Source organism: Colletotrichum jinshuiense, chromosome 5 (assembly GCF_051148585.1).
Source record: "Colletotrichum jinshuiense chromosome 5, complete sequence".
Classification (NCBI taxonomy): Eukaryota; Fungi; Ascomycota; class Sordariomycetes; order Glomerellales; family Glomerellaceae; genus Colletotrichum; species Colletotrichum jinshuiense.
In genome coordinates this window covers 1,411,990-1,518,373 of record NC_139312.1, presented here as the reverse complement: position 1 = coordinate 1,518,373, position 106,384 = coordinate 1,411,990, and the positions used below count along the sequence as shown (strand labels likewise).

The following is a 106,384-nucleotide window of genomic DNA, read 5'->3' as shown; positions in this document are numbered from 1 at the left end:
CCAGTCCCCAAGTCCCCAAGTCCCCAGTCCCCAGTTCCTCCCCCCCTCCTCAACCCACCCAATCCATGTTTCGCTATGAATAAAACAATTGTGGAAGAAAAAAAGTGAATATGTGAAAAAAATGTTGAGCAATTAAAACAAATCCGAATAGACTTATCCGAAGATTTGAGAGACAGACAGAGGGGAGAGAGGGAGATAGAGAGATAGAGAGAGAAAATCTGCTTTGCCATTGAACGTCTGATCCAAATGAACCGTGCACTCTTGCGCTTGTGCGTGTGTTTTTGTTTTGGTTGTCCCGACCTCCAGTTCCGTCCCCCCCCCCCCTCGTCCCAGGCCACACACACGTACATCTAAATCCACCCTCCCAATCTCCCCGTCCTTGTGCCATAGAGAGAGTGAGTGAGTGATGTTTGACCCAAAGAAGCTTGACACCTGTAAAGCCCGTGTCGCCCCGTAAAAGAAGAAAATAAAGAAAGGGAAGGAAAATAAAATAAAAAAATACCCCTTGTTTCGCCAACCCGGATGAAGAAGAACGGATTCAATCAACGCCAAACAATGTACATGTCGATTCCCACCCCTACCAAGTCTCGAACTGCCTCCCAACCCCCCTTTCAACCGCCCCCTTAGGTGGTCGTAATCAATGATGAAAAGGTTAGTTAGTTGTATGCTCATATCGGTCGTGTCGAGAGCGGCCCATCCCATCCCTCGCTCTATGTTATGTACCCCAAATTTTATACTTTTTGTTGCTTCGATAAACTTTCTTTTTTTTTTTGTTCTTTTTTGTTCTCGTTGTTATTGGCTTTGGGGGCTTCTTTCTTTTTTTGACATGCAACAGGCTCAGCTAGGCATAGCTCATGCCTCCCTTGCGATGGCTGACAACCTCGAGTGTTGTACCAAGGTTGTGGCCGAGGTAGCCAATCATGGCCTTGCTGACTTCAGGATCCTCTGAGAGATCGGCGCAGACCTCCCGGAACTGTGCGTAGACCTCCTCCAGCTTGCGAAGTTCGCGGTTCAGGATCTCCATCTCGAGCCACCGGCCATCCTCGCCGCCCAACGTGTATGCACCGAGACTGACCCCGAGGCCGCCACCGGGACTGAGCTGGTTGACCGTGGGCATCATGCCGTTTTCAAAATATGTGTGGCTGGCGTTCTTGTAAAAGCTCGTGATCTTGCCGATGACAGTCGCGAGGAGCATGGCGGCTGTGTGGGTACCTGACCGGCTCATGCATCTTGAGCACGAGAGCATGGCGGCACATCCCTCGACGGCCTTGCGGTTGAGAGAGAGTACGAGGTCGAAAGGCGGCGCTTGGGGAGACGAGGCGTTGTGTAGGGCTTGAAGTGACTGCAGGCAGACGGTGAAGCAGGTGCAAGAGCCGCTGCCGCCCCCCCCTGACGAGGAAGACTTGTGCCTTACTGCTGGCCGCATGTTGGGCGTGGTAGAAGGGCTCGGGAAGTAGGCTGCCGCAGCCATATTGCTCGGGGTCGTCATGGCCGTGTAGGGCATCATATCGTGTTGTGTCGGGTCCACCCAGGGCGTCATGTGAGCTGCCATGGCCATATCCATGGACTGAGAGCGTCCGTGATGGGAGCCCATGTGTGCGGTGGCCATTGTCATGTCGGGGTAAGGCGCGGCGGAAAAGTCGGTGGGAGGCGTCCAGGGCATGGCGCCGTACATGTCTGCTGATGGATCTTGGTCTCTTGGGACCGAGTCGTCGACGCCGAGCATGGCGAGGCCGGAGGAGATGGAAGGGTTTCTGCTCATGGCGCCCTCCATGCTTGTGGGCGTATGCCATCCGGATTCCATCTTGTACATGCCGGCACCGGGATGTTGGCTGAACATGAGGTTCTTTTCGTCCATGATGGGAGACAGGTCGGTCATGTCCATGTGGACGGTGTTGGCGTGGCTCGGTGCGCTGTGGTCCGGCTTTGGCTTGCCAGCTCTGCTCGAGGGGGAATACCGGCATTCAAGACCGCAGGCAAGGCATCTGGAGCAGATGGGCCTTGCTTTGGAGCATTTGACCTTGGCCAGAAAACAACCATCACAAGAGGCCCGGAGCCGGGGCTGTCGAGGCTTGGAGTTGGAAGACATTGTGGATTAGGGCGAGTCTCTCGAAAAAGCTTTTGTGGTGAGGTTCTCTGAAAAGAAGAGAGGGTATCTTGATTCAACAAAGGATAACAGGTCCAGAGGATGCAGTGACGGTGGAGGGGCAAGCCACTATTAAAGAATTGGACAAGAGCAAAGGTGTATTAGAGTTCTGGAGGTGGTGCAAGTGAGATGTCTGTGTGACAATCGAGAGCGAGGGGGGATAGGGCGAATGCGGATTAGCAAGCTCTACTCAGGCTTCGCGGCGTGAGAGTGCGATGAAGTGCGGGAAGAGCCCCGAGGGCCGCGGATCGAGGTCGAAGGCGACAGTGAGCGGAATCTAGCCGACTGCAAGGTAGACAGCGGCGAGGGTAAGAAAAAAAAACGGGGTTACGAAACAGGAATGGAAACGGTCACGGCCATTACCCAGTGTCCAAGAGGGACGAGCATGGAGTGAGTGTCCGGGTGTTTCTATAGGAAGGGACGGGAGAAGGAGCTTGTAAGAGCGAGAGGGTATGCGACGCGAACGAGAAGGAGCGGACGTTGAACAGTTAAAAAGCGAATGCCAGATTTAGATATGCTACACCGTTGGCTTATAATAATGTACATGGGGGCTGTGACCTTCATAGAGGGCGTGGGCAGATGGTAGATCTGGAAGACCCACCCTCAGGGTAGGGAGAACAGAAAGACACCACACACGGAGAGAGGAGAGAGAGAGAGAGAGAGAGGCTGGCTTAACTAAGGTGTGCATGTAGGTATGCTGCTAGTGCGAGTGAGCAAGTGGTGTGTGTGTGTATGGTGTGTGTGTGTGTGAGTGTGTGTGTGTGTGTGTATGTATGTGTGTGTGTGGTGTGTGTAAGAAAGAGGGCAGATGGGGAACCACTCTGCGAGAAAAAGAAACGGGCGTGTAAACGCCTGGTTGGTACATTGCACCCGTTCATTGGCGTGGTGGACATGGGCTGGCTCACCCGCACGCAGATAGATCCTTGACGCTCGAGTGCAAAGGGCATTGGATAAGTCTCTCTTCTGTGCAGGCCAGAGCTCACTCGTCCGCTTGGACGATGGGAGCTGCCCCGGGAGACAGAGCAGGGCCCGGCAGCCAGCCGACCTCTCAGCACAGAGCAAAACATAACATAATGAGCCAAACCAGACCATGGATAAGACGGTTTGGGCCGGATGAAGCCTTGCCTGGGCATGCAGGCAACGTAGGTGGCACTCGTTTGGGTCGGTGTAAGAAGAGAGGAGATCAGTAGTCGATGCCATTCAGATGCGGTTTACGAAGATGATGGGCCTTGGTCTTGCCGTTTCTAGATTCCCCAGGTTCCCCACGAGACTCTGACGACAGAAGTTATTCTGCCGGCAGTCAACGCAAATGAAGTTGACCCCCCATGTCAAGACCCCGAATCCGGGATGGTTGGACGGACGGCGAGGACTATTCACATCCCTTGGGCGGCCAGACAACCAGGGTAGGAGCGAGGAGGGGTTGAAGGCGACGGCGGGCGCCTGTCGGATCGTGCTGAGGGCAGATCCCATGAGGGGCGTTTTGCTGCGGTGGGCTATTGCGTGCGTTGATGCTGATAATGGCCGTAACGGGGGGTGGATGGTGGTGGTGCGTGCTGGATTTTGGAGCTGGAGCTGGAGCTGAAGCTGGGACTCGGCCAAGGACGGGGTACCCTGCTCTTGGATAAGGTAAGATGTGGGACAGTGAGAACGGTTCGTTCCAAGTCGGCGTGGAAAAAAGTAACTTGGTCAGAGACAGGCACTGGGACAGGGAAGTGAGGTGAAGGGTGATGACGGTGGATAAAGTGGGTTATGCTCTCGCATGCCATGTTTGCACATTGGGCTTTGGATGCTCCGTGAGGCGAGGCAAGGTTCCCGAGGCACGGAATACGGTGCGGTAAGATGGTAGAGCAAGGCAAGGCGAGGCGAGGCGAGGCGAGGGCAGAGTGGCTCGGGCGTATCTGTGTGGGCAGGAAGCTCGATCAGACCCGGACCCAGGCCCGACCCAAGGTGACCCAGTGGACGAGTGAGATAGGGAAACGGGCCATGTGCAGGGATTGGGATTGGGGTTGGGAGGGAATGCCGCTTCGGGGAGCAGAAGTGAGGGATTGGAGGTCAGGATTGGACACAGCAAAGCTGCTCAAGATAGTTTCCAGGCTGGGCCCAAGTATGCCGGGCAACGAACGAGACGAGGGGCGAGGGCAGGCTCGCCCGCCCGTCGGGTCTGCATTGGCTCGGCCGGTTTGAACAGACCAGACATTGGTCCGAGGGCGGACGCGTGTGTGCGAGGGACGAAGACGAGGGCGAGCGGGACGAGGGTGAGCATCGACGGAGGGGGAACGGGCTGCAGCTCAAGATGCCCTGGGTAGGGATGACGGGGGGCCGCGGGTACGGGCAAAACGATGTTGTCGGGACTTGTATGTGGAGCCCAGGAAAGGCCATGTCTCTCTGGGGTAGAGGCGGACGAGTTTGAGGTGAAGTGGCATGCCAGAGTCAGTCAGATGTGTGAGGTTGGGGCGAGGTGGAAAAAGGCAAGGCAGGTGGGCATCGAACGGTGAGCAAGTGTATCCGCATCCGAGGTGGAAAACCAAAGGAAATGGGAACATGGGAAATGGATTTGAAACGGGCTGGGAATGAATCCTGGCGACGAACGGTACGGAAACCTTGGGCGACAGGAACGAACCATGATTGGACTGGGGCCGCCAGGGGCAGCTTATGTAAGGTGGTGGAAGAACCCGAACCCGCCCCAGGCACGGCTGCCAGTGTACGTACCTAGTGTAGTGTAGTGTAGTGTAGTGTATTCATTCGATTCCGTACGTACCGTCGAACGAAGCACGCCCGCCTCTCTCACTCTCATTCTCACTCTCACTTTCTCACCCATCCCTCGGCCACGTCCACGTCCCGGTTCTGGCCCTGCCTCCTTGTTTGACATGATGACCCCCCCAAAAGGCGCGGCAGCAGGAAACAATACAACTCCATCAATTGTCTAGCAATGGGCTTAAATTAGAGTACGTACCGCCCTCTCTAGTGTACCGGTACTAACCTATCTAGTTTACCTAAGGTAGTATCCACAATACCGTCTGTGTCACGTGCCGGAAGGATATACTATGCAATTGTGCACAAACAATGCCACCCACATACCAACATCTACGACAGTACATCAAGTACCTCCAACTAGCACGTATACGACGCCCCCCTTCAAGTACCGTAGGTATTTGTGCACATGTCTCTTTTTTCTTTCAGCTGCAAGGCGGCCTTACAAATCCTCCTTGCCTTACTCATGTCGGGGCACATGTGTACGTCCGCTATATCTGCCAGAGTATCTCCTCTTTCGGGCTGCTTCGATCTCCTCGCCCCTCCCCCTGTCATGCGTTGGTCGTGCTCCTCCTGGCTGCTGCTGCTATTGCTGCCTCATCCACGTCCTTTCAGTCCAGTTCCTCCCCTCGAGTCCCCAGAGATATGAGTGGAAGGGAGCGGGGGGGTGGAGCTAAGGGCCTAAGGCTGCACGGCACGACATGGGGGGCTTCAAAACCCCTGCTTTTGCAGCAAGTGGTGGGCAGGGATCATGGGCGAGACCCCCCCCCTTCCAAGTCGATGAGGCCCGGGACGAAGAAGCTTGGACCACAGCCAGTACGTACCTCTCGATGGGTGTTTCCCCCACCCCTTTCCCTTGGGATTGGGAAGGATGTCCTTCCCTACCGTGCACCTCAGTCAGGTAAGTCAGCCTTGAAATGAGGCAAGTAAGGAGGAGCAGATAGCAGCAAGCACGTATTGCCCCCTTCCCGTGGCCGTCTCCAAATCCAGTCAAGGCAGAACAAGCCAGAGATACAAAGCCACGATAGCGAACAAAGCGTTTGTTCCTTTTGTCTCGCGCCACATCCAGAGACCCTGCCCAGTGGCAATGTCTGAGGCATGATAAAGATGCCTTGATTGTCTGTATAAGTTGTGCTAGCTCTGTGTCGGCTTCCTCATTTTCCACAACTTGTCTCGAATATACGTACCTTTTTAAACTCTCCGATCAAGCGGTGGGTAGAGTGAGTGGGCGAGAGGGGAAAAAGAGGGAGACGGAGAGAAGGAAGGAAGGAGGGCGGGAGAGGGAGATGGAGAGGGAGGAGCTGGCCTTCGTATGGAATGGTTCATCCATCGTATGAGCATGTATGGGCATGTATGTTCCTAGTAGCTGGCTGGCTGAGATAAAGCAGAGACACAAGCTTCAGATGGTATATATGGTCCGAGATTGGACCACCACCACCCGCCTGGCGACGTCCTCGCTGCGCCAGCCGAGTCCCATTATCACGGCCCCGGTGGGATGATGCAGAAAGATCCGTATCCTACGTGAAGTGCTGTCGCAGGGCCTGTGACCGAAACTGAGGGGTTCTTGCTGTTGCTGGATTGTGTTTCCAGAGCTCCTGTTTGAAAAAATGTGTGCCCGTCATCCACGACCCCTTGTTTTCCTCACGCTCACGCCCACGGGTCGCTCTCACCATCGCCCTCACCCTCACCCTCACTCACTCTTTCTCTCGCCCTCGCCCTTGATCTAGCTCTCGGGCTCGTCCTGCTGTTGTCGATTCCGGCCGCATAGGGACTGGAGCTAAGACGGTCTCGTGTTTGCACATCTTATTTCCTTTTCGAGACCGTGTTTGCTAGGTTTTCCTCTGTCCCAGAGTCGCCATGGCGCCATTCCAGTTCCTCGGACCCATATGAATCGGACGAAGCAGCGATACGGAGGCGTCGCCTGACGGGCTGTTGCGCCTGTCAGGCAAATGTGGCTGGAGTGCACCCGAGCATCGGCCGCTGGGCCGCGCAGAGTCCAGCCATCATGATGACGGGAACACGCAATTCCCGCTTTCCGTCCTGAGACGAACAGGAGGAGGCAAGCAACACGGCGCCGCCCCTCGCAACTCTCGCAGTGGACTGCATCGGCCAAACTGGTGGCCAGTGGTCCGGGTCCCCTCCGCACAGAGCGCGAGGCAGGATACCCGCCGTCGTGCAGAGGCCCCTCTGGCGACAGTCCCGCAGGTTCTTTTGGGTACAGGGCCACAGGGCAGTTTCCCTGGTGAGCCTACTGGTTTCTGCGGTGGCCAATGTGCTGTGTATCTTGGCCGCCGTATCGCCAAGTCGAGCCAGAACCTGGTCCCTGGAGAGGGGGGGGGGGGGGAATTACGTGGTGAGGGGCAAAGGAGCGCAGTAGGGCGATTGCGTGTTGCTCGACACCAGCAGGTTTCGTCCTGCCCTTAGCTAGCCGATCCCAAGGTACCTTGGGTCCTTGAATCCTTGGGGCCTGGCACATAGCGAGTTTCCTTGGGCACCCTGACCCCCTCGCGATGTGCCTGAGGGGGAAACATGACAGTCGAGTCTCGCTTAACACGGCGCCGCACATCACTGTGGGACGCTGGAGAGGCGGAGGGGGCATGAGACGAGGGGGACGTGGACGGGACGGCGGGGAGATGGCAATGCTCGCTTGCGTCCACGTAGTTGGGGCCCCCGCTTTCACACAGGTCAGCGCTCCTCAGCGAGGACTCGGGGCAGGGGTAGGCACCAACTACTCGCTGAGGCAGCCAGGACAGGGCACAACAGGGCACGATAGGACAGAACGGGACAGGATGGGACAGGCACTGACGGCTCTTCTTCGACCTACCTACTACTCTGTGCCACCCACCAAACACACACACACAACAGCCATGCCATGTCTGTCGTACAAAGGCCTACTACCGTGTACGGATACGGATAACTGGGTTTGAAGCTGCTGCATTCTGGCGAGGCTGCCACTGGATCGCTCCCTTCTCTCCCGTCCACGTAACCAACCTACTTGGCCGTCTCACCCGGACTCAACTCCGACGCCATGGAGCTGCAACCCGACATCGTAAATCGACCTACCCTCGAACAACTCGGTTTGGCCCAGCTCCGGCTCCAGCTCCCATCCTTGCCAGTCTAGCAATATCGTCCGTGGTCTTCTCCCCGACTTCTAGAATCCCATGTTTCGAAACACAAGCAGCTGCCGTCGTCCCAGGAACCGCACCATATGCGCCTGTGCACCCTGCAAACACACGTTCCCACAGAGTCCCAGCACCAGCATCGTAGCAGCATCAGTGCCCTGATCCGCAACACGGTAGTGGCCAAGGGCAGTGCCCTCACCATCAGCATCAACGTCACCGTCACCGTCACCGTCACCACTAGCATCGCCGCCAGTGAGCATCAGCAGCATCAGCATCAGCATCGGCATCAGCATCAGCATGAGCCTGCCTTGCATTGCACTGCACTGCACTGCACCGCACCGCACTGCGTCGCGTTCCGCCTGCCCCGGCTTCTGACCAGTTGCATCCGACGACCACACAGAGCCGACACACGGCCGCTTCATCCGCCAAACACTGCGCGCACAATGTCTCTGCGGAAAGCGAAATACCTACGTGCCACCTACTAACTTGCAACCTCATCCGCCCTCCGCTTTTGCAGCTGTCAAGAGCCATCTTGCGTCAATGTAGCTAGATGGCTACCTACACAACCTCCTCGACCGCATACACGATATCAAAGCCCCTGTCGTTTCTCGGACCTCCGTTGGGAATCCTGGGCCCTCCCCACCGATCACTTCAACCACTCATTGGCTTTGGACGCCTGTCATCCTGTGTGCTGATTACCAACTGAAGTGTCCGCCTCAGCGTCCATGCTGCTGCTGCTGCTGCAGTCGACCCAGGGCCTCAACATGACGAGGTCCACATTGGGACGTCGGATCCTCGTAATTTTCACATGCCATTGTCTAGCTCTCAGCCTCTCTCTCTGTCTCTGTCCTTGGAAGGGGAAAACAGAAAGGGAAAAAAAATCTACCACTCCGTCGTGGTCGTGACTGGCGCCAGTGGACGAGATCCATCGCCTCTCAGTAGACTGTTCTAGATTACGTTTCCGGTTTCCGCCCTCGCTCTCGAGCCATTGTGGCCCAATTTCTAATCGCAATGGCGGCGCTGAGATGCACAAGGGAACGAACCAACACACTTACTGAGACCACGACGACCTCGATCCCCCCGTTCAACCCTCGCCACGCCTGTCCCGGTTCTGCAAGGCGCCGCAGCTGCAGATACCGTGCAACAATTACACCTTGTCACAGCAGCCCATGAAACCCAGGACAACAACAGCTTGCCAACGGCCGGCCGATCGCGTCGATCGTCTAGCCCACATCCTGTCGCCATACCCCAGCCCGGGAAAAGGCGCCCGGCCAACTCTACCAGCATCAACGTTATCGCAAAAGCATGATTCCTATCCGCACACGTCTCAAAACTGCATCTTTGTGAACCCTGCCACCCAGCCGTCGACCCGAAATGCCCATCTCCTCGACGGCTTGCACTTGGTTTCGCCTGGCTTCAGGAAACCCCGACGAACGATTCATCGCAATTTCTGCCTGCCTGTCCTAGACAGCTGCCTCCCTTTCTTTTGATTGAAAGACATCGGAGAATTAGACCCAAGTGAGGCTGAAGATGACAGCGGTCCGGCATCTGCATTTGGGGACGATCGTCTTCAATAGTGCCCCATGCCATTGCCCCGCGGTTATTCCCCGAGATGTTGGGGGGGCATGGGGAGCCAACGAGGAACCGCCGGCAAGTCGACGAACATGGGACCGTTGTCTCCATCGGGTGCTCTAACCTCTCTCGTGTTTCCTTACCTCCCTGCCGCGCTGTCAATTGGCTTCAGGGTTTCTGGTTGGCACTCGTCGAGTGGTTCTTTGCGTCGGTTCAATCGACCGGGCGAGTGTTTTCCCGCCGAGGACACAAGGGCGACTGTTTCCCGACCATTGCTACGATAGGCAACGATGGGAGAGCAAGATTCCCTTTTCGGGGGGGAGGGCGGCCGGGGGGTTTGCAGCTGCCAACTGTCACGTCTACCCCATGGGCCGTGGATGTGGCACAGCTCCAAGCAGCAGTGATCTGCAGCATGGACAGAGCTGAGAGAGACCTGCCATGACAAAATCAGAAAGGCCAAAATGCCGGGACTCTTCCCCTCCCAATGCCATGGCACTCGAATGAGTAAGTATCCAGCCCTGGAGAGATAAGCGGCGCGGCGTATTTCTCGGGCCAAGAATGATCAGACACGACTCCAAGGCGGTGACATCATTACCGCATCCGCGTGCAGCGATGTGGCTTCCGAATGGCGTCCTCTTTTCCCTCCTGCACATTGCTAGATGGTTTCTGAAGCACCAGTCCTCAACGTTCGAGCGTGGCGTCAAAGATGCGGACTGGGCATGAGTGCCAAGTCAGATACGCCTTCAGTTCTAGCGCGCGCAAAACTGTTTCACATCGCAGCCCTGTCCCCCTCGAAAAAAACAACGTTTGTTTCTGCTTTGGGACTGGAATGCCGCTTTCCGTTGTTGCTCGACAGACATGAATTCGTTGTCTCCTTGTGGACTGACTGAGACAGTACGCTGCGATCCGTCCCAATAACTGGGATTTGGGTTACTGAACATAGCCCACGGTTTGTTTTGTACGGGAAACAAGCTCAACGCTAAGTCGCAATAGCCGTCGCCCCTGCTCCCCGATGCCAGACAGCCCAGTGCCATTGGCGACCAAATGCCCTGCACGGGCGGTGCCATTGGCCCGATGGGTCAAGTCGTCGCCAGCAAGGCGCCATATCGATGCCGATCTTTTTCTAAATCGGATGAACGCGGGGACTTTGTAGGAATTCAACGCCGCGCAAGGACCCATGTTGCCCATCAGAGATCTCGCAAATGCATCTTCATTGATCAACGGCACAGCGGTTGCACCATGCCGGGGGGGGGGGGGGCAATCAACCGCGCGCAATAGCTCTTGGGTTTCCTGTTTCCTTCACTTGGCCAGGACAAGTGGTGGAGCTTGATCCATGTGCTGGCACCACATCGCCAGCCAAGGGCCACTATGGCGCTGTCTCTGACACGGAGCATTTCGACGATATCGGAGTCCCGAAAAGAAAGAGCCGAAAAGTCAGCCGGCCGCCCAATCAGGAAATGCGCACTCGGGAGACTCCCTTTTGCACTCGTTTCTTTTTCTGGCAGTTTTGGGCGTTCCCAGTAATTACCATTGGCTCACCATTCGCAATTCTCCCCCAACAGGTCAGGTTCTCGGTCACGCAGCCTGGTGAGATGCAAGCCGCCGTCGATCAACATGTGGATTTGATTGTGGTTACACCGAAGGCGTGAAGGCTATTGTACTCCACGCCGCACCTTTACTTGGACGATTAGCCGCGGGGGGCTCCAGCATTGTTCAGTTTAATCTCCCGGCCTCTGGCCGAAGCCCATCTCCCTCCAATAGCCATTGGCCCTCGTTAACCAAGGCGTTGCCGGAGGCGTCGTCCAACGACTGGTCGTACACGACCGGATAAGGACGCGACCGCGTTTTTTTTTTCTCTCTTTGTACGCGGCTGCGGAGCCGATCAATGCTTGGCTTCTCTGTACAATTTGCACCGGATATCACGCTTCTAATCTGCGCCGGCCCTGCAACGGACTTGGAGCTGGTTGACCAAAGAACGGCGCACTGCATTGACCAATCAAGCGTGTTGCACCGCGGCCTCAATTCTCGATCCAATGGCGGCTGGCGAGTCACGAAGCTGCTCCCGCACGGCCAACGAAATTGGGCCATCAAACTTCAAACCTCGTCGAACTGTTCGAAGACACCCCTAAGCTGCGCATCGACGGATACGACTAATTCACACTGGCTCCTCAATGCCGCCTAGGACGATGGTATGGGAATAAACAAAAGCACTTCAGGTCGGCATGGAGAAAATACGCACCCAGCAACGTCTTGTTGGCCTCCCAACCACCGAAACTAGTCGCAACGTGACAGGTCCTTTGCAATTTGCAAGTCTCTAGAAGCAACGGGCGTGCTTTGCGCTAGAAGGCGAACCCAGATCCAGCAAATCTCTCGTTGGCTTCGTATTCCATAGTGCCTTCGAGGTACCGGTAGTCTAGCGGCTTCGATCACTAACGGCGGAGTAGTTGCACAGACAGACTATGTCCAATTGGGTCTCTACTAGTCTAGCCGTGATCCAAAACTGGCCAGCCGCGATGGTGTAAATCACTCCAACCGAATAGAATCACCAAAACCGCGACGTGATGACCATTGCAACGATTGCCGACCTCGGCCGATGCTCGGTTCAAGACGAAGCTTCTTCAATCCCCAACCCATGTCACTCTATCCCACCATCGCACATCCTGAAGAGGCCAACGCTCCTCGTGCCTGTCGCGAGAATGCAGGGAGTGACTAGTCGAAACAGAATAGGACGGCAGAGCCGGATCGCGGACTGGGACGCAACTAATTCAAAGCTGCATGACGTTGATCCGCAGCCTCTCTATCCTTTTCCCGGAAGCGATAGTCGTGCGCATGCATGGGAGGATTTCTTCCATACCAGACTGACGCTCTCGAGCAAGCAGATGTAGCAAGGGACCATCTCAAAGGACGTCGCGTACACAGCCGGGTACTGACGACACTCCCGGGTTCACGGCCAAGGTCTTTGGCACCCAGCTGTTGCAAACACGGGTTTCTCGAGGAGGTGTAGGTCGCGAGCCTCGTGTGCATATACGCCGCCACCCGCAACCCCTGCCTGCCTACAAACAGTCGGTCAGAACTTGGACTAACGAGGTATTTCAAGGGGTCGTCTTTCATATGGAGTCTCGGCGGGACAGATTCGTCATGTTGTCGGAACTGTCCTTCCATCGCCATGAAGAAAAAACGGGTATTCGCCTTGGCTGGGTTAAGCGACCGTCCGTACAGGCCGGGACCCGGCTGCATCTTTATTGCTCGATCACCCAACGCCCTGTCCATTGACCATGACGTGCAGCTGGCCGGCAGTGCGGCAGTGCTGCAGTGCTGCATATACATACGCCCCGAGTGGGGCATTGGATCTGAATCTCGACATCGAAGACCAGAGCGAATTGCCAGTTTGGCGAACCGGATCCTTTCTCTCGAGGAAGATTTTTTTTCGTCTCCTTTGGTGAGCGGTGGATTTCTTTCGGCTGCCGCGGAGACGACGGCAAGCAAGCTAGTACGACGGACACAAGGGTGCAGAGGGGAGGTGATGACGATGACATTTGGCGAAGCGAGAGAGGGAGGGGGGTCCCCGGTCCTTGTCAGCTCGCTTTACGTCCGCAAGGGAGGACGCTCGCTTCTTGCCGTGTTACTCCCCATGCCACGATACGATGCATCGCCAAAAGGGTGCGGGATTGAGCAAGCATTGGACAGAAACCGACCAGCGTCGGCAATGCTGCGCAACGGACTACACGCATTGCTGGTACGCGTCTTCGGTTCTCTTCTTCGCTGCAGGGACCCCTGTTTTTGAGGGCGGGACGGGAATCGGGCGAGCGCCGTGTAGGCAAACCGCATCCAATTCTTCTTCTTCTTCTTCTTTTACAGCATCGGGTCAGCGCCGGTTTATCTCAGAAAAGGTCTCTAACCCGCCATGCTGCTCGTATTTTCCTAAGCCGTGATACAGCATTCGATAGTCCTGGTCACAGGACTGAGGGGCAAAAGCGTCTGGCCGATGTTGCCGCGGCGGGTTAGCATATCATCACCACTCCCACTGGCTTTAATGGCCAGCCGCCGCTTGGAGAGGCCCTGGGATGTCTCGATTGTAGCACAAACACCCAAGGGTTCAGGCTTGGTGCAGTTCTTCAGTCGTAAAGTCACGGCCGTATCGTGCTCCACGAATGCCACCCTCCCCCCGCTCTCCCCCCTTAGCAGATTGGATCTATGAACTGATCGTGACCAAATGGTTAGCAAGAAGTGATGTTGGCAATGGAAACGAAGTGGGCCGCGCCGACTTGCTGATGCTCGCTTACGGGGAGCCGCATGTGAAGGCAGCGTACGAGTGGACACGATCGACCCAACGGATGCGACGTCGATGTGAGCCTCACCGGCCCCCTCGCCGAAGAGGGCGTGTGATGGATTGGGGTCCGCAGTCGGGTCACCAAGAGGGCTCCAGATCTAGGACCCTTGAAGGTGCGATGCAGAACCCATCCAAGGCTGAGAGACGAGCAAAAAGACAGCCCGATGGTCTACCCAAACGAAGCGGCCACTCGATGCGCCAAGTTACAGGCGGCTGCTAGGCTGGGGATTTCGTCTGGCGCCAATACTGCGTGTCTCAACAATGTCGACGAGGATGAGATGATGACCCCTCTCACTCCCCTCCCGCAGGAGAACTCGAGAATCACTCCACTTTGTTCGTTCCTTGCAATCGCGGGACAGAGCCGCCTGCCTGCCACCTGCCCGCCTGCCGGTCTAACTGGCTCACTAGACGGCCCTCCTCGGCCAGTGATGCGAGCATGACGAAACGGCGAGTGTGGTGTATTTGCCCCGAAGAAGGCGGACAAAACCACACAGGCAAACAGGCTTTTTTTGGGGAGGGATGGTGGTAGGGACTTTCATATTTTTTGCCCGCGTCAAGGGATACAGAATACTTCTCACGGAGCCGAATACACCCCCCTCCACTCCCCCAAGGTATTTCATGTTGTGCACATGTACGCGCGCGTGATCATGTGCATACCACTCCCACGTGCACATGTTTAAGACAAAGACATGGGAGTACCCTTGGGGCGAAAGGACGGGAGAGACGGGATTGCGGTCCTCGATCCAAGTCCCTCCTCTCCATTCCTCCCACCCCGCCGATCCCCGCATCAGCAAGGGAGGGGAGGGATGTTGAGACCTGGAGTTCAGGTTTCCGTCCAAAGATGACTCAGATGAGGGCTCGATGAGGGATGGGGCCGGGGGTACGGAATGCATTACATTTCATAAGCTCGTCGCCAGTTTGACGTCGACGGGGGAGGGGGGGGGGGGGGAGGAGACGGGACGTTTGAGAGGCTGGCGCGGGACGGTCGGTATGCGGAATTCGTGTAAGCAATTGCCGACCGAAGGAGGCAGAGGGGATGGGGGAGGGGGAAGCTCCCCGGCCGTCGTCTTCCGAATACGGGATTCTCGCTGTCACACCCTCGTCCAGGACGAGGAGGAGGACAGGAGACGGACTTCGGGGGCGTCTCGCGATCGTTGCGGGTCCGACGGGGCGGAGGAGAGAGAGGGGGGGGGGGGGGGGGGGGAGCGAGTCCGTCACGTCGTTCGTGTTGCGAAGCTCGCCGGCCGTCTCTGGCCTGTCGCTTCCTCGGGGCAGACTCCGAGTTGCGTCTCCCAGCGCGAAACCCAGCCCAGCCCAGCCCAACCCCTCCCCTCGGCCGCGTCGACATCCACCGTCTCATCCCTCCTCGCCCTATGACATCAAAGAGAATGGAGGTGGGTTACCCGGTCGGGGGGGTTAGAGGCTGGCCCGGTCTCTTGAAGACGTTGTGCATATTCGCGTGTGTGAGTGTGTGTGGGTATGGAGTGCGGGTGGGTGTGTTCATCGCCTTCCCGAACGTGGGCAAGAATCTTAAAAAGGCAAAAAAGAATATGCAAAACCAGGCGGGCAGGCAGGTGAGTAGCGTAGGCAGGGCAGGGCAGGTGGGCGGCAGAAATAAAGAAAGATTTAGAAAAAAGAAGAGACAAGACTCGATCTCGGGGAGGGTTGCGAGATCTGATCGATAGACAACGCCGGGGTCCCCTCCCCTTTTTTGCCCAACGGAGAGAGGAAGGCCAATGACGGATGCGATCCTGCCACCCCTCCCCCCCTTCCCGCCATTCCTGTGCCTTGGGAGAGGGGTTTTGCCTTCCGCCACCCCCCGCCGTCCGTCTGTCGTCCGTATGTCCGTCTGCCCTGTCCGTCCGTCCGCCTTCCATGTCGTCGGATTTCGCGACAGTGTCATGTTTTCATCCCGCTGCCGACCCCCATCCTCATGACGTTAGGTGGAGGCTGGGATAAGGGTAGGGTGTGGGGGGGGAGGGAGGGAAAGAGAGTGTGAAGAGGTGATGCAACGTCAAGACGGAAAGGGAAGAAAAACAGGGGGCAGGCGAGAGGAAGGCGGGGGATCGATGGCCGCGAGAACCAGCCTGCAAGGTCATGCCTGGAGAAGACCAGACGGCACTCGCCTGGGAGAAGGAGGGGATGGTAACGAAAGAGGATGAAGGGGGGGGAAGCATAGTTTGAGGACGACTACGATATTGTACGTGCGCGTCCCTTTGGAGTAAGGGCCACGACTCCGACACAAAGTTTATGAGTGAAGTGTGTCGCAGGACGATGGACACAAAAGAAAAAGGTGAGAGAGGCCGGGGTTGACGAAACCAATCGCAAGTTACTACGCGAATTGGCCTTTATGATTGCGAGTTGATGGCCTCAATGGGAAAATCCTGCCACGACCTCACAGGATGAGACATAGGCAAGGGGGAAAGGTGGGGGGGCAAGGCACGGCAGGTAATTTTGACTTCGTGTATTCAAACTCGAGGTACTACTATCTGAAGGGGTACGGCTAAAGCGTACATTCTATGAACCGTCTGGATAACATAATGAAAAATTGACACTAAACACCGAAAGCCATGTTGTTGTAAGGAAAGACAAGAAAAAAACAGATCATAACAGATAAGGAAAAGAGAATTATGAGACAGGTACGCCCCTGTGTGAGTAAGCCCGATCCACCCCCTTCCCAATAGTTCCAACCTCCACTCTCTCCGCTGACAATAAGGAATGATTCATTGTTTGTATGCCGTCGCACTCGTACAGGGAGCGGATATCAAATGTTGTGACAGAAAATAGAAAAATGATGACAAGAAGAAAATGACAATGTAAAGAAGGTAAAAAAAAGGCAGTCTCATGTTCCATGCTCGCACGTCGTATAATGTCCTGTTACCCTTCTATAACCCTGCAATGCGTTTGCTCATATGCATTTCGCTGTGAGGTTCTTTACTCGCAAACCGCTTCACGAATGAACTGTCCAAGTTGCTTGGCCTTGAGAGGGGTTAGCTATGATTGATGTGATGAAGAGATATGGTGAAAGACTTACATAGTCGCCGTGCATCATGGAGAAGTGGTTGCCAGGCATGTGCCTGGTCCTGAACTTGTTGACATCGAGGTACTCGTCCCAGCGGTTGGGACCGAAGTCAACCCTGTTGTCCAGGAGGAATAGAGCGTGGCCCGTCGGGTAGGGGTTCGGGCGAGGGTCACTGGGGAGGTGGCATACACCGTCCTCGCACCAGATGGCCATGACGTTGGGGCACTTATCCTTGGGGATGGGCTCCGCAGTGTAGTTGCTGAGAGCGGTGACACTGGCAGCGAAGTGAGGGAGGAGCCAAGAGGGAATCTTCTTCTTGTCGTCATCACCCTCGCCGAGGAGGCCGATGGATGCGAACCAAGCGTGGAGGCTCTTGGGGAGGGGCTCGATGGTGATGGGGCAAGGGGCATCGATGATGATGAGGTTGTCGACGCTCTCGCCGGCCTTGGTGAGCTGGTTGACAATCTCGTAGGCGATGACACCGCCCGCAGACCAACCCGCCAGGGAGTAAGGGCCTTTGGGCTGCCTAGCCTTCATGGCTTCGATGAACTTGGTAGCCATGCCGTAGACACCGCACTTGTATTCCTCAGGAGTCTTCATGAAGGGGGAGAAGAGACCCCAGACAGCCCACTCGGTGGAGACCTGGCTGATCTCCGTGTAGGATGTTGCGCAACCACTGCCGTCGGGGACCATCCACAGGTTCTTGGTGGCGGTGCGGGTGCTTCCCTGGAGGAGGATGGAGGTGGCCTTGCGGTGGGGGTAGTTGTCAATGATCTCCTTGGGCGGGGGAGGCTTGGTGATGGAGGCGGTCGTGTTGCCGGGGTGAGTGTTGATCTCCCTGGTAGGCTCGACCTTCTCGCGACGGGTGGTCGGGGCGGCCTTCGCAGGCTTGGCCACCGGTGCGGGTTTGGGCTTTGGGCCGATGCCCAAGGCCTTCTCAACCTCCAACAGAGAAGGGTTGGTGACGAAGAGGTCGTTGGGGATGTCCTGGCCCGACTTCTCGCGGAGGGTGCCGAGAATGGACAAACTCATGAGGGAGTCCATGCCCAAAGCGGCCAGATCCGGAGCGGCGACGATCTCGTCAACCTCGACGCCCATCTCGGTGGCGATGGTGTCACGGAGGATGCTCTGGAGATCGCTGCAGTCTTCCTCTTCAGCGTCGCCCTTGACCGAGCCTCGGTCGCTCTCCTCGTAAGGGGTAGTGACGTTGGAGTCAGACTCGAGCTCAGGCGTCTCCGAAACAGAGCCGCTGGAGTCTCCCGAGTCCTGGACGTAGCTGTCCTTGCGGCCAGGGGTCTCGAACTGGGCGAGGAAGGCCTTGAAAGCACCAATGGTGGCGTACTCGACAAAGGCGTGAGAGTCGATGTCGATATCAAGCTCCTCGCGCATCCTGCCAGAGACGGTCAAAGCCATCAAAGAGTCACATCCCAAGTCGGTGAAGGCGATGTTGTCAGCGAGCTCATCGTGAGTAACACCGACCTCCTTGGCCAGGATGTCAAAGACGTCCTGGACGACAGAGCGGCTGGCGAGCTTGGCGTTGACAGCCTTGAGGTTGCTGGCGGTGACCTGCTTGGTAGCCTTCTCCTTGGGGCTCTTCTCCTTGGGGGCGGCCTTGACGGGAGCGGCAGCCTTGGGGGCAGCAGCAGCAGGGGCAGCACCGGCAAGAGCACGTCCACGGGGAGGGAGGACCATGTTGAGGACCTTGCGGGGAATGGACTGGAACTTGACGTCACCAGCAACACCGATGATGCGGTCGCCGTCGAAGACGTAGGCATCACCAGCCATCATCTTAGTGCCCTTGACAGGCTGCATGCGGATGTAAGAGCGGTAAGTCTTCGAAGCATCGAGCTTCTCAGTGAAGCGCATAGAGCCCCATCCGTGAGAGATGAAGACCTGCTCGCGGGAGTCGATAGCGTCGGTGCCATTGATGATGAATCCAGAGATGTGGCAACAGCTGTCAATCCAGTACGGGTTGAAGAAGAAGTTGCCGTCCTTGTCAGTGGTCTGGAACGAAACCTTGGCTGTGGCCTCGCAGGTGTTGCTGTCAAGGATGACCTCCTCCATGCCCTGGTACTTGGAATCGTAGTCAACCAGGGAGGTGAAGAGCTTGTAAGCCAGGCCACGACCAATCTTGGAAGCCTTGCCCTGTCTCTCAGCCTCCTCGAGAGCATCAACACGGCCCTTGATGAGGTATGCGACGCGCTCGAACTCGTCGGCCCACTGCTCGGTGCTGCCGAAGACAACCTTGCAGTGCGCATGCTCCGTCTTCTTGGAACCCTCGCCAGTGTGGAAGCTGACGTCGGCGTAGCCGAGGGCAGCGTTGGCAGAGACGGTGGTGCGGAGGACGTGAGCATCGATCTTGTCATCGAAGATGAGCGTCTTAGGAACCTCAACGTTGGCAACGTTCAGGCCAATGTTCTCAGCGTCGGGGCGGAGCAGCTTGTAGGCGTAGTCGCAGACAGTCATGGCCATGTCAGCGTAGAGGGTAGACGGGCACAGAGGAGCGCCGTTGCACAAGTGACCCTCGACGATTTGGCGGGTGTCGGGACGCGAGAGGTTGGTCTCGGTCTCAATGATGGCAATGTCTCCCTTGACGTCCTCCTTGGTGACTGCGTGGATGGAGGTGGTCGAGAGCTTGGGCTTGGGAGCCTCGATGGCAAGAGGGGCCTTGACCGCGGCGGGGCCACGGTTCTTGGTGAGGCACCAATCGCCCGTGTACTGGAGCCAGTAGTTCTTCTCGTCGAACGAGTAGGTGGGGAGATCCAGCAGGCGGGTGCAGTCGCTGAAGTCGCGGTGGAACTCGTCCCAGTCCAGGTTAAGACCAGCAGTGTGAAGAGTGCACAGAGTGCTGCTGAGAATCTTGTAGGTGGCCTCGTTGCGGCGGAGGGAGGGAACAGCCACAGAGCTGATGCCGAAGGAAGACTTGACAAAGTTGGCCAGGACGGGGTGGGGGCCAACCTCGAGCCAGACAGTCTTCTCGTCAATGGAACCGGACTGCTGGGCGTGGACAAGACCGCCAAGGAAGTTGACAGCGTCACGAGCGTGGTTGCGGAGGTAGGCGGCGTTGATAGGCTCGCTCTCAACCATCTTGCCAAGAAGGGGCGAGATGATGGGAACCTTGGGAACCTCGAAGCTCACAGAGCGAGCAAGGGTCTCGAAGTCGTCCAGGATGGGGTCAACCTGGGCGGAGTGGAAGGCGAAAGGCACCTTGAGCTGAGTGCACTTGAAGCCGGCAGTGCCGAGGAGCGAGGAGATCTCGCTAACCTTGGCGGCCTCACCGCTGAGAACAGTCTCGCGGGGTCCGTTGATGCAAGCAACGTTGACTTCATCGGCTTGGGCGCCAAGAGCCTCCATGACAGCGTCAACAGGGCCAGTAACAGCCAGCATGGCGTGAGTGCCAGCAGTGCACTTCTGGACCAAGAGCTGAGCGCGGGCTCCGACGAGGTAGATGGTGTCGCTGGCAGACAGAACACCAGCGGCGTTGAGAGCAGCGTACTCTCCGAGAGAGTGGCCCATGACAACACCGGGGAGGACACCCCAAGAGGCCCAGAGACGAGCAAGCGCCATCTCGAAGCAGCACAGACCAAGCTGGACAACAACGGGAGACAACTTGGAGACATCGGGCTCACTGCCGTCAATGAGGGGCAGGAAGCTGGGGAAGCCGTGAATCTGAGCGAGCTGGTTGAACTCATCAATGCTCTCGCGGAAGACGCGGTAGTGAGCGTACAGGTCCTTGCCGAGGCCGGCGTAGTGGGATCCCTGGCCGGTGAACATGAAGGCAACCTTGGGCTGCTGGGTGGAGATCGGGGTGAAGTTCTCCTTGAGCCTGTCCTTGATGAGACGCTGAGCCTCGGGCAGATCAGAGGCAGAGACGTTCATGCGCCAGTAGTGCTGGATACGACGGGCAGTGGTGGTGTAGGCCACGTGAGCCAGAGGAGTCTGGGGGTTCTGCTCCATCCATCCGACAAGTCTCTCGGCGTTGCGGATCATGGCAGCCTTGGACTTACCAGTGACGGTGATAACGTGGACATTGCGAGGATCCGTCTCAGAAGGCTTGAGATGCGGGGCATCCTCCAGAAGCAGACCAGTGTTGCCACCGGCAGCACTGAAGTTGTTAACGAAGATGCGTCTCGGCTTGCCGTCGCGCCTCTTGAAGGGGGTGAGGTGGAAAGCAATGTTCACATTGCGCTCAGACAAGTCCTGGGGGAAGGTCTTGTTGATCTCCTTCTTGATACCAACGTGGGGAGGGATGGCGTTCTTCTGCATCATCATGAGAACCTTGCAGAGCGCAGTGACACCGGAAGCGGCCTCGCCGTGACCAATGTTGGACTTGACGGCACCCAAGTAGAGAGGGCGGTCGGCAGGTCTCTTGCGGTCGGCAGGAGCGAAAACGTTGGTGACGGAAAGCATCTCAGTGCCGTCACCGGCTTGAGTGCCAGTGCCGTGCATCTCAACGTAGTCGACATCGAGAGGGTCAACACCAGCCTCGTCGAGGATGCGGCTCGACAGAATGGACTGGGTGGGTCCGTGAGGGTGAGTGATGGAAATGGCATCGGCAGAGTGGTTGGTAGCCGTTCCCAAGATCACGGCAAGAACGTTGTCCTTGTCGGCAATGGCATCATCGAGGCGCTTGACAATGACAGAGGCGCAGCCGTCAGCACGGCAGTAGCCATCGGCACCGTTGTCGAAGGTAGCGCAGGGTCCGGTCTTGGACAAGAACTGACCGCGAGACAGACCGGCGAAAATGTCCGGGTTGGTCATGCAGGAGAGACCGCCCACAATGGCGGTATCGCAGTCCTTGACCCAGAGAGAGTTGCAAGCAACGTTGAGGGCAGCGGCACTGGAAGAGCAGGCCGTGTCGATGTTCAAACTGGGACCGCTGAAGCCGAAGTGGTAGTTGATACGACCAGGACCGAAGGCTCGGACACCACCGGTGATGTAGTAGGTGTCGACTTCCTGTGCGGCGTTGATTTCACGCCAATCGTCGGAAGTCTGACCGTAGAAGGTACCAATACGATCGAGTCTGGTGGACGGCGTCCTGTTGGGGACATAACCGCACATCTCGAGCGCCTCAAAGGCAGTCGTCAGAGCCATACGCTGCATAGGATCGGTCTGGAACGCCTCACGGGGAGACATGTTGAAGAATCTGGGATCGAAGTATCCCGGGTTCTCGATCCAGCATCCGTACTGGCTGTGACTGGTGTTGACGGCCTTGCCGGTGATGTCGTAATGCGTAGCGACGGGGAATCGGTCGGCAGGGACAACCCTGTGGACATCAAGACCCTTGGAAAGAAGCTCCCACAGCTTCTCGTGGCTGGCGGCGTCGGGGAAACGGCCGGCCATACCAACGATGGCGAGCTTGCACTTTCCGCTGGAACCGTGGTTGCCAATGGGAGAGTTGATGCTCTCTCTGCCGATCTTGGGTCCGGGGCGGACAATGACGTCGAGCGTGGTGCGGTCCTTGATCAGCTTCGACAAGGTCTCGGCGTTGTGTGTAGGGCCGAAGGGGATGACAAGGCAGGTCGATCCCTCGAAGTCACGGGCGGTCTCGATGCAGCCCTCAATGCCCTTCTGGAATTGAAGGACATCGACGAGGCACTCGTGAGCAACCGCGTTGATGAGAGACTTGGTGTCGGTCTCAGCGAACCAGATGCCCTTGGTGCCAGACATGATGGCAGAGCGGGGCTTGGTCTTGGCGAGGATCTCCACGACCTTGGGGTCATTAATGCGGAGAATCTTCTCGATGTCGGCCGTTCCATGGAGATGGGCGGCGTGGTAAGGGCCATAGACGGGGATCGCCGTTGACTTGACGCCAAAGACGTTCTGGTCCTCAAGAGCCTTGAGGGTGCTTGGCGGTCCGGAGATTGCCAGGCTGGATGCCGACACAGCGCTAACGTATGCGTGGCTGGCGGTGGGGATGTACTTTGGGGATACTGTTAGGATGCGCAATGGAGGCGGGAACGGCCAGGGGAAATGCTCACATTAGATTCATGGAAATTAGTAAGTGCCTCTTTGGCTTCGGATTCCTTCAGGCCAGGAAGGATATGTGTCCAGGGTTCAGATTGACCGACCGGCGGGCTGAGCCTCTCGGCCAGCGAACCGACGTGGGAGCCGGTTCGGAAGGCCATGAGGACTACCTGAACGGCAAGGGGTATCAAGGTAGAGACTGATGGGGTCGAGGCGATGGCAGCGGCGGCGAAAAGGCCGGTGCAAAGACCCATGAAGAAAGTGTGGTCGTGAGCAGCAACATCTTGAGGCTCCTTCTCGGTGCGGCTGCAGGTTGTGTTAGTGTGAGAACAGGGAGGGGAGACTCCGGCAGGGAAGACGTACTCGATGTAGTGGGCCAACTGAGTGATGCACAGCAGGGCGCTGTCGACACCCGGGTGCTTGATGGTTTGGGCGTGGTAGCGCTCGTTGAGTTCGCGGAGTGACTGGAACCTGGGGAGCTTCGACCGTTCCAACTTCCCCAATCCATCGATCTCCTCCCTCAAAGCCTGGCCAGCCTGGTCGAGGAACGTCTTCGCAAGGGTGCTCGGATTACCTGAACGACAGAACTCGGCGAGAAATCCATGGGTATCAAGAGACTGATCTCCGAAGAGGAGATAAGACATCATGTCGGCCATCTTGAGGGTTCGTCGACATAGATTTCCTAGGTGATTGAGGTGCCCGGTGCTCCAGAAAAAAGAGGTGTTGGATGTCGGGAGCGAGTCTTGAACTTATATGATTGAGATGGGCTCGATACAGAACGGGCGACGGGTGTGCACACCAACCCAGCAACGGACCATGTCCCGAAATACTCAACCCAGCTGTCAATGTCATGGCTGATGGATAGCGGAATTGGAACATGGAACACTTGCTGGGTAGAGGGAGTGAGGCAAAAGAGGGGGGTGCGCAAAAAACGTCCCATGTAGCCGCACCCCCCTCCCCTTTGCCCCTTCCCTTTCCTTCCCACTTGGCCCATCCTTTTCTCGCCCGGGTGGCTAGCGTGAGTCCGGTCCTGAGCATCCTCGGTGACCGAAGCTCCAGGATGATTTTCACTGTCTTGCCAGATCGGTCGAGACCCATTGGCTCAGGGCAAGCGATCCACGCCGCCACACGGGCTTCCTTACGGCAGTCCATCTATGCTCAGGGAACGGGGCGGCGGGTGGACAGACAGAGGAGCGACCACAGCAGGCCGCAGCGCAGTAGCTCGAGTGGAGAGCAGAGCAGAGCAGAGCACACGGCCGCTCTCACACCTCGTGCGCCCATTTCCCACAGCCTCGACCCTACACACCCAGGACGGCAGCTTGGAGCGAGGGATGGCGCGCGGGCGGGCGTGCAGATTGTGGGAGTATCGTGTACCCATGTATCGGGGTTCTCGACGGCGTGCATCTGGAACTGTGCTTGGAAGTAAGCGGTGACTGGCCTTGTCCGTGGGCCCCGTCAAGGCCACCTGGACCAAGCATGACGTGATGACCGCGGCTTCTTGCCTGGACCACCCACCCAGAAGACCTCAGAGTCCCGCAGCGATGAGCCGTAAATGGCAAGCTGGCAGAGCAAGGCTGCACATTAAGCTACGGGACGGGTTTCGAGCCGCCCAGTATGGCAGTCGAAGGCAACGAGGTTTCGATCCCCGATGCGTTGGCAGCCAGAGACGGATCGATTGGGGTGAAACGGGTTTGAGAAGACGACGGTCGATTTAGGTAAGCCTGGAGGTGACGGGCAGCCTGGGCACCCTTGAGGGCCCTCGATGGGCGTTGGCCAGGGGGGGGACAGGGCGGCCATCAGAGGCGCTGCGAGGGCGGACCAGGTCGAGTTCGCACTAGGACCGCAACGAAAGTGCTGAAGAAGGCAAGCAGAATAGAGATTCGAAACATGACCAGGCAGCGCAGCACGGCACCGCACCAGTAGAAACGGTCTGGTTTGAAACTCCGCAATACGAGCCCGGGTACGCTGGAGGCCCTCACACAGCTTGCGATGCGGAATCCCCACCTGGGAAACACACTGGAGGGCAGACCGGGATTGGCAGGCCTGTCTGATTCCTGGCCGTGGGCTTTTGGGTAGGCAGAGTGTAAACAGGGTGAAGGGTGTCGTGCGTTGCTGCTGTTGTGGGGGTGGGCGATGCTTGACGCTTTGTCCGACGGACATCCCCAAGGACATTGCTAAAGCGAGATGAAAGAAAGCACGACCACACGCCCCCCCCCCTCCTCTTCCTCCCTCCTTGGCCCATTTTAGGGTCTCGGGGCCAATGGCCGGCAGTGTTTTGGCGTAGAAACGGGAAAATGGGGAGATTTGAAAGGCGGATGCTGCTGATGGGCGTGGGCACGATGCATCCTGACGGCTATCGTGGTTGCTCGTTGACGGTCAAGATGGCACCAGAGGAAGGCGCGACGTTGCTTGGTTGAAGTTCGGAGAAACGGCGATTGACGTCGTCGGACTTGAAAGTGGGGGCGCGCATGCGGGTTGCGGCTGCGGGTGACAATTGCGGCTCTCTCTCCATCTCTCTCTCTCTTTCCCTGATCCATCGCATCGGCATCGGTGTACCCATGTACACTTGTACACCTCACCACTTTGTGCGCTACACGGTACGCGCCTCGACTCGAGCCGTCCGTCCAGTCGAGTCCAGCCCAGCCCAGTGCAGTGTCCACTTCCCTTTCTTTGCCCCTGGATGTACAAGTGGGTCCCGGGCCACGGCAAGCAAATCGCACAGGGCAGAGCAATGTGTTTGGTTTGTGGCTAGGTAGATAAGGATACGTACCCGCCCAACTCGAACCCGGACTGGAGGGCCGGCGAGAGAGTTGTGGCTGCCGTCATACTCCCGACTGTGTCAGGTACATTGGACACCTGCAATAGGAAAGGCAGTCACGCCCCATTCCATGTACCTGCCGTGGTAGGAAAGTGGGTTATGGATTGTGGATTGTGGACTGTGTGTTCCCCAAGTCTCGGTAGCCACTGTGGAGCGCATCTTTCTTCTCCATGCCTGTTCCTCTTTTCTTCAGGTGCATCTGGAGAGCAAACACTCCCATCTCCAAGCCATGTCTCCGGCCCGGCCAGCACACAGATTTTGAAAAAGAAACTGCCCCAGTCTCTCTTGTGCTCTGTCTCTGTCCAAGGCCCTGGACGCATCGTACCCAGCAGAGCAGGCCGTCCGAGTCAAGGTGTGGACGTGGACGTGGTGCGGACGTAGTGCCGTGCCGTGCAGTGCGGCCCATGGATATTCCGGGACGACCCCTTTTCCCTTTCTCTGCTTAGCTGGCCGAGGTCACTAACATGGCTCGATAGTCTAACGCAAGGTACTCCGTCCTTAGCCCGGGCTAGTCCACATAGCGCCGGCCGCTTGGCCCATCTCCTCGAATCCTCACAACCCCTTTCCTTGCCTATACCTGCCGTGGTAAGGCGGCACCGTCTATAGGTAAGGGGTCCCCGTTTGGCCTCGTTTCTCCTTGCGCTTAATCCTAATATCTGGAGCCTTAGTGGGAGGGGCCGTAGATCATTTCGTCCCCTGTGCTGCGATATGCCATGGGCCGCCTCATGTGCCGTGGACTCGGCCTCCACCTACCGTCCAAGGGGCCTCATCGACGGGCCGTGATCCATGGTGGGGATGGATAACTTCACCGGAACACGATACGCGCGCGCACCCACGCTGCAGTGCACTGCACTGCACTTGCTATCTTGCCCCTCTATGCACGATACGCCTTCTCGGCCGCCGCACAGGGCAAACACAGACGCCAACACCCCTCTCGTCTCTCGTCGTCCCTTTTTCCTTCACAGACAATCCATTACCAACCAAGACCACTAGCAAAACATCCATCGTCAGCACAGCGACGCACACCCCCCCACAGAACCTTTTTCGTCCGATGCATCGAATATGCCGTTCAGAAACACCCGGATGCCAGAGGCGGACACTGGCGGACAGGACATGCACACGTACACACCCCTCGGTGTTTGTCTTTGCCCCCCTTTTTCTCACTTCTCTCTATCTCAATCTCTCTCTTGGACCCTGTGCTCAGCTCATCTGAGATCTAGGTGTGCTTTTTTGAGCACCTTAATCAGGCAACACGGTTCTCAGCATCGACGCTCTTCTTTTCTTTCCAGAATGGCTTGGAAGCCGTAAGCGGCATCTGACTCAACGGTCCGACACCAACAGGGCCGCTGCACATGTGTGTTTATTTTTCGCCCAGGCGAATGATCCGGACCAGTACCGGGCCCAGGAACAGGCCGATGCAACCTGCGGATTGCGGTCTGCGGTGTTGCACGCCACCAAGCTGCCCTGCGATTCGACATCGAGTTGCAATTTCTTTCCTAATATTCCCTCCCCATATCTCTCCTCGGAAGGCTCCAAAGGGATGGTCCGGTACTTGCCGTGGCTTATTGCTTGCCTCGCAAGGCGGAGTCTGCCCCCTCCCCTCGCCTGTCTTTTCTGGTCTCAGGCCTCAAGCCCCAGTGATCCTCGTGGCCGTGTTGTACTCGCCTCCCAAAATTAACCTGGCTGTGGGGGAAGATGCAGGGGCATGGGGGTGTGGTCGGTCATCTCGGTGGGAGGAAGTGAAGGAAGGGCGTACGCTTAGTCGGCCCATGTGCCTTATCCTCAGCGTCAACGTACGTACTACACGCCATGTACGCGATGCAGATGCCTGGTCTGGATATTCATCTCAATATCTGGCATCTGTCCCGCGGCAATGGGACACCCGGGGGAAAAGAGGGACTCTCGCCCCTCTTGGATGCAGCAGCTCTGGGCAGGTTGGATCCCACCCGCGGGCGGCGGATGCAGACGAGTGAGTTCCCGCCCCATCCCTCGCTTCTGCCCCGGTTACAAGACCGCCAGACAGAAACACACGGTGGGCATGGAATAAAATACGTCCAGCCGACGCAAAGCTCTCACCTGAAGGTCGGTCGTAGTGAACAGACGGGCTTGGTGCACAGAGCCAAGCCTAGGCGGGCTACTGCCTCGAGCGTCTTGGGGCCATTCATTTAGGCCCAACGGCGGCCGACGCACGCTGATAAAGCAACATGGACTTTTTGCTGATGTCTGACGCGGTGGTGCTACCCTGTGGAAGGCCGTATTTAGGACGGATTACGACGGGACCCACGCCTGCTCGGCCGCGAAGAGCTATTTACGAAGATCCTCATGTTGATGAGGAACGAGAGCCCGACGGTCGAGCGGCAAGCCACCAGTGGCCCGGACGGGGCATAGGACGGCTGACAATTCCTCCATGGGTCGTATGTCTGGATCGTCAGCCCAGAATCGGATCCTTCTGCAGCACGTTAAGCAGGAGCAGGAAAACCTGGATCCATTGTCTGTTTTCAAATACCACACTGCGGACCTGTTGGCATAGCGAGTCTTGAACTACCTCGCCTTACCGTTCCTTACCCTAGGCTCCCGAGGGACAGAACAAACCGCATTGAGATTGAGAAGAGCTAGAACAAAATTGACCGACTAGACCCTCACCGTGCTTTGATCGGGATGGGAGCCGTCGTCTCGCATTTGCAAAGGGGATTCGGATAAACAATGACAGAAACATGATGCGGTGGGATTTCGTAGCGGCCTTCACGTCGCAGGTGGGCGGGCCAATTGCAAAATCGCCAGTGTTGACCGCTGGCCGGCGCGACTCGCTACGTGCCTGTAATCATGCACTGGGGGGGTCATCGCTCTACTGCCAAACCCTAGCGGCTACCACTGCCCGAGGGCGTCCCGCTGCCTCCCTCTCCCGTTGCCCCCTACGACTAGTGATCAATTGCAGGGGCTTACAGCGCTGACCTGCCCAGGCACCATGTATCACCGCACCAGTTAAGGTGGATGGATTCACCAAGTCCCGGGCAATCAATCCTGTACCGACCAGCGTTCACCACCTCCTTCCCCCTTCTCACCGTGTACACCTCACCGCAATTGACCGCAACTCCACTCCCCTCACCTTACCTCACCTCACCTCACCTCATTCACTCACTCACTCACATAACCTTCGCCGCGGAGGCGTGGCGTGGCTGTACACTGAATCCTCTCCCCTTCCAGCATCACCAAAGTTTTCACGCCCCCTCCCCATTTCACCCCTTCCCCTGGCAGGAGGCAGCTTATCTCACTATGATCTTGTTAGCTGGCCGCCAACAAGTCCTCAACGGCCCCCTGGACGAAACGAAACGCAGCTAATCACTAGCCCAAGACAGAATGGGCTAAGCACATCCAGGCCTCTCACAGGAATAGATCTGACGGCTTGGCCGCGATATTCGGACTCGGCGGGCTGGATTGCGTTTTGGTCAAGTCCCGGCACGCAGTCCGTCCAATTCCCATTCCGAATGAATCTGCATCCGTGTCGGCGGCTCAGAACATCTCCAAGCCGCCGCGATAGGAGCGAAAGACGGTCGGTCGGTATCGGCCCCATGTCGTCCCATGCCGTCCCTCCAGCCAGCCCAGCAGAGCCTTGCATTAACCAGACAATAATGGTGTCAAGTACATCGAATTTCCACAATGGGCCGGTCCACTGCCCTATACCCTTTCTTCGTGCCACCTCACCTCCAGAGTACGGATGGTTGTGTGAGATACACACGCCAAACGTCATTCTGCCCTCTGGCAAAAAGTCTGCAACAAGGTGTCGCCATGAATCTCAGCCTCGGGTGGCCCGCCAATGACGGTTCATCCTGGTCCACGTATCCGGACTCTGCCATCGGCTAGCCTTCCCGAATGGTCCAGCTGGAACACTGCACGACTCTCATCCTGTCTCCAAGTCCAAGTACGGCAGCCCAAACGATCATTACTGCTCCAAAGCCCGCACATCCGGTCTGGCCTGCTCTTCAGCCCCGAATCGGGCCCAACACTGCGCTCCCGTCCCGGATCCTGGACCCAGCCTCCCATTGACTGTCACGGCGATCGCAGCCTGCGTCGCTTGCATCGAACCCGCGTAGGCGCAGGATTTGCAACTGCCCGCCCGTCCTATCCAACACGGCGGACCTTGAAGCGCGCAACATGGCCGCCCACTCAAATGTCTGGGCGGTGAAGAGCAGATTGCTCTCCAGGAGTGTCCACTCAGGACGCGATTCAACCCAACTCATGCCCTGCGGCTGTGTCATCGGACGTCCGACCACACCTGCGTGGCGTGCCTTGCTTCGTTCCTCTAGCGCGTTTAAGGCCGGGCGTGGAATCTCACCAAGGCTGATCGCCTGCCTGGTCGGCCCCATCCCATTGATTCGGCAGTGTGTAATTGTCACGTCGATGGACGTCTCCTGGCTGACCCGATGCCGCTCCCTTGGACTACCGTACCGAAGCCTGCATATCATGCACATCATCAGGCAAACACACCCGCTACGCTGCACCAAAGGAGCCGGGTCTGCCAGGAAAACAGGTACTCGTTCGTATTTGGCGAGTTATCGAGAGTGATGACGCTCATGTACCACCGCGAGCACCCTACCGCTCCAGGGGTTCAGCTGCTTAGCCGATCTACTCGAAGGGGTGCAAGTAAGTCACGGTGAGGTTATCATCATCCACTCAGTCCGGTCACCCAGATAACAAATTCGACAGGGGACTGAGGCTGCTTCTACGATGCCACTTGTGTTCTTGTTTCTTCCATTGCGCCCTATGTCGTGGCACCACACATCCCTCCGATACGGCGGTCATCAAGCTGTCCCACGCGCACGCTCTTACCCGCACCTTGGCCCAATTTCCAGAACGTCCACCGCCTCCAGCTGTCTTCCCCACGACCGCTCGGTTACTCTGGGAGTCTATGACCCAGACGTGCTCCCGGCCTAGTCGAGACAATTTCCTCGTAAACCCCCTCGGAAGGACGCCGGCCCCCGGCGATCAACTCCTTCCGCGACTAGCGCGCCTCTCAAAATAGCAACCCTTGAACAGTCTACATGCAAACCGACTCAGACTCCGGGGGATCTCCTCACTCCTCCTGGCCGCTTTTTACGCGCCCAATCCACATTCAGCAATTCACAATGCAGTTGATACGGTGGGCCTTTTTTGCTGTTTGGCCTCGGGGTCTGGCACCACATGGAGGACGGCACTAGAGGCTGCACCGTTCGAAACTCCCTGCAATTTGGACGCATTGGTTACTGGGTCTCATTGCTTCGGATTTATCATCAGAAGCAGCGGTTCAGGAGGTCAGTCTTGTAAACCCGCTCCATGTCCGAGACACGGGGTTCTTCTCTGGATCATCGCCAGTGGCCTTTCCAAAGCCAGTTCCTTGGTCCGATATTGTCCATGGCTTGTTCAGTGGCCATCGTGGCAGACTCAGCCGGCCACCTTCTTCATTTCCTACTCTTACATCTAAACAGCCTATGACTCCAACTGTGGACTTGTCTGTGCCCAAATAGATAGGGAGGATTCTCACCGGTCATCTACTGACACTGCCAGTATCCCCAAAGAGGCACAGCAATGCCACGCACCCCTCCCCCCTCCTGGCGCCCTGCCTGGGATGACATGCCGCATCTGTAGCATTCGGGGCTTTCTACTCGCATGTTCAAGCATTCGAGCCGAGTCGATAGTCTCACGGAAACCAGACATGGCTGCATATTCTTCCTTCTAGCCGAGACGCAGGACCTCGGCTCGCTTCCTATGGCAATGCTACGTTGCCCAACAGCTTCTTCATCAGCCTTACCTATGTCTAATTTGTGAGATTACGGTGCTCGTCGATGGTCTATCATCCGTTCTGTCTTGCTTCTGGTGCGTCTCCGGTGTCTCAGCGTCTGCGGCGAGGACGCTTCTTGGCCCCGTGGGCATCGAGTGTCGCCGTTTCAATCCACCCGCGTCTTAATTTAGGCGTTGTTTTCAGCCTCATCCACGGGCATCCGCCCAGATTATCGACGGGATCTGAACATCGGGCATGTCTCTGCCCAAATGGCCCGAACTTCGGCCTTGGCTGGTTCATGCTTGTCTGAAAATCGGGCGTCCAAGACTTTTTCTTCTGAACAGTCTTGATTTCGGCGCTGCTCCCCCCACCCTCATCATGAGCCAGGCATTCCGTCCTCACCCCCCTCCCCTCCCCTCCCCTCGGCGCCGCAAGGAAACAATGAACATACTCGTTTATTCCCGCGATCTCACACACGCACACACGCACACCCCTCTCCATGCGTGCAGCTTGGCTCCTGCTAGATCCAAGCTTATCAACTTTCCCGCCACGCCGGCACACCGCAGAACGGCTTCGGATTCGGGCCACTGACATCGGGTGCCTTATCAACCCCTCCCGCCAGGATGGGATGATGAGACCAAGATCCCAGTTCTTGGGTACTCTTGTCAAAAGCCGCTCGGCTCGGAGGACATCTCGGACGTAAGTGCTTCGTCCTGTTCTTCTCGAAATGCTATCTCGGAGGATCAGGAGATCTTGCATGGCGGGTTTTGCCCTGAATAGTGTGGGTTGGTTGAGACTGAGTTTGTGTCGTACCAACCGTTGAAGCCACACTGTCTTGGAACTTCTTGCCTCATCCTCCCCCGCCACCAAGAGACCTGGTTATAGATGAAAAAGAAACCCCGAGGGAAATTGCATGTACAGATATTAAACATCAGCTTGTTTCTTTCCCCTATATTGAAACATTGGTTACGCTGTCTTCTTACCACTGGGGGTTCCATCAGGCCGTCCTTGCCTTGTTTGAATTGTGACTATACGTTTTCCCCAACATTGAAGGGCTCAACTCTGCGTACAGGATCTCAATAGAGACTACATAACTCGTTCTTCTTGATCTAGATAACTGTTGCTTTCTAATGCAGACGCCCCCCCTCTCGGGTGTCAAGCCGTACGTCCGTTCTTAATCAAACGTTGTCGGATAATCAGACATATCCACACACATCCACACACATCCACACACACACAATGCCCTTTCTGCCTACGCTAAGATGTTGCAATTGCAGTTGCAGTTGCAGTCGGGTTGGAGCCGCACGGCATACCGCTTAGCCCATTTCCCGAGGCGTACAGATTCTGACACGAGAGCCCCCCCCTTCCTCCTCCTACTCCTCCTCGGCGCATGTCTCACGCCCGCTACCTCTTGATTTATTTTTTTCTTCTCTTTTCCGCTTTGTAAGTTTCTCGACTCGGAACTTTTTTGGCTGGCTGGAACTGAAGTCGCTGACCGACCTTGAGCCAAACCTTTTTTTTTTTGTCCTTCCCCTTTCCCGTTCTTGCTTGTTCCCGCCTTGTCTCTGTGCCTAAATCTTGTTTTACTTTTCTTTCCCGGTTCCTTGGATTGGGTTGGGTCGGGTCGGGCTGCCTCCCCGGGTTGACCTCTTTTTTTTTCCTTTTTTTGTAATTTGGTTCTTCGGCGGAAGCCAACGTCGGTGTAAAGAAACAACACCCGCCCAAAAAAATAAAAGTAGAAACGAAACAGAACCGCCCAAAGAGGAAACAAGAAACAATAAAATAAAATGAACAGAAAAAAAGGCCCAACCCCAAGATGTTGTTCTTGGCCTGTTTGGTTTTGTCTCTTTGCCAAGGTATCATGTTGTTTGTTACAACAAAAACGAAGGGCATCATTGCCATCACACCCCATGTCGTCGTCCGTGGGCTTCCACCCCATCGTCATTGTCACCAGCCAAAGCTCCCCCCACCTCCGAGACGAGACAAGGAGGGGGAGGGGCACAGGTAAGCGATTGATAATCATCTCCGGGAGTGTGGCAACGGACATTTGCGTGTGTTTTGATGGTTCGACGGGTTCTTCGACGGATCCCGCTAGGCTCCCGCCTTCCCGCCCTGTCTCTCCGGTGAAGTGGTTGGAAACACGAGACATCGGTGTTTATTCTTTGAGGCAAGAATTTCGATGATCATATCCATGGGGGGGGGGGGGGGGGGGGGGGGCGTGGGGGGGGAAGGCAGAGAGGCCGAGAGATCCACAGAGATGCGTAAATCGGCCAACTGGTCAAGCTTTTTTTGCCGCCCACCGGATGACATGCGTCAGCCACGGGCGTAAAGGTTTTGTTGGGATTCGACGGGGAGGGAGAGGGGAAAGATGTAGATACGGCTTACAAGAATCCGACTGGTCTGCGTGCAAGATCCTCTCTCCCGGCGGGAGTAATCGTAGCGAGATCCGGATCTCGCTCTCGATCCTCTCGCAGTCGAACATACCCCTTTGTCCCGTTCCCCCCTTCCCCCTCCTTCGTTTCTCCTTCGTCTTCCTTTCCTTCCTCTCTTCGTCCAAACCTCATACACACGCAGCGGTCCAAGAGACGCCTCGATTACGCCTTGTAAGGCGCCTGCGTTGCGGTTCGGCCGATGGCTGGCTGTCGTCTCCGCCGCTGCCGTCCCACTGCTGTACGCCGGGAGATTCAGCCGAGCTGAACGATTAAGGTCGAAAGCTGAAGGTTCGGTCGTCCTCGAGCATCTCTCGTCTGTGTCGGCCATCCGTGTGTGCCTTTTGCGGTAGAAAGGTGTGTGTTTCCAATCCTGCAGATTCTGATGTAGGCAGGGGGCGCTCGCACGGCGATGGGAAACACCACGTCGCGCTCGCACTTGCACTCGAGAAAACGTCAAAAAAAAATTTACGCGGGCTGGCCCATTGGAGGCCCCGGACACGAAGTAAGGGAGCCAAGACGAAGATTTTACGTTACGCTTCGGGTTCCAGAGGTGCAGACCACGGAGGTTGCACAGTTCGTGCGTGCTCTCCCTCTTGCGACGGATCAATGGTATAGTATATAACAAAGGTACGGTGGCGAAAAAAAAGGGTTTCGACGGAACTCTCTCCCTTCCTGCTCGCTGTCTTGATTCCTGGTCTGACTTTTTTCCCGTTGCTGGGCACTTTCTCTCCTCTCTTCGGTTGTTTTCCGTCGTGGATACGTCTTTCTTCCCTGCTTGACATCGTCGACGACTTTGTTGTTGTTCTCGCCACTTGCATACATTACTCACCACGAAAGTATTCATCTTTCCACAGCAATGGAGCCTCAGCCATTCGACAGTGTTCCGGAGACGACTCATGATGATACCATCTCTCTCATGATCATCGGATACTTCTAGAACCCGGTTTTAACTCTCGTCAATTATGCATCATCTTTCACGGATACGGAAATCAAATATTTCAACAACACAAATAGCCGTCCTCTTACACTCCAAGCCTCGCTGTAGCCAATATGAAGACTCAACAGTAATGAGCCGACATTGGCTTACCGCCAAGCGTATTTTCTATTCTCTTATTCGGCCGTCTTACTTCTCATCTCAACGAAGCATCGATACGTTGTCATGATGCCGCTCGAAATCATGATCAGAACCAGAGACTATCAAAAACGTCCCTGTTTAACCACGGGAACAGTTTCCATTCCCTTTGAACATTCCTCTGTGGTTTTATAATTTGTATTCCAAAGTTTGGGACAATCATTTACTCTGGTGGTTGGAATCCAATATTTTAACATTCATTTATAACATCTTATATCACGAATTTACAACATCACTACCAACTTCTCAGCATATCTACTAGACATTCGCCATGACCCTTAAGTCTATCCGGAAAAACGTCTAACCCGCCCTTTATCACCCATCAGTCTCGGCGATACAACTCTCTCAGTGGGCAAGTCATCGTGGCTTTCGGCCGATCCTCCGGTGGCCTCACTCACGGCATCCTCCGGCCGGAGAGCACACTTACACGCGGATGCTAGAGGCGCCGGAAAAACACTCCACCCGCGCCTTCTCGCCCTCCGGAGGAACATTGCACTTCATCGGCCCCATGCTACTCTCAATGGGGGATACCGCGGCCGCACCGGGTCAAGGCGCGCGTCGACTTCAACGAACGCACTAGCCTGCAAGCCAATGAGCCCGCCCGCCCATCCACCCGGCCTCAAATGCCCTCAAACTCGCTCAAAACCGCCTCACGCCAAATTATCGGAAATTGGCCTGGCCCGGATTCACACATACACGCGATTCGACTTAAAAAGGGGGCGGAGGGTGGCCCGTCTCGTCGTGGACGGTCGTCACCATCCCTTTACTTGTTCTCGAACATCTCGAACGCGGTCGACAGATCCGAGCTTTTTTATTTTATTTTTAAACGGCGCATTCCATGCAAGAAACGTGCGTGCGGTCGTTGGATGTTCATCCGAGCTTCGCCGCGACACCACCTCTCCAAGCCCTCGGGCGCTTCCCACGTATCCTTCGTTTCACAAGACGGAAAAGAAGGAGACGGGGGGAGAGGGAGAGGGAGAAACCCCGTGAAGCATGAACGCGTCATCGCCCTCTCCGGTTTATCGGCCTCCGCGCGATTGTATGGCACCCCCCTTCCTTGATTTTCTTTCTCTTCCGATTTCGTTTGGGTCTCGTTCCTGTTTGTTCGCCAGAGTCACAAGGCTCCGGAGAATGACGACTGCTACGGGGGGTAGGGCCGGCATCGTTGTCCGAAAGCGACGTCGATGAGATCACTCATGCACACCCCCCCTCCAGTCTCATATATCGGGCACTCGTCGTCTCACGGCAGTTGAGGGCGCAGCACCACCCCGGGGACCAGGAAATTTGTCAACGGTGAATGAACAGCTGAGATACGAGCTTTACGAGGTGGGCTGCCACAAGCCTCGGCGTTCAAACCGCGACCACCCCTCCTGCAAGGCGCCATGGAGGTCCCGTCCCAAGACGCGTATCACTGCCCCCGACTTCAATCCGAATCAGGGTGGCTCAGAGACAGTCGGGGACGACGCCATCGCAGCTCTCGACCTTCCTCGCCAGCGTTCAAATCCCGTCTCCAAGGGACAACGTTAACATCACCGGAATGAGAAAGAGGACATTGTGAGAATCAGTCGTCAATTCTCGTCACACCCTATATGTTTGTCTACCTATTTATATGACCCCCCCTTACCATCGCCTACAGCTCGAAAGAAAAAGCTTCAATCTACCAGGACCGCCAAACCTCCCAAAACAACGCAGCACCGCGAAACGCCTGCCCACACACGGGGTAAACAACCGTGGGGGGAGGGGCCTGATAACACGAGCGGTGAAGCTCGCCGACACAGGCAGCGCTTGTTGATTACATATTATCCTGCCAACCCAACAAAAAAAGGTGCGTATCCACATGGCATCATGGGTACTATATACGTGAACGGTACTGTGGCCCATTCAAGAAATAAAACATAGGGAAAATAAGAATGCTACGGTCCTCGCCTAGAGCTTCTTGCGGATGATGCGCGAGCGGAACTTGGCAGGAGCCGCGGGAGGGTTCCAGGTGGCACTAGATGTACTGTCAGCTGCAAGAACGCAAAAAAAGGGGGGTTATAGGGGTAAAACATACCCAATGTAGTCCGTAGGCGGGTCGATGTTCATGCCAGTCTGGTCAAGGAAATCCACAGTGTTGCCAGCGGCATTGCCAGCAGTCGGGATGCCCTGGGCGCGGCAGGCGGCCTTGTGGTCCTCGGGAAGGCTGAGGTTGCGGAGCCTGTCGGGGGCTTCGATGATGGTGGCAGTGAGGCCCATCTCGACGTGCCACTCGATGTGGCAGTGGAAGAGGTAGACGCCGGGGTTGGTGGCCTCGAAGCGCAGCACGGCGTGAGAGTTGCCCATGACGGAGACGGTGTCACGGCGCGGGGGCTTCTGGTTGAGGCGGGCGCGGTCGACGCCGGGCCAGTCACCGGTGCCGGAGCTGGGGCGCCTGACGACCTGGAAGTGGTGGCCGTGGAGGTGGAAGGGGTGGATGGCGGGGTCCCTGTTGTTGACGACGATGTCGACGATGTCACCGTAGTTGACGACGAAGGGGTGGATGGCGCCGTACACGAGGGGGTTGGTGTTGTTCTCGCCCGTGGAGGCGGCAGTGTACAGAGTAGGCACCTTCTGGTCGACGTATGGAGTTCCGTTGACACAGGAGCGGGGAATGCCGTTCTTGTCGAAGCAGAACTGCCAGTCAAACTGGATGATTTTGGTGGCCGTGGGCAGGATGGCGACGTCTCCGTAGGGCTCGAAGACGGCATCGTCAGAGGGGCGCCACTCCTTTACTACGTCAGTGCCGAAAGGCCTGTCGGGGAACATGACCAATTGACCGGTGTAGTTGAAGGGCCAGCTCTGAGCGAAATCCTTGTTGGTATAGTCGCGGTTGACATCGCCGGCAATGAGGAAACCGTAGTTGCGGTTGTCACGGTCGATGCACTTGATGAGGATGTCGTAGCGCTGGGCGGGGGCGATGCGCAGCATGTAAGTGAGCTTCTGCTTGACGTAGGCCGCGTCGGACATGATGACGTTGATGTCGTGAGAGTCAAAGTGCACCATGAAAGAGGCAAAGGCGGCAAAGTTGATCAAGCGGATGCGGTAGGTCTTGCCCTTCTGGAAGTCGAAGATGGCACCCTTGCCGTCGTTGACAAGGATGCCGTTGGGAGCGGGCGGCGCGTGGCGGGTGTTGGTCGGCAGCAGCATAGTCTGTACCAAAGGAATGGTTTGGCTGTTGTACCTGCAGCATTGTTAGACTCTAAGCATCGCGCGACTTCTCATACGCCACTTACCAGTCAGAAACAGTCAAGATGTACTCCTCATCGTACTGTCCAGCATAGGGGTCGTTGGGGTCGTGGATGATCAAAGGTCCACGCATGCCATCAGGGTACTGGCCCATGTTGTGGGAGTGCCACCAGTACGTGCCGCCCTCATCTGCCTATATCACCAATTAGTCTCAAATTGTCTTATAAGAGCCGCACGTCCACTCCATTTCCACTTACAGTGAAGGAATACGTCATGGTCATGTCTGGGGGCAACGGGCACTGAGTGACCATGCTAGGGCCGTCCATCCAGTTCGTGCTGATCTGGTTGATGCCGTGGAAGTGAATGCCGGTGGTCTGGTTTCCAAGCTTGTTGGTGAGATGGACGATGACGGTGTCACCGACGTTGGCCTCGATCTTGGGGCAGGGCCATTGGCCGTTGATGCCGATGACAGGTCTCGACACATTATTTGGGTTGGCATTAACCCAGGTAGCATCCCAGTTGTAGGTGACTGTTGCAGCTAGGGCAGCATTGGCCAGAGCCAATGTGACGAGAGACCGCAGCATGACGAACACGCTTGTGAATTAGACCTGGCCTAGCGAGTAGAAATTAAGTGATTATCGATACTCTTCCAGCGAACGAGTGGGGAAGGAAGGAATTATCCAGGGGAAAATGAAGGGAAGGGAAGCTTGAGTGAAGAATGAAGTCTCACAACTCAGTCCAAAGAGGGAGCAGGCAAGCCTTATAAAAAGACTGTGACACTCGAAGGGTCCGCATGGCCGGAGCGTGAGAATAGCAGCTGGGAAATACAACCTTCCCTCTCCCGGCTGCCAGCCCCAGCTCGTCGGTAAAGTTGTAGCTCTGACATGGTGCCGGGCTTGGGTTTGGCAAAAGTCGATCGATGACCGGGCGAGACGGGTCACCGGAGGAGAACGGCGACTGAGATGACATATGGCGTCGTGCTGACTGCCTGCACATGGAAGGTACTCACTCCAACGGGGGCATGGCCAGGCGTATGAGCCACAGCTTGGTATTAGCTCCATGCATGGTCGGATGTCCGTTGGCTGCAGCAAGCTAGAAAGTGGAGGCTAGACCCTGTCAAGGTTATCTGGGATGGTTCGTATTGTAGACTGTCAGGTAGGTGGGCATCGCAGAGCATGCTTTGGCATGTCCTCAGACGAATGAGCGTCAGGAGGACCGACGTTATCCAGATGGATGGGACTCTTTGCCCAAGGCGCCTGAGACGGCGGCGGCACAATCGCGCAGTCCTCTGACTACCAAGAAAAGTCACAAGCTGCAGGACGAAGAAGGAAGAGACACATGGGTGGTCTAGATTGCCAGCTCTCGTCGAAATGCAAGGGAGCAATAGAACTTGTGCAGGATGCAGTCGACTGTAAGCCTTGAACTTCCGGGGTGCTCTAGCTGGTCGAAAAAAACAATGGTGGTCGGAGACGAGGAATACTGGCGAGATACGGGTGATTGGACGGTGGGGGACGCCACCATGCAAGCAGGGCTCTGCAGGACAAGAGAAATTGGGACGGAGAGATATTGAGGACTACGGCAGCAGGCTGGCACCAATCCCTGGCCTTGCAGACGGAAACCTTGAAGTAGATCGTTTGACAGCGTATGGGCAGGCGGCTCGTTCGAGGCTGGATTTGCAGGCCACAGCACATCAGGTCTGCGCCTCACAAGAATCGACTTGAGGACAAGACAGGACAGTTCCTAGGCTAGCAGTTCTCTCCGCTCTCTGAAAAGCGGCTAATACGCAACGGCAACGATAGAAGCCGAGAAGTGTGTACCTGGTGGGTGTATGGGCAAAGCTCGAGGTTGCAGGCCTAGTTCGGCCGAAGCGCTCGGGGAAACGGCGACGTCATGGCGGTAGCCCTTGCCATATTGAGGTTGGGTGACGGGCCTCGACGAATTGAAGGCCGAAATACGGGACGCTCTGGTGACATGAGACGGTCGCCGTATTCCGTCCCAAGAAACACTCGAGCATGCATAGTGTAGCTCCCGTTACTTGGCGTCAGGTAAGACTGTAAACGTTGGGCTATGAATTGGATCGAGAACACGCGAGGGTTCTGGGGTGGCGTCGAAGAGTGTGGGTCACTTCAGCGCGGATAGACGTGTCTCAGAGACCCAAGATTTAAGGTGAGGTACAGTAGGTCTCGGGCCTAGGTCGAGAAAGGTCATGCTGTGCTGATAAGGTCAGAAGTGTGGATTCCTTGCAGCTTGGTGCTGTTGCTCTCTGGTCACCGGCCCGCCATAAGGAAACTGTTGGACTTTGCATTTACGACAAACCGTTGTTCTGTGTCAGATGTTACGGCCGCTCGGTACTGTACATCCACGGGCGTCCTGTCCATGTTGATAGTGAGGATGCCACGACAGCTGTAGTACCATCGTGGCCTGCAGAAGACCAAGAATCCGTCGGCACTAGCTGACAAAGGAACGGCACGCCCGGCTGAGATAATACCATGCTGGGCTTGGCTGAGGCGGGACAGGTAATCAATCGTTCGAGGGCCATCAGCGTTGGCGTAAAAGAGTCCTATGCTTACTTTCGTAGGTTCACCCACCGTCGCCGAGTGGCATGGGGCCTATAGGGGTTGAGAGACACCCCAAAGCCACAGCCGACGCACGGGACATTGGGTGCCACCAGTTTGCTGTAATCATGGCGTGGCGTCTTGTCTTGTCTTGTCTCGCCCTGCTGTGGCCGACGACGTGCGTATAAGCTAAGGTAGGCGAAGTCGGGATTTCGTTGTGTGGGTGGGTTGAAGGCCTTGGATACAAACCTCTCGGGGTGGGTTGTGGTTGGAAGAAACGACCCGACATGGATGTGGTGGAGGCAACGTGAAGTGCGGTAGAGGTACGTACCATGGCTGGAACCAAGCCCGAGGCTCTGAAGGTTAAGTGCCCTGAGATGCGGAATTTCCTCCCGCATTAGTGTTGGCGAGATGCGATCCTCGCCACCCCTCACCATCCATCCCCCTCACCGTCCTCAAAATAGTACTGACCGCAATGCAATGGAGATTGAAGCTGCACTTTGCCTACAGTCCAAGAGGGTCGGGCTGTCTTGGATGCGTTTCCCTCGGCTTGGTCGCATTAACATCGGGTTGAGAGTGGAAATTGTTTGCCCGTTCTGTTTCACTTCAGCAAGGCGTTATGGGACCAGTGACAACAATAACCTTGACCACCATCACGATCACGATCACGCTTGCAGCCGCTGCTGGGGAGCGGGCGGGGAAGGGGGCGGGGACGATTCAAGATCAAAGCTGGCCCCGGTGCTATCAGGCGAGGGGTAGCAGGCCACGGGCCCTTGTCATTACATACGCTCTGCTCCGAAACCTGACTTCTTGACCTGACTATTACCGTAACGCCCGGCCTGGTCTTTGCAAAGTCTCCTGCGCCGACAGTCTTGCCGTCATGTTTTGTTCTCATGATGGAGAGCCGGTTCCTCCTTCGTCAAAGGGTTCCGTTTATAGGGCCGTTCATTCCGGGCACCTCGTTCTTTGCCGGAGACCACCTCAAAGTCGCCGACGTGTTTGCCCTTGTTTGACGGCCAGGCTTGTTGGATCGTGACTCTGGACTCTGGACCAATCATTGCCTTTCCGCGGGCGAGAAACTCAATTGGACGATACCTTGGTTTGGGCAAAATCATAACCCTCTTCTGCATTTGGCGCGCCTTGCGGGCTCGTTTGCCTAGGTTCTCGGCGCCTGGCCCCCCAGCCATTGCGACGTCACTCTTTCGCGATTGCCACAGTAGTCCTTTTGCTATGTCTGTCTACAATATTTGACTGAGACCGGCAGAGAAAGCCCCCGCTCTGCAAAGCTACCATCCATCCATCGGCATAATCAGCGTGGAGTAGTACTACTCTGCTCATCCACTTCAACTCCGGTCCAACAGAACTACCGCCTGGGTTTTCAGGTGGCCCGAATGCCACACCATTCCATCCCGGCCCAAGCCCTGACCTTACTTGGCTGCCCGCTGGCACCTCGCCCGTTGCAACCCACCCGTAGCACCCCTGTCCCAGATCATCTCTTGGTGCCCGTCAACTGGCACTTTCGTGGCCCTGGGATGCCCCTGGACAGCGCGCTAACGTGGGCTCCGATATAGCCAGCCTGTTCCTGGACCCCTTTGGTTGCACATCCTCGCCTGCTGGCCCATTCACAGCCCTGTAGGCGTAACAGCACCAACCGGACTAGACGCCTAGAGGAGGCACCCACCCATCCCACACGCTTCCGCTCCGCGGTCTCCGCTAGATCGGATGGACAGTGCCGCGCCGCCGATGCCTGTCATGGGGAACTGACCGGCGCCCACGTCTGTATCTTTCTTTCGGGCAGCATAAGCTGTAAGAGGCAACCAGCATTGTGACACAGCGAGGAATATTGTTCCTCGGCCAGGAATCAGGAATACCATGATGCTGCAATGCATGTAAGACATGGCCCGCAGTTGGTCCCCAGATGAACACGTCAAACATGCCGTTGAGGCGTGGACTGTCAAGCGAACCAAGAAATTAACCCAAGACAGGCCTGGGGGCTGAAGGATTAGGACAAAGCCCAGCTACCCCTATCTATGCCTTGTGCACAACGACCAGCTCCTTTCGCAACGAGGTTCCATCGTCGTACATGCACGGATCATGGAAGTTCGAAGACCAACCTCCTAGCGCTTCTTTTTCCGCTTTTCCCGGCCTCAGCTCTGGCAGCCCGTATTCCCGCCTAGCTCGACGCTGTCTCTCGCTTCGCCCATTTTTATCTCACCGTATCGTATTCCCTTGGCCAACCTGAGCTTTATTTCTTCTTCCCTGGGCTAGCTCTCAACGGCGGGCCCCGCAACAGGCACTCTCTAAATAGAGTGATAAACAGTCGCGCCTTATCCGACTTGGAGAAAAAGAAACGGCTTCACTCGCTTTCCAGGCCGCAAATGCTTTGTCCCGATGCCATCCGTGTTGCCACCAGCCCGTAACACATAGCCGACCCAAATCTTTGGGATCCAGCCCTTGCCCAATCGTGGGAACAAGATGGATTTGGTGCCATGTATGGAAACCCCGAGAATTTCAATATCATGCATTTATAGCATGCTATGCTTAACCTTAATGCAGCTAGTTGATGTGTATTTTTTGATGCAGTGATGGGTGCATCATAAGCACCGTTCCAACTTGACGGCTCACCACCATCATGGGAGTTGCAGTTTGACGTGCTGAGTGCGATGCACCCAACCATGTGGTCAGCTCCATACCCCTGGGCGCCGCCTATCTACTATGCCGAGCCCGACATATTCCAACATCCCATCATCCTGGTCACTTCACACAAACTTCACTTTCCAAGCCAACACCAAGACCCTTGCGGACAATAACTGGCCGCGGGTGCAACCTGGAGGCTCATGCACACCTCAGCATTGTGCATATACCGATACGGAAATATTGCATTGCGCGCCGGCCTAGCCCAAATACTCTCCCGTGAGTGGTCGGATGCGATGCATGCCATCCTAGCGCCAACCATTCGCCGAGCCTTGCAGTAGTCTCGGTTCACCGTCCGTATTTTTGGTGGCTGGCATCGACGAATAGTCAGCCCACACAAACATTCGGCTGACTAGAGCATCTGCGCCAGCCTGCCCTGTCATGGATCAGCGGGAGGGCTAGCTGACGGCTTCGTGGCTCAATGACACCGGGGTTTGCAGAACATTGATTGCTCTTGCAGCAGGAAGAGGAGACAGCGATTATCCACGCGTTGGCCTTCCGGCCTCCATTTTCCTACTCAATGTCTATCGGAAACAGGTTTGACAGCTGACTACCGGTTGCACCGAGTGTCTTATGCCAATCTGCCCTTCCCCTTCCCTATCCGGGCCATCGCCTGACCATGTAAGCGGCGTCTCGAAGTCTCCACTCCCGCCGGCACCGTCCGTCCGGATCGCCGAGTCGTTGATGAGTAGATGTGGGGTCACCCCCGGAGGCGACCCCCGGGATCCCCGCTTCTCAGTTCCGAGTCTTTGATCGTTCGACATTTTGCCGCCTTCAACAGAAGACCCAGAATACCTGAAATGACGTATGGTATCATGGGGGAAATGAAGGGCATGATCGTCTTCTTCGTTTCGACTCGTCCATGAGTGACGGGCGTTTCGACCACTACAATACGGACAACGATAGAGCTCCGTGCCGTTGTGCCGATTTCTTCGTCCGAAGGTTGGGTTTCTGCAGGGGGAGAGCTCTTCACATGCTCGTAGATAGCCTATGTCGCACATTTCCCGGCCCCTGGTCCAGGAACGTTCAATTCCAGTTTCTATAGACCAGTGTCGGCCTCCTGTCAGGCTGCTAGCGCGCGTATGCCTTGACGCCATTTAAACCGGGAGGCTGGTTATGTCGCCACGCTTTGGGCGCGCAATGGGCACACGTGCCTCGTCTGAAGGGCGGTGATGCTGCTCGGCAACTAGGCCAACCCCGCAGAGGAAAACGACGTAGACTTTTGAAACGAATGCCTCCGATGCCGCTCGGCCCAGCTTGCGTAACACGACATAGGCACTGGCAATCTATTTTTCTTCTTTTCCCCCCTTGTAAATGCATCCTCTTGGCAACCGATCTTCGTACAGTTCTCGGCAGTAGGGCATGGGTTTCGTCGACTAGCCAACGGTCCGGGATCATGGGGCCCCCCCGGGGCATATGCGCGGCCGGCACTCGTGGGGCAATTCGGGAACGACCGCAGGCGGTAGCCCGGCCCCGAATACGAATTTGTTCCGGAATGACCACTTTCGTAACGTCTTGGAATCTACCTTGTCCTTGGCAGTGTAGGACAGAAAGCGAATATAGTGTTGGTGCCTGGAAGCCTATACGCTCGCCGGCCACACGGTGTCGGTTGGATCGGGACTTGGCTGCTATCTGACTTTTGTATGAGAACTCTCTCGGGAACATACTCCTCGCCTCTCTAAACAAAGTGAGGAAAATACACTTGCGTGAGGCTGTACCGCGTCTCTGGATGTGACCTGACCGAGATTTGATCGGGCTGAAGGTGCAATAACTCTATACATGACCGCCCATTTGAATATGTTTACGCGGAGACATTTCCACAATCTTCACATTGTGGTAGAGGATGCGAGCCTACCCAGCTATCCGTCTCTCATTGCGAACCTGAGTCATAGGAATCACTCACTATGAGACGGCATGTGAAAGTTTCTCATTCGTGGCGTGATGCCTTTTGGGTCATTCGGTATGAGGCAGAGCCCCGCAAAGGGTATGGTATTTCAGTGTTTCAACGATCCTCGAACATGGCGAGAGTTTACAAGTGCAACCCAATTCAGAATCCCGCGCACGCAACTCCTCTACAGCTCGAGGCTTATATAACCCACAATTAATTTGCTGGAACAGAAGCCAGGAAAAAAGCATCAGAGTTTCGCCTTACTTCCTCGCCTGCGCGCGGCACCCGACCGCACCGCCCCGCATCCGCTCTCGTCGTCGGGAACTCTAGTTGAGTCTAGGGAAGACCCTTTGAGGAAGCCATGAGACTGATTTTTTAATTAGACTACATTGAGGCTTTCTTCCCCACGGAGTTCCGGTTTTCATATATTGCCGAGGAACATGAACATCACGGGTTGTGAAGGGAACTTGGCCGAATCACACATGAACCCTCGGAAACTCAGTACGATGACAGTGTAAAAAGAAATAGATTCATTTTCATATCGTTTGACTTTTGTATATTCTGTTTAGATAGGAATGGTTGTGATAGTCTCGGCCGACACGGACCTATGCTGCCTACGGCCTTGATATTTACGCCTGCTCGGTTTACTGAATATTTCACTTTCAACTGAACCACCCTAGTTCTATCGGATTCATTCAGCGAAAGACCACTGATATTGAAACTCGCCAGACAAAGCTCTGGTAGAATTTTTTCTGGCAGAGAGAACAGGAGATGCTGCTCAGTATATTCCAAGTCGGATATGGATTGGCTCTTGTGCATGCATCTACCATTGTTGACGTCCTCGGATCTGCCTAACCGAGAAACCACAAACCATGATAGAAATAGTGAATATAGGCTTACTGAGGATCTAAATTTCAAGTATTTGTGTGGTTTGTGAGAGAAACAACAAGTTTTGCAGCTGGGCACCGTTCAACGGCCGTCTGGGCCGGAAACTTATGTCTCTGACATACAATTTGACCGCCTAGCCCCGGGTATCACCCCCTCTCAATGCTGGCAACATTGTATAACTACATCGAGCAACTCGTGGTCGGGTTTTAACGATTCTATCAAAGCTGTGGCATATCTCGTCAGCTTTCGTGAGTTGCAAGATAACCAGTGGCCAAGTTATAGACTCGCGAAACTCGGGAGACTTCCGGTTTCTGCCCTCTATCCGATGACCACTAAGGATCCCGATGAGAGTCCAATTTCATAAACGCCAACGAGATTCTTCCTTCATGTTCAGAGAATGGAAGTGATACATGGATTCTGAGAGACTAGTGGCTGGCAAGGCAATCGCCGCCGTGAAGACAAGTGCGTTTTGGTACTCTCAGGCTGAGCATATATCACGACACAAACTACACATCATCATCATATTATATCAACATCTAACCAAAGTCACATAGACATGTGGAGATTCAAACTTGGCTGTCCGGTTCTCATTTTGGTGTTCAGCATTTGCTGAAAAGCCTCAAAGCCCACGAAGCACTTACTCAACTATCAGTTCAATGCACATGGTGAAATAAGGGGCCAAGGGAAATATAGATGATAGTGTTGGATTACTCAGCCAGAATACAGGGAGCCGGCCAGCAGCAGCAGCCGGCCGCGGCAGCGGAACCCGGAGATCCAACTCCGGGCTGCCAACAGCAATATCTTCACTACTGCTGCTGCTGCCAACCTACCTACTTTCTCTTGAACACGCACCAGAATACAGTACCAGTTTTGACCTTTTGTTTTCGCCTGAATTAACACCCGTACGGTATCCTGTGATACCAATAGGTATGATACAGCCATGACGAGTGGTTTGGCCTTCCCTGGTTCTTAATAATGGGCAACAATCGCCCACTCCTCTATACTAGAAACAACGACGTGAGTATAAAACTTGCGAACGGCCCCCCATCAGCCGATATGATGCTTCCCAACCCGACATGGCAATCCATTTTAGCGGCTTGGGCAGGCGTCAATAGCTGTTGAATGCTCTTCGGTTAGGGCGTGAACACCGAGGACAAATGATTTCACGGATATTGTAGTTTGGAAAACGGTTGAGATAGAATGCGATTACTATACTAGATGTAGTATTCGGGCGGTCACTTTTGTCCTATTTCAGAACAGTGCCGGCTGTAGGATCCAGAAACCAGTTAGTGAAGCACACATGCCCCCTGACTCGTTGCTTGCCGCCGGTTGAAAGAGTCTAGCTCGCGCCTCCCGAGTCATTGTTCGCCTCTTCTGGCTGAAAGAGTCCCATATAGCAGCCACGATATCTCGAATTCAAGCCAGTATCTCGGACTCGGGCACCATTTATCCGCAGTAGCAGTCGCAGTCGGCGCCGTTGGCCATCCACCTTCCAGCTCCTGTCCGGCACTGCCTAGGTGTTAGTCCAATGTTCATTCACGGACAGGCTCAATCATGATGCCCTGAGCCCAGTGGTATCTGAAGAAGGGGTGGGGGTGTCAATTCACCTTGTTACTGCACAGCGCATAGCAGCCATCTTGGTCCGAAGGGCTACAGTTCGAAACCCACTACACGCAGAAAAAGTCAGCACATGGTACAATTATTTTGACGCTCTTTAATGGCAGCGAATCCACACGACCGAAGGGATTCTCCCCCGGGAGTAGGGAGACTTGCGTTTGAGGGGTACGAGGTGCCGCATCGCAGCAGCCGCAGGTCCGCCGATACGCTGGAGATCTGCAGCGCAGCCAGGAGGAAAGCAATGAAGAAGCGCATTTTGACTGTCTACAGAGAAGTTCGATTTTAGGTGCGTCTAAAAGATCGAAGGTCGGAAAAAAAAATCACGAGTGAACGACTGAACTAATGAGCAAGAAGGGGGTACAAAGCTATCTGACCCCGTCTTTGTCTAGCTTATATATATAAACGTATTTATATACAGACTGTAGAGACCAATTTCATCTGTACAAACTCCAAACGCCCCCGTAAATATTAGTTGGGTATCAATATCAAAGAGAGGCATAAACCTGCCTATTTCGGGTTACTGAGCTTAGAAGACTGGTGCGCCTGACTCGCCGATTAATGTATTAAACTCTTTAAACTCAGCAACTTGGCTAGCCTCTCTACTTTATACGAACCGACAAATTTACGTAACCCAGGTTAACTTCCTATGAGCATGCTCCTAGCGGCAGACGATGGTACGATAATAAGTTGCTGCTGGTACATCCCCGCGAAAACAGGAGCATTCCATACCGCCCGGGCGGCTCCGGCATTGGATTCGGTGCACGTCCCGCGGGGCGGCTTCCCAGATGGACCGTTGACATAGTTCGTAAATTACCCAGGGTGCTTCAAATAAACCAACGTTGATGTAGAAATCTATATAGGGGCTTTAAAAGTGAACGCCCAGAAGTCCTTGTCTTCTTCCTTTCCCGCACGCTGTGGCCCAGACTGCTGGCTCTCTGACGACTCGGTCGATTTGAACGAGCAGTCGGTTCACTGCACCAAACCCCGATCATTGTGCTACTAATTTCGGACAACTGCATCGTGAAGCATCTCGGCCGGAACTTTTGGAATTGTAATATTAGATACAGAGATGCAAGTCAAGAGTCAACGCTGCGATGCCACAACAGCACCGGACGCAGGACGCCACAGGTCCGGCCCCCGGACGGAACTCGGTCGAGTCCTTTGGCCGTTATTTCCCAAGTACCCCACCCCCCAATTCCCCGGTAGACGAATGCCAAGATCCGATGCGTAAGGATTTTCTCGCTTTCGGTCTCGTTGGCACGCTCCTTGAGCGGGCACATTGCCATTGGCGATCCGAATGGTTCCCTCGAGCGAATACCGGCCGCTGACTAACCGGCCATAATCATTAACTAGAGAGTAATCGAATTTCAACCTCATCACGGACGTTATGAAATCGCTCCTTTCTTTAACTTTCTTTTTCTTTTCACCTTCTTCTCCTCTTTCCCGTTTATTCATCTGACACGTTTGATTGGGGCGCGGCGAAAGAACACACTCGTCGCTAGGATTGAGGGGACAATTCCGCAGATGGGCAACATGGGAGCCTTGAAAACATCACTTCTGGCTCATGGAACATAAGGTGAAAATCCCTTTTCCAAAGTGCTTTCCGGACAACGAGTTGATGGGGACATCGCACTGCTCGGAACAGGCCGACCATGCTATCAACCCTGCCCCTAGAGAGGCAACAATGAGAGAACGCAGAACATCAGTCTGCCTAAGAAGGAGAGGATTCACACTCATCAAGTTGCAATGAGGTTCGGATGTGTCCGGCAATGACCCTGGTGGAGAAACCAAGCCACTCTTTTTCTTGTCCTGGCTTGCCAACCCGCTTCCGTTGACAACTCTAAAGCATCACCGTTGTAATCCAGAAGTGAATGACAGGACCTCCAACGCCGGGACTGGCTTATTTCAGGCCCGTCAACGTCTCTAAGCATCGAAAATCTCTTCCAACCCGCTCCACGTTCCCTTGGATCTCTCCTCCCAGTACGAGTCTTTGCCCGTTCTCAGTTTCCATACCTCCTCACCCTCCGGCCCCTGGTCAACCTTGGTAAACCACTTGGGCTTGTGCTCTTCGCCCTTCTCTTCGAGCACGCGGCGCCGGGCTCGCTGTGCCTCCTCCAACTTGACTTTCCACTCTTCGGCCTGGTCGAGATCTCCCTTCTCTGCCAGCCGCTGGTCAGGCCTGAGACGACTGTCCGTGGGAGGCAGCCTGCCCTTTTCGATTTCCGTCACCTCGTTCAGGGCGGCCGCAAATGTCGTCATTCCGTATGTGTTGGCGGCATTGTCAACAAGCTTGCCAACGTGCCAGATCTCCTGCCCGGCCGCTTTGCCGGCCTCCACCACACGAAGACCGCCGGTCCACGTGCCAGAGAGACTGCTACCCGTATGTACGCCATCTGGTCCGTAAGTCTCTACCTGAACATCCTCTCCTCGCCCACCAAACATCCCCTTGCTTCGGAACTCGACAGAAGCTTTGGCGCCAGTGGAGTCGTTGCAGATCTGCATGACGCCGACCGGCTCAACATACTTTTCACCCATCACCACGTTGCGCAAGAACATTGTTGCATGTGTCCACGAGTACAGTTCATCGGTTCCGTCAGCAAGTCGAAGAGCCACACGAACACGGCCTTCAGTCGTAATTTCGGCGCTCTTTCCCCAGAACTTTTGCGACGGGGCGGGGGTCTGGCTGAATGACCAGCTGGCCGAATCGGCCTGCATGGCGAGCCTCACGGGGCGATGGCAGACCTTTTCTACAAGCAGACGGAATCCTCCGGGCACCTCCTGTTCTGTCCGCAGCATCTCAAATGTCTCACCGAGCAGAGGGTTGAAGGGTTTGCGGATAGCGCGCTCCTTTGCGCGACTGGTGCTGAATTGCGAAACCGCGAATGCCGTGATGTAGAGTAGGCGATCCTTGGACTCTTTCTGTCGAGCAGCTTGATCGAGAAGTTGGGCGTATTCCAGCTGTTCGGCAACGCGCTGCAGAAGGGATATGGGCTCGTTTGCGGACACGGGCATACTAATGGTGCTGAGATCTTTGCCTACGTTCTTCCGCACAAAAGCAATCAGACTGGGAGGCTGTACCAAGGCTGGTGGTACCTTGGTTCGCCTGGTGACTGAAATGTCCACTGGCAACGGCGACAAGCTCTTGGGTTTTGCCGGGTAACAACTGGTATCGTCTGAGCCCATGCCGTCGTCCTCCTGGACCGACGAGATAGACGATGAGTCACTCAAGTTCTCGTCCGCCTCAGAGTCTGGACTTTCATCCTCGCTTTGGGCGATTCTGACAATTTGAGAATCCGTTTCGCCGGCCTCGGCATCGAAGAACTCTTCTGTCGACACCGTTTCCATGCTTCTTCGGGAGGGTGCCGCCGATAGAGGAGCCGGTACTCGCCGGCGCTTCCCATTGGCAATGAGCGTCGTGAACTCGGACACGACCGAGTCTAGGTCGCTGAGAAGCGCTGCGCAGTGCTCCTGCGTGCTCTTTTCCTCGTGGATAGAGGCTTTGGATTTTTGTTTCGAATGCCGCGGGCCATTGGCAGTGATAGTCGTCGACACACTACCAGGGGATGGGACGGCTAGAGCAATTGCGGCAGCCGATTGATGCGCCTGGGGCGTGGAAGCAGTAGGAGTAGCATTGCTCGATTTGCGCTTCCAGAATGGGCGCCTCTGCGGCTGCTCCGCCACAGGAGGGGGCGGGAAATAACCGTCTGGCTCCTCGCCCAACGTACTGCCTGGGGACAGGAAAGTCGACCCGGCCATACTGACGGGCCTCTGATTAGACATGTCCTTGACCAGGCGACGGAGCGCGTCCCTAGTGCCAACCATTCGGCTAACAAGAGTTTCGACTTGTTGCCACTCGCGGTCCTCTTCCAGGCTCGACTGAGTTGGCTTCAAATGCGTGGTGTTGACCCTCAGCGGAGCTGCTCTGGTGCTGTTGTTTTTCTCCTCGCTAGCTTCCAGGCCTCTCGCCGCGCGGCTCGCCTTCTCCAAGGCCTTGGCCCATTCGTTGAATTCCTTGGCATTGGATGCCCGCAGATGCCAAATCTCAGCGCCCGAGTCAATGTTAATTTCTCTCCGACGCTCGTCGGCCGCGATAGCAGCAAGGCTGAGGGGGATGGCACCGCGCAGTGCAGACGAGTTGCGGTTGTAATAGTACGAGAGGGTGCAGGAGGAGTAGTCGAGAGAGAAGAATCTGCGGGCATAGCCCTGACCCTTCTTTCTCCTCCTCTTGTGAAGAATACCCGTATGGTAGTTGGCGTTTCCGTCGCTGCGACCCGAAGCTGAAGTTGGGCGCCCTGCCGCGATGTGGCTATGGAGGCTGTCTTGGGAGGCGGAGGTAACGGTGGTCATCTGCGGCAGGCTCGTTTTGCTGGCGCTCGCGTTCGACCCAGCCTGGAGGTTGGGGAAGTTCTGAGCGGTGGTCTGGGGCGGTGCACCTGTCGGGTAGGTCAAAAGGACAAAGGTGGCCGTCTTGGAAATCTGCTTGGAGAAGGTGTTGTCGAAGACCAAGCCGAACATTCCGCCCTGGCCCTCGGGCACATCCCAAGTCCCGGTTGACACCTTGTCGGCATCACATTTCCCGTGCCATTTCACGGGTATAAAGCCCTTGTTGGCGAGCTGCTCTTGGGCGGTGCTCGTATCCCTCCTGGCAAAAGGTTTCTTGGGCTCGGCTACGCCGGAAGTAAAAGAGCCGGCGGTCGCGCCATCGTCGTTCTGGTTCGTAAGGAGGCCGGCTGCGCCTGTGCCTGGGTGCTTGACGATGCCAAAGTTGCTGGCCCGGCGAGTGGTAAGCGCATGTGGGATTGGAGAAGCGGGTTCAGGGGTGGGAGGGGAAGACGAGGACGTACATGGACTTCTTGTGTGGCTGAACGCTCCAGGAGATGGTGTGGCCTTCGTCGACCTTGACCCAGCGGACGATGTAGGACTGTTCCGAGGCAGCTGTTAGCACGGAGATGCCTCGTCGGCAGTCGAGGCGAATGCGGAGCGGAAGGGGTAGGCCGGGGACGGCGACGACTGACGTACCTTGCTATGGATCTCCAACTGCTCAATGCCCGCCATTTTTGCGGGTTGAGGCGTGAGCTGTCGGTTTCGGTACGGTTCGGGGAGAGATTGGAAGCTGGCTGCCCAGTACGCGTTCTGGTTCCGGTGGAGGTCCCAACACTATTGAAGGGACATGATGTGGAGGGCGAGGAGGTTTGATAATAATTCAATGGGGTGAGGGAGGGAGGGAGTGCTGTCCGGGGAGAGGTGAGAAGCGAATGACACCCTTGTCCGGAGCTGCAGCAGCAGTAGGCAGCCTGTAGGCCGTAAGGTACGCGGAAGGAGAGCGTGTGGGAGGTCTTTTCTGGACACCTCGTCCGGCCTAACCCAGCCACACACACGCCGCCCAGAGAAGCACCCTGGTCACTGAACGGTTGGTTGGGGGCGGAACGTCATTTGGGGGAGAAGGGGCTTCAGGTGACTGGCCGGCGCTGGGAGGGCGGAGGCAGGGGACGGGGTGGGCTGCGACAAACGGCAAACGGGCTGTGCGAGAGTGCGGTAAGCCGCGGGCTGGCGCGGGCGCGGGCGAGCAGGGTGGCAGGTGCCCGGTGGGTGGGGTATTTTATTTCTATTTTGTTTTGGCGAGTTGAGGCTGGGCTGTTTTACGTAGGAATTGCAGCGGGCCCGTCGCGTTGGAGGTGATGGATCTCTCGGGCTGGTATCCATGCTGTCATTTATTTCAGTGCACTTTCGTCAGCCTCGGGTCATCAGGAGCATCTGGTATGGATAGCGGGCTCTCTCCAGATAGGCGACTCGGGTCATCGTCTGTCTGAGCGCTGTGAGACGTGCCACGCGGCGCCCGATGGCCCTGTCAAATCGACCGGCGCCATGCAGTGCGAGTGCGACACTATTTCCGCGTACTCCCATACCCCGTCACCTCAATCGAGCCCCGGGAGCAATTTCATCACGCGTATGCACCGCCGTCTGCTGGGGCCGATCGGGTCATCAGCCTTGTGAACCACCCCGAGACGATTTACGGCTTGCCGAGGCTTGTGATGCGTAATTGCGCCGCAGAATGGACAGTGGCGTTCAGAACATCCCAAGCCCGGGGCGACCTTGGATTAACACACAACGGCTGTCCATGCACACAGGCTGCATCGCAGATCAGTCTGCCAGGAAAGCTCTTGAACTTCCTACGTCATGTTGCAGGGACAAAGCGTTGAAACGGTCGCAGGATGGGCCAGAGTTGTGCTGGGCACCTACCTACTCTGAAGACCGGGTGAGAGACGTCGGGAATCGCGGGTACCCATCTCATGACTATTGGACACCGAGGTGCGACTGGCATTATCAAAGCTTAAGAACCAAAGCTCGCTCAGTGGTTGCACTACGCTCGGGAATTGTTTAAAAAAAATATAAAAAGGAAAATGTCAAGGCGATGAGGTGAGACGGCATCTTATCTCATCCTGCCTTTCAAGCCGCCGGTGTGAGCCCGGTTGTACAAGGCGAGTTGCAGCAGCTGAAACGATGACCTCGATCTGACAGTCACCAAGGTACCGTACCTCTGGAAATGGGAGCTGCGGGTGAACACTGACAGGCTGGCAGTCCATGTCATTAGTGGTGGTGACATATCAAAACACCAAAAAAAAGAAATTCACACGAGGCCGTTCCTCCCCTCGGGAAGCGCTTTCAATCCTCCATCTCTGTTGACAACCAAGTGACAGCAAGGATCTCGCGTCGAAGTATCCAACGGCCTGTCTCTCGCTCTCCCACTCTCCCCTTTCTCTCGGCAACGCCCGGCCCCGCGGCACCACCGGATTAATATCGGGCCCTCATATTCCACGTCACGAAATCCCGGCAACGACTACTATATATGTATGATCACCCAGATTGGCAGGGGACCAAAGACAAGGATAAGGCGACGGCTAATTCGCGGATAGCCGAGGGGGAGGTGGGGAATACGGCCTTGCACCCACTTTCACACGTTCCTTCGCCCTCCCAGTCCAATTGAGAAGGACCCTTTTTGTTTTTATTTATTTGTTTTTTTGGTGTAAAATCACCTTCCGTAATTACCTAGCCCTGGGGGGCGGCTTCCACGCCTTTGTCCAGACCCGTAGCTGTAGCCTGCGCCCCCAGCCTCACCCCATCGGCCATGGGCGCTATCCTCATTGGGCTAGACGGCCGACTCCACCTTCAACTTCCCCTCTTGCAGCTGGCTTCCACTTTGCAACTGGAATCGTCCCCTTTTTCCTGAGTCGCGCACCTGTCCAAGACCAAGACTTCGACCTTTACCACCGCCGCCCACAATCCACCAAAACACGTCGGACAGGGTTAGTGGAGCGTCGTCTCTCGCTGCTGCTTAAGCATTCTTTTGTTGCTCCATCTGCGCAGTGGCCATCTCAAAAGCTGCGACAACCAAAGATTCTCTGCTCCCTTCTCGAATGTAGACTGGCTCGCCGTCATCCGGTCTCAGTCTCCGACAACATTACCTCAGCCTCCCCGACGCATGATTGAGGCCATGTTTATCGTCGTGGTTCCCTTCTCTCCTTCAACTTCGGGCACCCTTTTCCCCAGTGCATGATTTCCATGGTGCACCTTGTTTCTTGATACCCCCCTTCCCTATCCCGCCTTCCCGCCCAATCATTTGCGGCTGTCCCTCGCCGGCCCGAGAACCCCTCGATTTGCCTCCCGATTCCAAGGGACCGCCACGCCTTGTGCAACCCAAACCTATTTCCCACTCCCGAACGACGCCAAACCGCACGAACGAAAGCCTCCAACAAATTCCATCGTTGCACATTGTTCCCGACCATGACAGGTGTTTTGAGCAAGCGCCAGCAGGCGCGCAACGAGAAAGTCCTTCACGATCTGGTCCAGACTGTCTCGGGAAACAACTTCTGCGCCGACTGTCAGGCGCGGAACCCAGGTAAGTGCAACAGTGCCCTCCCGCTCAGACCTTTACCCGATACTGACAGTAGTTCGTAGCATGGGCCTCTTGGAGTGTAAGCGCGATTAACCCCCCTCGTCACGACCCCTCGATACGGCCTCATATTGCTTGCGGTTGCTCTGAAATCAACGAGCGTGGCTGACATGTAACACAGCTCGGCGTGTTTCTCTGCATGAGATGTGCTGCCATCCATCGAAAGTTGGGTACGCATATCTCCAAGGTGAAATCCTTGAGCATGGACAGCTGGTCCAACGAACAAGTCGAGGTTGGTTCAGGCACGTGCTGTGAATGAAAAAGGGCAATCCCTAACATGGCAACAACAGAACATGAAGAAAGTCGGCAATGTCAGATCCAACCAAATCTACAACCCAGACAACAAGAAGCCACCCGTCCCCGTCGATGCCGATGAAGCCGACTCCGCAATGGAACGCTTCATTCGTTCCAAATATGTCAACAATAACCCTGGCCCTCCGAGGAAACATCATTCGGTTCTCTCAGACGAGGGCATCCCGCCACCCCTGCCACCCAAATCAGGAGGCAAATTCGGCTTCAGATCTGCATCCTCGATTTTCCCATTGTCGTCTCGGCTGAAGAAGGACGCCGCAGTGCGCAGCACCATGTCCAGCCCAAGAGACATGCCCCGAAGCCCATCACCGAGCGACCTACCCAATAAGCCCTCCAAGGTATTCGGCGCGAGTGTTTCATACGAGCAGGAAGATACGGAGAGAAAACTGGCAAACCTGAGAGATATGGGCTTCTCCGACGCCCAGCGCAACGCCATGGTTCTGAAGGGCGTGAACGGAAACTTGGAGCGGGCCATTGAGACACTGGTGCGATTGGGTGACGACAGGAGATCGCCCTCGTTGACAGGGCCCCGCGAGAGCTCTCTGCGGGCGACGCGCTCGCATGCGAACTTGTCGACGTCTAGTGGGCTGTCTGCGCCGCAGCAAACGTTCAGCGACCAGGCCAACTCGCCCTCGACGGCCTCCAGCAACAACCCGTTCGATATGCTACCGCCCCAGCCCCAGTCCTCACAGTCGACAGGGACGCTACAAAACAAAAACCCGTATGCGAACAACCCCTTCGGGGCACCGACCCAACAGCAGCAAGACTTCAACCAGGCCTTCGACAACCTCTCTCTGGCGCCTGCTCAGCCCCTTTTCCCTCACCATACTGGTGGGCTTCCGGGCACTCAGCCGTTCGCCCAGCCTCAGCAGATGTATCAGCAGTCCATGACACCTCCGGCAGCGCAATTACAACAAAACTACAATCCTATGAGCTTTAATAGTAATATGACGTATCCCCAGCCAATCCAGCCGCAAGCGACAGGCTACAACCCGTTCTTTACAAATCAGGCGCAACCGCAGCAACAAAACCTAGCTGTCAACACGGCCTCGGCATCAAACCCATATGCGAACAACCCCTTCACGCGGTCTCCTACGAGGATTCAGTCCCCTCCGCTAGGCCAAATACCTGAGCAGTCGCAGCCAAGCTTCTACACAAACTCGCCGCAGACGCAATCGCCACAGAACAGCAACCCTTTTTTCGCACAAATGGGTTTGCAGTCACAAGCGCAGCATCAGGTGCCACAGCAGCAGTCGTATCAGCAGCCGTTCCAGCAGGAGCAGCAAACCTTCCAGCAGCAGGGCCAGCAACACTTCCAACAACAAAACCAGCAGCTCTTCCAACAGCAGGGCCAGCAACACTTCCAGCAACAGGGGCAGCAGCCTTTCCAGCAACAGGGGCAACAACCCTTCCAGCAACAAGGGCAGCAACCATTCCAACAGGAGACCCCACAGCAACAGTTCCAAGCGCCTGGACCGCAGCCTTCGTACCAGCAGCCCCAGCAGCCCCAACGGCCAGACAAGGCTTCTATCTTGGCGCTGTACAACTACCCGCAACTGGCTCCTCAGTCCTTCACAAACCAGGCACAAGCACAGGACCCGGCGCAAACGGAAAGCGCAGCAGCTCAACAACCGAGTCAAGAGATCAATGGATCAGGCTTGCCAGCAGGGAACAACAACCCATTCTTGTCGAACGGAGTCACGTCGCCCGTCATGGCCCCGCCCCAAACCATTGGAAAGGAGGTAGGGCCGCGCAAGACGGGTGTCAGCCGGGAGAGCATGGCGTTTACGGATATGCAATGGACAAACGGTCGGCACAGCCCCGACGCGTTTGCCAGTCTAAGCGCGAGGCATATGTAAGGCCAGCGGCAGTGCTGGGTCTTATTTCTTGTACATAACTGCCTTTTTTTGTATGATATTATCGGGTTGGGGACGCTACAGACTCACATGCTATAAAGCTTGTGTATACATGATGGTGATAATTTTCAACTGCAGGGTTATCAGCCCTCTTCGGTGTTGCGTATTCTCCTCTTTTCCAATTGCGTGCCAACATCCAGACTTAGACTTTATCCTTGATTGTTTTCGCCGCAAGTTCACGTTTTTCTCTTGGGGGAAAGGGGCGTACATGCCGTTACGGCCGAGGAGCCGGCCCCCCGCAGACGCCGAAATCGGAATCCCCGGGCAATTTCGGCCGCACTAGGCCCGGATCGGGCGTCCCCCCTAACCCCGCCTCCCACCGGGAAATTGCTGATAATCCCCGGTGGGCAATTCGCCGAACGTCGTCGCTGTCGGCCGAACTTCAAATCCCGGGATGACTCAAACCCCTGGCAGGTACGGATTCCAAAGGCCGGCGAGGGAATCCCAAACAAACTTGCCAAGTGGCGTTGACTTGCCCCTTTTGTCTTTTTGTTCCTCCTCCCTGATTACTTTTTTATTCTTTTTCTTAGACTTTGCCGCATAGACCAACACGCCGTCGAGTCAGAAGACGCGGATAATTACCCACCCCTTACTTACCCTGCACGCACCATGGCATCACCCGACTTCCACGCCCGGCTCCGTGCCGCCCTTCCGGACGGAGACGAGGCCCCCACCCTCCCCTCCGTGGCCGCCCTCGCCCACGCCTCGGGGTCACTGCCCCGGCCCTCGAGGGAGGGGTACCTCTCCCCCCTAGGAACCGAGGCCACGCTCTCCCATATCCTGGACGACGTCGTTCCGGGACTCAACGGCCAGGCGAGGAGCGGGCGGTACTACGGGTTCGTCACGGGCGGGTCGCTGCCCGTGGCCGAGGCGGCGGACAACATCGTCTCGGCGCTGGACCAGAACGTCCAGGTGCACCTGCCCTCGCAGACGGTCGCGACGGAGCTCGAGAGCGTTGCGCTGCGGATGCTCGCCGACCTGCTGGGGCTCGAGCCCGGAGAGGGCGAGCAGGAAAGAGTGTGGCCGGGGGCGACGTTCACGACGGGGGCGACGGCGAGCAACATTCTCGGCCTGGCCTGCGGGCGCGAGGCGGTCGTGGAGAAACGAGGGGGCAGGGTCGGCGAGACGGGCCTGCTCGGCGCGTGCCTCGCGGCGGGGGTCAAGGAGATCCAGGTGCTGACTAGCATGGGGCATAGTTCGCTGTCCAAGGCGGCGAGCGTCGTCGGCCTGGGGAGGGCCGGCGTCAAGGAGCTACCTCTGAGCCGCGACGAGCCGTGGAGGTTGGATTTGGCGGCCGTGGAGAGAGAGTTGGCGAGGGAGGGCGTGGCGAGCATCATTGCCGTCAGCGCCGGGGAGGTGAACACGGGAAGGTTTGCGACGGGAGGGCTTGAGGAGATGCGCAGGCTGAGGGAGCTCGCCGATCGGTTTGGGGCATGGATACATGTCGACGGCGGTAAGCATGCAGCGTGTGCCTCGTGCCGGGATTTTAATCATGCTGACAATGATGTAGCTTTCGGCATTTTTGCGCGGGCATTGGAACCCGTGCCAGAGTTTGAGAGGATCAGAGAGGCTGCCTCGGGGTTGGAGCTTGCAGACAGCATCACGGTGGACGGACACAAGCTTCTGAACGTGGTAGGTTGACCCCTTTTGCTGCCATCGTCGTGGTGCAGCCCCTCCTGAGCATGTCAAAGCTGACCGCGGTACACAAATCCAGCCCTACGACTGCGGCATGTTCTTCACCCGCTCCCTCTCCACCCTAACCTCGGTGTTTACGAACCCCAACGCAGCCTACCTCTCCTCGGGTCCCTCCTCTATCCCTAGCCCCTTAAACATCGGTCTCGAAAACTCGCGCCGTTTCCGTGCTCTCCCCGCCTATGCCGTCCTTCGCTCCGAGGGACGCAGCGGCCTGGCGGCGATTCTGGCGAGGATGGTCGTCCTCGCGCGGAAGATCGCGCAGTGGATTCGGGAGTCCCATGCGTTTGACTTGCTCCCCGAGGGGGATTGGGACCTGGGCGAGACGCACATGGTCGTCCTCTTCAGAGCGAAAGACGACAAGGTGAACGAGGAGCTTGTGGGGAAGATCAATGCCACGAGGCAGATGTACGTGAGCGGGACGAGCTGGAAGGGGCGTAAGGCTGTGCGGGTTGCGGTGGGCAGCTGGAGGATTGATGTAGAGAGGGACTTTGAGCTTGTGAAGAAGGTCCTGGAGGACGTGGTCAAGGCATAAAGCTGGGAAGGGCGGCGGGGCAGCTGTCTCTGATGAGTGTCGGTGAACGTAAGGTCGACCAGGAAGGTGCCAGCCCCGGCCCCCTTCGCCGCTCCTGCCATCTCGGTCACCACCACGCCTCACATTTCTCCTGACCGCCTAGGCCACGTGCCTCGCCGTCCCAAATCATTGCAAAACAAAGCGTTCCGCCCATTTAAGTTCCAAATCGTCAGAATAATCTCAACCAGCCTGGCGGCGGCCCTCAGGCGTAGGGGGTTCAGGTCAAGCCAGGCTGGTTGTCGCCAAGGTCGATCGTTCGAATCCCGCTCGAGTACCCGATATATCCCGGCATGTGCACCAGAGATGTAGCTCCCATTCGATACCGGGGGAGTGAACTCTTTTGAATTCTCGTTGTTCGTGGTAATATTTTCTCCTCGTCGGTCACCACGCGGAGAGGCCATGATCTCTATATTCTGTATTGGAGCAGCAATGCTGTTGTACGATGTGACGCATATGACATTGCTCACGCTTACTACACGCCCGCATGGTTGTTTGTTGCTGCGTGCAACACTTGGCGTGGAACTTATAAGGAGTTTCATTCGTATGGCAACATAGACATGCTCGCCTATATTAAGGAACTGCGGTGACTTGAGCTAGCCTTCGAGGCATTTGCATTGCTGGACTGTCACACGCGAAGACATTATTAGTTGCTCGCCGGCAGTTAAAGGTATCGGTGGAGAGCATCATCAATGTATTACTACTGGTCTAGAGGTCAAGAATCGTCTCAATCGGTACACCCCAGTACCAGCTAGCAACACCCATGGCACTAATGCTCATTGTGAAAGCCATCAAGAAGTTAACATCGTTGTTGTCCAGAAGATCCCATCCGGTCTCCACGACCCGTGAAGGCTGCGCATCACCAAAGCTGGCCTTGCGATGCTTGTCCTGGGGGTTGTATCTCTCCTTTGCGGTGCCGATCTCAGGCGCATCCACGTCATCGATGGCGCTGGAATCCACCTTCTCAACAGCACGTTTGCCTTCTCCGCTGAGCACTGCGGCCTTGATGACTGCGCGTTTTTGGTTTTTGTCGGCATGGTCGGATGGGTCGCTGGAGATCAGAACCTTGGTTCCGCCTTCGCCTTCTACAATCTTACCGGTCCGCACATCCCTGACGGATCGCTGGAAAACGGCTCCCAGCACACTGTCTAGAAGACTGCCCAGGACGCCCCAGAGTGTCATTCCTAGCATAAAGGTCGATCGCTGCTGAGTCGTCCAAGAGCCAATACCGCCACCGATCTTACCGGCGGTGGCCTCTCCACAAAGTGGAAGAAAGACCATCGAAGCCGTGACAATTATCATCGATCCCAACGCTCCTGCAGCAATTCCAAGCACAGTGACACCGCCATTCGTGCCACGCGGAACCTTGCGGAAGGTGGGAGAGGTGATCAGGCGGGGCTCCCCCTTGGCCAGAATTCCTAGCTCCGAGCTGAATGTGTCGGCGGCAACGGCGGCGTAGTTTGCTATTATTCCAATGACTAGAAGGTCACCGCCCCATGAGAAGCAGAGCGTGCCTGAGGGATTCGGAGTCGTCGAGTCGAGGATCGCGTCCTTTCGCTTGTTTAGTTGGTAGGCGTGGAGGAGGGACAGACACGAGGCCATCAGCGAGTTGGCGAACACTATAACATCATCATGTTAGACTGGGGACGCATAATTTAGTGTAAGTGGACGGTGGCTAGACTGACCTTGGACGTGGGTGCGCGCTCCTTCGCCTCCCGAGGTGCCTCGAGATGCCATCGTCATATTGGCTTTCACATCGTGCTTGACCTGGAGAGAACTTAGCACGAAAATCTTCCTTATCGGCACAGAGCTTCAGCATACCTTAGTGGCTCTAGTTCCAGCAAGGAAGAAGGTGCAAAGAAGGGCGAAGGGAAGGTTCCACGGATGGTAGGCATGAGCAATGGCCGTGATGACAGCGGCGACGATGCCTGCGGGGGTGAGAGACTTGTGTGACCAAGCTCGGTAGACGAGGGCTAATGTTGCCGGTACGGCATAGATTGCTTTCATCGTGGCGTCTGCTCGGATATCGCGGTGTTCAGAGCTGTTCGTGTCTAGAGCAGACACGGAATTGTAAGTCGGTTCCAAAGTTCCGAATCTAACAGTCAGGTGGTGGGTGCGGCAAGTGAATCGAAGCTCCACGTGACGTCAGCGCTGGGAGCTCGATAAACGGGTGGGAGGGGAGCTTTGGACCCCTGTCCGCTTCAAAATCACGTTTCACTAGACACCCCTGCACACTTGCATTGTCGCATTTATTTGCTGGAAACCAGGATGCTTAAATGCATATTTCTGCACCATCCAACAGTGTTGGTGGCATCGTCTACCGCCATTGCTAGATATTGAGGCCAATTCTTGTTCCCCTTGACCATGGTATCATGTATCCGTTTTCAATGGTTTATCATCCGAATAAGTCCCTATAAATTCAAGTGTCATATAATTGAGTCTTTAGAAACATGCCTTTGGTTCAATCCGTAGCTTGGATTGGATTGCGTATCCTACCCTTTGTGCCACAGGGCTGATGCTCAAATACACAGCTCATCCCCAGGTGTTGTTCTTAAACCCCTTTGCTCCAAGCTACCACCAACAGCATCACAACACAAGGTGTTTTATTCCGCAATATAAGAAGCAATGCCGATGAGACTTCAAGTTATCGAAAGAGGGCTCAATGAGCCGGCCCGAGTTCGGCCGTCGTATTCTCAGGAGCAATCGCCGTTCTTCAGACTTCCTTGGGAACTTCGCATAGTCATCTACAACGGCGCATATCCCCGCATTCACTCACCGCAGCTCATATGCATAGAAGTTGGCGGCAGAATCTCCTTTAACAATATTGGACATGCTCCCTCAGCGAAGCAACGCCTCTGTCGGATCGTCTGCAATGGATTATTCGAAGACAACGGCGCCGAGATCAGAGCGAGGCGCGCCAATGCACACCATGCAGCTGGGCTGGCCGGCCGAACTCTTCTAGACTCGGGATTGGAGCAACACCAACACTACAGCCGCTGTCGCGGCGAATTTGTCTTCCCCTTACCTCTCTTGCTCGCATGTCGCCGCATGTACGAGGACGTCGCGCCACATTGCGACCAGTCTCTAGCCTTCCAAGACTTCTTAGCACTCGAGGTCTTCTTTGGGAGGGTATCCGGCAGCGCACTGGCCAGCGGCCTTTTGGATCGGCTGAACAGGGTCTCTCTCGACGTCAAGTTCAGCAGCGATGATGCTTTCAGGCCATCGTCCAGGAAGAAGATACTGGTTAGCTGGGCGGCGGCCTGCAAGAGGCTTACGGAGTGGAAGGAGATGCGGTGCTTTCGTCTCCGGCTCGAAATCCCTCTGTCACAGCAAAGGTCTGTGCCCGGCAATATTCATATTCCCATCATCAAAGAACTCACCCCGGTCGCTGCTCACACCCCCGATATCGAAGTTGAGATGATGCTCACTTCGTTGGTTCATCCGAGGTCTGAACAAATTAGGGTCTATGAGCCGGGACTATCCGAATATCATGTCTCCGACTTTGGGTTTGAGGTGCCGGGTTGGAGAGCACGACGTCTAAAATGGGGTCGGCTTGAAGAAACCCTCGGTGTTCGCTATAGGTAGCTTCTAAACAACGGAGCGTAGGCTCGGGTATTTTGAAGCTCGAATCAATTGAGAATGCACAAGCTTCGGGAGTGCGCTCCGGGACACTTAACTCCAGAAGATTCAAAGGAGGGAATAAGTGATGTCAACGTTGGTTGCGGTTTGCTGTATCTTACATGATTTTCGTAATGGGACTGTATTGATGTGTCAGCTTTTTGATGTTGAGTTTTGGTTCTCTCAGAATTGGAAGAACTATGGTGGTAATGGAGTCCTTGGAGGGGACATCCAAGGATCCGCTGAAATACATAAGTCAGCCAATGACAGCGTGTCTCTTTGAGATTACAGGCCCCCCGGCCCCCGGAATCGGCTCCTTTTTGCTTAGCGAGAATCAATGAGCTTCATGATTCATGAAGGAAGACCCTGCATTACCTCACCCGAGTTATCGTGCTTGCAATGGATTTTGTGTGAGAAGCACCGATAAAACGGAAGGGACTTCTCGTCTGTACAAGGCCTCGGAGTTTTCCCGTTGGCTCGGCTGGAAGTGATAAGTTGGAAACTAGATCGGAATCGATGTCTGCAGCTCGCAATCTCACGACAAGGTCTCCTTCTCACTCATCAAGTATGGCGACGGATGTAAAGGAAGAGCCCAAGGCGGTTGTCAAGAACTATAAAGGCTTTGTCGCCGGAGTGTTCTCCGGTATTGCAAAACTCACAGGTTTGTCAAATACGCCCCTGGCCGCCGACGTGGAAAAAAATTACAATCACTGACTCTGCGAAGTCGGCCACCCCTTCGACACAATCAAGGTCCGCCTCCAGACCACAGACGCCTCCCGCTTCAGCGGACCGGTCCAATGTCTCGCGCAAACATTACGGAATGAGGGCGTCACAGGTCTGTACAAGGGCGCCACGCCGCCGTTGGTGGGCTGGATGTTCATGGACTCAGTCATGCTGGGCTCGCTGACTGTCTACCGCCGCTTGGTCGCCGAGCGCCTCTTCCGCGTCGGCACGGTCGACCAGCTGCCCTCCTATGGCCACGGTATCGCAGGCATCATGGCGGGCAGCACCGTCAGCTTCATCGCGGCGCCCGTCGAGCACGTAAAGGCGCGCCTGCAGATCCAGTACGCTGCCAACAAAGCCGAGCGGCTGTACAGCGGGCCCATCGACTGCCTGCGCAAGATATACGCGCACCACGGTGTGAAGGGTGTGTATCACGGCCTCAGCGCGACGCTGCTGTTCAGAGGTTTTTTCTTCTGCTGGTGGGGCAGCTACGACGTGTTTTCGAGGAAGTTGAAGGAGCACACGAAGCTCAGCGCCCCGGCGGTGAATTTCTGGGCTGGGGGTTTGAGCGCGCAGGTTTTCTGGCTGACGAGTTACCCGTCCGACGTGATTAAGCAACGGATCATGACGGATCCCCTCGGCGGCGGGCTCAATGACGGCGTGCCCAGGTTCCGGAGATGGAATGACGCCGCGGCTACGGTGTATAGGGAAGGTGGATGGAAGGGCTACTGGCGTGGATTCTTGCCGTGCTTCTTGAGGGCGTTCCCGGCCAACGCGATGGCGTTGGTGGCATTCGAGGGCGTTATGCGAGCATTGCCTGAGTAGACATTTGTATGCGACATGTACAACTTCGCGTCAAGAGATAACATAGACTGTTAAAGGATACCCAATTTCGCATCTCACGTAACAAACGCATCATGATAAACGATGTGGCAGATCAACCAGCACACGAAGGTGCTAACTTTTGGTATTCCCTTTTAACCTTGCCAAAAAACCAGTGCCATGCCGACCCAAGTAACCTGAACCATGCACGAAGACCGTTTACTCGTCATCCTCCTCAGCCTCGTCGTTGACGACGTTGAAGAACTTGAGCTCGTAGACACCCTTGGAGGTGGAGACGACACGGAGCCAGTCACGAAGCTGCTGCTTCTTGAGGAACTTCTTGGTCCTATGGGGCAATGCCATGTCAGTAATCCATCCAATTTACTGGCGTAGTGTGGTATGTTGCGGGACAACTCACAGGTACTTGAGGTAGCGGCCGGAGAGCTCGTTGTGGGCGATGATCTCAATCTTGCCCTCACCCTGCTGGGAGATCTGGACCTGCTCGCCGAGGTTGCCGACACGGCCCTCAACCTTGATCTTGTCCTGGAGGAACTTCTCGAAGGCAGCGACATCGAAGATCTTGTCGGAAGCGGGCTGGGAAGCGTTGATGATGAACTGTGGTGTTATCGCAATTAGCAACTGGTCGATTGTCACATCTGAGATTTCGAATCTGTCTTACCTTCTTGGTGACCTTCTGGGCCTTGCCCTTGCCGGTGCGCTTGATCGCCTGGAGAAAAATGACTTTAGCCTACTGTTTCACGCCGCCGTCTCTTCCAAGACTGGGCCAACAGCAAAGCGGTGTCATGTACATACGGATTGAGGAGCCATTTTGGACGGTTGTGTGAACGCAAAGAGGTGTTATCCTGCGTGTGTTTGTTGCGTGTGGTGAGGGAGAGGGATTGTCAGATTGAGATCGATTGAGCCTGCTTCCACGAACTTTTTTCCTCCCAGGTGGATTTTCGTGTGGGTTTAGGAAAATGGCCGAAAATTAGGGCAACGGAGCATTGGTTTATCCGAGAAAGCCAGGCTCACCGATGTGTACCGAGATGGCCCGAGCGCAAGTCACCGTCAGATCTGGAAGGTGGGGCGAGAGCCCCCTCCAGCGCCAGCCGAAATGGCGCCCAGGCGCATCTGCCATCAATGGAGCTACAAAATTCGTCGATATGCCACCTCTGCCTTGGCTGAAAATAGCCAGACTGGGACGCGCGCAAAATTGCGCGCACTTGCATGAGCGAGGACCCGAAGTCCCGTGAACCGTAAATAGGCTCATCGTATTGGTTAACCCAAGTTGCAGATTCATGTTAAGTACCATTTGTGCAGGCTAACGTCAACGAATCAATGAGGCCAGTGAAATGATGTCCCACTTGTACTTAAAGGACTGTTTGATGGGTTCGTCTTCTTCCATTTACATCATCCCGTGACACACTTTGAAGCTCCAGATCGTTGAACAATAAGTTTAAGGTTTTGTACCATTTTCCGAGAGCGTTGAACCCCATGTCTGCAATGATCTACATCTTCCGATCGGTCATCTCGTTAGGCATGCCAAAACATTCGTATTTGAGCTCAGCTCTGTCGCCACCCGGAGTTTTTACCATCTGAAACCCCGTACCTGGAGGTGCCTTTGTTCCTAAAGATAGCTACCCTTGAACACACGAAATATCAGGGACACAAAAAGATAGCAACTGAGTTGAAATATCAAGGTTGCTAGCGGCGCCAAGGCTCGTAGGCAGACAAGCCTCATGGACGGCGTCCAGTCGACCAACGCAAACACCTCGCAGATGAAACCCCGCATGGATAACCAACTTATACTGATAGGGAAATTAGGAAGAAAATGGCGGCTTTAGAACGTATGCAAGCTCATTTGGTGCCATGATTCTATGATGCAAGTTTCTGAGTCGGCAAAAATGATATGAGATACAACAACGCAGTCACTTTCGCATTGCTTCTAATTCAGTCAGTTTGCTCACCAAAGAAATACCCCAGCCCCCCATTAAGCGTTCGGTACGCTTGATAGACGATCACGCATCAATCTAAAGGCATACAGAAGCTCTATCGTTTTACTGATATCCAGGTTCGAGAGCTTCGAGGAACGCATTCGCTGGGTCAGTCGCTGCAGCCATGAGCGAATCATCTGGTAAATGTTTAGACAGAAATTCCTCCCTCTTCGTGGAAAATTTCATTGCTCGATTCAAGACCAGCCGCAAGGCATATAAGTCTCCCAAGGGTTTGATGAAGGTCGCGAATTGCTAATAGCATTGGTTGGTCGAACTCGCCAGTTACGAGCAACAAGGCAGAATACCTCTCGCAGTAACTGGGGATACCACAGGGGAAACTGTGCCACTCATGCACCCATATGAGGCTGGTCGGCTTGGCTCGAAGGATCGCAAACTTGTTGTTTTGTCACACAGTAGAGCTTGGTGAGCAATGTCGCAGCCAATAAGGTCATTAAAGCCTGTCCGAAATTTGAGTGTCTGACACAAGTCGGCCCAAAAAGTCAATTCGTAGGGGTTTTTGGCCGGTATCCCTCAACAATGGTCTCCATCCGGGATGCAGAGCACATGATGCACACTTACGAACGGGGCTCTTCTACGTCGTCCAAATTGTGACGTCAATATCGCTGCCAAAGGTTGTCGATACGGGCTCCCTCCTTGTGGAAGAGTAAAAGACTGCAGTCTGCCGCGGTTGTGGCTGTGATTAAGTGGGTTGAGGTTGAGAGGCGAAGCTATCCCCAGATCCAGTGGGATTGGATGAGGTCCGACTGAGCTTGCTGGGAGGATACGAAATTATGGGGCCTATGAGGCACGTGATCCAATAGCAATCCGTGCACAGTGGGGTGTCTTCTTGGAACTACCTACATTTCCCTCATACCTGAGGCAACCATGCATAGGGCTGAGAAGATACGTACTGCAATGGACCCCAACTCAAACCCGCTCTATCAAGACCTCAGTCGTCACTTCAGTCGTCATGGCAGAGCAGCAATGCCCCCCCGTTCAAGTCTGGACCGCCCCGGACGCGGGAAACGGTGTTTCTTGCCTAATTTCAAAAAATAAAGAATTAGGCATCCAGTCCCGTGGCTAGATCTGGAACAAGGGAGCCTGGTCCCCTAACAAGGGTTTGTGCCAATGGCAATGAGGAACGGCACGTCGTCTACTTCGTCTCGCTCCGACATCAACTCGAGATCGCAAGTCTCTAATCGTATGCCATGAGATTATTTTAGACATCTTTACATTCCTAATTCATTGAACCTTCTTTGCAGCAAAGGCTCGGTGAGATGGAGGTATTTGGCCGCGAGCGCCGAGCTGTCTGGTTCTTCCCATTCGATCGTGGAAACTAGACCCGGGGATTCTCGCATCACACCACTTGCAACATGCATGGCTTCCTTCCATTGATTCATCGTGTGTGGGTACGCAGATCCAAGCCAGTCATCTAGCGGGGATATCGTTTCAAAACCAATTGATCCGTGTACCCTTTCACATGCTTAGAGGCTAAGCCACCCAAGCAGCCATGGATGTTTTCTACAAGCTTAGAGACCGATTTTGCCACCTTTGTTCTTAACCTGGCCAAGTATTCTCCCTCGTAACTGTGGAAAGGCTCACGTATTGTCCTGATTACTTTCGCCGAGCCTGGACCACGTCCTCATCCGGGATTGCACCAAGGATGCCTTTGAGGATGACGATACAAGGATGATGAACTGGAGAGAACCGAGGTGGATTTCCGGGTGAGCTTTAGGGTGGGGGATACTCGGTGCGCATTTGCTTCCCGGCGCGGGATGAGATCCACCGTGCCGCAACCCAGTCATTTGGGAAGCCAGTCTTGCAGGAGTGTGTCAACCACTTCACACATCGAGATACCCCTGTGAGTTCCAGCCGACCGAGCCAGCGTACTTTTCAGCCCTTTAGCCAGGTACAACTTACATAGTTCGTTGTTTGGAAATCTGCCTATGCTCCTGCCTCTGTCAGGAACTTCTGGTGTTGACTAACATATCCCTGCTTGCCCCCGCTACCTTCGCCAGTATGCAAGTCAGCAAGCAACTCATAGTCCACGATTCGAAGGTGGACATATCAAAATATCGGACCCCACCACCTTCTTGAGGCTGTTGCGAGGCGCTTTCCGTGCTCCTGGCTTACGATGTCTGCACGAGGACCTTCTCCTCGCCGAGGTCATTATCGGAACCCTTCCATCTTGACAAGTGACCTCTGGGTCTTGGGGTCCTCGATATCAGCTTGGGATTGGTCATTTACCTTTACGGATGGGCATGATCGTGTCGTTGCCTTGAATCAAAACAACCAGTCGTATTCGAACAATCCACCTTGAGTCACCTTGTACAGTCTGGTGGTGTGGACTACACATCGGCACTCTCAGTCAACTAATTGGCACCGACCTTACGGGAATGTTGACCCGAAGTAAGTCAAATATCAACGCTATGGAACAGTAAATCTTAAAAGAGGGCGTTCAGACGGGACTGAGAATTCCAAGTCTAACCTTGAGCACCATCTACACACCTTTTTCTTGCACAATCAAAACAAAAGAGGACGCCCAAACGGGTCAGAGAGTTCTAATTCTAACCTTCAGTACCATCAATACGCCTTTTTCTTGTACAGTCAATACTGCAGCCATGATGAGAATTGCTATAGCAGGGGCCGGAGGGTTTGCAGCCATCCTCACCCATCACATTACGCAAACAGCCAACCCCGTGGTTGTTCTCTCCAGAACCGTAAGTGCTAAGGGCTGATAATTGGAAGATGGCTGAAATATTCTGCAGCCAAAGCCACAGTTCGAGCAGCGCTACGACTGTCAGGTTGCCGTCGTCGACTATGACGATACCGAGAGCCTCAGATTCGCCCTCCAGGGGATTGATCTCGTCATATCAACAATCCGTGGCCAGGAGCAAATCAACTTGATACATGCAGCGCGCCACGCCCGCGTACGACTCTTCGTTCCAGCCGAGTTTGAAGGCTCCCTATCACACCGACCTCCGAGCGACGACCCGTTGGATTATGGTTCATCCGAGGCGATCGAGCTGTTGAAACACTGCGCCAGCTCCAAGTCTCGTAAGATGGAATACACAGTCTTCTCCTGCGGCATCCTGTATGAACGGTTTGCCCCAGGCGGCCTGGCAGACTATGGTATGGGAGGTCGAGCCTGCATAGGAAACCAGGGCTCCTACCTCATCGATGTTGGAAATGCTACGGCTGACATCGTCGAGACAAATGGCTCTGGACGTCCTGTTCAAGTTTGCATGACTTCGGTGTCTGACGTAGCTCGGTTTGTTGCTGCGGCTATTGAACTTGGCCCTGGCTCCTGGCCCAGGGAATTCAAAATGCGTGGCGACAGAATGTCGGTTCGAGACATATTTGCCAAGTGCAGCAACGTTAGAGGAGGTAAGTCGTATTCCCATTGCGCCTTGGTTCTAAAGAACATGGAGGGACGGGGACTGACAAACTGCTAGTTGCCTTCACCCTGAGAACTCGAAAGTACTCCAAACTTCAGAGCGAACTCACACACTATGAACAGAGACAAAATTGGAATCAATGGTGGAATGTCCAGCGTCTGATAGCCACCGCCGACGGCCGCTACGACTTCCGTCAGGCTAACCTCAACGAGGCTGTCAACATCAGGCCAGTTGGGTTTAGAGCCTGGATGGAGTCTCAATGGGGACCCAGATCGTGAGGGTCACCTGGGCACTTTGTTCCGCTGTAGCATTTGAAATCACGAGTTTCTTGTCTGTTATTACCAACTCCTCTTCTCGCTGTTTAGTTACTACAATATCTTGTTGTTTCCACACTGCCATTTCAAAGTACCACGTGTTATAAATCCGCCAGCACCTGGATGATGCATGAGCTTGACTTGGGCTTGTTTTTGTCCATTTTCTTTGTCTCTTATCTACATATCTTCAACCCTTAGACTACGTCATAAGTTTCATCGTCGACGCCGGCGTCATCGTAATATGTTTATAAATACCACCACCAATCTTCGCATGGTGACAGCAGCCCACCCCTGTTGAAATCAAATATGCTTATTTTTGGAATCTTCTAGATGAAAACGATGCCAGCACTTCGAGGTTGTGACAATCATTCAAAAAGAAGAAAATCCTTTGGGAAAGGAGGCCTCAAGGAGCCCTTGGGGCGACAGCGTCAGACCAGTTCGAGGGGGACCATTATGCAGGCGCGTGCATCCTTCGGACTTTGGAGGGGTCCGATTCTGGGTACCAGAGAAACTACCAATCTTTAAAGACGAAACACATAGGCTTTTGCATATACTGCTTTGAGGTACATCATATTTAGACAGAAGCCACTTGATTCCAGAAGCCCGGGCCCAAGTGCCAGGAACCCATCCACCTCGCCTGTGCCCTTCCATTCCAAGATCCCGGTTGCCAGTGCTGACACTTGCTCTCCCGCAGTCTTCCGACAGCACGGTACCGGCCTACGATTGGCCAACGTTGGAATTATTCATTGCCACCCCGTATGCCGGCGAACCCACCCCGGCTTCTTTACGGATGCCCAAAAACGGCAAGTCAGCCCCGCGTTCTGGCTAATACCAGGAATTGGTGGCTGTTCGGTATGCCCTTCGCCACACGATGTCACTTTGTAGCTTGGTCACGAGCTAGAGCCGTAGCCGTCGTCGCCTTATCTTGCACAATGGTTCGCAAAGTTGACTTCAGTAACTAATGAAGGCTACTGGGCGCCCTTTGGTGTTGCAGGGCGTAGCCTAAACCATGCAACATGTTGCAACCTTCCTTGCCGAGTGTCTCATGTCCCAGAGCCGCGTTGAATGCCCTTCTATTCGCCGTGTTGAAAACCAACCCTTCCTTAAACCAGCCACCCCGTTGTGGCACCTTCTGCTGTTGAAACTCCATTGTACACATACCATTCGCTCATGTTCAATCCTGTTACCGGTTTCCCTCAAATGCACCCCCCCTCCAGCTTACGCGCTGCGCTATTTCGTTTGTTGAAAATTATTCGTCACAAGCACACTGCCCGCACTCGTGCTAGCTAGGCAAACAGTCCTTACGCCTTTTCTGACTCCTCGCCGTATTCCTCCACGACCCAGAGGCAAAATTTCTCCCACTCGGTCGCCCACAGCTTGAGCCGGTCGGCCTTGACGCCTGAACCCAGGCTCGCCTCCTTGACGCCCGCAGTCCACTCCGCAGGCGTCTCGTCCTCGAATGCGGACCACCGGACACTGTTCTCAGCCATGGAGCCCAAGCCTAGGAGCCCGACGTTCTCCCAACCTTGCAGCGCCTGCCAGTAGTCGTGTGACATACCCGCTGTGTCCTGGCCAAGCATAGCCGGGTCGTCGTTGCAAAGGGCGCAGGGTACGCCGCGAGACAGCAGAGCCGGTAGCGGGTGCGACATGATGGAGCCGCACAGACGGAGAACCTCGTTGCTAATGGGGCACGACTCGATGAGGATACGCTTGTCCTTGACCATGTCGATGAGGAGCGGGTGCTTGTAGAGCGAAAAACCGTGACCTATGCGGCGCGTTCCCAGGAGGATCGCATCGAAAAGGTTTTGATCCGTCTCGTCACCGTCCCCGAGCGTCTCGCCCGCATGGAAAAAGAAGGGGAGGTTGACGCCCTCCTGTGCGCACTGTTTGCGGAACCAGAAGAGCTCCGGTAGCAGCTCGCGGAGACTGCGACCCAGGTCCTCCTGGCCAACAAGGTCATAGCCGGCGATGAGGTGTGGCCAGGCGAGCTTGGTAGTGATGCAGTTGTCCATGCTCTCGATGATATCGCGCGTGGGAATGGAGCGGATGGTGGTCCAGATGGTGCGCAGACCCCAGAACGCGGCGTTGGCGGGGTCGGACTTGAAGAGGGCAAGCTCCTCCTCGATGACTTGAAACATGTGGTTGTAGTCCTTTTCCGGCTCTTCTTGGCCGTCACGGCAGTAGTTGAGTGGCCAGGTGAATCTGTGCCCATTAGCAACCTAGTTCAAGAGAGGTTCAGGGGTCGTGGCTTTGGTACCTGAGCTCAATCCAGTAGATGCCGTCTGCCAATAGCGACGACATCAACCTCTTGAGGAAAGCGCGGAAGATGGGCTCATAGTGGATGATAGTGTTGGTCACCACAAAGCACGAAGCGAACTTGCGCCAGACAGCGTCTATGCCGTGGTGCTGTTCCATGCTATCCGTCAACGTAATCGTACACCTTGCCTTGAGCCACTTGAGGAACCCCGTTCTCCCGCCGTCAGGGAACTCGTCCGCCGCCGTGGTCAACAACCGAAACTGGCCGGGGACATATCCTTCCTCCCAAACGGACTTTTGGCTCGTTTCCGCCTTTCTAAACCGGAAGTGGACTCCAGCGTTGGCGAGCGCCGTCTCGTTTGACAGAGGCTCATCAGCCGCGAAATGCATGCCAGGCGAGTCCAAGAGGACGCCAAACAGGTAATCGAAGTCAACCATGGCATCCAGGTGAGCGTGAAGGAGCGAACCCTTCGGCATTTTCTGCACAATGCGCCACAAACGAGTCGTTTCAAGGCGCTGCTTTGCGAGTGTGAACATCATGCCCGGGAAAGGGGCCAGACCCTCGCTGGTGGCGAGGTCCTCCTCGGCCTGTGCGTTCCATATCGTGCGTTTCTCTTCGTCGCGGATGCGGGAGACGATGTCAGCCGCGCGGTGAGCAATGGGCGAGGAAGCAGCACGGAAGGAGGCGTCGGCGCGGGTCTTTTGCTCCTGGGCGATGAGCGCATCACGGCCGCTGATATACTGTGCGATGAAGGGGTCCGAGACTGGCGGGATGTCCTGGCGGATCTCCTCCCATTCTTCGTTTGTGAGAGACATGATGATGAGCGGTAAGTGAGACCGTCGTCTTGGTGGGTGATAAGACTAGCTGAGATGAACTGCGGGCGTGGGCCTTTATAAGATATCCCCAACTTGCGCCGAATTTGTGGGCTCTTGCGTTGGCCAGATAGGCAGGGATTCGTGGTATTTCTGTCCGGCCAGCTCCGGTGCTGTGATAAAGAAGTTCGTGAGTCACCGGCGTTTTACGACGGAATAAGGCGGTCAGGGATGACGGGCGGAGACGCGGGGTCAATGTGATGATGGTCAGTGCGGGGAGATCCATCGAAAGACCCACTCCGGTGTCGCCGATCCGGTCCGGCCTGGCTAAGGCGGATGATCGGGAGCTTGAGTTCGGTGTGCCCACTTCGCTTCCGATGATGTCTTCGGTATCATGGGGCCTGACGGGCCGTATACCTATTTGGTTCGGTAGGTAGGGCAGGTTACATCCTGGCTATTCCCCACGTGCCCTCTTCATTGGCCGGCAGTTGCCAGCCTGTTCATCAATTCTGGTCATCCTATCATGGATCGTGTTAAAGTTATGAACAAGGTTATATATATTGCCGTAAGCAGAATGACACGATTCTTCTAGTCTCCAGACCTACTGCTTAAAATCAACCCCTGAAGTGGAGCTTGAGTCCGGTTCATGAAGCCTTTCAACCAATGGGCAAGCGCTGTGCCTTTGAGATGCGTCTTGCCCACGCCGTATTTGGCCACTGCTCCGTCGTAATTTCCACTCATAGCCAGGGCTGCATATAAAATGATGCTAAACACAGTTTACAAATATCGAACATGGTCCCAAATTCTTGTCGGGTTTCGTTGACCACCGGGCTTTACTTGGCCTTCCTGGGGCTATGGGGAGATTTTCAGTATGGTTGCAGGCTATACTGACAGCCTGCATCCTTTGTCACGGTAAGCAGCAGTGCATGGCTTGCAGCTTCGTGAAGAGATATTAATTTCAATCTTAGGTGTGCTTGGAAAAATATGCACCACGACTGACGAATACTTTTCCATAACAAAGCTCGAGGATGTCGAGCTCTTGCGGGATTGTGACGAAGTGGAAGGCGATATCAAAATTGGTCCAGAGGTCTTTGGAAACATCGACCTTAGCGGGCCAAAGATTGTACATGGGAACATTACAGCGATAGGTATTGAGGGCATTGGAGGCATTGAGGGCATTAGAAGCATTAACATTACCATCTCTTCCAGTACCTTGACGACGGTTGATGGTTCATTTTTGGTAGCTGGCCAGCTCAAATTTGCTCCCGCTGTCAACAACATCAGCTTGCCAAGGCTCAACACCGTAGGCAATACCTTCAGCATCTCGGGCCTCCCGACCCTTACCTACCTAGACGTCACTGATCTTCACACGTTCGCCCACTTTGAATTATCCACGCCCCGTCTTTCAACCCTGAAGCATACTGAAGTACGAAATGTCACCGGGAAGAGAGCTTCAAATGGGATCTTCATCGCCGAAACCAACCTCGAATCTATGGACAGCTTATTCAACAACAACATAAGCATCAACAGCGTCTCGGTTTACAGCTCCATTGGGCTGAAGCGGGTCACAGTAGGATTCAACAACGTTGGCAGCCTCATGGTCAGCAACTCGGGCAATGATGACGGCCTCGAAATCGTCCTCGGTGGTCAGGATACGGTTTCAATGCAGCTGGGTTACATTACGTTAACTCACGGTTGTGTCGCCTTGAAACGAAGCGATCAACTCCAAACATTGACCGTCAACTCATTTGTCTCATACTACAATAACTGGACCCATTTACACCTACCTTTCGATCAGCTCAGTATCTTCAGGGCCTTTAATGAGCAAACATTGAAGTGGATCTCTATTCCACCACAGGCGATGCAATGGGCTGATTTTAGCCTTTATATCAACGGTAATCCGAATCTGAACCTCTCGTCCGAGTACATGATTGGCGAAAACGGCGAGCTGGTCAGGTCCTGGTACTGGCCGCAAAATGACATGAAGATGATAAGCATCTCGGGTGGTCTTGTGACTAATGCGTTCTTGTAAGTCTCTTTCAACTACAGGGTTCCAACTTGATATCCTAACCTTTTCCCAGCGACTCCTTTCTCGAATACCACAACGCCACAGTCAGCAATGTGAAGAAACCTAAGGTCGTGGATTCGTTTCGATTATATCCTAATACATCTAGTAACGTGGATTGCAAGCCGTTCGAAATGCTGGCTACGGACGGAATTTTGCATGACTTCGGGTGTTATGTGAATGTTGAAGACAGCTCTGCCTACTCCTGGCGAGAAAAATCACTATTTGCCACAACATTGGCTGCTGCTGTTGTGGTCGGAACCATTGTCTGCAATACTGCATAGAAAATATTGAGACGAGATACAACACAGAGCATTCATAGCCCTTTGTAATGTCAATACCATTGATTTAGTAAGACTGATTCCGTGGGCCTGATTATCGGTGGAGCCCAGAGACTGTCATCCTAATTGCTATCCTCATCTCTGTCAAGCTTTCTAATCGGCCACTTCTTTGAGCACCACAGAATGACCAGAGTTAGAATAATTTCTAAACCGAAGAACATGGTGGCCATCTCATAACCGATTGGAAACTTGGGCGCGTCTCCCGAGTTATATATCAGCAACGGTACCCATGCCTGGAACGTAAAAGCTGCCGTCTCTACAACGCCAATGATGACGGCTCGATGCTCTGCCGAGTGCGAGCACACCTCGTTAATCCACGTGATGATCAGCGCTCCGGCTCCTGTCTCTAGGAATGTCAAAATCCACGCCGCCATCATGGCGGGGATGTTATCCTCCGGATAGACACTCAGTATCACCGTCCCGATCATGGCAATGAGACATGCAACGATGATGAGTGGCCAACGTAGACCAATAGCGTCGCTCGCCCAGGCGTACGTCAGCGTGAACAATACCTGCGTGCCGTACCCGGCCGTCGGGATCAAGTTGATCTCCTCGGGCGAGAAGAGGCCGGTGGACTTGAGCCAGACGTTGAAGTATGCGTAAATACGAATACCGAGGACGTGTGCGATGAATATCGCGCTGAAGAGCCAGACGGGCCAGCCCTTGGCGATGTCTTTGATTGTGCGCCACGTGAGTTTTCGGATGGGCTCACGCCCGCAGGATTCCATGCGACCAATTGCCATTCTGCGGTCTTCGGGCTTTAGCCAACGGGCGCGAGAGGAAGTGGGTTGGTCGGGGATGGCCCAGTAGCCGTAGAGACAAACTGGGATGCCGATAATTCCTGGACGAGAGTCAATTGAGAGAGGTTCAAGAGCGCAATTGAAGGGTCAAACAAACCGTCAAAGATGAAGAGCCACTGCCAAGCACGAACACCGTGTCGGTTGTCCATACCTGCCAGTAGGCCGGCTTGCAGGTAGCTATATTTAGAGATTGTCAGGCTTTGGGAGTCTTTATACCATAGTTGTGATGGAACACATACCCAGAAAACATTTGTGCAACCGCTGATGATGCCTGGAAGATACAAGCACGCTTTCCCAGCTCCTGTGGGGTATACCAGTTACCCAAAAGGGTCATGATACCAGGGTATGCCGACGCCTCAAGCAAACCAACGAGAAACCTCAAAGCACACATTGTTTTCACGTTCTTCGCCCCGGCCATACCCATCACGATGAAGCTCCAGATGAGCTCGAGGGAAGGCAGCCATATGGAGGGCCTGATCCGGGTGAGGATCAGCTGGGACGGCAGCTGGCCAATGATATAACCGATGTTGAAGAACGTCGTAAGATAGTTGAGGTCATTGCCCGTCAGATGCAAGTCTTCCTTCATGCCAGAAACATAGGCATTGCTGGAGATCTTCGGTTAGCCGAGAATAAAATAACAATGCCTAGAATGGGACATCGTCAGCAACGCACCTAACATTGGTCTGGTCGAGGTCTGGAAGATAAAGTTAGTGACATCCGAGCAATCTGATGCACCGCTCGATGGGTCAACGTACATTTGACAAAGTAGGCAATACAGCAGTAACTCAGAATCCACCAGTCGATTTTGGCGATGAACTTGCGTTCCTCTGGGGTCTTGTCCAAGCTGTCCCACACAATAGCAGCGATTCGCTTCCGAAGTGGTAGCTTTGGTCGCGTCTCGCTATCCTGTACGGCGACAGAGACGGAATCTTTGTCGCCGCTGGTCAATGGCCGCTCCATGTGTGTTATCTCGTGGTGGTGTCCCCTGATCAAGTGAATACAGCCGCAGCCAAAGAACCCAAGTTCCAGTATGAATTCACGTCCAACGCCCGAACTTCACAGCGAGACTGGCGATTTTTATGAACACTCTCGGAAGGATAATTTTATTAGGTGCCGTTGAGCGGTCCATTGCTGTAGGTCTCCTAGTCATGGCGTCAACCGCCACCATCGGAGAGAACCCGACGAGAAGGCCTGCCTTGTACCCACCACATTGCCTTGCAGGACCGCGATTTCCCCGATTACTGACTGATCCGTGGAAGGTTATCTTTATACGGGCCCTGCAAGACTGAAGTGCCGGGGTGAGGATGGGAAGGGGTCGTCGGCCCACGTGGGATAATGCCCGGCGATAAGCCAGACTCCAGCCCATTCTGTCATTAAACTAGGCTGTTCGGTTCCAATGACTAACTTAAAATTCAACAAGAGCTTAAACGGGCTTCTCTCACAATGCTTTCGTTGATGTCGGCATAGTATATCGCCGGAGCCGGCAACTCATTCAGTCAGACCGATCTTGATACTCAATAAGCCAACCGTCATTTGCTGAACCGTATCTCCAAGGGGCGAAAGTTCAGTCGATGGCTTAATTCGACTTCTCGATGGCGTTATTGAAGGATCCGTTGAGATCCATGCCGGTAGTGGGCCGGTTACCACTACAGGGAATTCCCACCGGACGGTTTCCGACGTCTGCTGTGAAACGGTATCTCCGGGTTTGGCCGGCCCCGCGCCGATGGAACCACACTGAGCGACATACCAAGTACCCTACCGACTGAGGGATCGATTTAGCACTTCGCTCCGGCATTCAATCTTCTGCCGAATGATACAACGAGTGAAATCACAATCAGAAACTTGACCCTTCAGTCGTCATCAACACCAAGGCAATTTTACCGGTTGCTCTGCAGCCCCCCTAAGAAACAGTCATGGTGTCTGAAACAGAAGCTCGAGAGATCTATGCCTCAGCAATTCACTTTGACGGGCTCAACATTGCCAACTGGTCCCGCGACATATTCGAATCTTGGCACAAAGGCGGCATAACTGGCGTCTCCTGCACATGCAGTCTCTGGGAGGGCCTCCGCGGCAGCCTTGCCAACGTCGTCCAGTGGAAGCGCTGGTTCGAAGAGCACTCCGACATCATCGTCCAAGCCCACAATGTTGCCGATATCCGCGCCGCCAAAGCAGCCGGAAAGACGGCAGTCCTCCTGTCCTGGCAGAACACCTCCGGCATTGAGGATCAGCTAGACTACCTACGCGTATTCCGGGACCTCGGCGTGCGCAAGATGCAGCTCACATACAACACGCAAAACTACTCCGGCACCGGGTACTCTGAGGAGCGGGACAGCGGGCTGACTGGCTTCGGACGCGAGGTGGTTAACGAGATGGCCCGCTTGGGCATTGTGTGCGACCTTTCCCATGTTGGGCCACAGACGTCGGAAGATGTGATCCTCTTCGCGCCAGAGGGGAAGCCGCCGTGCTTCTCGCACGTATTGCCCGGGGGGTTGGTGAACCATCCGCGCAATAAGTCGGATCACTTGATCAAGCTCATCGGCAGCAAAGGTGGTTTCGTTGGCTTGTCGCAGTTCGGGCCGCACATGCCGAAAGGCAATGATAGCACGATCGACGACTACGTGGACGTGCTGGATTATGTCATCGGGTTGATTGGGGAGGACCTGGTCGGCGTTGGGTCAGACGCCAGTGAAGGGCACGCGAGACCGAGCGATTTTCTGGAATGGTGCAACAGAGACAAGGGATATGCCCGGCGATTAACACCTTGGGGTAGCCAAAAGGTCGTCAAGCCCCTCGGACCACTGGCTGAGCGGGCCGAGTTGGCTGTGGCGATGGCAAGAAAAGGTTGGAGCGAGGAGAAGATGAGAAAGGTATTGGGCGAAAACTGGCTGAAATATCTCGAGAAGATATTTGATTAGTTAAGGCAGTGACTGAAATTTTAAATGAGTTAGTTTTGAGTTCTTAGCGATCATAACCTTCGTTTGACAATGCTGCCTCGGGATTCGGTTGGTTACAACCGTAGCCGCATATCCCCAGAAACCACAAAGACAGGCTTGCCGCAAAATTTCGTAATGGTCCAGAAGGGACGAAGCAGCTGGGTGACCTTGGTGCGGTCGCTCAACGTACCAAACTAAATGCCCAACCACGGAATACTCGAAGGTTGACTCTAAACTCTATTCATCAGACCTTCCGGGGTCGACAGGTCTGCTTCTTCACCTGTCGACACGATGAAATACCAGGTGGTAACATTGATATGTTGAGGAGACCGAGGCTCATCGACACAGGGAAGTGCAAACGGGCCACCGGCCAAGGTTTCAGAGTGAAGGCTAACCAAATTGGCATTTTGGGCGTAATCCTTCATGATTAAACCCCTTCCCCTTTTCGCTCCGTCTTTTTAAAACGTGTACTTCTTTTGTAGTATCTGGATATGATCCAAGCAAAAGATGAACCTTGGCGCAAAGAACGGAGCTGTTTGGCTGCGGCAACTCTAAAAATACCGAACCCTCGTTTACCAAGTCTGTATCGTGAACCATGGTTCAATAGTCCCTAGTCTGTATTGAATGTTAAACCACTCGGTCCATCTATATAACATCCATGCTATATACGGTTATTCCTCGTACTTGCTAAAACTCTTCGGTGTCCGATTCACTATCTCATCTCCCAGAGGCTGCCTTCCTCGGCCCAATTTTTCCTTCACGAACAGCACAAGTTTTCACTCTCCTCACTCCTCCATCATCTCTATAAGCGGTTTTAACATACAAAAAGCAGCAAGCGAATCAAGAAAACTCGCAACTTCCATCCCCAAAAATAATAACACGCAAAAATGCACACCCAAATCCCCACCCTCACTCTCCTCGCCCTGGCTCTCTCCGCCACCTCCGCTCTAGCCCTCCCAGCCTGGGCCACGCCCTTCAACTCCCATGACCTCGCCCACCGTGAAGAAGCGACCTCAGCCATCTCCGCAACGGGTCCTTGGAGCCTCCGCCACCGCAGCTTGGACTCCGTCGGCAACCTCTTCTGGACCCGCTCCGTCGACGACGACGAGAAGGAGTTCAGCATAGAAGAACTGGGTGAAACCGAGAAGCAGAAACTTTTTGAAGACTTCCCAGACGCTTTTGTTGAGTATCTCGCCAGAAAAGCAGCCACCATCTCGGATGAGGGCAAGAAGGGCGACAAGGCAGCGCTGGTTGAGGAGGTGGTGCCGGCGATCGAGATGACTCACGTTCTTCCGCCGGGTCCCCCCACCACCGAGGATGTCTAAGATGGAGAGCATGAAGTCTCCCTAGCTTTCCGTTCTTGGCCCGTGTTAAGGGCGGCAGAAATTCGAGTACATGGTTAATAGAATGGGATATGAAAGATAAACGAGATCGATAATGTATCTTCGGTCTGCAATGGTGCCACCCATCTTTGGGCTCGCTATATGGAGGTAATTTCGCGGATAATAAGTCATGATTTATACTAGTCACCGGTGGTATTCACGTTCAGTTCCTCCAAGTCAAGTATAGTCTGCTGGGTCATTTTAGTCCAATACCATTTCATATGTGATTTAATTCGGAAATCGTGTTCTGCGCAAAACAGGCTATTAGATCTCATCCATTAGACCTGCAGCGCGGTATCCTCCCTGTTCGAATGGCTCCCCTTCCTCCACGACTCCGTCGGGTCTTTCTTTCTGCTAAGGCCCTTCTCCGCGCCGACCTTGCCCCAGCCGCCGCCGCCAGGCGTGTTGATAATGATCCTCTCTCCGGGCTTCATCGGCGCGCTGTTCTTGGCGCCCAGGTTGAACCTCCGCTCTTCGTACTCCACCTCCTCTCCATCCCCCTTGGCATCCTTGCCGCCCTTGAGCCTCTTGAGCGACTTCTCCCAGCTCACCTTCTCAACCTTCCTCACCCACACATTCAACCCCGCCTCGGCGTCTTCTCCGCCAGCGAGGCCGTACGGCCTGTACACCCTCCTCTCGCTGAGGATGGACACCTGTACAGGGATCCGGAATTCAATATCCCTCACCACGCCGTCGCCCCCGCGGTGCTGCCCATCTCCGCCCGAGCCCTTCCTGAGGGAAAACTCGCGCAGGATGACCGGATACCGCCGCTCAAAGACCTCCGAGTCCGTGATTCGCGTGTTGGTCATATGCGTGTGCACGCCGCTCGTGCCCTCCCACGTCGGCCCCGCACCGCTGCCGCCGGCGATCGTCTCGTAGTACCCGAAGCCCTTGACCTCCTTCTGGCCGGTGACGTTGCCGCCGAAGCCGAAGGTGAGGTTGTTGCAGTCGCCCTGGCTGGCGGCACACGCCTGGAAGGCCTTGAAGATGACGTCCGTCACCCGCTGGCTCGTAAGCACGTTGCCGCCAACCACTGCCGCGCCGTCCGAGGGGGACAGCAGGGACTTTGGCGGAATCTTGACGTTGATGGGCTTGAGGCATCCTTGGTTCAGAGGGATGTCCTCTGAAATGAGGCATCGCAGGCAGTAGATGATTGCGCTGTACGTCACGGCTTCGGGTGCGTTGACGTTGCCGTATACTTCAGGACCGGTGCCCTCGAAGTCGAAGATAGCCTCGCCCTTCTCGGCATCGATCGTCACCTTTAGTCGAATAGGGCTGCCGTCGTCCATGAAGTCCGTCGCTTGCAAGTCTCTGCCCTCAAAACGCTTGCTGACTTCCTTCAACAGGTTGCGGACGCACAGCTCGGCGTTGTTCTGGATGTGGACCATGTAGAACTGCACCGTTTCCTCTCCATATTCCTCAATAAGCCCTTCAATCAGCGCGATGCCTTTTTGATTCGCCGAAACCTGAGCTCTGAGATCGTTGATGTTGTCTGCGAGACAACGCGTTCCGCTGCATCCAGGGTACTGCGCAGGCTCGTTGTAAAGCAGCTCCGTTACCCTCTTCTCGTCGAAGCGACCCTCACTAACGAGCTTCTCGCTCTTAATTGCGGCGCCTTCCTGGAACAGCTCCTTGGAGTGGGGTGGCATACTTCCGGCCGTAATGCCACCAATGTCTGCATGATGCGCTCTCGAGGCCGCGTAGAAGAGAATGTTCTCTCCCTTCTCGTCAAAGGCAGGCATCACAAGAGTGATATCGGGCAAATGGGTACCCCCGTAAGAGGGATGGTTGGAAATGATGACGTCGCCCTTCTTCAAGTCACCCTTCCAAATCTCGGCTTGACGCTTAACACAGGTGGACATTGAGCCCAGGTGGACAGGCAGATGGGGCGCATTGGCTACTAGACCTCCCGTTGCGTCGAAGATGGCGCAAGAAAAGTCGAGTCGTTCTTTGACGTTAGTGCTGACACTCGTCTTTTGCAGTGCCCTGCCCATCTGCTCTGCAATCGCCATGAAACGATGACCGAAGATGCTCAGCATAATGGGGTCAACTTCTCGCTCGCCTTGTTGTTTCTGTGATCTATGCCCAAGAGTCAGTGTCGATATTCCAATTGAACTATTTGTTTCATACCCTTCGTCCTTATGTCCCTCCTTCTCAATATTGATAACAACGTGGGTATCAAGAATCAAAGCAGTGGCCTTTGGCGTAACCACAATAGTTTGCGTGCCATCCGCCAGCATAGCAGGGCCCTTGATCGTCTCGCCGGTGCTCAGGTTCTCAAGCTTGTATACAGGGGTGTCGAGTCGTCCTTCTTCAAAGTACACCTTTTGTTGGTTGTGGGCCTTGCTCTTGTCGACATCTTTACGCTGCAGTTCCTTCAGCTGCTGGTCAACAGTTCTCTCAGCATGTCTGAAACTCTTTCCAATGCCTCGGACGCGCACATCGTCAACGATGATATCCCGATCATCGAGAGTAAATCCGAATTCGTAGCGGTGCTGCTGAACGAAAGCCGTTCCAAAATCCCAGTCCTTAGCATCCTTCTGTTCGTCCTGATTGGGCTTGATAATCATCAGCGCCGACTCGGTACCGCGGTATCTCATGTTGAGATACTCCTCAAACACAATCTCCTTCTCCTCGAAACCTTGATCACGCAGGGCGTTGCGGGACTTTTCCTTCAGCTTCTCCATCTTGCTCTTCAGGTCGTCGACTGCTTTGCCCGGGAACTCCCACACCTTGGAGTCGGGCTCTTGGCGCTCGTCGACGACATCGGCCAGCGCCATGCCGTACGCTGACAGGACAGAAGAGTATCTGTGGATGAGGATCTGCTGAATGCCAAGAGCCTCGGCAATAGCAACAGCGTGCTGTCCACCGGCACCGCCGAATGTTGCCAGGCGGTGTTTTGAAGAATCATGGCCCTTGGCCTCCGTAATTGATCTAATTGGCCTCGTCATGGTTTCATTCGCCACAGTGAGAAAGCCATATGCCACCTCATCGACACTCATGTTCTTTCCAGTCTCCTTGTTGACCTGGTCGGCGAGTTCCTGTAGCACCTTCTTGCTCGCCTCGGGATCAAGCCCTTGATCCTCGTTCTCACCAAAGATCTTCGGGAAGAACTCGGGTAGCAGTCGGCCGAGATAGAGGTTGGCGTCCGTCACAGTCGCGGGCCCCCCCTTTCGGTAACATGCCGGGCCCGGATGAGCTCCAGCAGACTCGGGGCCGACGACAAAGAGGCCGTTCTTCCAGAAAAGCATGGAGCCACCTCCCGCAGCAACCGTATTTATATCCAGCTGTGGCGATTGGATAGTCACACCGGCGGTGGTGGTCTCAAATACATGCTCGTACCGACCCTCTCCGAAACGAGAGACATCTGTACTCGTGCCGCCCATGTCAAACCCGATCACAGGGACCTTGGTCTCTTCATCATACGACGTAATGGCGTATCCCACAACACCACCTGCCGGACCGGACAGGATGGCCTTGAGACCAGTGAAGTTCTCTACGTCAACGAGACCGCCGTCGCTCTGCATGAACTCGCACCGGGCTCCCTTGGCACCTTCCTCCTGCTTGACGCTCCTCGTGCCCAAGCCGCCTTCGAAGCCAGCCTGGAAACCAGAGATATACTTCTTGATCGCGGGGGTCAAGTATGCATCCGCACAAACGGAGGTCGCACGGGACACCAGCTTGATCATAGGCATAAGCTCGTGGCTGAGAGAAATGTGCTTGAAGCCAATCTCCTTGGCAATCTTGCCAATGAGGGCTTCGTGGTCAGGAAAGGTGTAGCCGTGCATAAGACACACGGCTATGCTGCGGATGCCCGAATCATATACCTCTTGCAACTGACTCTTGATGTTCTCCGCTTCAGGACGCTGCAATATCCTCACAGCCTCCCCAGATGTCCCCTGGACGAGCTCCTCCTTCCCCGCCTCAGGCGTCCCAGCCTTGGCAGACGCCTCCGTCAAGTGCCTCTCAGGATCCTCAGCATAGTCCTCCAGTGTAACACGCTCGTCAACCTCGACGACCGATTCGTACAAGACATCTGGTTTCTTAATAGCTAGATCAAAGATCTTGGGTCTGCTCTGGTTGCCAATGGCGAGGCAATCCTTGAACCCTTTGGTGACGACCATGGCAATCTTCTCGCCTTTGCGTTCCAGTAGGGCGTTCGTCGCAACTGTAGTCCCCATGCGGATGGAGTCAATCTGGGTCGTGTCAAGGGCCTCACCGCGGGGGATCTCCTTGCCGAGGAAGTGCGACATGATGCGCCGAATTCCTTCGAGGGGCGCATCCTCATAGTTGGCCGGGTCTTCAGATAGAAGCTTTATAATGGTCTCTTTTCCATTCAGCTCGCCAACGCAGTCTGTGAAGGTTCCGCCGCGGTCAATGGCGATGCGGATGCCGCGGTCGCGCGAGTCCGAGGCCATAGTGGATGGATGATATGATGAGAGGCTCGTGGGTTTCGCAGCTTAGAAGCCCAATGTATGCTCCCCGAGGAAACTTGGCGTATTATCCAAGACGCACTATACAAATCAACGTCTAGCCTCAGTAATACCGAAGGTTTTAGGATTCCAGCGATTGCACAGCCGTTGATCGGAGTTGGAATCGATGACAAATGGTCGACGTCGCGACGGAGAGCGGTGCAGATAAGATAAGGAGCTTGAGCTCCGCACCCCACTACTAGCGTGTACTACCCCGCCCTACGTAATGGCCCTTGCGGGGGCGTTCGTGAGCTTCTACTCTTTGCACCCACTGGTGGCGGCATTGTGGAGCTCCACTGGAGCTGTTAGAGCTTTCTGTTGTCAGTAAAAGCTGACTGCTATCGTTCGAATCTCTCAAACGCGGCAAATCATACTTCTGTGTGTTCTCATCGGTCTTTGAGATCGTCTGCGTAAACTTCAAGTACCCATGACATCGCTAGCTACTCTTACCTCGCTGTGTTGTGAAGGAGAGATATCTGATCCAACGGCGGCGGCACAAAGCTTGTACATACATATGGAGGGGTGATTGACCCGGTGGACTTGACACCACTCGGCGTCAAATGCGTCCTATACAGAAGCTATTCGTCCTCAGGCGTAACAATCTCGCTTGGCTAGATTCAGCTTCTGGCTCGTGTGTATATATGTGAATTATTATGTATGTATATAATCTTGTTCTCGTCCCCTATTCTGCTAGGTTGCCCAGCATCGTTCATTTCCCATGTCTTTCTTTCAAGTCATCTAGTCTTACAATAACGTCTGATTTGCGCTCGCCTCTCGCTTTCTTCCCCATTTTTTGGTACAGAATGATGCGCCGGCGCCAGAAAATGGACCATTAGTGGGTTACAACCCTCACAGCTTGAAGCATCATGCCAAATATAAAGCCTCGCGCAACTTCCTCGAGCTGGAGGCTGTCAAAGATACGTCCCAAGGCGTCAGTCGTCGCTGCCTGTCCCATAACGCCGGTCAAAGCAGCTGGAACGCCTCGTTTAATCAGCAAGTTGCGTGCCTTGACGCGCAGTTTCTCCTTCTCCTCGTCCGTCATCTCGGCAGGCCATGCGGCCCGCTCCTCCTCAGTCGGCATCGTGTTCTCTCGTAGGGTGCGTAGATGGTATCCAAGACCCGTGTCATTCATGTTGGCGTCGATGACGGATTCCTGCATCATTTTTTGAATCGAAATCAAGGACGGGTTGCCGGGCCGCAAGAGAAACGATTTTGCGGCTGCCAGCAGCGTCCGTCGAATGTTCCAAGCGGACGAAAGCGTGTACATCTCATTTATAATGGCGAAGACCAGCTCAACAGCCACGTTTGTTTCCTGCTCCGAAAGGGGAGAGTGTTTTCGTGCGGGCTTTGGCTCCTTCTTAGTCGTCTGAGTTTGCGGCAGAGTTGGCGAAACGGGCCCGCTGGAGTTGCGAGGTTCAATCTCCTCGTTCATCTTCGCCTGCATGTCCCCGTGAGTGGGCGACTGGTAGTCTTCCGGCATCTCGTCCGGGGGCGGGGGAAGATATTGAAGGTTCATGACATCGAGGCTTGTTGATGAGGGTGACCGCAGGGCGGGTGACTGCAAGGGCGCCAGGCTTGAGGCTCTACTATGTTCGCGACTGCCGGTGGCACTTGCGGGGGTTTTCTCCCAGCGATCGGGGCGGGGCTTCAGGCTGTCTGTGTCGGATTCACCTCGGGGATCATAGCTGGGTCGTCGTTCCATAGGAGCGACCTTGCCCGGCTGCGTTGCGATGACTGATGATCTTTGGCTGTCAAGGCTGTCCCGAGTCTTAAGGGGGCCAACTCCAGTCGGTGATGCGAGCGCTGCGTTCAGGCTAGTGGTACTGTCCATCCGTGGCGGCGACCCTGTCGACCACCGATTGTTCGTCGTCTGGATCTCCGACAAAGAAGACGCCGTATTTTTTCTCGGGCCCAGGCCAATGTTGTTGAATACGCCAGTCACACCGCCAAACACAGCCTTGCCGCCCTCCATAGCGCCCTTTGGCCCCATCGTCAGGACATCCAGCATATTCTTACCAACAGAATCCCATGCCAAGCCAGACTTGGAGTTGCTGTGACCGTGTCCAGAATCTTTCTCCAGAAATCGTTTCATACCCTCGCTTTCCGCGAGTGACTTGTACCAACAGGCGTCCTTCACGTATCGCTCCATTTCGCCACGTAGCGACGCTCGAGTATGCGACTTCCAGTTGGGAAGCGTAGCATGTTGTTCTGTGAAGGCTGTCGCGCCCGATATATTTGCAATGCGCCTCAAGATCTCGTGCAAAGTCTCAAAGTCCGAGTATTGTCTAACAATCATCCAGCCGGGATGATGCGACGACGAAGGTTCGATCTGAACCATGTAGTCCCATGTTGGCTTGCTCCGGATCCGACTGCTGTCATTACCATCCTCGTACAGGATGATGCTGGCATTATGCAAAGTCAAAGGTGGCTTGCGAAAGCCTTCATCAGACGACTCAGGTTCCTCCTTGGCAGGAGGGACAATCTGGTCAAAGTTCAAAAACTGGGATGCGCTGCCATTGGAGGCATGTTTCGGCGAGGAGTCCGGGCTCGATGCATCCATGGTAGATCTCGGCGTGATGGGCGAGTGCACGCTTTCGCCCTTGGTGGATCCATTGGATCCTGTAGACCCGTTCGAGCCGTTCGTCGACGGCTTCTCCGCCGAAGATAGGGACCTCGGGGATTGTTCCCCAGGCGAAGACACAACCTTGGCTTCGGTAGCCGGGGTCGCCGGCTTGGGCATCTCATCGACACTCTGACGCGCCTTTGCTCGTTTGGCCTCTTCTTCTGCAATCAAAGTGTTCATGCGCTTCATTTCTTCCATGGCTTCCTCCATCTCCTCATCAGCCTTGCTAAGCTGCTTCTTATGCGTCACTAGGGATCCCTTCCGGCGCTCTCGTTCCATCTCTAGGGAGCTGCGGTTTCCCTTGGTCAAGGCAATGTTACCCAGGTTTCCGTCGATATCAACAAAGGCATTGTTGTTCGCACTGCTGTTATTACTGGCGCTGGCTGCGTCAGGTCCCGTCTGCATGCCAACGTCAATGGCCTGACTAAAGTCAGGCTCTCCAGCCTCCAACAAGTAGACTATCCAGCCGTTGATCCACTCTGGCTTTGAGCAGGACTGTAGAGTCATCTCCAGTATAACTCCTGCCAAGATCTCTCGCAGGAACACCCGTGCAGGGTCACAGTTATGGGCTGAACGGTCCAAGAACCCGAGGAGGTCATCTGCCACATTGTGAAACTTGGCAGCCTGCTGTGGGTGGCTTATGAGATTGGCCAAGTTCGAGTTGGGGTTATCCTCCAGGTACTTGGAGATAATTTCGGCAGCCGACGAGTTGGGGTCGTTATTTTGCTCGGTGAAGGCGGCGGATAGCTCGGAAAGGAAGACGATGAACATGGACGACGCATTGGTCATGAAATCGAGGAATGAATCAGCGGGTCGCTTGCGGTATAGGTGGTTCGAGATGGAGAGGAGGAACGAGTTGAGAAGCTTCCTGCAAGAAAGAGGGAACGAGCTGTCCGTGGGAAGGATGGGAGAGTACCACCACTTGACGTAGTCTCGGATAACAGCGTCCACCAAACCAGTTAGCGCCTCGCGCGTCTCTGGCTGGAAATCATCGAAACCACGTATAAGTTGATCGTCCTCTTCCCCGTCGTCCTTGGGTGGTTCGGCGACCTTGGCAAGAGCCAATCGCTCGAGAATGTCGATGCCCTTCTCGCCCCGGACGGCCCGGGACAACTCTGGGTGGCGCGCCTCGTAGGCGATAAAGGTGACAATGCCGCCGAATGCGCCGATAAGCACGAGTCCAATCTTTCCAAGAATAAAATAAGTCGAAGCAGCCAGGCCAACTGCGATGGCACCGAGAGTTTCGGGAGTCGCGGTCGACAAGAACTTGAGCACTTTTGTGACCAGGTCTTCCTCTCCCTCGCCCGGCTTGGGTGCTTCGGGGATAGTCGTCGAGGTTTCTAACGGGCTGGGGAGGATCGCGAGTTTCTCTTCGATCGGGGGGGCAGCGGCCGCCATTGTTGTGTTCTCGGTGGCCGGGAGCTTCTCATCGACAGCGACAGGTTCGCCGGGCGGATGCACTTCGGCCGGGGTTGATTCCATATTTGCTTAGTTGGTCGGTATATTGATTCGGGGGCCGGACCTCCTCACATCCCTGATGCTGGAGGTAAGGGCCAAGGGCGCATAAATCGAGTCGAGCAGGGGAAAAGTCGATGGTGCTCGACGGTGAGCAGGAACCAAAACAGTGAGATCCGCACAGTTGCAGGCGCAAGCCCTGGGAGGAGGGAAAACAAAAAAATAAGAGGACAGGCTGGCCGTCGTTCTAGTGGTTCTTGGGAGCCACACGTAGTAGCGGTTCCCGTTCGTAGTGTTTCGAAAATTTAGTATGAAGAAGCGTGCGTCGACTGCACCAGAAGTAGAACCAGATCTCCCGTCGTTTTAGGGGCGGTCTAAGCGCGAATCTGGAAGGGATTGGGAATTCTGTTGACGTCTCTGGTGGAGTTTTGCGGCAGGTTGGCCCGCCTGGAGAGGGAACTTGGCTCGTGCTCCCAATACTCAACGAGCTCCAGTCTCCTAATTTTAGTGACAGCACCCCTGCCGTCGCCCATGTGCTAGAGTGGCACGGTGTGGTGGTGCACTACTTCGTAGTGTACACTACACTACATACGAATACGGATAGTGTACGTAGAAAAGGAAGAGGGCGGTGCTCTCCCACTTGAATCCACTTGTCTATTAGGTACCTCTGGCTGTTGGATATTGAGTGGTGACAGAGCAAGTAGAAAGGATCTTCCCCCGAGAAAAAGGGATGAAGTGCACGGCGAAGCTGGACGAAATATAGGGTTGAAACAGATCTCAAGCAGTCGTGGGCGATTCTGGGTCAGGGGGCGGCAATCACGAGTCCTTGATGTGAGACAAAAGAGCCATGTTCCTTACATTGAGCGGCGTGATAGGGAATTCTAGTGTCGGAGATTTAACGCCCTCGGAGCTCTGCACCAGTCGAGAGAGAAATCCCCAGAAATTCCCCCCTGGTGTGTTAAGCATCGCCCGTCTCAATATCCAACAGCGCCCGTGTCACGTGCTCTGGCGTTTATGGGGTCCAGACGTCATCCGCCGCAGGTCGCGCCCGACCACTTTACTCGACAGACCGCAACGCGCCTGCCAAGCGACTGACAGCTCACTTTGTATGCAACTGGTCCTACCTCAACTTCCCCCGCTGTGATTGCACAAATTTCAACTGTACCAATCGCGTCATCTTTCCCGCCTGTTATTAACGACACAGCCGTTTTTTAGACGACCCATTGGTGCTGCGCGTTTCGTGACACACAGCTCGACATGCCGTTTACAAAGGGTACCAAGCGCGCCGCCCCGCGCGACTCGCGCAGCGACTCGGAAGATGAGGTCATCACCAAGCCCTCCAAGAAGAACAAGACCACCAAGGCCGACGGCAGCGCAAGTGGTGTCGACAAGGAGGGCAACCCCTTTTGGGATGTAAGCTATTATCCTCCCCCACCTCCCTCCTCCTGCCGCCTCGACCTCCATTCGTAGCTCAGCGGGTGCTAACCGCCTTTCTCTCCGCCAGCTGTCCAACAAGCGCCGCATCGGTGTCTCCCAATTCAAGAACAACACCTTCGTCAACATCCGCGAATTCTACGAAAAGGATGGCGACATGCTGCCCGGCAAGAAGGGCATTTCCCTTACGATAGCCCAGTTCGAGGCTCTTGTCAAGGCCGTGCCCGCTATCAACGAGAAACTCCGGTCGATGGGTCACGACGTCGAGGATATCGAGGAAGATGGCGGCGCGCCCATCGCAACCGACTCCCAGAAGCCCGCCAAGGAGAGGTCGAGGTCCAAGAAGTCCAACTTCGAGGCTACCAGCGACGAAGGCTCGGACTAGGACTCTGAATAGGATTCCGACTCGGGCTAGAGACACTGTCGGCGTTGTTGATTAAAAGTTGCACATGACATGTACATTTCGTTGCTTTCCCCTGGTCATGATAAACAGGATGGATGTACGATGGGAGGACGCGGATGAGATACCAGCTCCACATAGACCACGAAGTGCGATTTCTAGTTCACACTCAAATTACGCATCGACGCCCAGCCGCCAAGGTGCATTATGCCGAGGCTAACGTCCTCCTTCGGGCCACGGTTTCGTGTGTGAGAAATTCGTTGCATGCAATCGCTTTATACCGTCTGAGTTATAATCGCTTAAACACCCTGGCATCGCAATTTTTTGGCGATGTCTACGATGGTATTTTCAGGCCTAAGGAGACGACGAGATTGTGGTCCTTATTTAGGTCGAGGGCGTTAGCTCGGTCGCCCCTCTCCTTAGAGGCATGTAAGGTACGCAGAGCAGTGGCTGCGTCTTGTCTCTCTTAGCCCGGTATCTGTCATGTTGTAGGCCCCGCAGTATATATGAACAGAGTCTTAGGCGGCCATTCTAGGTGATATCGCGAGCATCTCGCTATACCGCAACCACACCGAGCGTCCGTCAATTCGTTCGCAATTGATGTCCTGGATCAAGCTGAGTCGCACTCTAACCAGCCCTGATTGACACACGACTGAACCGCGGTGATCATTACAATGGGGGTCGATGCTGCGGCAGCAGGATACGAGTGTCATCCCACGTTGTTGCTTGTGCCTTGCTCCGTCGTTGATACGTACCGAGTAACTGCGGAGGGTCTCGGGACAGTTGAATGAAAGAGTGTGGGACAAACAGATAACACCCCGGCCGCAGATCATGCAGTGGAACCGATCTCGACGCGTCCGTGGGCAGATAAGGCACATACACTAGGTGGTCTATCCGTCCGTCCCCCTTGGACGAAGAAGCCGCCTTCATCTCTGCAAACACTCGGCGTGAATCCTTAATTTGCGCCGGGCATGCAGGGTCAGCAAATTGGGACTGGGGTAGCACCAGTTTCACCAGTTCCTAGAGGAGTACGCGACTACGGGAGAATGGTAAAAGGGTTGCAAGCGTGTGCTATCTTGCTCCTCTCCTTCTTGATTTGATTCGGATCCCGAAATATACCCTCCGATGTTCTCTGTAATCCAAAGGCCGTATACCATGCTCGATGATCCCAACGTTGCCACTAAGATCGTTTGGGGGCACAGCACCGTTGGCGCCGTTCTTCACGTGTAATTGCAGTGGATCAAAACCCTCTTGTCATCTCGCCAAAATTTAACCTCTTCTCCATGCCAAATGTATCTGGGTCCCTTGTCCATGTTCGTTGCCTTCCGTTGTTTCTTTCCCACTAATTATGCTATTGCCATGTTCGAAGTTAGTACCCGCTTTGCAAACAAACAACCTTGGAACCTAACATTAGGAATGTCTCCACATGGGCCGCTGGGTCTCTGGCGCTGTAGAGGAGCTTCTGAGACACCAAGGTGACTTCGAGATCGATAGCGATGCCTTTTGGGTCAAAATAGCCTCCTACATCATACGGAGGGTATGTCTAGATTACAGCTGTGGCAATGGCCAAAGAAAGAAAGAATACAACCATTGCCCATCAAATGCTTAGGCTTCTCTCTCGGATAACCCTGGTTATCGTTCTACCCAAGACAAGCAAGTCCGAGATCCAGTGACACTGGAGAGTTCTTGGGCGACTCCAAAGCAAGTTTACTACCAACTGCTCCAGCATAATTCTGTGACATATCGACTGGCGCAACGGGCAATCCCCAGAGATGTGTGCAGCTTCGCAATACACAATGATGGCGATCCAAACAAGAAATGCTCAAGTGGTGCGATTGACGTCGCTGACCAATCGGAAGGAAGTCTGACAGCAGACACACAGCCTCAAATACAGCTCCATTGGACAATTGCTTCGTACCCTAAAGACTTGTAATCGGCAGCCGGCCCTTTTTGCACAGCGAAATTCAGACTTCGTCGGTAGCCCCCACGACTTGCCATGTCTGGCCATCGCCGGCCTCGCCGCCGCGAGGACTTCCAGGTCGCGATCATCTGCGCGCTGCCACTAGAATACGATTCCGCGGCCCTGGTCTTTGACGAGTTCTGGGACGGCGACAATGACCAGCTGGGGAAGGTATCCGGGGACTACAACGTTTACCGGACCGGGCGGGTCGGGCGCCACAACGTCGTCCTGCTCCTCCTCCCGAACATGGGGAAGGTCGGCGCGGCTAGTGCGGCAGCCAATCTTCGGTCAACCTATACCGGAATCAAGTTGGCCGTTCTGGCCGGGATCTGCGGGGGGGTGCCCAACCCGGGGTCCGAAAACGAGCTCCTGCTCGGGGATGTGGTCATCAGCAAGAGCGTCGTGCAGTACGACCTGGGCAGGCAGTACTCGGATCAGTTCGTGCGGAGAGACACCGTCGACGATGCTCTAGGTAGGCCCAGCAAGGAGATCCGCACTCTCATCGCCAGCTTTGAGACCCGCTCCGACCGCGACAGGTTGCAGCGCCGAGTGGACCAGATCCTGCAGCAGATCCAGCAGAAGACTGCGGGCGGGGACGGGGACCATGATTTGTACCAACGTCCCTCGGCGTCCGAGGACCTTCTTTTTGAGCCAGGCTATATCCACAGGCATCGAGATGACCGGGCTTGTGGCTGCAGCGAAGCAGGCGCTTGCAAAGTGGCACGCGACACCTCTTGTGAGAAGCTCCGATGCGACAAGGGCCATCTCGTGTCAAGAAAGCGCCTCAAGAACCGGCAGGACCGGCCCGGAGATGCTTCAACGGCGCATGGGACTCGGGTGTTTGTCGGACGGGTGGGGTCGGGCGACACCGTGATGAAGTCGGGCTTAGACCGCGATAGGATCGCCGCAGAGCACGGCCTCGTCGCCTTTGAGATGGAGGGGGCCGGGGTATGGGACGAGATTCCCTGCATCATTGTCAAGGCAGTGTGTGACTATGCGGACAGCCACAAGAACAAGAACTGGCAAGACTTCGCGGCAGCAAGGGCGGCATCTACTACGAAGGCACTCCTCGAACAGTATGCGCAAACCGACAGTCCAACAGATATCCCAGCATGGTGTAAGTGTATGACCTAGCACGTAGCAGCTTTGCTGACAGTCCTTTATAGTCCATGTTCCGTATAATGAGAACCCAGACTTTGTCGGGCGGTCCAAAGTCCTCGACCAGGTCAAGAAACTATTCGGGCACGGCCAACATCCATCCCCAACTCCCAAACCGCGCTCGAGAGTAGCGATTTATGGTCTTGGTGGTATCGGGTACTTGAAGCCACACTGCCACCATGCTGCCATATTTACACCATCTGACTTTATGTAGGAAAACACAAATTGCACTTGCGTATGCGTACTGGATAAAAGAAGTGTGTCCCGATATGTCGGTGTTCTGGGTTCACGCAAGCAGTATGGAGCGATTCCGCCAGGCGTATTCCTCTATTGCTCTGGTATGCGACATCCCTGGACGCGATGATCCCAAGAAAGACGTACTTTCGCTTGTAAAAACTTGGCTGGAGGAAAAGGGCCGAGGTCGATGGCTCATGGTCATTGACAACGCCGACGACACGCAGGCTTTCTTTCCGTCGCAAAGTACGGGACAGGCGGCTCAGTCACAACACGGAATAGGACGCTATATACCAGAGTGCAGCCACGGGTCGATCCTCATCACAACCAGAAACAAGCAGACGGGGTCGAGACTCGTGCGGGGAAAGTCGTTGATCGAAGTCGGCGAGATGAGCAACAGCGAGGCGAGGGAGCTTCTACACACGATTCTCGACGACGACGTGATTTCCAGCGAGGAGGCATCGGGGCTCTCCGACCGGCTCGAGAACCTGCCGCTGGCACTCTCGCAGGCGGCCTCGTTTGTCCAAGAAAATAGTATCTCTATTGGCGAATATATCAAGTTGATGGACGAAAACGACGACAGCCTCGTGGAGCGGCTGAGCGAGCCGTTCGAGGCAGCCGGCAGAGACTCGGAGACGCCGCACGCGCTCACGACCACGTGGATCATCTCCTTCAACCAGATCCAGCGCCAGCACGCCCTTGCCGGCGAGGTCCTGTCCCTGGTCAGCCTCTTTGACCGACAGGCCATCCCGAAGAAATTCGTGGCCGACTACTACCAGGAACGTAGGGAGGCGGAATCGGAGACCGGCGTGGCAGAGCTGGGGACCAGCGTAGCGGCGGAAGTCACAAAGACCCTGGGTGTCCTCAAGGCATTTTGCTTCCTTTCCGAGGCAAAGGACGACACCGTTGACATGCACAGGCTGGTGCAGCTGGTGACGCGTAAATGGCTGGCAAACCAGGACAGGCTGGCCGGGTTCGCGGAACACGCCCTGAAAACGGTGGCAAATGCATATCCGTACGGCCGCTACGAAAACCGCGTGCTGTGCCAGGACTATCTTCCTCATGCATACGCCGTACTGAAGAACAAGAGAACGGACTCGCGCGATGGAGATATTGCGAAGGCGTCTCTGTTGCATCGCATGGCTGGTTACTTTCTATATAGGGGTCAGTGGATCGAATCTGAGGACGGCGGGATCCAAGCAACGAATCTGCGAACAGAGTTACTGGGAGAAGACCACCCGGATACACTAAGCAGCGTGTCCAACCTGGCAACAACGTACTGGAATCAGGGCCGTTGGAAGGAGGCGGAAGAGCTCGACGTGCAGGTGATCGAGACAAGAAAGAGGGTTCTCGGTGAAGAGCATTCCGACACACTAACTAGCATAGCCAACCTGGCAGCAACATACTGGACCCAAGGCCGGTGGAAGGAGGCGGAAAAACTAGACCTGGAAGTGATGGAGATAAGGCTCAAGGCGCTTGGAGAAGAGGATCCTGAAACGCTAAGCAGCATGGCCAACTTGGCAGCAACTTACTGGAAGCTGGGCCGGCGAAAAGAGGCAGAAGAGCTAGAGTTACGGGTCATTGAGATACGGAAGCGGGTGATCGGAGAAGAACACCCCTCTACGTTGAACAGTATGTCCAACCTGGCAGCGATATACTGGAGGCTAGGCAGGTGGAAGGAGTCAGAAGCGCTAGACATGCGGGTGATGGAGACGAGAAAGAGGGTACTCGGAGAAGAGCATCCCGATGTGCTGAGCAGTATGACCGGCCTGTCAGCGTCGTATAGGAGCCAGGGCCGGTGGAAGGAAGCGGAAGAGCTAGCCATACGGGTGGTAGAAACGACAAGGAGGGTGTTTACAGAGGAGCACCCAGACACGATTAACAGCATAGCCAACCTAGCAGCGACGTACTGGAAGCAGGGCCGGTTGGACGAAGCGGAAGAGATGAACGCGCGGGTTATGGAGTCAAGGAAGAGGGTGCTTGGAGAAGAGCATCCGGACACTTTGACTGCTATGGTAAACCTGGCCTACATCTGGAAGGAACTAGGCCGACTGGAGGACGCAATGCAGTTATTGCGGGATGGCGTGCGCCTCAGACAGCAGCGTCTCGGCTTGGACCATCCGGAAACAGTGTCTTCCCTTTCAACCCTTACGTCGTGGGAGACAGAGCAGAAGAGGGAATCAAGGGAAGAACTAAAGGAAGAACCGATGAAAGAGTTGGAAGAATGGGAAGATGAGTGGGAAAAGATCTGACAAGATGATACCTGCTGGGCGAGGGTGAGAATTGTTGCCAGGTACAATTTTGCATGTATACTTTGTATACTTGCAGAACATTACAGTCCCGACAACTTGGGACACAAAACCGAATACGAAGGTATTCCACAACCTCCTACTAGGAACTTAACTTATTAGCCCCGGGGGTGTGGGACTGAAGCTTTTCTTCTAGCGCGATGGGCGTGCTGTTGCGGATAATTCATATTCGGCCCCGGATCCAGGGGAAGAGAGAAATGTACCGTAACCGCAACCCAATGACAGTTAGAAACAACTTAAATGCCAAGAGTGGAGGCGTGAATGAGAACTATACCGATGTCAAGCCTCTTCATAGCCAACCATCCCACCCCCCTCCTCTCATCATCTCAGGGACCACGAGCTTTCGGAAGCTCAATGTCGACGATCCACGGCAAGTGCTGCGGCCAATCTGCGTCTCCTTGTATTGCGGCGTTGACGAACAGCGTCTGCTCGCCAGCCCGCAACGGATGCTGGTCCCCGGCGCAGTGCGACGTCAAATAACACCCTCTCAACATGCACGCATCCAGCTTCTGCCTCTTCGCCTCGACGACGTCAGGCGTGTCGTACCTCCCCGCCGTCAAGCCAGCCAACGTCTCAACAACCACCGACCCGTCGTTATCAACAGCCGTGAAATGCGAGGGCCTCATCGCCTCTGCTCCTGCTGCTGTTGTCGCTGCCGTCGCTGTCGAGCCAATCCCGGGGCGCCAACGGACGATCTTCGCGCCCCAGCCCCGGTGTACATGCCCGAAGCAGTGCAAGCGCGGCTTGGCCCGCGCGACCGCCCCAAAGAGCCCGGGGCAGCCGATCCGGCTCCCTGGGGCTGTGCGGTCCATGACCCCCTCCGGCGGCCCGTGGGTGACGACGACGTCCACGTCGCCCCCGACGTCCCATTGGTGCCCCTCCCGCGGGTCGTACTGGAAGCCCCAGTCTTCCGCCGAAGGGGTGTGCGGGCTTGCGTAGACGGACATCAATGCGCCGTTGGCCAGCGTAAAAGTGTGGGTGCCCTCGTCCAGGAAGACGAAGCCCGCGTCGTCGTCGTCCACGGCCGAATTTAGAACCCGTCGTGCTTCGCCAAAGTCGCCGTATTCCCTCCGGACCAGGTCCATATCGACCGGGCCCTGCATCTCGTCGATCTTCTTCTTGAAAATTGGGGTGTCGAGGGTCCAGTCGTGGTTGCCAGCGATGACGAGCTTGAGCGGTGCGTCTATGGCCTTGATGAGCTTGACTGCGGAGTGGAACTCGGCGAGCTTTGATTCCTCGGTGAGGTCGCCGCAGTGTATGGCCACATCGACTGGGCACAGGGACTCGCTTCCTGGCAGGGAGTCTGCGCCGTGGGTGTCTGAGATGATGAGGATCCGGGTCTTGACTTGAGACCCGGCATCTGGGGCGTTCATCTTGATGCGAGTGATGCGTAGTGCTTGATAGGACGCTGCCGCGTTAGGGCTCGCATCAAGTGAGTGGTTGTGCGAGTGTGTCGTTCAGTAGAACATGGCATTGAATCAGACGGCATGATCGGATTGATGTTCTTGGCCATGATACTAAAGCCATCTCCGAAAGTGGTGAGAGTTTTCCCCTCCCACGGATGCCTTCCTCGACTGTCCAACCCAGACGCTTTATAACCAAAGGACTCGGCCAGGACAGCATTGGCTAAACTTCAGTAATATAGGCATGCTGGGCTGGTGTTTACAACGCATATTTAAGCATTTCAGAGTTGTTGAGTTGCACCGAACTGCGGCGCCTGGGGCACTTTGGCTTGATTCGGCTGAGCCAAGCAATCGCATGTAGCAACGGGGAAGCCGTCATTTGATCACACAAGCAATGATCAGTTGTATCACACAGAAACTCTGCCCTGCCGCAGCAGAGCTTATCACGACAAGAGACGAGTGGACTTGGCCTTGAAGAGGCCGAGAACTACGCACTTGGCACCATTGCAACCGTCACGACAGGTTGGATGCGTCGATGCCACGGCTTCACGTCGGGCCAGCCCGCCAAAGTTTAAAAGGCAAGCTGAGGCCCAAGGCCGACCTGGGAACCGCGGCACGGAGAACCACATGGGGTCCAAAGGGACCAGAAGACGGCCGCAGGGTTGCGGACAGAGCGCAGGCCTAGAGTGGCTGTGAAGGAGGGTGGTGTGGTGTAAAGTTCGGATTGATTTGGGTTTGAGCAGCAACATCGGATCAACGTCATTGAAGGGCAAGTCAGGCATGCTCCGGCAACGCCGTCTGCTTCTGCCCGAAGAAACCTGGCCCCTCGGGCATGGTAGTAACAGGTATTGTGTGGACGATTGATTGCACACAACAGCATGACCCAGGCGTACCTCTCTGGAAATAATGCGAGGGCGCTTCGTTGTGGCAAAAGGGCAGGTCAGCATGTAGACAGATGGCTGGGGGAGTTGCTTCTTTTCTCGGTGTCTCAACCATGTCGGCAAATGTGGCAAGGCCTGGCGGGAGAAGCAGATCAGATGCGGGGAGGCGAGGAAGGGGAAAACACGAAATGCGCCGGCCGCAGCAGGTTTGGCAGCAGGTTTGGAACCGATGAGGCAATTCAGCCCCAATGGTGGGGAGCAAGCCCGGTATGTGGCGGCCTTTGAAGACTGACTGGCTTTCGGTGAGAAATGGGTTCGGGTTCGGCGCACTCGTGCAGGGAAGCTCACGCGAGTGCTGGTGAAGTCCGCGTATTGTTTGAGAGAGACCAGGTGAAATGCGACGAGCGAGAGGCAGTGAGGCTGAGCAGGCGGGGGTTAACATGGAGAGGCTAACGGGATTGGGGGCTGGAGGCGTCGTCACCTGGGGGCAGGTGTGGCGTTGAACTGCACCTGATGGCGGATGGAGGAGTACGTACCGTGGATGTGCCGGCGATTGTGCCACCCACCACTGTTCTCTATCTCACTTTTTTTTTAATTTTATTTTTGGAGACACACGCAAAGGTTAAGCCCCCCTCCCCGCAGGATGTAGGTACGTACCGGCAGCCTCTCCAGTTGCAGCAGACCTCTCCACCACACCCCCTGGCCATCTGTGGAACGCACCGGTTACCCTGTCAATGGCTCGGAACTTGTCCCCCTCCTGCTCAATTAAACAACGGATCCCAGCAGCGCATGCAACCACGGGAACGCGACAATCGAATAGGCAACGAACGGCTGTGGCGGCACTTGCTGATTGCTTGGGAGGTTTCTGCGATCGTCGCGGGTACCTTGCGCGTCCCTGGCGATGAGTAATAATAATAGGAAAAGGTCGGGAGGGAAGGGAGGACTCCAAGCGGATGTGTACACTGCTGGTCTCTGTGCTGAGGCGGTCGTATTCTCGGACACGGACAGATGAGCTGTCACACCTGACTGACAGATAGATGGACGGACCGAGGGCCTGACGGACGATGAAGGGAGAGGCGGACAGACTGACGAGTTAAGATGTGGCGGTAGAGAGACAGAGGACAGACAACTCACTGACGAAACGGGCAGCCAGCAGACAGCAGACAGCAGACAGACAGCCCTCACGTCACATTAGGAGAAAAAAAAAGTTGCAGTGCATTTTGGCGTTGCCATCCACGCCTCTTTGCTGCCGACTTGGCTTGGACAAGGGCCTAATCGTGGCCCGTCCTCACCTGGCAGCCAGGACCCTCTATTGTGTGTTAACCCCCGCTACACAGTAAGCCCGATACAGGCTCTCTCTCTCTAGCATTGTGAATGGGCAATGGCATCCGCTGTCTTGAGGGGGACCCTGAGGTGCCCACACACGAGGCCCCCAGCGACGTCACCCGCCCACCTATTGCCCCGACAGAAGTAGGTTGTTGTGTGTGTGTGTGTTGATGTCTGGTATGGGTGCGGATAAGGTGTGCTTGTTGATTTCAGTCGCAAGGAATCGTTCGCGACGCCTTGCTCGCTTTGGTGCCAGTTGCTTTTTCTGCTTCATGGCGATATGGAGTGCAGTACTGCCATGCCATGTATGTACGTAGACACCTAGATAGTATGGACCGAGTATAGGACAGGGTACCTCTGGTGTCAAATCCGCCCAATCGTCAAGACCAAAGAACCAAGAACAGAAGGCGCCGCGCCACGCTCCAGAGAGAGCCTGAAACACGACTACTCAACCTCGATTCTGCATAGCGCAAGAGTCCAGCAGGCGCATCCTTTCCTTTCCTTTCCTTTGCCAGGCCGTCTTCCCAAGTCTCCTTTTCGCTGCCTCTGCCTCTGCTTCTCCCTCGCGGGGATCAAAGGAAGGGTCCCTCCTACCTAGGTAAGGCCCAAGGCTGACGCGTGTGGGCTCCCGCTTCTGCTCCTCCTGCTCCTCCTGCTGCTGCGCAACAACGATCGACTGCGGTCGCTCCCACAACCATCGCTACCCCTGTCCATCGTCGCCAATCCTGGTCGTCTACTGTCCGGCCCATTCGCCTGCAGACAATCTGCTACGGCTCAATCAGCTTGAAACCGCGCCTACCCAGACTTTTGAGAGACGTCCTCCCTGACCTCTCCCACCTTCGACCGAACCCATCCCTTCTTCTCACCTTCTCCCTCGCCTCCCGTGCTCCCTCACCCCTTCCCGCGACCCCGAAACCCGTCAGGCGCATTGAGTTGAGCACCGACCCACGGCCATACCACCCAGTACCACTACCGCGCACTCTGTACACTGCAGAGCACTTCCCTCCCAACCGGCACCTCCTTGATTACCTAGCTTGGTTTTGTATTGGCCTGGAGGGGGAACAACCACAGACAGACGGCCACAAGCTTGAGGTAAGCCAGCTACGGATAAAAAAAAAGATAGGGGCTCAGCTGAAGTTGAATCGCCGACAAGGCCGATCCCACCGACTGCGTCTCTGCGACTGCGACTTTGCGACTGACCGTCCCGACCAGTCCCAACTTTCCCATCCAGCCTACCCACTTCCACATCGACACCACTTTCTCTCTCCAGTCTCCGCGACACCGCGCGCTCGTCTCATCTCTGAGTGGCCAGCATTCACTCTGCACAGCACGGCGCATCCGCAAGCACAGCCAACACCTAGAAACACATCCCGCTCTCCCCGGCGAGGGACGCGAGAACCGCCTCTCTACCTGATCGATATCGATCGATACCCACACACGGACTCTCCTGGTCACAAACATCATACACTGGTTCCTTTGATTGACCCCCCCTACCATCGCAACCATGTCGTATAATCGTCTAGGCAAGTCACTCGGTCCCATTCTTTCTTGATTGATCCTTGGCGTCATTCATCCCACATCTACCTGCCCTTCCCGCACAAAGCCCCCCAACTTGACTTTGCCTCTGGGAAGACATTCTATGCCTTGTTGAACCATCCGTTATCTGGCCCTGATCGCATTGCCTCGTGTCAAAGAGCTTGTTTGTCCAGCGCATTCGGCAGTACGAATACGCAGCTACTGTGGCGCAAGCTTTCCCCTCTTCCCTTTCAACTAGTCCTCACTTCCCGCTTCCTTAATATCCGCCTTCCCAGGACACCACGACTTGTCAGACGGCCAGCCTAACATTCATTCCCATAGACGACGATTATTACAACGACCGGATGGACCCCCGGTACCATCGCACGCCTTCACCGGGCCAGCCTCTTCAACATGGCTATCAGTTAGAGGACAACCCCTTCAACAACAATAACGCCTACCAGCAACCTCAGCCCCAGCACCTGGACGACCCCTATGGCCGCCCCAGTCCTCACTCGAACCTTGATATCCCCATGGCACCGGCCCGTTACGGCACTCCCAGCGACCAACTGCAACTCAACGCAGCGGTAAGTCGAGATCTGACACGCCACCATTCAAGCCTCCCGCTAATCGCAGTTACAACCAGCACTCTGTTAGCAACCTGAGCGGATATGATACACCAGTCAACCATGGCGGTGACTACGGCGTCAACCCAGAAGCGCATCACGATGCCTACTACAACCAGCCTTACGAGCCTTCACCCCACGATCCCGCACATCCGGCACACCCCTTTGACCAGCCCACGGGCTACAGCGAGTATGACGACAACAGGCCCATGCTGCCTCACCAAGAAGGCTCGCCCAACGAAGCGTACCAGGACAACCCCCAACAGCAACCACCCGCCGGTGGAGGTATCAAGAGGTGGAAGACGGTCAAGCAGGTGTTGCTGTACCGCGGAAACTTGGTTCTCGACTGTCCGGTGCCCCCAAGGCTACTCAACCAACTTCCTCACGGCGAGCGAGATGAGTTCACCCACATGCGCTACTCTGCAGCCACTTGCGACCCCAACTTCTTTTACGACGACAACTTCACATTGAGACAGAAGCTCTTTTCTAAGCCGAGACACACGGAGCTTTTCATTGTTGTCACCATGTACAACGAGGACGAGATCCTATTCGCGCGGACAATGATTGGTGTCCTCAAGAACGTGGAGTACATGTGCAACCGAAAAGAGAGCAAAACCTGGGGCAAAGACGCTTGGAAAAAGATTGTCGTCTGCGTCGTCAGCGATGGTCGCGCCAAGATCAACCCGAGAACTAGAGCTCTGCTGGCTGGTATGGGTGTTTACCAGGAAGGTATCGCGAAGCAGCAGGTCAACGGCAAGGATGTCACAGCCCACATCTACGAGTACACGTCTCAGGTCGGAATGACGATCAAGAACGACGTCGTTACTTTGGTTCCAAAGCAGCAGCCCGTCCAGATGTTGTTCTGCTTGAAGGAAAAGAACCAGAAGAAGATCAACTCCCACAGATGGTTCTTCCAGGCTTTCGGTCGTGTCCTGGACCCCAACATCTGTGTTCTCATTGACGCTGGTACCAAGCCCGGCGGTAACTCGATTTACCACCTTTGGAAGGCTTTCGACCTCGAGCCTATGTGCGCCGGCGCCTGCGGTGAGATCAAGGCTATGCTGGGAACGGGCGGCAAGCATCTTCTCAACCCTCTGGTAGCGACGCAGAACTTCGAGTACAAGATGAGTAACATTCTCGATAAGCCTCTGGAATCCGCCTTTGGCTTCATTTCCGTGTTGCCGGGTGCCTTCTCTGCCTACCGCTACGTCGCTTTGCAAAACGACAAGAATGGCCAAGGTCCGCTAGAGAAGTACTTCGCCGGAGAGAAGCTTGAGGGTGCGGGCGCTGGTATCTTTACGTCAAACATGTACCTTGCCGAGGATCGTATTCTCTGCTTCGAGCTTGTCACCAAGCGCAACTGCCATTGGATTCTGCAGTACGTCAAGTCCGCTACTGGCGAGACTGATGTGCCGGACACCGTCACGGAACTGGTTCTTCAACGTCGTCGTTGGCTAAACGGTTCCTTCTTCGCCGGCATCTACGCCATTGCCCACTTCTACGAGTTCTTCCGGTCTGATCACTCCATGCTGCGGAAGCTCATGTTCTTCATTGAGTTCGTCTTCAACACGATCAATTTGATCTTTGCTTGGTTCGCTATCGGTAACTTCTTCCTGGTTTTCAAGATCCTGACGACAAGTTTGGGCGAAGACAACTTGCTTGGTAGGACGGGCGAGATTTTAGGCGTCGTCTTCACTTGGCTTTACGGCATCTCTCTGATCACCTGCTTTGTGCTTTCCATGGGTAACCGTCCAGCGGGATCGGGTCCTTACTACATCACTATGGTTTACTTCTGGGCGTTGATTATGGTGTAAGTTTTCCTCTTCATATGAACTTGGATCTAGCGACATTGAACTGACGTTTCCGCAGCTACCTACTATTTGCCGCCGTCTTCATCGCCGTCAAGGCAATTATCGCAGATGTCAACGACGCGAACGGTTTCAACATAAACGACCTCTTCAAGAACCCTGTTTTCTACACCCTCATCATCTCCGTCATGTCGACTTACGGTATCTGGCTGCTTGCCTCGCTGCTCATGTTCGACCCTTGGCACATGGTGACGTCCTTCGCACAGTACATGCTCCTGACGCCTACCTACACCAACATTCTTAACGTCTACGCTTTCTGCAACACGCACGACATTTCTTGGGGTACCAAGGGCGACGACAAGGCTGAGTCGCTGCCGACTGTCAGCACCAAGGACGGCTCCGGAAAGACGGATCTTCCCGACGAGGCCGATCTCAACGCTCAGTACGAGCGCGAGCTCGCGGTCTTTGGCAGGAAGTTTGTGAAAGAAGTCAAGCCCCCTACGGAATCACAGCTGGCCGAGGCCCAGATGGACTATTACCGTGGCGTTCGTTCCGTCGTTGTCTTGGCCTGGATGATTTCCAACTTTGGTCTCGCTGCCGTCGTTCTCAGTGCCGCTGGACTGCAACGAATCAGTGCCACTGCAGAGACCACCGACGACGCCGACGGCCGCGCAAACATCTACATGTCGGTTGTGTTGTGGTCTGTCGCAGGTCTTTCATCGTTCAAATTCATTGGCGCGATGTGGTTCCTCGTGGTCCGCATGTTCAGGGGTGTTTAATCGCCTATGAATACCACCATTTTGCCAGCAGGGGGGTTCCATACTCCCTTGCACCTCGCGTGTTTTTATGACAACATCATTGGTTTTGTGAGCATTATACCCGCCCTTTTCCAAGACGAAAAGGGATTGGTGGATGGCGAACACGACTTTGGGGAGTTCAGACTCTTTATGTCTGGAGTACGATCATGGGTGGATGTAACTCTAATG

The 106,384-nt window shown here is 55.1% G+C and overlaps 22 protein-coding genes across 22 annotated transcripts; 11 read left to right on the top strand and 11 right to left on the bottom strand.

Annotated features, from left to right (window-relative positions):
- Positions 1-841: 841 nt before the first annotated feature.
- Positions 842-2,089, bottom strand: EsH8_V_000400 (Zn(II)2Cys6 transcription factor domain-containing protein; the record flags this gene model as incomplete). The annotated part of the gene is made up of 1 exon (XM_083272916.1): positions 842-2,089. The coding sequence occupies one exon, from the start codon at positions 2,087-2,089 to the stop codon at positions 842-844; it is 1,248 nt and encodes a 415-aa protein (XP_083125631.1).
- A 6,016-nt stretch (positions 2,090-8,105) lies between these two features.
- Positions 8,106-8,504, top strand: EsH8_V_000399 (uncharacterized protein; the record flags this gene model as incomplete). The annotated part of the gene is made up of 1 exon (XM_083272915.1): positions 8,106-8,504. One exon carries the CDS (start codon positions 8,106-8,108, stop codon positions 8,502-8,504), a length of 399 nt encoding a protein of 132 aa, XP_083125630.1.
- An 8,351-nt stretch (positions 8,505-16,855) lies between these two features.
- On the bottom strand, positions 16,856-23,566 carry EsH8_V_000398 (type I polyketide synthase; the record flags this gene model as incomplete). Its single annotated transcript, XM_083272914.1, has 4 exons — positions 16,856-16,900; positions 16,956-22,865; positions 22,925-23,216; positions 23,274-23,566. 4 exons carry the CDS (start codon positions 23,564-23,566, stop codon positions 16,856-16,858), a joined length of 6,540 nt encoding a protein of 2,179 aa, XP_083125629.1.
- A 13,407-nt stretch (positions 23,567-36,973) lies between these two features.
- On the bottom strand, positions 36,974-38,835 carry EsH8_V_000397 (uncharacterized protein; the record flags this gene model as incomplete). The annotated part of the gene is made up of 4 exons (XM_083272913.1): positions 36,974-37,040; positions 37,101-38,246; positions 38,299-38,444; positions 38,509-38,835. The coding sequence occupies 4 exons, from the start codon at positions 38,833-38,835 to the stop codon at positions 36,974-36,976; spliced, it is 1,686 nt and encodes a 561-aa protein (XP_083125628.1).
- Positions 38,836-49,816: 10,981 nt separating this feature from the next.
- Positions 49,817-52,948, bottom strand: EsH8_V_000396 (oxysterol-binding protein related protein OSH3; the record flags this gene model as incomplete). The annotated part of the gene is made up of 3 exons (XM_083272912.1): positions 49,817-52,661; positions 52,738-52,814; positions 52,913-52,948. 3 exons carry the CDS (start codon positions 52,946-52,948, stop codon positions 49,817-49,819), a joined length of 2,958 nt encoding a protein of 985 aa, XP_083125627.1.
- A 2,727-nt stretch (positions 52,949-55,675) lies between these two features.
- EsH8_V_000395 (uncharacterized protein) lies at positions 55,676-58,015 on the top strand (the record flags this gene model as incomplete). Its single annotated transcript, XM_083272911.1, has 4 exons — positions 55,676-55,790; positions 55,850-55,866; positions 55,966-56,076; positions 56,135-58,015. The coding sequence occupies 4 exons, from the start codon at positions 55,676-55,678 to the stop codon at positions 58,013-58,015; spliced, it is 2,124 nt and encodes a 707-aa protein (XP_083125626.1).
- A 666-nt stretch (positions 58,016-58,681) lies between these two features.
- On the top strand, positions 58,682-60,299 carry EsH8_V_000394 (pyridoxal phosphate-dependent transferase; the record flags this gene model as incomplete). The annotated part of the gene is made up of 3 exons (XM_083272910.1): positions 58,682-59,525; positions 59,583-59,704; positions 59,787-60,299. The coding sequence occupies 3 exons, from the start codon at positions 58,682-58,684 to the stop codon at positions 60,297-60,299; spliced, it is 1,479 nt and encodes a 492-aa protein (XP_083125625.1).
- Positions 60,300-61,043: 744 nt separating this feature from the next.
- On the bottom strand, positions 61,044-62,342 carry EsH8_V_000393 (integral membrane protein DUF92-domain-containing protein; the record flags this gene model as incomplete). Its single annotated transcript, XM_083272909.1, has 3 exons — positions 61,044-61,954; positions 62,021-62,102; positions 62,157-62,342. The coding sequence occupies 3 exons, from the start codon at positions 62,340-62,342 to the stop codon at positions 61,044-61,046; spliced, it is 1,179 nt and encodes a 392-aa protein (XP_083125624.1).
- A 2,127-nt stretch (positions 62,343-64,469) lies between these two features.
- EsH8_V_000392 (mitochondrial carrier domain-containing protein) lies at positions 64,470-65,501 on the top strand (the record flags this gene model as incomplete). Its single annotated transcript, XM_083272908.1, has 2 exons — positions 64,470-64,614; positions 64,678-65,501. The coding sequence occupies 2 exons, from the start codon at positions 64,470-64,472 to the stop codon at positions 65,499-65,501; spliced, it is 969 nt and encodes a 322-aa protein (XP_083125623.1).
- A 216-nt stretch (positions 65,502-65,717) lies between these two features.
- EsH8_V_000391 (60S ribosomal protein eL22) lies at positions 65,718-66,326 on the bottom strand (the record flags this gene model as incomplete). Its single annotated transcript, XM_083272907.1, has 4 exons — positions 65,718-65,844; positions 65,917-66,113; positions 66,178-66,225; positions 66,312-66,326. 4 exons carry the CDS (start codon positions 66,324-66,326, stop codon positions 65,718-65,720), a joined length of 387 nt encoding a protein of 128 aa, XP_083125622.1.
- A 3,787-nt stretch (positions 66,327-70,113) lies between these two features.
- EsH8_V_000390 (uncharacterized protein) lies at positions 70,114-71,168 on the top strand (the record flags this gene model as incomplete). Its single annotated transcript, XM_083272906.1, has 3 exons — positions 70,114-70,212; positions 70,261-70,879; positions 70,948-71,168. The coding sequence occupies 3 exons, from the start codon at positions 70,114-70,116 to the stop codon at positions 71,166-71,168; spliced, it is 939 nt and encodes a 312-aa protein (XP_083125621.1).
- A 1,337-nt stretch (positions 71,169-72,505) lies between these two features.
- On the bottom strand, positions 72,506-74,276 carry EsH8_V_000389 (uncharacterized protein; the record flags this gene model as incomplete). Its single annotated transcript, XM_083272905.1, has 2 exons — positions 72,506-73,406; positions 73,462-74,276. 2 exons carry the CDS (start codon positions 74,274-74,276, stop codon positions 72,506-72,508), a joined length of 1,716 nt encoding a protein of 571 aa, XP_083125620.1.
- An 851-nt stretch (positions 74,277-75,127) lies between these two features.
- EsH8_V_000388 (uncharacterized protein) lies at positions 75,128-76,622 on the top strand (the record flags this gene model as incomplete). Its single annotated transcript, XM_083272904.1, has 3 exons — positions 75,128-75,185; positions 75,242-76,301; positions 76,355-76,622. The coding sequence occupies 3 exons, from the start codon at positions 75,128-75,130 to the stop codon at positions 76,620-76,622; spliced, it is 1,386 nt and encodes a 461-aa protein (XP_083125619.1).
- A 119-nt stretch (positions 76,623-76,741) lies between these two features.
- EsH8_V_000387 (uncharacterized protein) lies at positions 76,742-78,439 on the bottom strand (the record flags this gene model as incomplete). The annotated part of the gene is made up of 5 exons (XM_083272903.1): positions 76,742-77,520; positions 77,577-77,656; positions 77,719-78,084; positions 78,152-78,173; positions 78,235-78,439. The coding sequence occupies 5 exons, from the start codon at positions 78,437-78,439 to the stop codon at positions 76,742-76,744; spliced, it is 1,452 nt and encodes a 483-aa protein (XP_083125618.1).
- A 953-nt stretch (positions 78,440-79,392) lies between these two features.
- Positions 79,393-80,394, top strand: EsH8_V_000386 (uncharacterized protein; the record flags this gene model as incomplete). The annotated part of the gene is made up of 1 exon (XM_083272902.1): positions 79,393-80,394. The coding sequence occupies one exon, from the start codon at positions 79,393-79,395 to the stop codon at positions 80,392-80,394; it is 1,002 nt and encodes a 333-aa protein (XP_083125617.1).
- Positions 80,395-81,299: 905 nt separating this feature from the next.
- On the top strand, positions 81,300-81,737 carry EsH8_V_000385 (uncharacterized protein; the record flags this gene model as incomplete). The annotated part of the gene is made up of 1 exon (XM_083272901.1): positions 81,300-81,737. One exon carries the CDS (start codon positions 81,300-81,302, stop codon positions 81,735-81,737), a length of 438 nt encoding a protein of 145 aa, XP_083125616.1.
- A 335-nt stretch (positions 81,738-82,072) lies between these two features.
- On the bottom strand, positions 82,073-86,212 carry EsH8_V_000384 (5-oxoprolinase; the record flags this gene model as incomplete). Its single annotated transcript, XM_083272900.1, has 2 exons — positions 82,073-83,873; positions 83,925-86,212. 2 exons carry the CDS (start codon positions 86,210-86,212, stop codon positions 82,073-82,075), a joined length of 4,089 nt encoding a protein of 1,362 aa, XP_083125615.1.
- Positions 86,213-87,098: 886 nt separating this feature from the next.
- On the bottom strand, positions 87,099-90,371 carry EsH8_V_000383 (PXA domain-containing protein; the record flags this gene model as incomplete). The annotated part of the gene is made up of 1 exon (XM_083272899.1): positions 87,099-90,371. One exon carries the CDS (start codon positions 90,369-90,371, stop codon positions 87,099-87,101), a length of 3,273 nt encoding a protein of 1,090 aa, XP_083125614.1.
- A 1,230-nt stretch (positions 90,372-91,601) lies between these two features.
- On the top strand, positions 91,602-92,163 carry EsH8_V_000382 (transcriptional Coactivator p15-domain-containing protein; the record flags this gene model as incomplete). The annotated part of the gene is made up of 2 exons (XM_083272898.1): positions 91,602-91,757; positions 91,849-92,163. The coding sequence occupies 2 exons, from the start codon at positions 91,602-91,604 to the stop codon at positions 92,161-92,163; spliced, it is 471 nt and encodes a 156-aa protein (XP_083125613.1).
- A 2,011-nt stretch (positions 92,164-94,174) lies between these two features.
- On the top strand, positions 94,175-97,782 carry EsH8_V_000381 (uncharacterized protein; the record flags this gene model as incomplete). The annotated part of the gene is made up of 3 exons (XM_083272897.1): positions 94,175-95,255; positions 95,305-95,452; positions 95,511-97,782. The coding sequence occupies 3 exons, from the start codon at positions 94,175-94,177 to the stop codon at positions 97,780-97,782; spliced, it is 3,501 nt and encodes a 1,166-aa protein (XP_083125612.1).
- A 383-nt stretch (positions 97,783-98,165) lies between these two features.
- On the bottom strand, positions 98,166-99,212 carry EsH8_V_000380 (metallophosphatase domain-containing protein; the record flags this gene model as incomplete). Its single annotated transcript, XM_083272896.1, has 1 exon — positions 98,166-99,212. One exon carries the CDS (start codon positions 99,210-99,212, stop codon positions 98,166-98,168), a length of 1,047 nt encoding a protein of 348 aa, XP_083125611.1.
- A 3,741-nt stretch (positions 99,213-102,953) lies between these two features.
- EsH8_V_000379 (chitin synthase I) lies at positions 102,954-106,177 on the top strand (the record flags this gene model as incomplete). The annotated part of the gene is made up of 4 exons (XM_083272895.1): positions 102,954-102,972; positions 103,307-103,551; positions 103,611-105,400; positions 105,460-106,177. 4 exons carry the CDS (start codon positions 102,954-102,956, stop codon positions 106,175-106,177), a joined length of 2,772 nt encoding a protein of 923 aa, XP_083125610.1.
- Positions 106,178-106,384: the final 207 nt, after the last annotated feature.